The following is a 106289-nucleotide window of genomic DNA, read 5'->3' as shown; positions in this document are numbered from 1 at the left end:
ACGTGTTGATAATCAAGCACACGCAAAAATATAAAAAAATAGCTTAGTATGAACAGTAAATAAATAATAATAGCTGAATGAAAAGTTATATATAATTGAATTTTGGTCATACTATTGGGTCTCCACGATAACTTTTGAAAATAAATAAATGAATAAAAATAATTTAATGAAAAGTTATTATTTAATCCAGTGAAGGTTTCCTTTCTTGTTCATAGTTGCATGCATGGCTGCTCTATTTAGAATTTCAAACTTAGTTACTCTCATTGATTAGCTTATTGCATAATTAGACCATGTTTTCCCCATGTTTTGTTTAATATTATATTCGATATAAATGAACGTTGGCACGATCTTTAGCATCATAATACGTTCTATAATAGAATAAATATGTTAATATTACGTGTAAAAATGTGTTGCTAAGATAAACATGGATAATGTTTGGAGGTTATTCAACAATATTATTACAAACCGACTTTACTTGCTTTCTTAGAAATGGGTGCACCATATTACACGTCAAGTACAGGTGAAATGCATGCACTTGGCAACATCTCCTAGTATTGTGAGAATAGGAGAATGATCATCTTCGATATCGAAAAGAAAAGTATTATTAAAGCAAAATATTATTACATTTTTATCTTTTATTTATAACAATAAATATTTATATTCAGAAAAGTAAAAATAAAAAACAATAATTTTCTCTCTAATCCTATACATCTATTCTATATATTCTATCTATACTATATATAAAGTCAAAACTTGAAATAACTTCCCTCATGGTGTAATTTTCATTTCCTATATTGCCCTTAACGTTATTTAATTTTTACAAAAAAACTATATAATCCTAAATAACTACCACCAATACCTTAATTAACTACATATCTCACCTTAAATTAAACATTATCATAAACACAAAAAAATATAATATAAAGTACAAAAATGAAATATATAAAAATTGAATATGTAATATTACACAATATTCACCGGCAGGCACGAAGTGCCTGTACACACTAGTACTATATAAATGTAAAACATGATATAACTTCCATCATGGTGTAATGTCCACTTCCTATTTTGCCCTTCATATTATTTAATTTTTACAAAAAAACTGTATAATTCTAATTAACCACCATCAACATATTAATTAACCACATTTCTCACCTTAAACTAAACTTATCATAAACACACAAAAATATAATATAAAGTACACTAAATCCAACCAATATATTCTAATTATAAAAAATAAAATATATAAAAATTAAGTATATAGTACCATACACTATTGACCGATAGGTACAAAGCACCTGTATACACTAGTATCTATAAAAATAGATGTAAAGAAGGAAATAACTATAACCGTTCGTTTGGAAGTGAGCACATGTTGGGCTGTCAAACGGTCCAAAATTCATTTGTAACATCATTATCAAATTGAAATGATTTTAATGAACAAATCTATCTCATAAATGCTGTATATATCAATAAGAAGATAGGATATCATGGTAAAAAGGACATACTTTCATGTTTTATCAAAATTTAGCTAGATTTAATTCTTGTTTTATAATTATGTATTTTAAGATTTAAATATTTCTCCATAACATTAAAATCTAAATTATGAGTTACTAGTACATCACATGATACCATAAATATCCAAAACTATAGTTATTATATATTGTTTAGTACTATTAAATGTATCTCCTTGCATTTTTAGGTAAGAAATTAATTATTTTTAAGATTCACAACTACTTCTTTAACAATATTGTTTACATGAATTGAACTCTCGACCTTATGTATTCCATGAGCCTTACACCATTATTGGTACAACTACTGTGAAGAATAAAGTTTGTATACTAAAACTTGTACAAAAAAATTAAAGACATCATTAACAAAATTTCAAAATGAAAACTTTTTATATAAAAAGTGGAATGCTTTACCAAATTAAAATTAAACACATTTTCCTTTTGATACAAATTTTTCAATCAAAACGTTGCAACAATATTTTATAAAAAATGTGAGAGATAAAGAAGAATAAACATAGCTCACGACTCTAGGTGTGTTCTTTCCATCTTAGGAGAAAATTTGAATAGTACCTATAAAACAATTAAATGGAGACAACTGGTACATTACTCATCATAGGGAATCTTATAATTTTGGGAATTCAATCTAACAAAGTTGTTGTTTTTCATCTGACAAAAAGATGCTATTTCTACTGTCATTTTTTGATGCCAAATAGTTGTTGCTGCCTTCATTCCCACGACACCGGAAAAGAAAAGAAGAAAATAAAACATTCAAATAGGGATATAAGGTAATGTTAGATTTTGAGAATGATAGAAAAGATTAAAATTCAAGTTAGGTGAACGCCATTTATTGGAAGGACAATCACATAGCTGAAAGAGGTTAACTCAGTAGTATACAAAAAAACAAACTCAATATATAGGTGGCAGTGAGTTAATGATTAAAAAAAATCACAATTTAAAGGAAAAAAATGAAAAAAAAATAGCAAAGAGGTTAATGGTGGTATCTACCCTTACCTTATAAGAGCTAAATGTGAATCATTTATATTTACACAAAAAACACAACCATAGAAACAAATACAAAACTCTCAAACAAATCAAAACCATACACACCCTTCTTCATTCTCTTTCCACCACTTCCCAAAGTCCCAACCAAATCAATAGCTCTCTCTAACCCAATTCTAAAAATTCCATCTTTTTGTTGAAAATCACAAAAAGTTCTAAACTTTGAGGTCCAAAATCCAAATTTTCTTCGCCATCCATGGCGGATATTGTTTTGCAGAGAAACAACATCAGCCCCAACAACAGCACCAAAAAAGAAAGATCAAATCTATTACTTGGGCGTTTTGAAATTGGAAAACTCCTTGGTCATGGAACCTTTGCAAAAGTGTACTATGCAAAGAACATAAAAACTGGTGAAGGGGTAGCCATAAAGGTGATAGATAAAGAAAAAATCTTAAAGGGTGGTCTAGTGGCGCATATTAAGCGTGAAATCTCTATCCTGCGCCGTGTGCGCCACCCCAACATTGTTCAACTATTTGAGGTTATGGCCACAAAGGCAAAGATCTATTTTGTGATGGAATATGTTAGAGGGGGTGAACTTTTCAACAAGGTTGCAAAGGGAAGGTTGAAGGAAGAGGTTGCAAGGAAGTATTTTCAACAATTGGTCTCAGCTGTTGAATTTTGTCATGCTAGAGGTGTGTACCATAGGGATCTTAAGCCTGAAAATTTGTTGCTAGATGAGAATGGTAACCTTAAAGTTTCTGATTTTGGGCTTAGTGCTGTGTCTGATCAAATGAGGCAAGATGGGTTGTTCCACACTTTTTGTGGGACACCTGCCTATGTTGCCCCTGAGGTTTTGGGTAGGAAAGGGTATGATGGGGCTAAGGTTGATCTTTGGTCTTGTGGTGTTGTTTTGTTTGTGTTGATGGCAGGTTATTTACCATTCCATGATCAAAATGTTATGGCTATGTATAAGAAGATTTATAAGGGTGAATTTAGGTGTCCTAGGTGGTTTTCACCTGATCTATCTAGGCTCCTAACCCGGCTTCTCGATATCAAGCCTGAAACGCGGATTGTGATTCCAGAGATTATGGAGAATAGGTGGTTCAAGAAAGGGTTCAAGCAAATTAAGTTTTATGTTGAGGATGATAGGCTTTGTAATGTTGAGGATGGTCTCTTGGATAATGAGGATGATGCAGCATCCGTTGTTTCGGATTGTTCGATCTCGGAATCTGATTCTGAGATGGAGATTAGGAGAAGGAATGCTCCATTGCCAAGACCAGCAAGCTTGAATGCTTTTGACATTATATCATTTTCTAAGGGTTTTGATCTTTCAGGATTGTTTGAGGAGAAAGGGGACGAGACCAGGTTCGTGACTGCTGCACCAGTGTCCAAGATTATATCGAAATTGGAGGAGATTGCTCAATTGGTTAGCTTTAGTGTCAGGAAAAAAGAATGTCGGGTGAGCTTGGAGGGTACTAGAGAAGGTGTAAAAGGGCCACTGACTATTGCTGCTGAGATATTTGAATTGACACCTTCGTTGGTAGTGATTGAGGTGAAGAAAAAAGGAGGAGATAGAGCAGAGTATGAAAAGTTTTGTAACACCGAGTTGAAACCTGGGCTGGAGAATTTGATGGTGGGGGAATCTGCAACTTCTTCATTTTCGGCTGCATCTACTGAGCCACACCTTTTACGCGTGTTCTCTGAACCAATGCGTATGTCTTCAGATATTGAATCTCCACATTATACGCCTTCAGATATTGGATCTCCACGCTATACGGCTTCAGATATTGAATCTCCACACTATATGCCTTCAGATATCGAGTCTCCTCTCTATATGCCTTCAGATTCAGATACATGAAAAGTCGGGAGAGAAGAAGAGGAATCGGTAATTGATAACCTTTTCTCTCAGGATTATTATGCTTTTGCCTTTTAGGTCTGCTCCTTGATGCAGTATTAGATACTATTATTGTATTTGTATGTCTAATTAAGAAGAAGGCTAATTGAAAAATATAGGGAATGGAGTATATACTTCTACATTTTTTGGGCACTGCTATGCAGATTTGTATTACTTTTGCTCTTTATTGCAAGTGATAAGAAAATAATAAGATAGTTTATTGCTAGGAAAATGCTGAATCTAAAGGGAGAAACAATGAATCAATTTCCTTGTGTTCTCTCAGTTGTATTTTACTTTACAAACATCACTGATTTTGCTCTCTAACCATGATTGATTATAAGTAATTCGCGATAGCATTCATACAAAAACATGGGTCTGAAATAGCATTGCATCCATATTCATAATTGGAAACTGCAAATAATGTCTCAGACAACTTGGACTTGTATAATGCAATCGAAGAATTCAACAACTTGGTTTGTTTATCGAAAATGCATCTATTCTCAATAACTTCCAACGATTTTGATTTTTATAACGCACAATAGAGAAAGTTGTTCATCTTTAACATACAGATAGCAGGTATTATGCTCAATTACCAGGTTGTGTTTGTGGAATGCTAATTAATGCTTGGGATTGCTAGTTAATCATGGTTTAATTTAATGATTTTGAAATAATATTAATTGTTTGGTATTGCTAGTTCATCAACACTTTAAACAGTTGAACCTTGACAATCAGAACATTTGAAAGTTTGTACTATTCAAGCAAAGTGTTATAAAGAATGCTGAATGAGGTTAGGTGAGGAAAAATAAAAATGATTACTTATATTACAACCCATTTGGATAAATTCCTAAAGTGTTGTCTAATTTCCTTTGGATTCCTTGGCTTGTAGTGCATCATTGCGTGTTGGTTATTATATTAATGTAGAAAAAATATGAGGTTAAATAACAAGCACTTATTGATATTAGTCATAGTCCACAAAAATGGGAGAAATGTATAGAGCTTATCTCAATGGAAAGGATGGTATTTTCCATTCTAAAGTTCCAAAAACAAGACTATACAAATATTATTATATAGCAAAATGCTGTCAGTGATGCTTACATTTATCTGCATTTGTTTATGTTATTTGAACAGAGGGAGGTTGACACAACAAAATTCTGACTCTTTACCGGTAGGAGGAGACTGTATACATATATATACTCTTCTCAACACGGTGCACATCTATTGTCTCATAATGTGCATCACTCCATATATCATGAATGACAAATTTACTTTAGAGATGCACCTTGACTGAAATAGTTGGAACTCGTTAATAGCATTGGCTAGTTTAAATTTTTTTTTAAACAGAAATCGTCAATCGTAATGCCAATTTTATATTTTTCCTTGTTTTTAATTAAACTTCTAATATTATAATAATTTTATTAGCTATTTAATTTTTCCTTCTATAAAATGCAGCCACATTCTCACTCATCACTCACACACTTTAAACAAAAAAAAGCAAATTATTAAGCTCTTTTTTTCTAAAATAAGCAATATTATTTGGCACCATCAAACATAATTATCACTCACACTCTCCAAACAAACAAAGTAAAATTATTAAGCTCTTTCTCCCCAAAAGAAGCAAAATATTATTTGGCACCATCAAATATAATTATCACTCACACTCTCCAAATAAAAGAAGCAAAATTATTAAGGAAACAAATATTATTTGGCAGTATATGATAAACAACAGTCATTATTATTGACAAGTTTAGCTTAAAGTATTAATAAAATCCAATGACATTATAGTAGTGTACCTGTGATGTATGGAAGTATGATAAGTGGGTTAGAATAGATGTTCATATGTGATGCTAACTCACATAATTAATGTGTTAAACAATATTTAGTTTCTTAATATGTTCCAACGTGAAGAGCAGTTTTCATTAACTTCATTTTTACAATTTTTTTTAATAAATAGAACTCGTCATTAAAATATTAAACTCGTGACTAGTTCCCCCAAAGTACACGAGACTGTAATATTTCACTCAACGTGTATCTCTAAAGTAAATTTGCCTGCTATGAACTATGATTGATTGAAAAAATATATTTAAGTTAAAATTTTAATTATTAAGTATTTTTATGACCAATCATAGCTCATGTTATATGAAGTGATACAAACTGTGAGACAAAAGATGAGCTCCCCTCAACACTCACTACATGCCAGCTTGATATTCTGAGCATCCTTTTTTATTCATATTATTACAATCAAAATTAGCTTAGGAATTAAAGTTAGCAGCCTTTTTGGAATAATCTTAGTGTAGTAAATTTCCTTAAACTTCAAAGGATTAAAATCAAAATTAGCTAAACTTTTAGGGATTAAAAATATATTTTACCTTAATTTCTAATTTTTCTTTTATAATTCTTTTGATAGAGTTAATAGTCTATTTGGTCCTAAAGATTATAGTATCACTCAATTAGCCTTTTGAAGAAAATTGTCACCTAACTAGTCCTCCAAAGAAATATGAATAACCCCTCAAAAATCAAAATTATCACCAAGAGCAGAATTGTGGAAAACATAATAACTCTATATTAGAATTGTGGAATGGCAAATGGAACTAGACATTAGGACAGAAACTTCTATCATGTCCCCCTCTCTATTATTAGCTATTTTTCAAGTCCTTCCGAGAAATAGAAAATTGTGAAAATAAAATTCTAAAAGGAACAAAAAATAAAATAAAATTCTAAAAGCACTTAAATCTCGTCCTTTTAGTCAGTAACAACTCAATTAGCAAACCCTACATTATTACTAGAAGATGAGCCCTTTTAAACATGATGTTCTTTTAGTCATATAAGATTTTGCTAATACTTTATAATTCCCTTGTTTACATTTATATGATACCACATTGACATTTATAAATAATACATCTAATTCAATTATATCTCTACAATTATATAATATTTAACTCCAACTCTTAATAAATTTAAAAAGAGTGTAATATTTTTATGCACAATACCATTCATTTATATCATTATTTTTTAAAGAGTAAATAATAATTAAATATAAATGGTGTATAATATAATGATTAATATAAATTCAATAACTTATAACGTGGAAGGAAAATGTTCGGTTTTAAGCTCTGAAAAATTCGCCTACGTAAGAAGGTTTAATTGTTAAAATATTTTGTAGTTGCGCTAATCGAAATACCTTTTGAGGTGACATCATTTCTTTGACGGCAACATTTGGTTTAGGAAATTGTTGGACAAAATTGTGGGTAATAAGTTATTTGACTATTAAGCTGTTGAAGGTGGATAAGTGGTTATTATTATAAAGGAAAAATCCAAATTGAACTTATAAGAGATAAGAAGATAAGCTATCTTAACTTAAACTTGTCCTCCTAGGATTTGCTATTGATTTTTGAAAGGGTCATTCCATGTTTGTGCATTTCTTAAGAAGTCTTAATTGAAAATGATCTACACAAATCACTTTTCGACTAATTGGGTTTCTTGGTACGGTAGTTGGAAGCAAAAGGACACAGATTATGAATACTAATAAGTCATTATGTGACACGAGTTTGAAAAAGTGGGGCATATCAAGCCAAAAGTAAGAGATATGTTAAGAAATAAACTTTCATAATCAAAGTGATGATGACATCTATTATATAGTTATATACATTTTTAAATCATAAAACTAATTGGATTATTCCGTTCGAGTCCTAAAAATGTTTTGGTGGCATTAAGGCAATAGCAGATGAAGTCTCCATCATGGAAACAACAATAACAATGTAATCTAATCCGAAATGACTTAAAAATAATAATGTAGAGACGTGTGAAAAACATTTTAATCCTTCTCTTTTCTTTTATGAAAATTACACCTCAAACGTTATCAAGTTATCAAATTATACTAATCTATATCTTACATACTAATTAAATCTTTCGGTGTATTCAACTTTTTACTTTACCTATGAATATATTATCACATTATTATTTTATTGCTGATTATGAGAAGATTGGATGAAAAGAAAATCATTATTCATTAAATCTTTTATCATCATAAAACAAGTCTCTTGATAATATGATAATTATTATAACCTTTTGAGATTCTTATCTTTTGTTTTTTCAGTTGTTTTATTATTTATTGAAGTATTGAACTTTTAGGTTGCTTATTCCTAATTTCACCAATATGAATTTAATATATATATATATATATATTAATGGAGTAAAGTACATTTTCCAGTTGGAGCCAAAAAACCATATATCTCTTATGTTACATAGTCAATTTTTATCGGTGTGATTCACATCATCTCCCAAAGGTGATAAGTAACTAGCTAGTGGTGTCTTTTTTTAAAAAAAATAATAGAAGGATGACACATTTTTCAAGTGAAAGTTTGATGTTAATTTTGAGAATCTGTTGAATATTATCAATTTAAAAAATTGATTATATTAGTAATAAAAAATAATCGAAATATATAAAATATGGATTTTTATTTTGATAATTTTAACTTTTTCTCATTTTAATGAGTTTAATTATTTATTTTAGCAAATAACCCCAAAAATGTTTGAGACGGCCGTTGAAATCAATAGTTTTTAACTAAAAAAGAAGATTATAATTTATAAAACTCCTCCCTCTAAGATATAAAACCTCTTTTGATTACGTTTTTCACATTTAAAAAACAGTTGAAAGGGGTTGTGAGGGGCATATGAGAAAGTGATGCTATAATAAGTGATGATGAATTTGAGAGATTTGAATTATTTGAGTGAATAATGAATGTGGCTATATTTGCCCACAGTTTGGGCAACATTGTGAGCCACAAGATCAGCAGGTACTTATCTTGATAAAGACTCTTGTGTGGTTTCATTCATAGCTTTGATTTTTTGGTGTTGGATGGTTAGGAACAAATTCCAAATATATAATTTGATGTGGACACACTTTTTCTGAGAATAATATTTTTCAAATGGAGAGATATACTATTAATTATATGAATCAAACAAAGGGCATTTATTTTTATTTTTATTTTTAATAAAGTTATTTTTTTCTTCCTATTATCACTTATAAATAGGGCTGAAGATGAAGATAATCATTTCGACATTCGTTTAAAATTTGACTTATATTTAATTTGATAAACTTGACTCACGAACCAAATGAGTTGAATTTGAAGTAAAACTTGAGCTTGTTTAATAAATGAGTCGAAGTTGAGCCAAATACAATTCAATTCGCTACTTTCATGTGCTGACTCGATTCTATACATATATATACACATGAGAGTGACTCAATTAAATACATTTCTCTCGTACAAAAATTATGAGAACACTAAATAAGTGTCATACAAATAGACAAATGATTAATATTAAAATCACTTAAAAAGGTGCATAATTCAAATAAAATAAAATGATTCTCATATTAAAAATTATATTGCTCTCACTTGGGTCATTATCCATATATACATATAAATATTGTCATTCTTTAATAATGAAGTTTAATGGGTAGTTACAATTATTATTAATATTCACATATCTTATTTGTATACATAATATCCACCAACACCTTATGGGCCTTTTAAATTTATGCTCAGGAGTAACATAAATTTGAACTCGTTAATCTGCTCGAAAGTTTGTGAATTTTAATTGAACCGAATTTAAATTGAAAATTAGTTGCACTCAATTCGAAACTCGATTCAAGTCTGTCTTTAATGAGTCAAGCTAATTTGACTCAACTCTTTTTCACCCATACTTATTAAGAAACATAGCAGATAATTTAATAGAAATAGAGAAGCATTATTTAGACTTAATGTTAATGCTTGCATAAAAAAAACTTAATGTTAATGCAAAGTGTCCTCTTATGGGGAGGAATTATTCACACACATCTACACCATTAGTTTATAAAAATACATATAAATTTAATTGAATAATGTATAATCCATGATGTGTATATTCTTGAATCTTATTAGTTTCAGACCACACAATAATTTCTCTTTGGGCTGAGCTGTGGTGATGTATGAATGCATGCGAACACATCTTTAATGTCTAAACCAACTAGAAGCAGACAATACCCCGTGACAGCTTATATTCTCTGTTGAATATTAACATATGCTCGTAATTAACTCATAATCTTGTCATACAGAATTATTGGAAGCATGTAAATGGGAATGTGATATTATAATATACAGAATTATAGATATAGTAGCAGTGATTGCTTTGTCTGGTTCTATGCTACGCTCTCTCATCAATTATATAAACAAACTATAGAAATGTGTCAGACAACTATGTTCACAGTTTGGAATGATAAAATATGTTGGGTAGATAGGAACCGTAATAGGATAATGAATTCATTATGCATACTCAAGGAAAGATGATCTTGGTCCAAATTTTAGTCAACCAAGTTCAATCTCAGACCCACTTAATTCAACTTTCTACTTTTTTTTAGATTTCCTGTTATAGCACTGAGTACAAATCAAACATCAATGAAACCAAAACAAACAAAAAAAGAAAAGGAAAAAAATTATGCATTCTATCAAAGAAATTGATACAACATGTACCTAAACAAGTTAACTTGCTACTCAAGCAAACTGATATGCTTGATAAATTTACTGCACCAGATGCACGACAAGATATGCCAATACATCAACAGGCTTTCATAATCCACGAGCCAAGGCCTAAGCACAATGCACCAACACTACCTAGCTTTAGTCATGTTTGTATGCAGGTTATGGCTAGGACAGAAACCAAAGGCTTGGACCATTGCAGCAAGGACTTGGACCAGTGCAGCAAGGACATGGGTAAGGACATGAACCAGTGCAAGGATATGGATCAAGACAGTAAAGATGAGGATATTCAAGACTGCTAAGGCTGCAATTCTCACTACAGTCTTGTTCAGATTCAATGCAACCTACTTGGCCAAAGTTATTTCATGCCTTTGGGCTCTCCTAGTCTATGCAACCTTAATTATCTGAGTCATAAGTCCATCCAACCCAGACATCGTGAGTTAGTTATGTATGATGCTTGCAATTCAGAAGCCAACCATTCATTCTATTGTTTTAGGCATATTAGACATGTTTAAATATGTTAAACATGTTAGTTAGTTAGGTTTTCTGTTTAGACTTAGGTGATTGTTAAGTGCCAAATTGTTAAGGAAACTTATATGCTTTGGGAGCACTTAGTGCGCATTTATGCTGTAATTGCGTAAGATTCCTGATAACTTAGTTAATCTTGTTATGTGTTTATGTTGTTGCAGGATAAGAATTAAGAAAAAAAGGAGAAGATTGGTGCTTTTGAGCACTGTAAGTCTCCCCCAAGCGAGGAGAGGGTCGCCCAAGCCACAAATAGGAGGAAAATCGCCAGAAATCACTACTATCCCTCGCCCAAGTGACAATTGGACTAAAAAGGCCCTGATTACCTGTCTGATCCTTGCCTAAGCGAGGTATCCTCGCCCAAGCGAGGTGCTCAAGTATGAAAGCCTCTTATTTCCTCGCCCAAGCGAGAATCTCTAGCTTGGGCGAGGGTTGGGAAGTTAGAATTGATATCGGCAGTTTCGGAAGTCAGAAAGCATTCGATTCACTTTTCAAGAGCTTTGAGGCACGAAAAACAGAGAGAAAACGAAGGAAAGAAGATAGAAGTCGTGGGAACGACTCTAATTCAGATTTTCTTCTATACTATCATGATTAAAGTGTTGTAATAGCGAGGAGGAGTGACTAGATCTTCGTTGTTGGGGTTTGAAATGTAATCTTCTTACCTTGTACTCCTGGATTCAATTCTAATGTAATTGTTATTTGATTTTGGGACGTTTATCCCATTCTTAACGCATGAGCTTAATTAGCTACTTAATTCTTGTTCTTGAGTTCAAGTTTAATTGGAAAGTTAAATTTGACATCTGATTTGGATTATCTTCCTTCATACATCATTATTTCAGGAATGGATAATGATGTATGAATTGCTTATACATAGTTTTTAATGCTAATTAATCAGTCAATTAGTCAATGAATTGACAATTGAGTGATTATCTAAGGATTTTAAACTCAAGGAATTGATGTAAATGACTTGCCGAAAATGTGCATGAAAATCACTAACTTCGCAAGTTGCTTGGAATTGAATCTATGGATGTCAAAAGGGAAAGATGGTGAATTTCGATCCCAACTCTTTTAAATTCATAGTTAATATTTTATTTTAATTTAATCTTGTTACAAAATCATTATGAAATTATCAAACAAATTCGTATAAATAGTTGCTCAATTAATTCTTGTAGGAATTAGTGTAAATCATTTCGTTCAACCCCTGACATCCCCATTGCAATTAAATACGAAAAAAGCTCGTGAGTCTCTCAAAGAGCCCAAGTTCTCTTCTTCTTCTTCATCAATTAGTGCACACACACAAGCTTTGCATCATTAGCGGACCAATGTAAGTACATTTTTAGCATCTTGAACCCATTATCTTTGTGTTTGTGCATTTTGATAACTCTCATTCGTTTAGGCACATTTAGGTACCTTAGGTCGCTCTTGATGGTACTTTATCATTAGTTTTGCATTGCATTGTTGTTGTGTAACCATGAGTGTCCACATCAAAAAACCCGGGGTTTCTAAGTGGGAACCCTAAATATAGTTCATAAAAGTGACACTCATGTGTTCGGGTTGGTTAAACTGTTGTAATAGTGACATGGTCGTAATGGATATCATTTGTGAATTAATTTTTGCAATGTCACTAACTATGTATATGGTTTTGCTGTGTTACAGGAGGAGAAAGTCCATTGCTAAAAAGGATCCCCCTCCTCCTAATAAGTTGAAAGGAGCATCGACCTCCCAGGCCCCACAAGCGTTCGACAGAACCAAATTCAAGAAGAAGGGCAAGGATGATCGATATCTCATCCTCCTCAAATGGGTCTTTGTGCCAAAAAGGTGAGTGCATTTACAGACAGAGGACCTCCCAGTTTTCACTATGCATTTGGATCGGTTGAAATGGTGGATATTGGCCACCCCCAATGAGAAATTTGATCCAAAAGTAGTACGGGAATTTTATGCAAATGCTTACCCGCTGGAGGAGGAGGGAGAAGAGCTTGCCTACAAATCCTGGGTGAGAGGAAAATAGTGCTATTTGATAGAGATACAATCAATGCCGTGTTGGGTAGCCCGTATGATACAGCAACCGAGAGGACCGAGGACGAGTACAACCAGATGATTCAGAAGTCTTGTACTCTAGCCTAAGGCAGGTTCCACCCGACTAACACCATTCAGAAGTTGTGCATTCATGAAAAATCTTACACCACTAACTCTGATGGCCACCCATTGCGGATTTACCGAAAACACATGACTTCGCTAGCCTAAATGTGGATGATATTCCTCTTACACAACGTGATCCGAAATAGTCACGTATCATCTCTGCCACTGATTGACTGCCACCTTATCTATGCCTCACTCCTCGGCCTGAAAATCGATGTAGGTGAAATCATTTCACAGGAGATGTACAAAACAATGGTGCAAGCTGGAAAGAAGGATGCACTGGGATTCCCTTCTCTGATTATTGAATTGTGCGCACAATATGAGGTTGCGGTGAAAAGAGCCGAGAAGATTAAACCTCCTATTACCTTGCAGTACATCACTCAAAACTGCAAAAAGGAGCCCGACCAAGATCAGGGCCATGGATTATCTCAACCACAACCACCTCCACCTGAGCTAGTACACCCACAACCAATGCCACACTCGGCACCATATCAGGAGTTCTCCACTCAGGAGCAGCTTCATCGACTCACACTGCATATGGAGCATTTGGAGCTCCAAAATGAGATGCTGCGACAAGGGCAGGTGTTCCAGCAGCAAGGGTTGTTTGCTGCTTTCCAACATTTGAGTCCGAGGAACCAATTCTGGGGATCCACGAACACTTTTACTCAACAGTTTCCTTGGCCTGGGGTCAGGAGCTCCTGGACCTGCTGAAGATGGAACTGATTTTGCTGGTGATGTTGTTGATGATGATGTTGGTGGTGATGCTGAAGATGATGTTGAATTTATGCTCTGATGTGCACTTTTGAGCTGAATGAAACTGGTTCCTCTGTGACTGGTTTTGTTATTTCTGTTTTGTAATTTAGGATGAATGTTTAGGATCAATGTTAAGGATAATGTTTAGGATCAATGTTTAGGTTGTATGTGTAGGATTTTTAGGATGTATGTTTAGGACCACTGTTTAGAATGTATGTTTAGGATGTAGGAGTAATCGTTATGTGGTTTGCTTCCGTATGTTGTTTGCTTCAAGTTTAGTAACAAAATGTGTAGTCAATGAAATTAAATCTGGTTAAATGTGTGTTTACTGTTGTCCAATTGTGATGGCCCTAGAAACATGTGAATGAAATTTTGGGATAAGACTTTGTGATTGTAAATGATTAGGGTTTTGAGGTTTGACTATTTCGGGATGTGGATGTTGATTTACACACATACCGAATAGGTGGAATAATGAGCAGTTTAATCAACGGATAAAGCCTATAACTGGGTGAGAGAGTGCACCCAAACACAAATGAGTGTCTTTGTTGGATTTCACCAATGAACTTTGCCTGATTTTTTATTGTCATTAAGCAGGGAATATCATGGAAATGATTAAGGCTTAGTTTAGGATAGTTGAGCTACACCCAGAAAGCCTACCCAGATGAATTATGAACCTAATTTTGTTAGCCCCTTTGAGCTGAAAAGTTTTTTTGTGAAAATTATGCACCAAAACCACATCAAAATGCATCAATCCCCATACCCGTAGAGAAAGATCATTAGTACATATTATTCTTGCTGGGCAATATGAATGAAGTCTGTGTTTATGAGGGTAGTGAAATAAAAAAGGCTCATTCTTCAACCATGTGTTAAATGGTAAAGCATGAAGCAACAGAAAGAAAGAAATAAGTGAAAAATAAGTGAAAAATAAGTCATGCGAGAAAGTAGTGACTCAAAAGAAAAGAGTCGGTTGAAGAAGGAGAATCCAATGGTTGATAGGAAAGAACATGGTACAAAGAAATTGGAAAGGAAACATGAGAAGAAAAGGTAAGTATGCATTAATGATCTACCTCCCTTTTGAATCCTAGAAAAACCAATACTATTTGTAGTCAGACCTCATTACAACCCTGATGAAGTTCTTGAGATCCATGGTTGAACCTGTGTATATGGTTTGATTGAATTGAAAGGCAGAGTCAAATTGTTTGGGGTCAAATAAAGAGATGAGTGAAACACACAACCTGTTAGATCGACAGAGTTCCTTTTATTGAACTGAGTAGTTATTCTTGTTATTCTGTTCGAAATTGAGCTGCATTTGTATTATGTTATTAGTTGGAACTTGGTCCACTATGATTGATCATGAAACAGATATTTGTGAACAGTAAGTGAATGATTCTAGACATGCCATGATTGGATGAAGGATTATTTTAAAAAAACTAGATACTTTGATCTGAAGTGCACTTTGTTACTTTGCTTGAGGACAAACAAGATTCTAGGTTGGAGGGAGTTTGTTAAGTGCCAAATTGTTAAGGAAATTTATATGCTTTTGGGGCACTTAGTGCGCATTTATGCTGTAAGTGCATTAGACTCCTGATAACTTAGTTAATCTTGTTATGTGTAGGAAATTTTATGTGTTTATGTTGTTTTAGGATAAGAATTATGAAAAAAAAGGAGAAAAGGAGAAGACTGGTACTTCTGAGCACTGCAAGCCTCGCCCAAGCCACAAATAGGAGAAAAATTATCAGAAATCACTACTGTCTCTCGCCCAAGCGACAATTGGAGCTAAAAAGGCCCTGGTTACATGCCTGATCCTCGCCTAAGCGAGGTGCTCAGGTCTGAAAGCCTCTTATTTCCTCGCCCAAGTGAGAATCTCTAGCTTGGGCGATAGCTGGGAAGTTGGAACTGATATTGACGGTTTCGGAAGTCAGAAACCATTCAATTCACTTTTCAAGATCTTTGAGGCACGAAAAACAGAGAGAAAACGAAGGAAAAAAGATAGTAGTCGTGTGAATGACTCTAAATCAGATTTTCTTATATACTTTCATGATTAGAGTGTTATAATAGCGAGGAGGAGTGACTAGATATTCGTTGTTGGGATTTGAAATGTAATGTTTTTACCTTATAATTATGAATTCAATTCTAATGTAATTGTTATTTGATTTTGGGAAGTTTATCCCGTTCTTAATGCATGAGTTTAATTAGCTACTAATTTCTTGTTCTTGAGTTCAAGTTTAATTGGAATGTTAAATTTGACACCTGATTTAGATTATCTTCATTCATACATCATTATTTCAGGAATGGATAATGATGTATGAATTGCTTTTACATAGTTTTTAATGCTAGTTAATCAGTCAATTAGTCAAGGAATTGGCAATTGAGTGTTTATCTAAAGATTTTACACTCAAGGAATTGATGTAAATGAATTGCCGAAAATGGGCATCAAAATTAGTAACTTCGCAAGTTGCTTGGAATTGAATCTATGGATGTCAAAAGGGAAAAATGCTGAATTTCAATCTCAACTCTTTTAAATTCGTAGTTAACATTTTATTTTAATTTAACCTTGTTACAAAATTATTATCAAATTATCAAACAAATTTTTGTACATAGTTGCTCAATTAATTCTTGTAGGAATTAGTGTAAATTCATTCTGCTCCGTCAAAACGATATCTCAGTACTTTATTGGATTTTACTACTTGGACGATACAATGCGCTTGTCGTTCCATAATATCTAATAGTGATAGTTTTCTGGTTGTATATATTAGTTGTTAACTCTTCATTTGTAATCAAGCTAATCATTCATTCAATAAAAGTATCAATTATTTTTCTTCCTTGAGGTTCTTATCTTCTTTCGAGTTTTTACACCCTTTCTTGTTTCTTGTTCATTTTCAAAGGGAGCATTAATTTCTTTAATGGTATCAGAGCTCTTTAGAGAGCTCTACTATATTCAAGAATCTCTACTATCATCCCTTCGGGTCCAACATTGGACCCTGCACATGATCCAACATCTCCTTATTACCTACATCCATTAGAGAATCCAACAAGTGCCTTGGTCTCTCCTTTACTAAATGGTGAAAATTATCACCAATGGTCCAAGTCAATGAAGATGAGTTTGATCTCAAAACAAAAGCTAGAATTTGTGGATGGAAGCATACAAGTACCTCCTAAAACAGATGCACTCTACAAAGCTTGGGAAATGGCCAACAACATTGTGATCTCTTGGATCACAAGGTTTGTGATTCCCTCAATTGGTCAAAGTATCCTATGGATGGATAGAGCCCAAGATGTGTGAGGAACTATATGAAAGATATTCCCAAGGAAATCTTCTCAAAATTGCAGATCTATAAGGTGGTATAGAAAGATTCAAACAAGGTGATCTCGATGTCTCAGAATACTACACCCAAATCAAGATTCTTTGGGATGAATTGGATAGTATCAGGCCTATGCCATGTTGCACGTGTGAAGCTCTTCCTAACACCAAGAAGCACAGAACAAATGATATGATTATGAGATTTCTCAAAGGACTAAATGAATCAAACTTAAGTGTAAAGTCACAAATCATGCTGATTGATCTCTTCCAAGTATGAGGAAATTTTTTGCTTTGGTTATCCAAGAAGAAAGACAGTTATATGGTCCAGAATTGGACTCAAAAGCCATGGTGGCTTCAGGAAATGGGAAAGGAGGAGGATACCCAGGTAGGAACAACAACCAAGGTAGATTTAGTAATCCTGTAAGAGGCAACAACTATAGGAGAAATTATTGTAACAAACCTAACAAATCTGGAAAATATTGCAGTCATTGCAAAAGGAATGGACATACAGTGGATACATGTTACAGACTCTATGGTTTTCCAGCCAATTATCAAAACAACAAGAATCAACAATCCAACTCTGTTATGGCTGCAAACGTCACAGATCTTGATGATAATAATAATCAACCACCAGATAATCAAGAAAGTGAACACAATGATACCATCTTTGGACCTAGCAAACAACAGTACCAAGGTTTGGTCAGTTTACTTCAACAACAAGTTAACACAAAGACAACAAAATCTGATGAAGCAAATGTGTTAACTACAACATCAGTTGCTCATAGTGAAAAGATTTCAGGCATCTCTAAACTTAAATATCAGTTTATAACATGGATATTAGATAGTGGTGCAACAAACCATATAAATTCTAGTTTGTCTAATTTTTCAACGCACAAGAAAATAAACCATGTAAGGATTAAATTACCAAATGGAACTGAGGTAGTATCTCATATTTCAGGCACTATTATCATCGCACCAACCCTCACTATTCATGATGTTATGTATTTACCTACTTTAAGCTATAATTTACTTTCCATAGCAAAGCTCACTTCCAAATTCTCTTGCATCTTATCATTTCACTCTTCTTCTTGTTTAATACATGAGAAGAATTATTTGAAGAGGATTAGTACAACTAGGCTAACAAATGGATTATATGTGTTGAACACTTCTAGATTTCACCATCACATTAATATCTATGTTGCCAACTATCCAAATATTCCTAATTCAAGTCTTTGGCATTATAGATTTGGACATCCATCATCTACTTGTATGAAAATAATAAGACTGATTTTCAATTTGTTTCTTTCAATAAAGATCATATACGTGATATTTGCCTTCAATCAAAACAGAAGAGACTGTCTTTTCCTTTAAGCCATAGTATCTATTTGCAATGTTTTGACTTAATATATGTTGATATATGGGGCCCTTGGCCATCCCTTTTATACATGGTCACAAGTATTTCATGATTATAGTAGATAATTATGTTAGGTTTACTTGGATTTATTTGATAAAAACAAAAGGAGAAACTTCTAGCAACTTGCAAAGCTTTATCAATATGATTCATACTCAATTTGATGCAAAAGTTAAAGTTGTTAGAAGTGATAATGAACCTAAATTTGCCATGAAATCCTTTTGTTCTAATAAAGGCATATTGTATCAAACTTCGTGCATTTACACTCCTCAATAGAATGGAATTGTTGAGAGAAAACACCAGCATCTCTTGAATATAGCAAGAGCTTTTTTGATTCAAAGTAATGTTTCAAAATTATATTGGTTATATGTTGTTAGACATGTAGCATGCATTATAAACATGTTACCTACTCCCATACTGCTTAAAAGGTCTCCTTATCAGATCATGTACAAGAAACAACCCAACCTGCATCTTCTAAAGGTATTTAGGTGTTTATGCTTTGTTAGCATCCAAGAACATCTTAGGACTAAGTTAGATTTTAGGGCTCACAAATGTGTCTTCCTTGGTTTCAAGGAAGGTGTGAAAGGCTTCATAATTTTGAATATGAAAACTAAGGCTTTAGAAGTTAGTAGAAATGTTATATTTTATGAAATTTTTTTCCCTTATAAGTCTGCTGAAGGCTCTGAGCTCCTAAGAAATTTGTCCAATGACATTCCTAATGAAACCATATATGATAATGTCTTCTCCACACCTAAATAATTTGGGTATGTGCAACAAACCCAACAAATTGTTGAGGACATTTCTGCTCATCAGAATTATCCTGACCCTCAAAGTTTGCCACATAACTCAAACACTGAGCATCTTGATGAAACTCAAATTGATCATCAAGAAAACCAACCTACTAGTATTAGAAGAAGCAATAGGGTCACTAGAATGCCTAATTATCTGCATGATTACCACTGTGCACTTCTAAGTAACACTAATACCCCTCAAACCAATACCAAGTACCCTCTATCTTCATACCTCAATTATGAGTCTTTCTCCCCATCCTATAAGGCAAGAATGTTATCCCTTACCATTCAGAGAGAGCCTAAAACCTACTCTCAAGCCATTAAATCTACTCATTGGCAGGCTGCTATAGACAAAGAGCTTTTAGCTTTGCAGTAGAATAATACTTGATTTTTAACTATTTTACCTGATGATAAGATTGTTATTGGAAGTAAATGAGTTCTAAAAATAAAATATAAGGAAAATGGAAGCATATAAAGGTACAAAGCAAGGTTGGTGGCAAAGGGTTTCACACAAACAAAAGGAGTAGATTATATGGAGACTTTCTCACCAGTTGCAAAGTTCACCACTATAAGATTACTTTTTTCTAGCTTCTATTCATAATTGACATTTTAAAAAATTGGATGTCAACAATGTATTCTTGCATGATGATCTAATTGAGGAAGTCTATATGGTTATTCATCCTGGCCTTAAAGTCCATAATTCTAGTCAAGTTTGTAAATTAGAAAAGTCTTTGTGTGATTTAAAGCAAGCTAGTAGACAATGGTTTATTAAGCTTTCAACCTTTCTCTTAAGATACGGATATCACAAGCCAAATGGAATCACTCTTTATTCATAAAGTGGACCTCAAAACATCTATTATAGCTATTCTTGTCTGTGTAGATGACATCATATTGGCTAGTAACAACATTAGTGAAATTAATGATCTCAAAACTGTCATGGACAAAACTTTTAAAACAAAGGACTCATGAGATCTCAAATTCTTCCTTGGCTTAGAGATTGCAAGAAACCAATCTAGGATAACTATGAACCAGAGAAAGTATGCTTTAGAAATCATTTCAAATGCTTGAATGATTGGTTGTAAACTAGCCTCTACCTCTATGATTAATGGAAATCATTTATGTCAAGATAATGACATTGCCTCCTCTGATCCCTCATCTTATAGAAGACTAATTGGCAGGCTAATATACCTAACTAATACTAGGCGAGATATACCTTTTCCATCTAGCAACTAGCTCAATTCATGGCCTTTCCCACTAACACACATCATACTGCTGCCTTAAGAGTCTTAAGGTATTTTAAAGGGTCACCAATCTTAGGCTTATTTTCCCCCATAGCTCCTCTATCCAAATCAAGGCTTATAGTGACAGTGACTGGACCTCTTTCCTAGACACTAGGAGATCAATCAGTGGCTACTACATTTATTTTGGAGATTCATTAATATCTTGGAAAACCAAGAAATAGAAAACAATGTCAAGAAGTTCATGTGAAGCAGAGTATAGAGCAATGACAATTACTTCTTGTTAAATCACTTTGATTACTTATTTGTTATATGATTTTCAAGATTCTTTTTATACTCCTGCTTTACTTTATTGTGATAACTAATCTGCTATATACATTGCTTCTAACCCTGTGTTTCACGAAAGGATCAAACACATAGAGTTGAATTATCACACAATAAGGGAGAAGTGTTGTGCATGATTCATCAAATTATTACATGTTCCTTCTAAACTTCAATTGGCAGATGCTTTGACAAAAGCCTTAAGAGTTCAAGAGTATCTCACCATTCACTCCAAGCTGGGACTCATAGATATATATGCTTCATCTTGTGGGGGTATCAAAGAAATTGATACAACATATACCTAAGCAAGTTAACTTGCTACTCAAGCAAACTAACATGTTTGATAAATTCATTGCACCAGATGCATGACAAGATGTGTCAATACATCAACATACTTTCATAATCCACAAGCCAAGGCCTAAACACAATGAATCAACGCTGCCTAACTTTAGTCACGTTTGTATGCAGGTTATGGCTAGGACAAAAACCAAAGGCTTGGACCATTGCAACAAAGACTTGGACCAGTGCATCAAGGACATAAGTAAGGACATGAACCAGTGCAAGGATATGGGTCAAGGCAATAAGGATGAGGATATTCAAGACTGCCAAGGCTGCAATTCTCACTGCAATCTTGTTCAGATTCAATGCAACCTACTTGGCCAAAGTTATATCATGCCTTTGGGCTCTCCTAGTCTATGCAGCCTTAATTATCTGAGTCATAAGTCCATCCGACCCAGACATCGTCAGCTAGTTATGTATGATGCTTACAATTCAGAAGTCAACGATTCATTCTCTTGTTTTAGACATATTAGACATGTGTTAAATATATTAAACATGTTAGTTAGTTGGGTTTTCTGTTTAGCCTTAGGTGATAGCTTTCTGGTTGTATATATTAGTTCATAACTCTTCATTTGTAATCAAGTTATTCAATCATTCAATAAAAATATCAAGTATTTTTCTTCCTTGAGGTTCTTATCTTCTTTCGGGCTGTTTACACCCTTTCTTGTTTCTTGTTCATTTTGAAACAGAGCATCAATTTCTTTGACATACCAATGAAGCGATGAACTATCTCTAATTTGTTTAGTTGGTAGACATGATTTTAGTCTTGTGAGTATTTTAATGAATAATACAAATTCTTAAACACTGCCTATTCTGAAAGTTTAAGATATTAGGTGCAACCCTATAAGTTGTTTATATTTCTAAAAGTATCTCACCTTAAATTCCTCGAGATTTAAAACATGGACAATGTACATATCAGTTTGTGTTGAACTAAAATGTAATAGAATGCAGGCAGAGGATTTAACTCTTAATCTTAACTACTTGATAGAAGAGGTTCTTGGTACATATCAAAGGCCTTAAGTTTCTTAGGAACAAGAATAGTTTATACCCATCAAATAAGGTATTCTAGCTATAGCTATTACTAAAGTGGAGCTTTGGTTAGAGATAATATATATTCTGTAACATATCTTGTGTCGTTCTATGAGCCATGAGTTATAATCGGGTGAAAAATATATATTTAAATTAAAATTTTAATAATAAAGTATTTTTCTGACCAATCACGATATCACAATGTTGTGGAACAAGATGTGGTCCCTTGCTTAGGCTAGCTGTATAGACAATGCTTATCTTGAAAAATATGTACCCTTTAATTTAACTATATTGAAACATGAATATCAAAGATGAAATAAAAATATGGACTTTCAATAAACTATAATGACAAAATAAAATGGATATTTATTTTATGTTAAATAATTTAATTATATAATATTTGTACAATAAATTTTGAATAAAAAGGTCTCATACAAATTATATGTTATACTTTCTTTTCATACTTGATAATTGTTACTTATTCAAATTTTGAATTTACTATAAAAATCTTAATCTTAATATGTAAGTGTTAAATGGTTTCATAAAGATAAAATTAGTGATATCATATAAAGATAATATACTTATCATATAAAGATAAGATTGGTTATATAGATAAAAAGGTCTATGGTGTGTACTTTGCCACACACCCTGATGGGCCAGACTTGTATATAGGTGTTTGCTTGATTCTTGTTATCCAGATAAGAACAGGTCCAAAGTAGTTTAGGAAGGTTGCGAATACTATATCAGATTTCGGGTATGGATTTGGTTTTCATTGTCATCCCTACTTCCAACAAGAGCAAAGAGAAAGATTATATGAAAAATTAAGCAACTTCATAGAGGAAGAAAAATATATAACAGACAGAACATGGAAATCAGCTTTATAGTTAAGTTTAAGACATTTGGATATAAGAATGCATGGGAGAGTACTCCCTATCCAAGAAAATAAAAGCTTTATAAACATTTTTTTAAGAAGGCTAGACCAATGAAGATGATGAAGACATTATTCTTGTATTCACATCATCAGTCTGTATAAAATAAAATAAATCATATAGATCTAGGAAGTGTACGTGGATGATGGCAAAATAGATTAAATTATACACCGTCGGTATATCATCCATTATTCATTTGTATTACTTTAATTTAAGAGCCAATTATAATTGAAACTGAATAATAACGATATAAAAATATTTTATATTGTCGGTGCATACATTTTTTTTCTCTTACACTTATACCAATTCTATTTGAAGATTTAACCTCGTGGGTCGTGGCATTGTCCAAGCAGAGGATTCAAATCAAAGATCTAATGAGACCACCCCAAATATCACATTCAATGGGAAGTATTCTGGGTGGTGCATTTTAAATTCATAAATCTAGACCGAAGAGAGAGTTAAAAAAGTGATTACTTCCCAACTAAGATGATAACATTGGTCCAGAGAGAGTCTCAACTTTGAAGGCTACTAATCAGTTATTACCATTACAATACTAGCAGGAAAATCTCTATTAAAGGGAAACATAGTGCATGAGGCTACCGCCTCTACAAAAGTCTGTCGGATTAAGCGAAAGTATTAGGAAAAGATCAATCCAACATGATAGATGCATTAAAAGAGATGAAAAACAATGAGATGATTTATTTTAACTTTTACTTTTGCTGTTAAATTTTTTATTTCACAAGTCTTAGTTTTATTTGGGCCAAAGCTTGTATTGGGCCTTATATCTTCTTTTATATTTTTGTTAAGTTAGTTAAGGGTAGGTAGTTATTTTTTGTTATTTGGTTAATCAACTTCCTATTTAAAGGAAGTCTTCTTCTTTGTTTAATAACTCACTTTTAGTTTACCAATATCAATAAAACAAAAATTTTACTCCCTCTTCTCCACTCTTCATACTTGCAGAGAGAACACGTCTCTCTTCTCCTTTCTCTTAGTGTTCAATTTCTTGCATTTGCATGTTTAAAAGAGATGAGTAGCTATGTTTTTGGAAGAAAGGGAATCTTTTTTATCCATGGCAATCAATTAAGTTTTGAATATAATATAATGTTAAGATTTCGTATCAAAATCAATTGATGATAAAAGAAGTAACAAATATGTATTTAAGTCATTTCTAAAACGACAAAGTAGGTGATGTTAGATTTATTCCACAAATTAATGTACTAGTAGTTTGTGGAATAAACTTCTATAACAATGCTACTCTAAAGTTTACTTATTTAAGCATATCTTTTCCATGTTTTTTTATCCCATCTAACATTTTGTCTCCATTCCTATTATAGCTTGTTAGTTAAAAACCTTTTTGTTCTTTGCATTCAATTATATGGACAAATATATGATAGTACATTTTCTTGGACATTTTGTCTGATATATCTTTACCCTTGTACACTTGAGAAGGCAAGATGAATGTCTCCTATGAAGAGTTTGATTGAAATGAGCCTAAAATTGAGCTATGCAGTCACTATTGTGTTTATTTGTAAATACTACATACCATTTATCATATGTTAAAACTTTGTTTTTATTTATAAAGAAAAAGTGTAATATTTATACATTACTAATGTAAAGATTTATATACAATCAATTCATGATTGTTTTTGTTATACAAACTCAAATCCCACACATTGCCCTAGAACCAAAGATACTAGGGCAAACTTTTGATTGATTCTATGCTTATATGATTCTCCATGTTAAGTTTATCATTCTCTTCTCTCAGGTTCGATGTCAAATGTTTCTTTTGGCTAGAATAATTTAGTGCCCACAATTGGGTCTTTGCTGTTTCCTTACTCAATGGATCCAAGTCTGAAAATAATTCAGTGACCATATTTCTTCTTGCAAGCAAGATCAGTGGTTCAAATATGAATAATTTTTATAACTAAATGTGATTATGTTAGTATCTTTTTGTAGATAAGATTTAAACATATGACCTCTTTCGTTCTATTTCTTAAATCTTCTACTATAACTATCAAATGACCTTATAGTATAAAAAAATAAATTGACTATGCATCAAGGTATGTTTTTAAATAAGGTATTTGCTTAAGTCAAGGAATAGTAATGATAATTGTCAACTTTTGAATACTGTACCTCTACATCATATATAGTCTTGTCTTATCGAATAGTATAAGCTAGAAAATAATGTGTAGTTTTATCGTTTGACCAAAGTATTCTTATATTAATTGCTGGTTGTATTTTTTTATTAGGCTAAATAGAATACAACTGGATTCACACCTTCATAGTTAATTGTTTTAATTAATTCCACGTTGTATTTATTTATTTTCCATTCGCAATGAAAGTTGATTCTCGAATCTAGCAAATAATAGTTAACGCAAGTCGTATTCATTCATTTTTCTTTACCATAACCAAATCGAAACTTCATAGGAGGTGTTTCTAACTATGAACAAAATATTTTTCTTATATACTCCCCATTGTTATTGAATAAACATATTAAGTAAAGGAGTAGGATATACATGACAATCTGGAATACTGAATTAGTAAACGGGAAACAATTATTTTATTTTAAAATCCACTTGATTCAACGTGGGCAAGATGGGGAATCAAACTACTCATAATGAAACAGACAAGAGAAGAGAGTATTGCATTATTTAGATTTATAAATAGGGAAGTATTATTCCATGTTCGACCATTAGAATTTAGATACCTAATAAAAATGTTTCCTTAAATTAGTCCTTAACTCCTTAAGGTAGTTTGATGATTAAGATAGATGATTTTAAAGAATAGAGTAAAAGAGGTTGTGGATGTGGATTGAAAGAGCAGTTGAAGATTGAGAGTTCGAGTCTCACCTAGAACAAATATTAACATATTAACATTTGCCCATAAAAATAAAATTAATCCTTAGAGCTAAGTATTAGAACCCATAAAAGAATAACTTTAATGAATATAAATGCAGTGAAATAATTTTAATTTTAATGCTTGCAGATGTCTAAAACATGTTGGTGAAACTAACTTCTACGCAGCTAAGCTTGTTTCTCATGGAGATAATAGTTGGAAGGTGTGGAAGTACCCTCAAAGGGTTTTCTTAAACTCATCGCTAAAGATGATCATAAAAAATTTAAAAATTATAAATGCATTGAAAAATTAAACATTTAATACTTTAAGAAAAATTCGACTTATACTTTGATATATATAAGTCCAATTTTTCATTGTTTATTCTCCTCCAACGTTATAAAGTTAAGAGTAACTTTTTAAATTAGGTATTTGTTTGACTCAGTATTAGTGTTGTCAACATTTGAATAATGTAATCTAGTGTTTTCTTATTTAGTTTTATAGTATGGGAAATAATGTAGTTTTCTTCTTCATTCAGAGTATTCTTAAATTATTATTTGGGTTGATTAGGGCATTCTTTTTTCTTCTAAACTATAAATATTTTTTATTAGTAATAGATAATCATGGTTAAATTGGAAGTGAATATACTATTTTGGTTATTCATCCCCTCTCCCTAGTCCCTATGGGATTTTTTTATTAGGTTCGAACCCGACATTTAACCTTTACCAAACTAATATGTGCCTTTCGAGCACTATTTAAGTGATACAAAATATGTAAGTTGACATTGAAAAATTAAGTCCAATATTTTTCGACATTGTTAAACAAGTAATTTTTCAATATAAAACTACTTTTTTTTGTTGCCTTAAACAATATTGACAATTATTAACCTTCCTCCTATTTTATCTTTAAAATGTTAAAATTAGCCCTCAAAGGTAAGATGGCAATATGAGCTTGGCCTGACGGGCCAGACTATTTGGATTGATACTTTTAGCAGGTCGAGTCGAGGGTTTGAGCCCTTTTTAATAATAAGGGTCGGGCCAACCCATATTTTGGCAGGCTAAAGATGGATCGGGGTGGGCTGGTCTGTGTTGCCACCCCTAGTAGTGTCTCTTCATGGCAACCCAAGATCAAATTATTTGTTCTAATGATTTTCATTTTGTTATGAACCAAGAATCAAAAATATAATTATCATTTAAATATATTAAATTTCATCAACAAGAATATACCTATGAAAATTTCATCAATCCATGATGAAGAATATAATTATCATTTATTTGTTCTAATGATAATATAGATTATGAAGAAAAAAAGATTTGAAAGACGTTGATGGTGGTAGTAATAGAAAGTGGAGGCAATTTTTTTTTTAATAGACCATCTATTGTTTAAACTTAGGAGTTAGAAACTTTACTGTGAATTAGGAAAATTTTAAGATTATGTTGGTTGTTGTTTAGAACTTACAAGATTTAAACTAAGACAATATGTTATTGTGAGATTGTAGACTTTGGTTTGTGATTTTTTGTTTTAAAAGATATTTATAAAGCGTGATGATTATTTATTTTTAAAATTGTGATTGAGTTGATTATAAATGTGTGTTTTGAAGAGAGAAAAACAGATTAACCCGCCGGCCACCCATCCCTTTCAAATATAAGTTGAGTTGGCATTTTGAACTCTTTTAACAATAAGGACATGGTCATACCAACCCATATTTTAGCAGACCAAAAGCAAGTTGTGCCGACACGTATTGCCACCTCTACCTCAAGGTGGGAGTAAGAGGCTGAAAACAATAACTTCGTATTAAAAAAAATTTAATATTTCTAGAAGGAATACACCTAATTTTCTGTTACATATTTATTCTATTTAAAATTATTATCCTCATGTATATAAAGGATGAGGTTGACAAAACCTTTTCTATATATTTATAATAGGCCAAATAGAAACAGAAGAGGGTTCACATTCGTTCACATTGGCAGCTTCCACTTTTGGTGGAATGGGCGCAGGGTTTTACAGCATTGCCACCTAATGACTAGGAGAAAAACAAGGTATAGTTGAATTATTCAGATGCTGAAATTAATCAATTTAATAATGAGCAATAATATATTCTATTATAAAATCTTCCTACACTATCACTCATTAATAAACGTAGATATATCATTTTTTTTACCAATTTGATGTTGACTACACGTTCATATGAAATCTTAAATGGAGGAGGAGGAGAGAAATGAGAAAGGGATACAAAAGCACTATCAGATTCCAAGAGAAGTACTCACTCATAATTCATATATCATATATCAGTTTACACAATAATTAAAAAATGGATCCTCTCTATTACTGGAGGGATCAATAATTAATAAGATTGAGATACATGGATTTTAAAAAAAATTGATGGTACAAATTTTAAAATATTTTTAACCAAAAAAATATTATAAATAATAAAATAAATTTAGGCCTTAGATTATAGTATTAGAACTCCCCGAGATGATCCAACACCAATAATTGACGGCTAATTATTAGATATTAGTGTATTTTATACATGGGTTTGATTGATGAGTTTAAAATTTATATACTGATAGTGTAACATTTTCTACATTGTTAGTATAAAAATACTTTACTTTTGTTTGAAAGTTAATATTAATTAATATATGAATGATATAAATTTATTAACAGTATAAAAATACTTAAACTGTTAATATATACATATTAAATCCTTCTTTAACATTAATTTCTTATCTTTGGTTTCAATACTAATCCTTTTTATAGTACTATCAAATATTTAGACAATCTTCAGTCTCGTAAAAACGTATTGTTAATTGCATGCTATATTTAATTACTAGGTCTGAAAAGAGATTGTTTAAAGTTGTATGTGTTATCTAAAGAGTACTATTGTTTTGTTGTTGAAAGTATACTATATATGGGGTTTCACCTAAAAAGGTATATTATGGTTTTAACCCACTAAATTTACAACACTCTTCATTAACTCATTATATATTATTAATGTATCGTTTATCATTTATATTTAATCATTATCATTTATATTACATTTTTTAATTAATATAAGCCAGACTTAATAAATAGTTATGTAAATATAATATATGCCTTCAATATCTATTGTTTATAGGGACAAGATTTTGTTGATAGAGATAAAATACAATGCACTTCTTAATCTCATGCCTCAAAAAGAGTTAAATTATTGACTATCGGTTAAGTGTTATACTTGAATAGAGTTATTTTTTCTATATTACTAATGTATTTACTTGGCTTAGGACATTATAATATAATTTTTTTTAAGACATACCATCCTTATTAGTGCATCAAAAAAAGTCAAACTCACTTATTATCTTCTCACAATACCTATTACACCTCTCATTCTCTACCTATATCTGTTTAGCCTAGAAGTTTTATCCCAACTCATTATAAAATGTAAATCAACCTTATATTCTTATGATTTTTTCCGACACCACTAACTACACTTTATAATCACTTTTTTCCTTTCACATCACACCATCAATCACTTCTACTCTTTACTTTTTATCTCTTTTCCCTACACAATTTATACCTAAAAAAGAGAGTGGACAATCATTTTCCATGCTAAATAGAAAAATCATAGGGGAGTTAGTTTTATTACATGTCAATATATATCTTCTTTTCTTATACCCTCCATTTAAGAATTACTACAAAATAGTGGAAGACAATTCATGCATGTCAAGGTCTTCGTATCTTACACCTTGTTCTTGAAGTAAAATGAATAAACAAACACATATTTGGCAATTTGACATGAGTATTAAAAATACCACCAGTTTCAACTTCGGCAAGTGGGGAATTAAACTTCCGCTTGGGACTGGGGAAGGTTGTACAACTACTACCACTATTGACTTATTGAATCAATGAAGTACCACCAATAATGATTAGGTTTATAAATTAACTCGATTATATATATATATCTTAGAATTTTTTAAGTGAAAATAATTCTCATATAAAAATTATAAAAACAATAAATTAAAGTCATACAACAATATATTAATGGTTAAAATTTTAACTTAGTTAATAGTCATAAATCACTTATGCAAGTCATGTTTAATGTTCATTTATCTTTTAATTTTAACAATTCAAATAAGATTATTTGTTCTTATTTATCACATTAAAAATTATTCTAATTAGAGTCATTTTCAATACATACATATAAATGTAGTAATATTTACTATATGAATTTTAATTAGTAGCTATATTTATTATTAAAATTCGTAAACTTTATCTAGATGTGAATGTATAATCTGTCAACACTCTATAGGCCTTTAAATTTATACTTTTGAAGTGTATAAATTTGAGTTCGTTAATCCGTTCAAAAGTTCATAAACCTTAATCGAGTTGAACTTGCATCAAAACTTAATTCAGGTCAATCCTTAAAAAGTCGAGCTTAGCTAAATTCGAGTCGACTCATTTCCACCACTATAATCAATATATTTTTCCCTTTTTAAATGTTCAAATTACCCATACAGTGGAAAACAGAAACAGTTATTACATATGAATATATGTATATATTCAAATAGAGGAGTGCCTATATATTAATAAATGCATAGCCCTTTACTTTCATAAGATATACCACTCTTCTACCTTCCTTGACCTTTTTTCTTTCACTACTTCCACACATTGTAGAGCAAAAGTTTAAGGACTCTTCAATTCCAAATTAAGGACCAAGACTCGGTAAGAATGCATTGTTTTCACTTTTTTTGTAATTTCAAGTTTTCATGCATGTGGCAACATACTAGTATGCTGTTTTCTGTGTGATCAGACTCTGTATTTATTTACTATGATTTGAGAATTTTATCTAAGTTTTTGCACTTGTTATAACTGTACAATATTTTATCTAATGTATGTGATACTATATGTGGATCTGGGTCAATGTTTGTTTTGATGAACTAGTGGTTTGGTTGGTTGGTTAAGATCAAATATGACTACTTGCTCTTGAGCAAGACTCAAGTTTGGGTCTTGATTATGGAAAAAGAAACTTTTTTTAGGAGAAATAACAAGTGGTTGCAACTGTTTTCGACTCGAATAAGATTGTCTCTAGTGAATTATACCTTTGACTAGACAAAAATCATTATTTGTTTTGGCTTATTTTGATTTTGAAGATCATAATGGAAGTAATGATAGTTGCATGGCAAAAGGATATAGTAGGATTGTTCTTCATGAATAAAGCTCTCTAAAACAAGTTTGTCTTCAAAATAATGAGTAAATGTGAGAGTATATCTCCCTTTGACTTTATAAAATATACACATAGATCTCTATCTATTAAATTATGAAATAATGAATATGTATTTAATCACTTCTGAGATAAAAGTACTTTAGATAATATTATACAAATCTGTGTAATTCAGAATTGCTGTGCCAAAAAAGTGAAACATATGTTTTCCTAGGAACACAATTCTATTTGTTAATAACATAAGTTTCTAGCATTCATATATGTTTCTACCTTTGACAATTGTTTGTTGCACATGTATCAGCTGCTCCTAGGAAAATGTCTGAATTATCACAAACAGATACTCAAAGTATGATTGATCAACTACATCTTGCAAAGAAAAAATATGAAGGAGATAATCAAAATTCAAGCCCCAAAATCCAAAGGGTACCTAATGTTTTGAGACAAAATGCAGAGTTTGCTAAATTCTGCACACCCAATGTGATATCATTCGGGCCGATTCATCATTGGGATGAGAATCTCAAGCAAGGAGAACACTACAAGCTTCTGTGGACATCCATGTATGTTGAGAAATACAGCAAGGATACTAAGAAAGCTATAGACCAAGTACCTCAATATCTGCTTCAAACTGTTCAAGATAATCTTGTGGAATTGAAAAAGTTGTTCGCTGAAGATGCAATTGGAACAAAAACAACCGACAAGGACCTTTGTTTGATGTTGTTTGTGGATGGATGTTCTTTGCTCCATTTCATGGAAAACATTGACAAACAAAATCCACAAGCATTGAAGCTAAAGCTTGATCAAATGATGTATATTTGGAGAGATATTGTCCTATTGGAGAACCAACTTCCAAGGAGATTACTTGAGCTACTAAGCGAGAATGGGACAAATTTGGAGTATTTAATGATCAAATTTCATTCCATGGGTGACATACAACAATTAAGAGCATTGCAAGTTCCACATGAAGCTAAGCATAGAACTATTCGAACTCCTGGTATTGCTATCGAATTTACCAATATGAAGAAGAAGACTGATTCTGAAGAAGTGGTAGTCCAACTCAGAAGTAAGCGTAAACCATTTCATCTTCTTGATTATGCTCGCACATTTATCACATCATCCACCTCTAATGATCATGTTGATGAAAATGGTGTAAAAGACAAACAAGATGGTAGCCAACTCAAAGAGATGGCTATCCCTGACAAATCAAATGGCTGGCTAACATATAAGAACATTCGAGATCTTAAAGCAGCGGGGATTAGAGTGAAGGCTAGCCTGACAGATAGATGGATATGGAGTAGCGTCTCTTTCGCCTCGAATTTGTTTTATGGAGAATTGAGGCTTCCTATGTTTATGTTTGATAATGCCTCGCCTTATTTCTTTCGGAACTTGTTGGCATATGAGATGTGTCCTGATTTCGATAACAATTTGGAATGCTGCTCATTTTTTTGCTTTATGGATTCCTTGATTGATAATGGTGAGGATGTGAAGGAGCTCAGGTTAGCTGGTGTAATTCAAAACTTGCTAGGGAGTGATGAAGAATTGGCGAAACTCTTCACCGATCTAGGTGGTCACTTGCCAACTAAAATGTTCAATAATACATGGTGCAGTGATGCAATGGCCTATAGCAAGAAATATATCCAAGTCAAGAATCAAATGGAGAAGCATTACAAAAACAAATGGAGGACTTTTGGTGCTATTACAATCAATACATATTTCAATACCCCATGGTCTATCCTTGCCTTTTTGGCTGCTACCGCAGCATTAGCTCTCACTTCTGCTCAAACTTACTATAATGTCCATCCTCAAAATTAATGAGTTTCATGAAATTTCTAAGTAATAAGGTCAATGTGACCATGACACAAGTATGGTTTGTGTCTAAATTTATTAGAAAAATGAATGTGTGTAAACTTTAAAATGGTGACTATGTATGCAGTAATGTGTGAATTAAATTTATCTATAATTTATGTTTATTTTGTTAGTTATTATCTCATTGTTCGTAATGGCTTTTGTCTATATAATAAATTGTTTGGATCGATTCATATTAGAGCTTCATCAATCTTTATCGTCCTAAATTTACAGCTTATGTATAGAAATGATGGGTTTCAAGCCTGAGGCATGAGCTTATGTTGTCCATTTATGGAAGCACGCAGTGTATCAAATTGAGGGTCGCATCACCTGTTGCGGCTGCAATTTGCGGTTGCCATGACCGTTGCAATTGCATCACACCACAATTGTGGTGTGATACCGATTCATAGTGATATGACCGCATTGGACTGCAATGCAACTGCATCAGATCGTATTTGGACCGCATCGAGCTGCGACGTAATCGCATCAGGCCGCATTGATGTCAAAAATATGTTTTTCTCACAAAATAATTTAAGCCGTAGCGACCACAATCCGCATCGCAATGGTCGCAATGACGTAATCGCAGTAACCACAACCGCAATTTAAAACACTCAAGCATGGAATTCCTAAGAGAGGAGCAGCATAGAAAAAATGAAGGCTTGGGAAGCAGGGTCATGGAACCACATGCCCTATGCCAGGGTTGAAGGGTATTCCCTCTTTGTGTGGAAAGATAAAAGGCCTTGGCAAAAACGGTTAATCTCTTGACACAGGAACTTAAGTGAAGTTCAAAATAGTCAAGTTGAGACAAATATAAGGAATTGTTGTGTGTAATAGTTTATGCAATCGTAGATTCTAGTTAGTCATTTTGAATGTGCTTCTCTAAGTTTACCAAATTAAATAGATAACAGGGCCTAGATGCTTATTAGAGTATGAGAATAGTATATGTACACAATCTTATCCTTATAAATGAAACGATTTCTTTCAATGCAAATTGAATAGATGACTATTATGTTTTGGTTTAGTGGTTTTAGATGCTTCTACAATTTTGGGACATAGGTGGCATGATATTTAGTAAAATTCTTGTTGACTGTAACAAGTTGAGGACAAAAAGAGCAAGTCCACCATTTCAACATAATGGCTATCTTCTTATCCAGCTGTTCTCAACTACCAAACTTAATGTTTGAGACAAACCCACCAGCATATATGTCCTTCCAAACCAACCCCAATGCCACATAAGCTACACCAATGAAGATGAATTACATTATCATGGATTCACATGAGTCTGTAAAATATGAAAAATAAAACTATAGGAAGTGCATGTGAATGAACTAATTATCCAAGGCAGAGGATTCAATTCAAAGATCTAATGACCCTACCACAAATATCAATTCAAAGATACACATTTCATAACTATTAGAATATATGAAAATATATTTTATAGATAATATCTAGAAGATATTCAAATATCGAGAAAATATCATAATTATATCTTTAATTTAATATTATCTATAAGATAATTTAAAATATTCTAAAATACTTCCATATATTCTAATAATAATAGCCATAATAGACATCATATAGAATATGATATAAATCTTTTCCATCAACTCTAGTATGCATGAATTTGAATATACAACTTAATAATTTTGTTAGCAGCATGCTTAATCATACTACAAAATATCAGAGCTTTAACTTTTGAAGGTAGAACTTCAAATGAAAATCCAATCATATCAAGTGAGAAGCCAATCATGAAATGCTTTATGATCTTGACAAACCAAATTATTGCAGTGGTAGTAAGAACTTAAAAACAATTAAAGACCTATATCTTAACGTAATAGCAATATCATCCAAGAGAAAGGAGTGGAAAGAAATCAAAGAATAAAGTCTCAACTAACTTTATGTTTTATAAGATTAACTTTGCTTGCAAAATGTGTGATGATGTGCAAGGACTGAAATATATTTTTAATATTCATTTTCATACTTAGAAATTTTCACGTGTATCAATTTGATCCAAAAAATAATCAAAGATAATGAAAATAAGTCAAAATGAACACTATTAGGGTCATAAAAAACTAAAAAAATTAACTAACATTTGATATTTTTAGGACTATTTTAGGATTTTTAAATCTTTAATAGTCAATTTAGTACATACAAAATTTTGAGAAACCAAAATAGATCTTTACTCCATTTAAAAGTTATGGTCTGTATACAAAATTCTATATATTGTTCAAGTGTCCACATAAGTCAATAACAACAGTCAACTAAAGGAGAGATTAACATAGGCCACAAAGAAGAAATGTGAGGCTAAAATGGTAATTTAATTTCTTTGGAGACTAATATTCACGAAAATCTGAAATGTGCTTTTCCCTTTCTTTTTAAATATGCCTCTGTATGTAGCAATGTGTGAATTACTATTATTTGATAAGCTTGGTGACTTATTTATGGAACTTGTGTTACCGGTTTGTTGATTCCTTAAGAAATTACACCTTATTTGCATATAAGGGCACATGAATTAAGGACTTATTTTCCTTAAGAAAATGAAGAAACTGTCCGAATTCCATTGTATAAATCTAAAGAGTAGAAATTCACATATGAAACAAAAGATAATGTGAAATAGATAATATTTTGTGTTTAGGAGACACTGACCAAAGGCATAAAAGATCCCGAGAGCCACCATAACACTTTGTGTAGTTGTAGGAGATGTTGTAAGAAATGGAATTATCTTATCTGTAAGGAATATCACATGCAATATATCACATAGGGTGAGGAAGACTCGGCCTACCCGTTCACCTGGTATGGTCCGATTATGATTGGATTATTGGGCCTGAATAAGATCGATTTCGAGTTCAAATAACTATTAAACATGATTCGTCCTGACCCGTCTCATTTTCATTCAAATGGTGAGACTCGAACTCACAACCTCCTGCATTCTATTCCTTACGACCATCCTCTTCACCATCAGACTACATTATGACTCTCAATAATGTTGAGAGAACTTAATTTATAATGTGTATACATTATATTTAATCGAATCTAAGATCGGGTTCGAGTTTAAAGGTTGACTCGATCATTATTTCGGGTCAGATTAGCTTTGAGTTTATGGCTGAATCCGGATTCAAAAAAATGATTCGACTAACATTTAGGTTCGGCTAAGAACAAACCTTAATTTATCCCAACTTGACCTATGCTCACTCCTATTATCACATGTGGGATTGCTCATAAAAAATCTTATGATAATACTACTAAAAATATATTAATCATATAAAACATACTGGTAATAGATATCACATGCTATGTAATTATAGACAACCATTTTATTTGTGAGAAGATCATTTACAAGGAGATCATCATCTAATCTGTTAATTTTAATAAACAACTAATAAATGTCTTAAAACATCTCTAAGAGGGCCTGGACTTCAATATTTGCTCCAATTATGAGTTATAGGCTTATAGCAATTAAATATTAAAAGCTATATAGTTATTTATGTATTTAGAAAATATCATAATCATTGATTCACACGTTCCTTTGTCTGCTACATCTAAGTTTGTCAAGTCTCTAATAGAATAATATTAGAAAATTGATGTACAAAATAGCATCAGCCTTGTAATGATGCTCTGTTTAAAGTATGAATTTTTTTACCGTGCAAAGATAAAGAATGAAATATAATAACAATGTGTTAAAGAATGAAGGGAAAAATTGTACAATTATCAAATTTCAACCAAGATATTCACACTTTATTTATCCAAACTCTGTTATTTTAAAAGTTGAAATATTATATTGCCAAATATCACTATCTCAGAAAATGTTACGTAAGGCATGGCTATGTGGGAATCACGTATACAATCTTACCAACAACAATGGATGCTGTGGTGCCACCAACCATGGCGTGCTTACCTAGTAACAAAACAAAAACGCGTCCTAGTTTATCGTAAATGGGAACCAACCAAAAGAGAATTTTTAATTATAACAAAAATAATAACAATCTTTCCAAAATAATGATAATAATAGTAATGTTTGTTCTTACCAGAAAAACAAACCTTATGTTTCTTAGAAAGAAAAAAAGCAAAAACAAAAGTGGAAATTTTTGGGTGGTTTGGTTGGTGGTGGGGGTGATGAGAGAGAGGCAAGAGAGGGAAAGAGAGAGAATCTGAGAAAATAAGACAGAAACAAAAACAAAACTGGGAAAGAAAGAGAACTCAGAGAGAGAGAGAGAGAGAAAGACATAGAAAACCAGAGAGAGAGGAAGAAAAGTGTTCCCAAATGATGAAGATGGTCGAAGAGAGGATCCTCTGAGATCATCCTGATAAAGGCAGCAATAGAAAAAAGAACAAGGAAAATTCATTTTATTTTTATTTTATTTAATTATTATTAAATAAATATTTGAACTTTTGCTGCCTTTTTTTGCCTGAATCTCAATTCGCCCCCACCCATCACCCCAACCCAAAGAATCTGCATTGTTTTGCAATACATTGTTCATTTCCACCCAAAAAGAGAGAGCTTTTGTTGCACCCTTTTTGCATGGTAATAAACAAATTCTCTCTTTTTTTTTTGCTTTTTTTATTGGTAACATTAGAGATAAAAAAGGTTATTTGCTGATGGGATTATCGTTATTCCATCTTTATTTTTTGATTTCCTTATTATCATGACATTGGTATGTTTTTTTTAACATCGTTGATTTTATTGAAATCCATTCATTTTGTTGATGATTCTTGTGTTTGTGATTTCTTTCAGTTCCTTGAGGATAATTGAGAGGAAGGTGTATTGAGTTAAGCCGGGTTATGTCTTTGTTGCGCAAAAGTTTGTAATAAAGACATTGCAGAAAATGAGGGACCCTGAACAAATCTTTGGACCCCAAGGGCTTCAATTTTTATACTTTATGTTGTAATATTAATTTTGTCTAGTGGATTTCTTCTACTTCATCCGAATTGATCGCAGGGTTTCTCTGCACAGCGAAAACTTGGCGATTTTGGATATTGTATCTAACAGCAACCTAACTGTAAAGGAATACAGATACTAACTCAATCATCACATTTGCATCGTCTTCACATAGAAATGAGAATGACATGCAGTACATTTGGATTTTGGCTTAGAATTTATGTTTGCTTGATTTCTGTGTGGGGAATCCAAAAATGTTGGTCACTTAATGATGAAGGTGCTTTTCATTGATTTCTCTTTTAATTGACTTTTCATCTAGAAGCATTTAATGCATTTCTTGTATCTTAAGATTTTTTTAATTAATTTTCATTTTGATTTGAGTGGAAAATGCAGGATTAGCTTTGCTGGAGTTTCGGGCAAGAATAACTTCCGATCCTTATGTTGCTTTGGCAAATTGGAATCCGAATGATTGTGACCCCTGCAAGTGGTTTGGTGTTTATTGTGTCGATGGTAAAGTACAAATGCTGTAAGTTGCTTTAGTAATTCCTTTCTTTAAGGTATTTCAGTAATGGAGTGACACCCCTTTTAGATTTCAGTGCTGGATTTTATACCTTCCTATTACATCTTGTAGGGACCTAAATGGTTTATCTTTGGAAGGGATATTGGCTCCTGAACTCGGGAAACTCAGACACTTAAAATCACTGTATGGTATCTTCATTGTATTCCAATGTATTTGTTTCTAAAGTTCTTGGGTTTTATTTTTATCGGAGGTCAAACGATATATTCTGCTTAAGCTCATAGTTATAAAAGTGGATGGTTGTAATTGTTAGAGATATATGCTTTTAGGTGCCCCGTCCCCTAACAGATTAAGCTTGTAGGAGAGTTGGTTCTTGACATGATATTATACCCTCTATGACTATCAGGTTCAATCACTGGTACCCCATTCGTCTAAATAAAATTTGAACTTAAATCACATGTTTAAGATTGACTTGTGAACTCAACATCTTTTCTATCATATACAATAAGTGTTTGACTTTTCTTTGCTTGTAGACAGTTTTTTTCTGGCATAAATGTGATTACGTAGAATATCGTTAATGTCAAAAAAACTGAGTTTACTATAGAAACATCAGAATGTGTTTCTACCACTATTACTCCTTTTTTATAGTTACCAAAATTGACACTGGCAAGTAGTTGTAGGCTTCTAGCATTTGTATAGTTTTCATAGTCCGTAATCATGATTTCCCTGCATTTCCTGGCATGTAGAATGTACTCTTTATTTCACTACTTTTTTGACTTGAATATGCTTCATCTGTTTTCTTGAATTAGCGTGTTATGCAAGAATAACTTTTCTGGTACCATTCCCAAAGAACTTGGAAATCTAATCATGCTGGAGTTATTGGATTTAAGGGAGAATAACTTAAGTGGAAGCATCCCAGAAGAAATTGGCAATATGTCACTGCTAAAACACTTGTAAGTTAACTCTATTTCATGTTACTAATTAAATTTCTGGTTATCCCTCATTGATATGATATATTAATTTTACCATAGGTTGCTTTGTGACAACAAAATTGAAGGCAGTGGTTCTCAAGATCACATCAAGTTCAGATTTCCCTCTAAATCGCTACTTGTTGACGACTGTTCATCACCTCTAACTACTTTGTTTTCCTGCATCAATAGAAAATTTGGGCACTGGTAACCATATCTTCATTCTTTTCACCCCGACCGAGTAACGTTAGTAGGACTGATTCCATTGCATGCTTTCCTTCCGCTTGTTTCGCTTAAATGTAGAGAGAGGACTCTATAGTTCTTAGAAATCTTGCCTTTTGCAGTATCAAAATATTTGACAGTCTCATCCTTGTATGCTTGTCTTAATTTTATGTTTTTTATGTTTTAACCAAGTTTTTGAATGATTATTAGCTTGTAACTTTCTGACCGTTGATGAATGGCATGTGTAGCGTCTGGCAAAGGAAATTCAAGCAATGGAACACAACATATTCATTGGTTATTTCAATGAAATTAGCACTTATGAAATACCTCAACGCCTTTGCACTTCCAGTGTGTGTAGATAACTTTTGGCTTGTCTTAATTTCAATATCCACATGTACTTTATTCTTTTATAATTTTCAACTTATTAAAACTTTCTGGTTTTCTTTGAAGGTTTAAGTTACGAAAGGCTGCCTGTCACGACCCTGAAGAATACCGTGACGATCCTAGTGAGTGGAGAACCTTCACCAAATTATAGTCTCTTACGCAATTAAAATGCTTTCTCCTGATTGACATTCAAAACATTTCTTGCATCATGCAGGTTCTACTGAGCCTGAGATTGGTCAGAATGAAAAAAATCTTGTAAATTCTGCACATCGTAGATTACTTGATCAGTCTAGTAATCTCGCAGCTGCACCTTATAGTGGTGAATCTACTATAGTGATAAGTTCTATTCCATCTTCCCTTAGCAGTGGAGCTTTTCAAGCTGTGCCAGATGCGATAAAGGAACAGAATCAGTCACCTCCATCTTCTGATTCTCCACATGATGCTTCTCACAATCTTTCTCATGAAAATCAACAACGTTCACCTAATCGTGTTTTTGGAAACTTTTGGATGTATATAATTATTATTGCAGTTGCGGCTGTGTTGGTCATTGTTATAATAGTCATTTTTTGCATTTGGCGAAAAAAAGCAGCAAAAGTAATAAGCCCCTGGAAGACAGGAATAAGTGGACAGTTGCAGAAAGCATTTATAACAGGTAACAATTCCAATAATGCAGTAGAAAACATTGAGCTGAAGATTAGATTTAACAAAGTGGAACTGACAATTGAACAATTATATGTCATATTTATTTTACATTTCGGTTTTTGTTCAAAAATATAAAGAAATGTTAGAATGGCTTGATTAATCTTGACTTCTAGCCATTACGTTCTTTGAACCCGTTTGAGAGTAGCCAGGGCATCTTTCACTTATTGAAGTTGCAATATAGTCTATAACTACAACATTATTAGTGTACACAATAGAAATTGACATTTTTTACAAAGAAATACTTAGATGTCATATATAAAGAAGAAAATTGAAGTTCTTGTTTGTCTAGCAATTTATAAACCTCTGCATGTATACCTGTTGCATTCTTGTTCAATGATCAGATAACAATGTGATGGATCATTACAAAAGCTTGACCATAAGTCAAGCTTCTGTATGGGAGATTTAGATCCTCTAAAGTAAGGGCTCTCCACCATTGATTTGATAAATTAAATTACAATCTTAATTCACTATGTATCACTATCTCAATCCTCAAAAAAGAGGAACAAAATAAGGGGTAGACCCTTAGTGCTCTTCTAATGCAATATCTTTTGCTGTTTAAATATATATATATATATATATTAATATATATATAAAGGTGGATAGACCCTTAGTTTTTCACATTATAGGATCCAAATCCATGAATAGGTATGCATGAGTACGTGTTCAATTTGTTCAAGCACGAGCTTCCTAATTTAATTAGTAACACTTTTAGAACATGATTTTTTTATTTAATTTATGGTCACTCAATTACAAAGAATGGATTCAGTCTTGCTTTGTATATGCCATTTGTAGTGTCTACTCTTAAACCAAATTTGAGCTCTCTCTTTTTAGCTATTAGCTCTATCAATGACTGTAAATTAATGTCATGTATGAGTGGGAATTTTGGTATATGTTTATAATCTATACTTTTCAAAGTACTAAGACAATTAATTACTATTAACTTATTGTTTTGACAACAATGTCATGTATTTTGAAATGTAGGGGTCCCGAAGCTGAACCGAGCGGAACTAGAGACAGCATGTGAGGATTTCAGCAATATCATCAATAGTTATGATGAGTGCACCATATATAAAGGAACACTGTCTAGTGGAGTAGAGATTGCTGTTGTTTCTACTCTAATTTCATGTTCCCAAGAGTGGTCAAAGAGCATGGAGATGAACTATCGTAAAAAGGTTTTCTCCTTTTAAAATCAATAGAAAGAAAATGATTGAATTAATAATTTTGATAGGGACTCTCATTTTTCAGACTTCCCTTTTGCTGATGTTGTTTCTTATGCTCTTCAGATCGATACTTTGTCCCGTCTAAACCATAAGAACTTTGTTAATCTTATTGGTTACTGTGAGGAAGAAGAACCATTCACAAGGATGATGGTGTTTGAATATGCTCCGAATGGAAGCCTATTTGAGCATTTGCATGGTAATTAATACTCTCATTTGATTAGTTGTTAGCATGGTTATCTTCCACCAAGAAAATTTGAGTCAATTATGCTCTTGTAAATAAAGGCGAAGTTCTGTATATTTTATTTCTCATTTTGCAGTTAAGGAAGTTGAACGTCTTGGTTGGAGCGAAAGGACGAGGATTATCATGGGTACTGCTTATTGCCTTCAGTATATGCACCATGATTTGAATCCACCAATATCTCATAGAAACCTCAATTCAAGTGCCATCTCATTGACAGATGATTTTGCTGCTAAGGTATGTTACATTTCATTTCTCTCTTCTTTGCTTTCATTATATCTTAGTTATCAAGTGATACACCTCTTCATTCCATTGTTCTTTCAGATTGGAGATATCACTTATGGAAATATTGTATCACCAATTACTAAGACAACAGGAGATGATTCAAAGAAATCTGAGTTGCCACCCCATGCTGATCCCGAAACCAATGTCTATAACTTTGGAATATTGTTGCTCGAAATCATTTCTGGAAAATTGCCTCACTCGGAAGAACAAGGCAACCTTGTGAACTGGGTAATTATGAAACACATCTAATGATTTTTCTCCCTAGGTTTATTTATTTTTCTTCACGCAATGGTAAAGTTGTTTTTATGTGACAATGAGCTCAAGGTTCGACCCTTCCCGAACCCTACACATAGCGAGGGCTTCATATCATTAGACTGCCATTATTTTTTATTCTTTGAGAATTTAACCTCTTTGAATTTAAGTTCCAATTGCAACTTCATTGTTTTATGCATCTTGAATAAATAATAAACCTCATCAACTTCCTAGGCTGCCGAGTACTTAAGCGACAAGCGAAGCATCAGCTATATGATTGATCCAACCCTACAGTCTTTCAAAGACAATGAACTTGATGCAATGTGTGAGGTGATTCAAGATTGTATCCAACCTGATCCAAGGTTAAGACCAACAATGAGGGAAATTACAACCAAATTGAGGGAAGTAATCGGTATATCACCGGAACAAGCTGTTCCAAGACTCTCTCCACTATGGTGGGCCGAGCTTGAGATCTTATCATTGGAGGCAGCTTAACTTTCTATCTGACTCTCTACTCTGGGGTTTTTAGTCAAGTCTCTCTCTAACCTCTATATCAAGTTGCTAGAGTGGAAGTCATGCATGATATTTACTACTCATTCATTTCTTTAATATTCATTGTCCTTGTGCTTTTGTTGCAAGTCTTTATCATCTTTACCTTTACCTATTTCATGTCACAATGGAAGTGTAAATTGTATTTTTGTTGATGAAGTCTGGGTTGTAAAAATTCTAATATTGAAACATCCATCCCAATGAACTATGTCACTTCTATATAGGTCTATTGAATATTAATGAAACATGTACTTTATGAATTTAGCTATTTGCCTCTTCTCCCCTAAACTACACATAACACTTATATGTAGGCACACTTCAAAAGGAAGAAAAATAATATAGTACTTAATAGTACAATAAGAAAGCACAAACAAAATTTGAGAAAATGAAGAAAATTTGAATAAGGAATGTAATTAATCTTCAATATAACTAGTTTTTCTTGACTTGTGTTCCAATCTATAAAACCAATATATTTATCCAATCTATAAAACCATAAATGATCTATTTATGATCATTTTAGGTCCAGATTATCTAGGATCAATTTGCCATCAACCCACACTAGAACAGTAGAAAGTCACCCCAATAGGCAGCAAGATATAATTCTACCTCACGTAAATATGCTAACCAAAAAGATTTTTTGGACCCCACTCATAACCAATATGCAATTAATAAGCGTTACCACACTACACCTTGGAGGTGGGTCCCTCAACAATCTAACTATCCTTCCTCTTATGGTAAGCACATGTTCTATGCTCTCTTATCTCTAATATTTACTATTAACAGAGGCATCCAAGTACTGATCAAACCTGAAAGTAGGAAAGGTAAAACTCTAACCTATCACCAAACAAGAAAAAAATAACATGATTACATTTTTATGGTTAAGATATAATGAGATGATATTTTTATCCATATATACATCAATACATGTATAAAAATGATAATTTGCATCTTCAGATATTATCATTTCCCCATTTAGACATATCAACTTGTATTACTATTATTATAGGAGAGGGATTCACTTCCTCAAGTAAATGAAATTTTTTACTCCACATCTTAGTCATCCATTATTTAAAAATTTAATAATTTAAATTAGTGAGTAGATCTAAACCATTAAGTTTATCAAAAAATGAATGCTTAGGATGTGGAGTAAATTTTTTTACTTACTCTTGAAGTAACTGGATCTCCTCTCATTATTATGATCATTAATATTATATTCTCTTAATAAATTATATTTGAAATCATCTTAATCATTAAAAAAAACTACATGTATCACCTAAGTCAAGTTATGTAATAAATTAATGTATCTAAACTAGCACATAGAAACATTAGTTGATTTGAGTCATCCATTCTCAGCCTCACAATGGTTATGGTATCAGAAATATAGTCAAAAAATAATAATAAAAGATGAGAGAACGTGGGAAAAAGTTGTGGTGGGGTTTACACTTGCCCTTAATAACATCCACATGCCAGCTTCATTTTATGGGGGAATCCTTGTGTTTGCAAATTAGATTTTTGAGGAAAGAAATAAAAATGAAAGACTTCGTAAACATGAAATACATTACTTCTTACATGACTCTAAATCCGTCCATTTATTTATTTTTCCATTCAAAACTAAACAGCCCTTAAACGTCATTTTCTCGTCACAGACACTTTCTTGCTCTTGAATCTGTATAACACCTGCTTCTGCTTTTGTATTTTTCTTTTTCATTCGTTGTTTGCATGAGCGTGGCCCCTCAAACATGTAACACCTGATGCAACTGCTCTTCCTGGTTTGTGCACTCCTCAGAATTTCACAAATAATACATATACAATTAATACTGCTACTACAATTTTATGTTATGAGAACAAACGGTATATATGATAATGAATGAGTTATTTATATTATGAATGTGTCGTCTGCTATCTATATTTAATTATGTTATTATGACTGTGTCAGTATAAATATATTGACAATATATAAAATCTATACGGAGATACATATTATACTCATCTTTTATATATTCTAATTCGTATTGTTAAAACTTCTACATACATCTATACTCTGATGCGGCCACATGTGAGATACTAGCTTGATGTGTAACACATATTCTTTATATAATAATTTCATTATTTGTGTAATATATTTATATTTATGCAATGTTTGAAATAACAGCTCATATATATATACACATGTTTTCTTTGTTTTATGCAATACCTACATGAATATTATCTGTATCTATATCTATATTTCTATATTATTAATAAAGTCAAAATAAGTAATAACCATTATACATGGTATAATTTTTAAATTTCATTTTTATCCTTTTTAATCTCTCTCCTTAATAAATAGAAACTTCTACATTTTTCATTCATTTTTTATCAATACATTATTACTCATCTCATATCGATTATTATATCTTATATTCTTAAATTTATATTTACTATTGAAATTATATGTTTCATTTTTTATACTTATACGCTTATAAAAAATAAGAATGCGAGTAGACCAAGTGCATAGTGTGAATCACACAATAAATAAAATAAGCTGGCTCAATATTATAATATATATTTGTTAATGATGTAATTCACCACCAACGTAAAACTTCTATATTCTTCCTCTTCTTCCTGAATCTCTCTCTCGTAATCATGTGCTCGTTTTTTCAGGGCAAAATATAGTCACTTCCAAGTTCCAACTACAACTAGCTAATTTCATTTTTTTACAGGAAAGAAATCATATCATATATTCATCTATTTCTTTCCTTTTTACAGCATTACAATAAATAATTAACTAAATTCAATGGCAACAAAATTACACTTGCATAAACTAGGCAACTTTTTCTCATCTACTAGACAAAACTAGTACTGGACAAAGCTTAATTAACTCTAAAGAGGTACAAATTTTTGTTCTTCTTGTTCAATCACTCATTATGGATTCGGCCAAAACAAAACCCTCTGATATCTAGTATTGGAGAGAAATTCTTTTTTTCTTCCATAATCTTAATATTTTTGTTGTTATTTCACACAACTCTCCTTTCTAGTACTAGAGAGGAGTCTAACTCGGATCCAGCCATATCTCTCTTCTTCTCCCATTGCCTGAGGCGAAGCTGCATAGCAATATTAGCAGCCAAGAAATACACACACTGCATTGGTGTAAGCAAATCCAAAACACCCTTAAGTGTTTTGAGTCTAACACAATCTGAACTCTTCATAATTTTCTCCAACCCAGCCAACACTTCCTTCATAGCCATATCAACCTTCTCTGCCACCACCCCACCACCACCACCGCCGCCGCCACCATTCCTTTCTCTGCTACACATCCTTGCCAGCTCCACCATCTTCCTATCAGCAAGTGCCACCTGCTGCCTCTCCATCTCACTCTCCACCTTCTCCTCCTCCATCCTGATCCTCATTCTCAGCACCTCTATCTTCTTCACCTGCTCCTCTGTCATATTAAACGTTGTCGTTTTATTCAAAGACTCCATCAATTTGAAAACCGTAGAAGGCTTCCAACCAGTGACCCAAAGGTATGCATTCTCCAATGGACTCAACCAAACAGGTGAGAAGAAAACAAGAACGTCTTCATGAGCTGCACCCCATTTCACAGTATAGTATTCTTTTATATGAGATGTAACTTTTGACACCAAAACTAACATCTCTTGTTCACCATTCTCGTTACTTCTCTTCTTGGAAACCTCTAGAAGAAGGTGCAGGATTTCCTCAAGCTTCAAAACCCACTTATGATAAAACTCAGAAAACTTTTCGACAACTGGGTTGTTCATGATGGTGTTGAGAATGAAGAAGAAAGTGAGGATAGTAGTGTGTGTGAAAAAGAGTGTTTTTAAGGTTGAAGGGGTTGAAGGGAACAAAGAACAGATGGAAGAAGGAGAAGAGGACACGGTAGGAAAGGGAAATAGGTGCATGGCTTACGCGCAGCAAAAGGTTATTAGTGCGTTCAAAGAAGTGTGACCCTTTGCAAAGAGGGAGAGGGACGTCACTGCCTTTGTTTCAAAGAAATATAATGAAATACATTGTGGGTTCAACCCTCAACCTTTGACTCCTCCCAAAAGGTATTATGAGATAAAATAATATAATAATAATAATTTGAAATGTGAGTGAAAGATAAATATGAAAATAGGAATGGAGATCATGTGTTGCAACATAACATAATGAATGTCATCTTTAAAGTTATATATGTGTATCAATTCAATTAAAAAGTAATATATAAATAAAAGAAATTATACAAATAGAAAATAAATTTTTTATATTACTTATGAGATGTGATTGATTTGAGATACGAGGATAAATTTTTTTGGGACATGTGATTCTTATCCGTCCCAATATGACTATGTCTCTCTATCCCTAACAAATCAGCTTCATCCCAGTAATATAAAAATATGTTGGGAATGCTTAAAATATGTTATTGTATTAGTCTCACACTGTCTAGTATTGGAATATAGTAGAGTAATCAATGTTATATATTGGACTCAGGTCCCTTGTTATAATGTACACCAGATATAAGCACCAAATAGAAACACCCCATTGGCAGGTGGAGATCTTTGCTCCTGACATTGACAAGGTTTTGATGAAGACACCAAAATCAACAAAAAGAAGAAAAGGAAGAATACTTATGAAGACAAAGATAAAGCTTCAAGAAAATTATATTAAGTCTCTATAGGTACTTCTATCATAAAACTCTTAGTTATGCAAAGAAGTAATACTCAAACTATTTTTAAAGAATAATGAAACACTTTAAAAATACTTAAAACATTTTTTGAAATGATGTGTAACGGGTTACTTCATTCAAGTAACAAGTTACATGTGAGAGAAAAAGAGTTATCCAACTTAAAACTGTTCAGAGTAATCCATTACTGCCTTTGAGTAATAGATTACCAGTTTTACAAAAGTTGAGTAACCGATTACCCAAATGGTGTAATCGATTACTCTAATTCGTTTTTAAATAAATAGTGGACAGTGAGTTTGGGTAATCGATTACCCACTATTAGTAATCGATTACCGAAGACTGTTGCATGAGATTTCAGATTTCAAAACGAAATGTTTTCACTTCAAACGAAATCTCTTCACTTCAAACAACTCCTACACTTTCAAGAAAGACACCATGAGTGTTTGGAAAGTCTATATAAAGACTCTAACTCTCACAACACAAACACACAACTTTCATATAACTCTCATACTACTCTGAAAAATTCTCTCACTATTTTTCTGCACTTTTGCACTAAGTCCTTAAATTTTCAAAAGAGAATTTTTCCGAGTTACTTGAAGTAATTGTTTCAAAGTTTTACAAATCTATTGAGCATTATTACTAAGCATACAAAGAGAGTTGAAAGTGTTATAATATTTCATACTTGTAAAGGTAATCCAAAGCCATCAACAGTATAAGGGAAATAAAGCCAAAATCATCATGGAACGATGAAGACAAAAGGAAGGTATAATATGATTTAAAGGCAAAGAACATTCTCACCTCCGCTCTTGGTATTGATGAATTCCTTAGAGTATCAAATTGTAAATCTGAAAAAGAAATGTGGGATACTCTAGAGACCACACACGAAGGAACAGAGGAAGTAAAAAGATCAAGACTCAACACTCTTTCTCAGGAATACGAAATGTTTCGCATGAAGCCTGAAAAGAAGATTCTTGATTTACAAAAGAGATTTACTCATCTTACCAATCACCTTCTTGCACTTGGCAAACTTCTATCAAATAGTGACTTGAATTTAAAAGTTATTAGATCACTCACCAGAATATGGCAACCAAAGGTAACTGCAATTTCTGAAAAGAAAAGTTTATCCAAAATGTCTTTGGTTGCTTTGTTTGGTAAATTGCAGGAACACGTACTATAACTTAGCCAACTTGATCAACATGAGGAGCAAGAAAAGAAGAAGAAAAATATTTCTCTAAAATCAAAAGTAGATAGATATGACTCATCTGGAGATGAATCATAAAAAGATGATGCGGAAGATATAAGTCTATTCGTAAAAAAATTCAGCAAGTTCCTAAAAAGGAACAAAGGCGCAAAAACTGGCCAAACAAGGAAATTCCCCAAAAGCAATGATGCCTCCACCTCAAGCCAAAACTTTACATGTTTTGAATGTGGCAAACCTGGTCAGGATTGTCAAAATTTGAAAAAGGGTTCTTTCAAGGGAAAGAATGATATAAAGATTGGACAAAGAGCATACATTGCTTAGGAAGATAATGATACAAGTTCTGCATCTGAAACAGAAAACGAAGAGCAATGACATCTATCACTTATGGCATCTCATCATTCTGATGATGAAGAGGTAAACGACTCTAATATATTTTCTTCTTCCGAACTTCAATATGCATTTAGTGATTTACATGATGAATATGTTAAATTGTCAAAAATGTTTCTAAAACAAAAATCTGAAATAGATGCATTTAGAAACAAACATTCTTCATCCTCTTGCCAAAACTGCATAACTCTTGAAAATAAAATATTAACATTAAGCCTTGAACTTAATAAACTAAACAAGAGTGGTAAAAGCTTAGAAAAGATTATCAATGATCAAAGACACTCAACAGACCGAAGAGGTCTTGACTATTCAAAAAGCCATGGTTTCAAGCAACCAAGTGTCCAAAAGAAAATAATCTTTCAAAAAGAAAGTATCCATACATTTGAAAACTCTAGGATACACTTTCATCAACCCATATGTACATACTGTAAAATTTATGGCATACACCAAACACATGCATGATTAGAAAATATGGTGTACCCCTGGGAAAATTTAAATGGGTCGAGAAAGGTACTAACCATCTAGGATCCAAATTATATTGGATACCTAACAAAACTTAATTTGTTTTGTAGGAAAACATGAGAGTCGCGTGCAATTTATGGTACCTGGATAGCGGCTGCTCAAAACACATGACGAGCGATAAAAGTAAATTCTCTGTCCTCACTCCAAGGGACAAAGGATATGTCACATATGGTGACAACAACAAGGGAAGAATTCTTGGAGTTGGTAGAATTGGAAAGCCACCATCAACAACTATAGAAGGCGTACTATCTGTTGAAGGACTCAAACACAACCTTCTAAGTATAAGTCAATTATGCGACAAAGGATTTTATGTGGCATTCTACCAAGATAAATGCATCATTGAAAGTGAGGATAATTCTAAACTTATTGGTAAGAGAATAAATAATATATATATGATTGACATGAATTCTGCTTTACCTATAACATGTTTAGTAGCTAATGATAATCATGATGCATGGCTTTGGCATAGAAGAATTGCTCACATTCACATGGAACATTTGAATAAACTTATTAAGAAAGATTTAGTTGTCGGTTTACCCAAATGGGTAAACAAACAAAAAAATTATTTCAAACTAAAGCACATGGTTTCTTCCGATAGACCATTACAATTACTTCACATGGATTTATTTGGTCCCTCAAGGACAAAAAGTTTTGGTGGAAATTTTTATCTCTAGTTATAGTGGACGATTTCTCTAGATATTCTTGGACTCTATTCTTAGTACATAAGAATGAGGCATTCAAAGCCTTTAACATTTATGCTAAAAGAGTTCAAAATGAAAAATCTTTAAAAATCGCTACTATACGAAGTGATCATGGGGGAGAATTTCAAAACTCCTCTTTTGAGGAATTCTGTGATGATCTTGGGATCAACCACAATTTTTCTGCTCCTAGAACACCTCAACAAAATGGTATTGTAGAGAGAATCTCAACAAAATGGTGTTGTAGAGAGAAAAAATCGGTCCTTAGAAGAACTGGCTCGAACAATGTTAAATGAAACTAATCTCCCAAAATACTTTGAGGCTGATGCAGTTAGCACTGCTTGTTATATTTCGAATCGAGTTCTTATAAGACATATTCTTAAGAAAACTCCTATGAACTCTTCAAAGGTAGAAAACCTAACATTACTCATCTACATGTTTTTTGTTGTAAACGTTTTGTTCTGAACAATGGTAAGGATAACTTGGGCAAGTTTGATGCAAAAGTTGATGAAAGGATTTTCCTTGGCTATTCTCTCACGAGTAAAGCATATAGAGTCTTTAATAAAAGAACTCTAGCCATGGAAGAATCTGTTCATGTAACTTTTGATGAAACCAATCATGTTCTAAAAGATATGATATCCTGTGATGAAGACGACTTGCCAAGTTCCCCTGCTAAAAATAATTCTATTGTTTATGTTACAACCGAACCTGAAGAATTGAGAATGTATGATAATCTATCTTCTCAAGAAGAACATATTCACTCAGATCTACCAAAAGAATGGAGAACTCATCGAAATCATCCTATTGACAACATCATCAGTGATATAAGTAAAAGTATAACTACTCGTAGAATGCTTGATGCTTGTCTAAACATGGCCTTCGTCTCTTAGATAGAACCCTCCAAGATTAATGATGCAATCGAGGATGAACACTGGACTCTTTCTACACAAGAAGAACTAAACCAGTTTGAGAGAAATGAAGTTTGAGAACTTGTTCCTAGACCGAAAAATAGGCATGTAATTGGAACTCGTTGGGTCTTTAGAAATAAATCTGATGAAAATGGTGTTATCATTAGAAATAAAGCTAGACTAGTAGCCCAATGATACAATCAGGAAGAATGTATTGAATTTGATGAAATCTTCGCTCTAGTTGCTAGACTTGAAGCTATTAGGCTATTACTTGCATATGCTTGTTCTCTTAATTGTCAGTTATATCAAATGGATGTCAAGAGTGCTTTTCTCAACGACTACATTCAAGAAGAAGTGTTTGTAGAACAACCTCCTAGTTTTGAAGATTACAAACATCCTTCTCATGTCTACAAGTTAAAGAAAGCCCTCTATGGTCTAAAGCAAGCTCCACGAGCGTGGTATGATCGTCTAACAACTTTTCTAATAGAAAAAGGTTTTACCAAAGGGAAGGTCAACACTACTCTATTTATAAAGAAAATAAATCATCATACTTTACCAGTTCAAATTTATGTAGATGATATAATTTTTTTTCTACTAATGAAAATTTATGTAGTGAATTTGGCAAAATGATGCAAGGAGAATTTGATATGCCCATGATGGAAAAGTTGAACTATTTTCTTGAACTACAAATCAATCAGTTTGATAATGGCATTTTTGTGAGTCAAACCAAGTACTGAAAGGATTTACTAAAAAGATTTGATATGGATGACTGCAAGCCAATAGCTACTCCTATGGGATCTAGCACATACATTGATACCGATGCAAGTGGAAAAAGTATTGAAATATCAAAATATCGAGGTATGATTAGATCTCTTCTATATTTGACTGCCAGTAGACCTGATATCATGTTTAGTGTATGTCTGTGTGCATGTTATCAGTCTAAACCAAAAGAATCACATTTAGTTGGAGGATTATGAAATATTTAAAAGGTACAACTGAAGTTGGACTATGGTATCCAAAAGGAAGTATATGTGAATTGGTTGGATATTCAGATTCAGATTTTGCCGGATGTAAATCTGAAAGGAAAAGTACAAGTGGTACTTGTCACATTTTAGGAAATGCTTTAGTTTCTTGGTCTTGAAGAAACAAGCATGTGTTGCACTAAGCACTGATGTGGCTGAATATATAGTAGTAGATAGTTGTTGTGCCCAAGTGTTGTGACTTAAGTAACAATTACGAGATTATGGCTTAGACTTAGGCTGCACTCCGCTGAAATGTGATAATACTAGTGCTATAAACCTTACAAAGAATCCTATTATGCATTCTAGAACCAAACACATAGATATAAGGCATCACTTCCTAAGGGACCATGTTCAAAAGAAAGATGTATCCGTAGAATTTGTTGATACTCATAACCAACTTGCAGACATTTTCACTAAACCCTTGGCAAAAGAACCTTTTTACAAAGAACTTTTTTACAAAATTAGACTTGAATTAGGCATTCTTGATGAAGCTTACCTGTCTTAACATGCTTATATGATTACATGTTTGCTTCATTATGATTATCTCATGTCTACTTGATCTTAAATATATTTACTTATGTTCAAAATCTTCAATTTTTGGATTGAAAAGTCATTTTCATAGCTTAATTTTGCCTAAATATAAGTTTTTATGGGGTCAGTAATCGATTACTCCAAGCTGCTGTTTGAAAAATATAAAAATTTATTTTTGAGTAACCGATTACTCTGTGCTATTATATGTGTATTATTTTTAAAATTCGGACAAATTTTTAATTCTACTTATTTTTTGTTTTTAAGTTATTGCTACATATTTCTGGACAAGTTACCTTATGATGTTTTATGCTTTATTATTCCATTCCTGGATATTTGATTACAACATCTTATTTATGCATTGCAATACTTGTCTATATCTTTACATAAATATATGTTACAATATTGTTATATCTTAACTATATAAAATGTATGTATGCTATATATTGTGCTGAAATTTCTTTGTTTTTCTACTTTTTGATGAAGTCAAAAGGGTTAGAAAAGTTGGGAGTGTATTTTATGTAAAATTATTTCAGGCACATTACTCCGAAAGAAAGGGGGAGCATACAAGATAGGGGGAGCATACTCAAGTCAAAACTTCAACATATCTCAAAATATGATGCTCTCAAGAAAATTACATTGTCAAGAAGATCTTAGTTTATCATCATAAAAAAAGGGGAGATTGTTTCTTCTCTTCTATTTATTCTATGCATATTATTTGATTGCTTGTAGCCAACGCTGCGCAACGAGGGCTTCCATTGCACCAGCAATTGGTATCAGAGCCAATTGGTAGATGGCTCTTAACCCAAGAGGGTGAATGTTATTAGAATCAGGAATATTTTCCTTGCCATTCTCATTCATTTGGTCAGAATATATACAACGTATATGCCTAATAAAAGGCTTGACTTTAGGCTACAAACTAGGAATCAATTTCCTAAACATACGCATAACAGAAGGCTATAAAAGAGGAAGTTATTTATCTGCTTTGACTAATATATTTACAATATATTTAACACACCCCCGCAGTCGAAGCGGGAGGCTTTTGGACGCTGAGACTGTTCCTAAAATCTTCAAATAAAAGAAGTGGAAGACCTTTGGTAAAAATGTCCGCTATCTAATATCGTGATGGCACATGAAGAACCCTTACTTGTCCGCGTGCAACCTTCTCACGGACAAAATGGATATCCATTTTGACATGTTTGGTACGTTGATGTTGAACTGGATTCCGTGACAAATAAATAGCACTCACATTGTCACAATACACAAGGGTAGCTTTGTGAACTGGACACTGTAACTCCAAGAGTAAGTTTCGAATCCAACATGATTCAGAGACCACATTTGCCACACCACGATACTCGGCCTCGGCACTAGAATGAGATAACGTAGGTTGTCGTTTTGACGACCAGGATATCAAATTATCACCCAAAAATACACAGTAACCGGAAGTAGATCGTCTCGTGTCAGGGCACCCACCCAAATCTGCATCAGTGTATGAGACCAGAGTAGAAGTAGAAGATGAATATAAATGAAGACCGTAATCCAATGTACCCTGAACGTAGCGAATAATCCTTTTGAGAGCTGACATATAAGAGATATCTGGCCGTGTAAAAGTGAGATATTGTAGAGCCCCTGCAAGACTCCGATATAGAGTAGGATCATCAAATGGAGCACCAGATGTAGCACTAACCTTTGATTTTGTGTCAACTGGGGTTTTAGACGGCTTACACGAAGCCATCCCTGCCCGCGCTATTATTTCTTCGGCATACTTGCGTTGGGAAAGAAACATAGCACCCTTATGTCGAGTCACCGTAATGCCAAGAAAATAATTTAGAGGGCCAAGATCCTTCATAGCAAATTCAGAACTAAGAAGATCCATTATAGCACATCGTAGAGCATCAGAAGAAGTAGTGAGAATAATGTCATCAACATATAATAAAATATAAGCCACAACCGACCCTTTGCTGAAAATGAATAAAGAATTATCACATTTGCTATTAACGAACCCAATAGACAAAGCATAATTAGAAAAACGGTTATACCAAGCCCGGGGTGCCTGCTTGAGACCATACAATGACTTACGTAAGAGACAAACATAATCTAGATGAGTACTGTCTCTATAACCCAATGGTTGATGCATATAAACTGTTTCCTGTAACTCACCATGAAGGAAAGCATTTTTGACATCCAATTGGTGAATTGGCCATGCCTTCGAAAGAGAAAGACTAAGAACAGTGCGGATCGTAGCGGGCTTCACCACCGGACTAAAAGTCTCACCACAATCAAAGCCAACCTGTTGTGTTTTCGTATCACCTACAAGACGGGCTTTATGCCTCTCAAAAACACCATTAGATTTGACTTTATGAGTGAAAATCCACATAGAACGAATGACATTAACATGCGGAGGACGGGGCACCAACTCCCACGTCTTATTTTTAATAAGAGCATCATATTCATCATCCATGGCCATTTTCCAATTATGATCACGAAGTGCCGCAATCGGATTGCGAGGTAATGGGTACCTCTCAACCGTAGTATGCATGGAATATTTGTGATTGGGTTTATGTATCCCATGTTGGCTACGGGTCACGACCCTAGGCTGCGGGATAGGAATATTAGGAGAAGAGGGATCAATTTGTGTTTGGGCGGGAGGGGCTGAGTTGGACCCGTTAGGGGAAATGGGATCACTTGGCATGGTAGGGGAAATAGGCTCAGTAGAAGGAGTTGGAGTAGGTTGGTGAAGATGGTGAATGATATAATGAGATAAACCTGTGTCAAGGAAATCATATGTATGGGATTTTGGGGAATGAAAGCTACCAAAAGGAAAGGTATGCTCGTCAAACAATACATGGCGACAAATGATAATTTTATAAGACGACAAATCATAACACTTGTAGCCACGATGGTGGGTTGGATACCCGAAGAAGACACAAGGAGTAGACCTTGGTTGCAACTTATTAATAGTTGTAGACGGAATGAGAGGGTAACACAAACACCCAAAAACCCGGATATGATCATAAGAAGGGACCCGTTTGTAAAGAACCTCAAGCGGAGACCTATTTCCCAACAATTTACTTGGAAGCACATTAAGAAGATAGGTTGCCATTTGGAGAGCATGATGCCAAAATGATGGAGGAAGAGATGCATGAGCAAGAAGAGTACGAGACATATTGTTTATAGTCCGAATCTTGCGTTCGGCTTTCCCATTTTGAGAAGAAGTGTGTGGATAAGACATACAGAATGACATGTCATGAGTTTGACAAAACTGTCCAAAAGGATTATTAGCAAATTTGCCACCATTATCACATTGCACATTTTTTATATTACGCTCAAATTGAGTAGAAATATGGGCTTTAAAAGCCAAAAAAATGTCATACACATCAGATTTCCGACCTATAGGAAAAGTCCATAAATATTTCGAAAAATCATCAAGAAATAAAACGTAATATCTATGTCCCAAAGAGCTCAAAACGGGAGAGGTCCAAAGATCACTGTGTAAAATATCAATGGCATAGTAGTATTCGAAGAGGAAGAAACAAATGACAACTTAATATGTTTACCAAGAACACATGAACCACAAAGACTAGAACTTGAAAGTTTATTACAATCAATGCTTTTATTCTTTCTAAGCACATCTAATATAGGAGACCCTGGGTGACCCAAACGATCATGCCAAAGCTTAGGGGAGATGGCGGCAAAAGTAGAAGAGGAAGCTTGATTGTTAAGAGAATATGAAATAGGATAAAGGTCACCGCGGCTATCACATCTCATTATTGACATTCCCGTCCAATAATCCTTCACAGAAAAACCAAAAGGATCAAACTCCACAGACACTGAATTATCTTTTGTAAACTTTCTAACAAAAACAAGATTTTTAATTAGTTTAGGAGCATGAAGAACATTTTTAAGGGAGAGGGATTGACATGGGGAAGACAAGTTCGTGTGACCATAGCCATGAATTGGAATCGTGTGACCATTACCAACAATAATGTTATTATTTGGATGATTGCTCAAATTAAAATAAGACGAGAGATTACCGATAGAAGAAGTCATGTGAGATGTAGCATGTAGCACCGGTGTCCATGTACCATGAAGGGTCTGGTTGGTTAAGGGACATGGGGTACATTGCTGCCTCGATATCGGTAGGAGCATACAAACCAGACTGCCCATGAGGTTTGGGTGATGCTGCTTGATGTACATAGGCCTGCGGAGGTGTTTTTGGACTGAGCAAACCTGCCTGGCGATGCTGAGGAATATTGGGCCGAGCCCATCCTTGATTTGGAAATGGACAAGGAGGAATAGGCCAGGCCGGATGATACCAGCCCCATGGAAATGGTTGCTGTTGCTGTTGCGGAGGAGTGGTTCCACCTTGGCCACCAGAGAACTGCCCCCGACCACGCCTTTACTGCCGGTCGAGTACCGGCCTCCACCAGAACCTCCATTCTTCCGACCACCCCCGTTGTTGCGCCGTCCACCGCCAGAATGTTGCGCACCATTTTTCCCCTTCGAATGTCCTGATTTTGCAGAATGTTACGCACCATCATCAATCGAAGTGGCGAGCATAGCAGACTTAGTGGTTGTTTCCTTTGCCAACCCAACCTCCTCAAGAGTGAGCATGGAACGAGCCTTGTAAAAGGGAGGTAGGGGGTTGCTTTGGTGGATCAACGTACCCACCCCACGGTACGGTTGTGTGCAAGGCCCCCAACCAATTGCAATACCAATCGACTATCGGACACCGGAGCCCCAAGTTCTTTAGTTTATCTGCTATAGATTTGAGACATTGACAATAAGAGGAAACATTTGAGAAATTCGCCATAGAAGTAGCAGAGAATTCTTGCTCCAAGGCAACGGCACGAGAATGTTGATTATCCTGGAATATATCACGCAATCTATCCCAAGCCTCCATAGCCGTTGAATCGGGCTCAATAATGGTGTGCAATAAGTCACTAGAAATGGTAGCATAAATCCACGAAAGAACCGTGGCATCCAAAGTTGACCATAGCTCCTTCTCTTCCTCGGTAGAAGGAACCGTCACCGCGCCGTTGGCCGGAGATAGGAGATATGAGATGATCAAGCACCTTGGTTGAACGTGCGTGAATCTTGAAGAGTTTCGCCCATGTTGAATATTGAACGTTTTCCATTTCAAGAACAATGGAAACATGATTCTTGATGTTCGAGACGGCAAGAGCCGGATGAAAAGAGGATTTGTTTGAAGTCATTGAGAGAAGATAACAAAGAGAGGAAATGGAGAAGGAGGAAGACGATGGGGAAGGAACACGGAGCTAGGGCAAGCGGAAGAAAGAGGAAGAAGAACCCTAATCAATCTGATACCATATTAGAATCAGGAATATTTTCCTTGCCATTCTCATTCATTTGGTCAGAATATATACAACGTATATGCCTAATAAAAGGCTTGACTTTAGGCTACAAACTAGGAATCAATTTCCTAAACATACGCATAACAGAAGGCTATAAAAGAGGAAGCTATTTATCTGCTTTGACTAATATATTTACAATATATTTAACAAATGTGTGATGGCTAGACAAGGTGCGTCAAAGGTAATGACAAAGATAGAGTAGATGAATTGAAGGAGAAGGAAACATGGCAGAACTGTAGTGTGGGCGATGTATGTGTTGATCTAGAACCCCATAAGTTCATGTATCGGGTTAGGATCAAGGTGGAGATAGAGACAAAGGTGTTGAGTTAGATGCTGACAATATATCTCTAGATGTTGAGAGATTGTTCTCATTGGAGATGAGAAAGAGAATATCGTAATGGCGTGTGTGAGACATCATAGTGAAAAATATTAATTGTTAGCAGATCCACAAAAGCACAAGGGCGATGACTGACTTTGATGTAGGGTGTGACATGGGCATTGACTTTGATGCAAGTTGTAACACGAGCATTGGTAGAGATGCAGAAGTGTGACATGGGTATTGGCTTGGATGCAAGAATGTGACAAAGACATTAGTTAGCATTGACACAAGGTGTGTTGTGGGTATACTCCTTATGGTGGAGTATGATAGTTCTTTTGAACTAGGATTGTCGAAGTAGACAATGGTGGTAGCGGTTGAAGCTTTCCATGAAAGCTCCAAGGTTCAGTTTGACTGAGTATTGAAGATGACGATTGTTGATATTCAGTCAAGGTGGAGATTGTTGGGAATGCTTGAAATACGTTATTGTATTAGTCTCACATTGTCTAGTATTGGAATAGAGTAGAGTAACCAATGTTATATATTGGACTCAAGTCCCTTGTTATAATGTGCACCAGATATAAACACCAAATAGAAACACCCCATAGGCAAGTGGGCCCATGGATGTGCTAGGGTTTGTAATCCTATTCTCTAACAATATATTGGTAGCCAGTGCTCTCGGGGACGTAGGCATAATTGCTCAAACCCCGTTAACAAATTCTCTTATATTTATTGTATGCCTTTATTTGATTGCTTGTGACCAACGTTGCGCAATGTCGCTGCGCAACGACCGCTTCCGCTGCACCAACAATTTGTATGCAACGATCGCTTCCGCTGAACCAACAAAATATTAATTTATGTTTTTAGAATTTTCATTTTTATTTAAGTTACATTTTTCCATTTGACATGATACGAAATTGAGACAAGAATGAAAAAAAAGGTTATCTATATCCATGAAAATGGTATAATTTGTTGTAATAAAAATAGCGGAATTGTAATTATTTAAATAACATTAAAAATTTCAAATTGAATTAAGTGAGTAGAATATAGAGTATGAGAAATTTCTCTAAATCAAATATTTATTACTAATGATGCATTAATAATTTAAATTGGATTCAATCAATACTTAAAATATGATTGAACTTATACTAGAACATGTAATAAATTCCTATCTATGATATTAGATGAAATGTTAAAGGTTCGACTTATACAATCCATACTTATTGGGTAAGAGAATTGTACATATTGAATAAGGTTAGTTTTTTATTCATAGAATAAAAAGATACTCTTAGGGTGGGCCCATATACATTGGAGAGAGTAATTCAATGAACTTATATGATGATAATTTATACTTAAACTAGCGAGTTACCCGTGCATTTGTATGGGTATACATCTGTTGTCCTACACTTTGTGTCACTCCATGTTTTATGGGTATGTGATTGATCAGAAAAAATATATTTAAGTTAAAATTTAATTATTAAATATTTTTCTGACCAATCATAATTTCATGGTATATGAACTGGTACAAAGTGTGAGACAACATATGTGCTCCCCATTTGTATAGGGTAGTATTTTTAGCCACATGGTTAAGAACATACATATTACATGTGGATTGTCTCTCTAAGTATAGGAAATAACTTAAAACTTTCTTCTTTTGAAATTGACATATCCTTCAAAATTCAATGCCATTCATTGTTCAACTTGACAAAGTTTAAATATATACAATATCATAGTGTGAAATAACTTAATTTTATGATTTGGAAAACCAAAAATTGTAAATGAGTTTAAAAATTGATGAGTTAATAGGTTAAATGCTTGACTCTCATTAACATTACACATATCAATAGAATCACAAGTGTTGTGTTCTTTTTCATCACCTAATATTATTAAGTTAAAAGATATTTGCATCAACAACTTAGTAACTAATTGAATTGGATTAGAAATATTTTTACTTGGAATTAAACTCAAAACATACCCATTTATTTGATCAATAGTTCCAATAGTTGATTCAAGTATTGTCCTTGTTTATAAATATTTTTCATTTTTCAGGGATCTTGTAGATTTGGGTAAGTACTTTGAACTATGACATCTATTGGATTATCAAAATTAACAAATGTATATGTCATTAGATAGGGAATAACGTAGTTATGAGAATCGTAAAGAAAAACTAAATAATAGAGTAAATTACACCCATACCCCTTAAGTTTTAATGAAATTACACAAACTACCCATACTTTTTTAAAACCTACACAAAACCACTCCTTGTCATACATATACATTACACTTACTACTGAGGTAAGAGAGATAAGTGTAATTTCTTAAATAAAAATGGTGACAAATGTAATTAAGTCAAACAAAATATGGTATATTGCAAAGACAAGTCCAAATAGTATAAGAATCTGTAATTATTCATTATTTTGTTTAGTTACAATATAGTATGAAAGTAATTTAGACACCTCCTTAAACTTAATGATGTAGTTTATAATGAATAAAACGTAATGAATATACATCAAATTTATACTATTTAGACTTGTTTTCACAATATATCATATTTTGTCTGACTTAATTACATTCGCTACTTTTTTGTTTAAGAAATTAAACTTATCTCTCTTACAAGGGTAGTCAGCATAATGTATATGTATATGTATAATAAGGGGAGATTTATGTAGGTTTTAAAAAGGACTGGGTAGTTTGCATAACTTCACTAAAATTCAGGGGATGTCAGTGTAATTCATAACTCTAGTTAATACAAATCAATGTTATTATATTTTGTTTGAAGCGATTATGTGCAATTACTAGTAGTTTATTATAATATTTTAAAATTCAAACATTGTCTTGGTTATATGTTTTCATCAATACAATTTTTACACAAGAATATTTTAATGGTCTGCAAGAAATGATAGATGACACATAAAATGATTAAATGATATTAATTGAGAACATTTTAAAATCTATTTAAATGTGTAATTACTACATATTCCATTTACTATATTTAAAATATCTTTTCAAAGTTTCATAACAACTTTAATAAATAATTTTAAAGTAGAAACTAAATCATCATAATTAATGTCAATAATTCCTTAATTATAGAAAAAGAAGCATTTAAGAACTATCAAGTTTTCTTTTTTATTTAGTATTAAAGTTGATTAATTTTATGAAATAAATTAAATATCATCAAATTTTCTCATTAATTGAAATATCATAGTTTATTCTATTAATAATACGGTTGTATTTCTGATATTAACGCACTCTAATGATATTAAATGAGAACGTTTTAAGATCTACTTAAATAATTAGTATTAAAAAAATTTATTTTTATGAAATAAATTCACTATGTATCATTTTTAGCCAGTCATAATAACAATAAATTTCTTTATTAATTATAATATAATAGCTCATTCTTTCGATTAATAATAAGATTAGATTTATGCTATTTAAATTTTAAAAAATGATAAAATAATATTATTTGAGAATGTTTTAAGATGTGTTTAAATGCATAATTACTACATATTTTATTTACTATTTTTAAAATATTTTTTTAAAGTTTCATAACAACTTTAAAATATACTTTTTAAATAGAAACAAAATCATCATTTTTTACCGGTAATGGTTACGATGTTAGTATTTTTTGTGGGTAATACTCGAACCTTCAATCTTCTTCACTCCAACCTTAACTATCAAACTACATTATAAATCATTTTTTTTTAAATTTGCTATGGGTGCGGGTTGAACCCACAACATCTTTCATTATATTTCTTAAACATTTTCACCTTAATCATATACCACCTTATGACTTACGATCATCGTTATATATTCGTTAATATTCATTAATTACGTTATATATTCCATGATTGTTACAAAGATTCTTTATATATTTCATAATTATTCTGATAATTTACTGTTATAGTTTTTAATCTTCTTAATTTACTATCATTAATATTTTTTTATGTTATATTTCATATTGTTACTATTATGATATAGCAATTGTAAAATATAATTATAAATTTCTTAATTACATTATATATTCCATATTTGCTATGAAGATTCCTTATATATTCCATAATTTAGTTGTTCTTTCTGATAGGTCTTGGTTTATTTTGTTAATTGATTCTTTCGATTTTGTAACTGATCCGCAAATTTATATTGTATTTTCATAACTAATACAAAAAATTCAAATTATTATATTTCTTCATGAGTTTCGAATTATATGTTATAATTCTAACAATTTATATCCATAATGAGAATTGCCTAAAAATTGGAAATCATAAATAATTTAAACAAAATATATTTCATATTGTTACTATTATAATATTGCAATTGTAAAATATAATTATAAATTCTTTATATACTCCTTAATTACATTATATATTTCATAATTGTTATGAAGATTACTTATATTTCCTTAATTTAGTTGTTTTTTCTGATAGGTCTTGGTTTATGTTGTTAATTGATTCTTTCCATTTTGTAACTGATCTGCAAATTATATACTCTTTAATTACATTATATATTCCATATTTGTTACGAAGATTCTTTATATATTTCTTAATTTAGTTGTTCTTTCTAATAGGTCTTGATTTATGTTGTTAATTGATTCTTTCCATTTTGTAGCTGATCCACAAATTATATACTCCTTAATTACATTATATGTTTCATAATTGTTACGAAGATTCTTTATATATTTCTTAATTTAGTTGTTCTTTCTAATAGGTCTTGATTTATGTTGTTAATTGATTATTTCCATTTTGTAGCTGATCCACAAATTATATACTCCTTAATTACATTATATATTCCATAATTGTTACGAAAATTCATTATATATTCCTTAATTTAGTTGTTCTTTCTAATATGTATTAGTTTATGTTGTTAATTGATTCTTTTCATTTTGTATCTGATTCAAAAATTTATATATTATTTTTGTAACTGATACAAAAAATCCAACGATTATATTTATTCATGAGTTTTGAATCATATGTTATAATTATAGCAATTTATATCCATAATGAGCATTGCTTAAAATTTGAAAATCATAAATAATTTAAATAAAGTATAAATCAAATCAATTGACTATCATAATAAAAATTCATTAGTTATATTTTTGCAAATTTATCTTCATATTAAGGAATGTCTGAAATTTGGAAACCATAAATAATTTAAATAAAATATAAATCAAATAAAAATAAAGACATTATTCTTCTCCATATATGGGAATGCCAAAGAATTTAGAAGCAAAGAACAAAGACATTATATTATGTTGTTGACAGCCCAAATAATACAAATTTCTAAGTGAACAATAAAATAAGGTAATGATTTTTAAATAAAATTTTCAAAAACACAAATGATGAGCCAAAATGAGTGTGTTAAACAACATATATATTAAAAATCATCGAATAGAGAAAATAAAATACAAAATCCACAAGTGAGGAAATAACTAATCATGAAACAAAAAATGAAGGTATCAATAACTAACTATGATTCTTACCGTATTTTAGAAAAGATACAGTCTGGTGTTTCTGAAACATGCAAAACAAAAAAATTAAAATGGTGATTCTTTTAATAAAAAATGTGTAAGTAAAATAAGATATGCATAGAGAGAAAATTAACCTGCAGAAATATTTTAAGGAAGAACCAAACTACAATGAAAGAGAAAAATGATAAAAGTAAGAGAAGATGAGGAGATAAATATATTAATAAAAAAATAAATGTAATATTGTAAGTGAATGTATATATAAATGGAGATTGAGTACATATCATAGGTTTTGAAGGTTTGGTTTTCCTTGAGGAATATATCTTTGCTTATCAGATGTTAAGGAAGAGAAATGTTGGAATAGCATATCTATAAAAATAATGAAATCAGTGAGAATACATCTACAAAATAAGGAAATCAATGAAAACATAACCAACAAAACAATGATAAAAATAAGAACATATTTACAAAATAAACAAAAATATCAATGAAAAATGTACTTTAAACTTCAGATTTATTTGAAGGTTTGGTCTTCCTTAAGGAAGATACCCTTGCTTATCAGTCGCTAAGGAAGAGAAATGTTGGAAGAACGGATCTACAAAATAATGAAATCAGTGAGAACACATCTACAAAATAAGGAAATCAATGAAAAAATGACCAAAAAATCAATGATAAAAATAAGAACAGATCTACAAAATAAAAACATATATACAAAATAAACAAAAAGATCAATGAAAAATGTATTTTAAACATCAAATTTATAAAATAAGAATAGATCTACAAAACAAATAAAAAAATACACTTTAAAGAGGATGATTGGAAGAGAAAGAAAAGGACGATAATGAAGAGACATAATAAAATGAAACCAAAGAAAAAGAATATTGTTGAGAGAGAAAGATTGTTGGAAGAGAAAGAGAAAGTCTTGGACCTCAATAATAATTCAAATGCAATTTAAGTTGTAGTCATAAAAAATGCAATAATTATTTATTAAATTATTATCAAGAAGGAACAAATATAGTATGGAAAGGTACATATGATTACCATGAAACCAATCAGGAGGGGGGAAAATGAAGGAGAATGTAATATGTGACAAATGATAAGGTGGTAGGGGTTTTTTTTGTTATATATGTAATAGATTTCACAATACATGATTTAAACCTCATAACATATATGTGATGTTATTGATGTTATGTATGTTTTTGTAAACAATATACTTATAATAAATGAATGGGTTTTAATTTCTAAATACATGAATGGATTTTAAGGAGTGTGTATACCTTTTGTTTTGAATATTTTAAGAATGGTCATCTTGATGAAGAGAGCTAGGTAACCTTAATCTTAGTAGAGAGAAGGTTGGTAGGGTTTGGCTTGGCAAGAGTATAAGAAGGGGTTTAGGTCAGGGGAGTGATATCTTATTTTGGGAGACTTATGAGTTGGTGGGGAACAAGTTAAATTTTTCTTTGCAAGATTATATAAGGTAGTTTTGGACAAAGAAGTTATAGTAAGTAGCTATGAGGAATGAAGAAACAATGAGTGGTCTTGGGAATATATAATGGATAACGAGTCTATTTCAATGGGAACAAGATGACTATGAAGAACTTTATTGACTTTCAGCATCAACAAAGCCTAAAATGGAATGTTGATACATGGATACGAAGGCATGATAAAAGAGGTTAATATTCGATCATATTATTAATGAATAATATTTTAGATGAAAAATATTCAAAATGATACAATTTCTCTAAACAAAATATTGTACCTACACAATAGAAATCACAGGATAAGATCATACTTAAAAACACAATTATCTATACCAAGTGAAATAGGTCCTAATGGTAAAATCATATTATTTAAGCATCTACTATATTTATCAAGTTGTAACTATTATGCAAGCATAATTTTTATATTTTATATTTATCCTTTTTTATCTATCTCCTTAATAACTAATAAAAAATTTCACATAATGCTTTCATTTTCATGAATACATCATTATTCATTCACATTTTCTCTTATTTTTATCTTCTCTCTTTCTCAACTCAATAAGAACACATGAAAAAATATCTAATAACCCTCTAATGATTTTTATCTTCTTAAATGTATATTTTTTATTCAGTTTATATATTGCACTTCTTATAGTTATATACTCTATACCAAACAAAATAAGAGTGTGAATTGATAGACACAAAATACCGATAGACACATTAGTTTTAATAAATAGTAAATAAATAGTAATGAAATGTACATTAGGTCCAAGTCAACAAATATTATCCACAATATTTTTCTAATCTTTATCTGAGTAACATATTTTAAATATATTAAAAAAATTTAAAGATTATATATATATTGAGCTACATTTTCTGTTTTTTTATTTTGAATTTGTCAGTATTCATAAATCATAAGTTGTTATCGATAAATAAAAGTGATCTGAAATTTATTTTTTTGTGTGAAAACGTGTCACTATGGGAGTAAATTCAGATTTAACGTGGAGTCTGATTAGGATGCATTCTCATGGAACCATTCGTAGGGTCACTGCTGAGGCATGAGAAGAGGTTTTCCACAGATACTGCAATTCTTTTTTTGTTTTTATTGTCACTACATTCAAATTTTGGTTCCCCTGAGTTTTCCATAATCAACTCAGTCCTTAAATACAATGGTGGCTATCATGGTACCCCCAACAACAATTTGAGACATTAATTGTCCTTGAGTGGAGTTGTGCCTTATTTTGTTTGTTTAGTCTAATCAAGGTTCGAGTAATAAATTATTATTTTTTGTGTGGCTGGGTCTTTTAAAAATTGTCACTTACCGGAACCATACAACTTTTAATCTATGTATAAATCTAGTGACGTCTTATACTATTGAATTAATATCTTGTTGGTAGAGCTGTCAAAATGGACCGGCTTGGTTGAGTCGGCCCGTCAAAGTCCGAAAATTCATAGAGTTTGGGTATCATTTTAGACACTTTTTATTGCATTCGGACTTTTTAGCCCGGTCGGGTTATATGAAAACCGGACTTGGGCTGGGCTTACTCGGGCAGGCTCGGGCTACCCGTTTTTCCTTATTTTTTAACTTTTTGGAACCTTTGGCTTGGTAATAAGCGTTAGGTAAAAATTATTTTACAAAACAACTTATAATAAAAAATACATAATAAATATTATGTTATGAACTTTGAATAAAAAATAGAGTAATGTCTATACCATAAATATTTATAACTTACAATAATATTATAAAGTTAAACATTATATTATTTTTCCTATTTTTCATAATATCTTTTTAAGCTCAATAAAAAAATAATGTTTCAAATCAAATTAGAAGACATTAAACCATCTAGATTTCACTTTTCCTTTCTTAATTGTGTACCTAATTAGATTTAACTTTTGCATCAAAACTAAAGAACAACATAATTTTTTCCTGTAGAGAACTTTAGATAGCCAAATTTAATATAATAGTTCATAATAAAAGTGTTGATAAAGAACATGATAATATTTTTGATAGTGTCTAAAAGTTTATATATTATAGTGAAGTCCAAATTATATTGTGTTATAGAGTAAAAGTCAAATAAAGATGAGATATTTAATAAATGAGTTATATTAAAAATTATATATGTGGACTTCACGTCTTAACTCAAAAATAAAACATTAGATCTATAAGTTTGGTTGTATTGAGCATAGGAAATGTGTTAAAAAAGTTATATACTATATCAAATTATAAATAGATTAAATAAGTTAAAATTTAAATAATCTTTTTAATATTATGCGGGCCGGCTCGCCACAACCTGCAACCCGATTAGGGTGGGTTTGGACTACAATTTGATATGCATAAATTGTATCCAGACTTTTTAACCCGCCCGATTTAGCCCGAACCCGACGTGGGTTAACCTAAACTCGTCCGGATAACACATTTTGACACCTCTACTTGTCGGTAATAGTCCTACCACTTATTTCGTGATCTGAACATTATATTTACAAGCATGTGTTGCTAACTTGCTATTAAGTTTTGATGATGAATATAATTTGTTTAAGCTATTTACTTATTTAGTGGATGTACAACTCTCACTTTTTGACCACAATATCTCAGCCCAAAAAGCCCAACAAATAAAATTCATGGTTTCTAAGGCAGCCTTGTTTTGCTGGAGCATGAATTGCACACTCAATTGACATGAATTACATTTATGCAGGTTACAATGGTCCTAAATAATCAATTATATTAAACTCATCATGAAGATTTGACAATATAAAAAATGTGTAGGGATTATAACCAAAAAATAAATGTATAGGCATGAGAATATGCTATGTTTGATTTGTCTTTTAATCTCACCATTTCAGTTGAGTAGTTTAACCTTAAAATTTTGAACAAAAATCACCTATGTCAAAATAACTTTGCCTTTCTATCTCCAACCAATCAATCAAGTACCATCATGTGTAATAATGTTAACCGTGATAATTAACTTAATTTTTGTTTGTTATATATTTGTCAAAATCTTATTGGTAGTATTCAGTTATACATATAGAAATGGGATAGAAGATATGGTCTAACTCAACTTTGTAAGAGTAATTAATTAAATAGGCAAATAATTGTTCTGTAAATAAAGTATTTAAAACAATTTTTATTTGTATAAAAAAGAAACAATCAATAAAGCCTGAATACCAGCATTATCTTACATCAGATGAGGGAACCTAGTAACTTGGATCATTCCTCTGACAAATCAGTAAGAAATGGACAAAACTTAAATAAAATAATGAAAAGCACACAGTACTGTTGAATGCACTAAAAGTGCCACAAGTCCAAAAGAAGCTTTACTTTTGTTGATCACCAAAATTGATTTTCTGTCTGTACAATACAAAATAAAGATAATCAAAAGGTGTTAGAGAATTGATATTGTGGTTTTTAAACAGTGTGTTTATAATGATCTAGCCCTCTAAGATTTTAACTTTCAAATATTGGATTTATGCCAATTTAGTACACAATTTTACTTGATTGAGTCAAATATATAAGCCAATACTTGGAAGTAAATAAATTTGAAGGATTCAATTGATGTAAATCCAATCTTTTTTATAAGACGAAAATATCAGTTCACTCAAGTTAACATCTAATAACTATAATTATAAAAACCAAAATGGTGAGGAGTACATACCTTAAGCATGAAGAAAAAGGAAATGAAAAACTAGGACCATAAAATGGCAGAAAATTCAACGAGTTCGATCTCTAAGATTTCGAATGCTTCGATTTATGCACGGTTAGTTCCTGCAGAGAAGGTTAAATTTGAGTGTTCATCTTTGTCACTACCGAAGTTGAGGTAGACAACAATAAGTGAAAAAGGACTAGTAAGATTACCTGAGAATGGCGAACATGATCACGATGCAAATTCGAAGTTTTCACCATAGTTTCCCACTTGATATGGCTGGATGTTGTATTAGAATCATGCCTCTTAGTATTGGATTGAGTGCCTTGATTTGAATGGAAGAACGAATTCTTCAGCGAAACTAAAGGCAGGGCTCGCCAAAGCCAGGACTCAGAAGGTGATTTTGGCAATGGTATAGGAAGAGGATTTTCGGCTAACACAATTTGCTGGTTATTGATCTTTGAATCTTCACCAAATGCCCCTTCCACATGTTCTTGGTTAATATCTTGATCAGTTTTCAATCCTTCATATGTGTCTTCTTTGGGCTTGAGATGTAACATACTAGAGAAAATTGAGTTAGCATCTATAGAACTTAACACTTCAGAATCCAATGTGTCCTTTTCTTCCAAAGCATGTATATGATTTATATCTTGAAATGATTCTAATGTGGAATTACTTTCTTTCACCCTTCTTTTGTTCAAGTCCTCAACCACATTATCTACCCTCCTTTTGTTATCTACAGAACTTAAATTTGAAGCTGGTTGTTTGATTGTACTAGCTGTATCAATATACAATGTTTTCTCCATTGTGAGGCTCCCGGAATAAGAACTTCTTTTGACTCCTTGAGATAGAACCTCCTTAATATTTCCGAGTTCTGTGCTGTGGAATTTTGACTTGTAAGATTGATTGTTGTGAACATCTTTGGACTCACCGGGCAACCTTGCTCCGCGAAAGGGAGATTGAGGTTTGCTTCGACTAGGAGATACACCAGCAGCAGCAGCTCTTGAACGACGAAAGGGAGAGAGCCTACCTGACAGTAATTCACCTGAGTTAGTAAACCTGTTTGGTTCCCTAGTCCAATTTTTCCTCCCCTCCAGCATATCAGGTGATGCAGCTCGAGAACTCGATTTGCTCCTGTGAATAGCATCCCAAGCCTGAAGGAAAAAGATTCAAAATGGTGATTCGTTAAGTGTTAAGTCTCACATTGGTTCCATTTATGGAGTTAGGCTCATTTGTTCTTTTAAGACTAACAATTGAAACATGATCAATAAGAATCGCGATTAACAAATTTGAGTAAATGTAAGTTGAAAAGAAATTGGTGCATAGGAGTATTTTGTTACCTTCTTAACAGCTGGAACTGGACTAAAGGATCTTAGATGAGAGATTTTTTTCGGTTTCATTTCCTCACAGGCAGAAGACAAGGGAACCTGGTTCTTCATTTTCATCACGGGAACAGGATTTAATAAATTCAATGAATTCCTAATATGTAAATGCGGCAAAAACCCGCAACCTTTTGCTGAGATGATATTGGAAGAGTTATCAAAACCATCAGCATCACCATCTGCCTTATCTTCTTCACTTTCTTGTTCCTCTTGACCTTGTCTGGTATATGGTATCATATCAATGCTATGCTTATTATGCAACAGCTTCTTTTCCTCGCGAACCAATTTGTTAATATCTCGAGGTTGTTGCTGCTCTACAAGTACAGATTGCTTTTTTGTAGAATATTGAGGAGGCTGTAAAGTCATGGCTTGTGCAGCAGGCAAGAACCTACTCATCATGAAGTCTCGAGTTTGTTGGTCTGTCGAAAAGGTTCCAAACTTCTTCGGATCCAAATTATCTAATCCGCTTACACCACTTATGCTGCAGTCCATGGAGAATGATCTTGTATGCGACAGTGCTTCAAGGGCATCTGAGTAAACATCACCATCATCAATATCCTTCTTGTCCACATTGTAAGTTATTTTATCAACTGTTTTCTCATTCTTTATTTCTTTGTCACGGTCTATTTTAACCACACTAACAACAAATGAATTTGATTTATTTGAAGGCCTAAACTTTTTTCCAACTTTACTTTCCTTTTCCAATGGCAGCTTGGAAGAATTTATAGATTTTCCAGGAGGAAGCCTAGGTATTGGAGTGATTGAAACTGCCTTAGGAGGTTGAGGTTCAGATCTACCATTACCTTTGCATCTTCCAGGTATATGCTCCCAATTGAAAGGCACTGCACAATATTCTGTTACCTGATCCAAGTTCTTATCTGATTTGTAGTACGGAAGAGTGTGACGTTTATCCAATATCTTCTTCTTCGCTTCGGTTAAGGATGGCGATGTAGCCGAATTGCGTCTCACGGACATAAGAGGAGCATTGATATTCAATTTTCTTTCTGTCATTCTGTTACAAACTTGCACAACTTTTTCTATGCAGCCTCTATTATACTATCATATAGTAATTTTCAGCATTAAGGCCTAAAGTTTTAGACTATAGAGAATAAACCTCCTATCCAATCATGTAAATCTGAAAAAGGAAGTAAAAATGAATGAAGTAACATTAACAGTTTAAATTAAAATATGAAAATCAGATTCTCTGCTTCAATTCAACACTGATATGGTGCTGATCAATCAAATAACCTTCAATTTTTTTAATCTGAAAACCAATAATTAAGATATGGAACATTAAAAAGCTTACTTTTCTCTCCTCAATAAACTACATATAAAAATATATTGAACAATTGCAGACACTAATCACTAGTGTCCATAATAAAAACAAATAAATAATGCAAGATCAGTAAGCACCTTCACATGCATCTCAAGCTAAACTTAAGAACCCAATTGAACAATAATAATAAATATAGTAAGGAAAAATAAGATCTAACCTCTTGAATAACAGAACTAGAACAACCTCCCTTGAAAACTCATCAATGAAAAATGAAAGTGGTTTCACTACAAAGTATATAGTTAGAGTAAGATTTTGTGAACATGGTCATGCAACATAAGCTAAATTATAAAAAGTGGACATAGAACTATGAATCACCAAAGTAGAGGTAAGTGAAGATGAGTTAAGTGAGAGAGAATATGAGTATAGTGTGATGAAATAGATAAGAAAAAAAGAATGGTTGGTTGCTAAAAAGTGATGGTGTGGAGTGTAAGGGAAATGAGTAAAATGAAAGAAAAGGCAGAAAAAGCAGAGGGAGATAGAGACACAAGCACAAGCTTTGGTATTTCTTTCTTCATATTTTGCTATGTATCCTTTGTTTATATTACTGTGGCTATGAGTGACTCGTGAAACATAACAGATAGAAGATTATGGAATAGGTAAGAGCATGTGTAAAATTAATGTTGTACTAAATTTCGAGTTGAGTTTTAGAAGTGAATAAAAGGAAAGAGAAAATAGCACTCTCCAAAGAACTTTAGGAGAAAATAAAAATATATACACTAGTATTGTTATAGTTTTTTATATTGTATTGAGTTTTGGAATTGAATAAAAGAAAAGAGAAGATAGCACTCCAGATCGCAAAGAACGGTTTAGGAGAAAATAAAAATATATACACTAGTATTGTTATAGTTTTTTATATTGTTATTGTATTATCCAACATTTATATTTAATTATTATTGACTTATAAATACTATATGTATGAATAATATATAAATCAGTATACTAGTGCATAAATATTACATTTTTAATTTAGGGTATTAAAATTAGTTTTATAATTAATTTTTTAAAGAAACGATTATATTTGATATACATTTAGAGTAAAAAATCAAAGAAGCTCTTATACTAATTATTAATAATTTCTCACTGAACTTATAACAGGTTGTAATTAAATCTGGGGAGAGTCAATTGAACTTTTTCATAAGGTTAGGGACTCGATCAGATAAAATAAGAATGAGAACTTATCATCCCAAAAAATACAGTCACAACCATTTGCTAGATAATGTTTCATTATTTTGTGAAAATTTGTCATTCCAAATATGAGGTATACCTTTTCAATATAAGAAAATCACTGAGTGTTTCCAAAGTATGAAATATTGTAAGTAAAAATTACGAAAAATTGTGTAGGGTTTCCTCTATTTTTATTATTGTGGTACAATATTTCTATCACAAAATTTTATACATGATTTACATCTGGTAGAGATTTAATACCACCATTAGTAAGTAATATGTTTATTTATAAGAAAAAATGTGTTACTTATACTATAAATTTATGCAATTCCCCTTGTAATTTTGATGTTATATTAACATAGATGTGAAAATCGAATCGTACTACCGATTGAGTTGGAAAACTAGTGATATGGTTCTCATATCAGTATGATACAATAATTATATCACTCATGAAATTATACTCATCAAAATTGAATAAAATTGTTCATATCAATCAAATCAATTTTCATTTAAATTATACTAGTTATACCGACTAATTTTTATTTAAAATTACAATTTTTTATAAAAGTAACTAGTTCTTTAAACAAAATGTTGTTGTAGAGGATCATACGGTGAAACATACAACAAATACTTTGGTTTATATTTCTAAAATATGATCTACCACAAATTCACATATTTTATTTTAAATTCACTTACTTATCATCTTAGTCATCAATTATAGGGAAATCCAATGGTTTGAATTAATGAGTAGATCTAAACCATTAGACATTCATAAAATTGATAGCTAGGATGGAAAGTAAGTTTAAACTTACTCCCCATCTTGGAGTAAGTGGATCCCTACTCATAAATAAAAGTATTTATCAAATTATTTATTATTTTTAAACATTATTTTTATTATAATATATGTCTATATAATTTTACAAATATGTAATTTATGTATTAATAACATTATATTTTAGTATTTTGAAACAATTTTTTTAATATTATCACATCTTGATTTAGGCACCACAATTAAGGATAGTGGTATATATTATGAGTTTTTTTTAGTATGTTTTCTAAAATAGAATTATATTAGAGTATGTTCTAGTGAAACAAATAATCTTCTACATTTCTCCACATCTTGACTTAGGCACCACAATTAAGGATAGTGGTATATATTATGAGTTTTTTTAGTATGTTTTCTAAAATAGAATTATATAAGAGTATGTTCTAGTGAAACAAATAATCTTCTACATTTCTACACAACATTGGGTGCTCACGAAAATATTGGATAAAAAAGATGGAATCTACCACCATATGGTATATCATTAGATTGACGAGAAATGTTACAAAGGAAAATAAACAACAACTAAACAAAAAGATCAGAGCACACAAAGTGGATCAAATTGGAGTGAGGAAATCTCCAAATACGATGAGTAATCCTTTCTGTCGAAGCTTGTCGAGCTAAAACATCCGCCACCATGTTGCTATATTTAGATATATGAGTCAGAGAAATTTCTCATTGCCAACACTACATCTCCTTAATAGAGAGAATAATATCTCTGTACCAAAAATTACAAACATTGGTGCCACCGTTTATCAGCTTCATTACCTCCAAGCAATCAGTTTCACAAGCAATCCTTCTATACCCCAATTGCCAAGCATGTTGAAGACCTTGTTGAACTGTAAGCAGCTCAGCCAAGAGAGAACAACCATCATTGCCACCACTAGATATACCTGATATCCATCTACCCTCGTGATCACGGAGTACACCTCCCCATCCCATCTTCATCCCATTTTGTAACCAACTACCATTCGTGTTCAATTTCACTCTCCCAATCTTTGGACTTGGCCAAATTGAGATGCTAGTTGTAGGGCACCCCCATCGAATAAATTCATGCACTGCTACTAAGATATATCGTAGGACATAAGTAATGTGCCAATGATTTTACTCAAAAACAAAGTTGTTTCGCCATTTCTAAATCCATCACATAATAGCTATAGGAAGAGCATTATTCTTTTGATGGAGTAGGCACAAGAGCTAAACCTGAAAGGGAGTTGATGAAGGAATATTTGGGAGTAAATTGTGAAATGCTCCCAAATAAACATTGAAGTAGGACAAGTCCGAAAAATATTATCCAAATCCTCAACTAGGCCATTACAACGACAACAGGACAAGGCTACACTCAAATGACAATTTTGTTGATGTACATTTGTGGGAAGAACTTCATGACCAATGAGCCAAAGAAAAAACCTTACCTTCTCAGGTGCACAACTATTCCAAATCAAGTGCCACTTCCTTGATGCTATGGAGTCATCATTAACCAACAAGTCATAAGCGGAGGCCACAAAATAGTTACCATCAGGCCTTCCTCTCCACCAAATTTTGTCTTCCCCTTATGGATCCAATGGCACCACCACCTTGCGAATTTCCTCTTGAATAGTCATGGGGAGTATACTACATGTTCTCGTTAAATCTCATCTCCCACTATCCCACAGATCAGCCACACACATTCTCGTATCAGATATATAAACATATGGAACTTTATTACCCAACCAATCATCATACCACAAGGAGGATTGTTTGTCTCCCAAGAAAGTACCATACCCTTCCATGGTTGCCTCTTTAGCCTTCACAATACCCCTCCAAATTTATGAACACCCAGGACTGCACCGAGCAAGAAGAACTGTGCCATTTCCTGAATACTTTTGCAAGTGCACCTTAACTTGCAACTTCTCCTTCTTATAAAGCATACTATGTACCAACTTCCCCAAAAGAGCCTTATTATATCGGGCACTCCTAAGACCAAGTCCCCCTTTATTCTTTGGAAGAGCAATCTCCTTCTAAGCCACTAAATTCCAACTTCGAATTTGACCTCCTTTCGTCCAAATACAATTCCAAATCATTTTATCAATGTGCTCATAATTAGACTCACAGAGCCAAAGAGCCTGCATTGCATATATAGGCATAGAAGATAAAACAAACTTTGCAAGATAAAGCTTCCCAACTCTATTTAAAAGCTTAGTCTTCCAAGATGCTAACCTTGAATTAGTTTTATCGATGATATGGGAAAAATCAGCCCTGGTAACACTTCGTTTGAGTAAGGGAAGACTAAGGTACTTGCCAAGATTACTAGCTCTTTGGATCCCTGTAATAGCAGATAGCTTCTCTTGCCTTCTCCTATCCACATTCTTTGAACAAAACATTCTTGACTTGTCTATATTCACTTTCAAACTAGAATCTAGACAAAAGTCTTGAAGAGTGTTAGAAATCAACCTCATCTCATCCTTGGATGCTTAACAAAAAATTAAAACATCATTTGCAAAGAAAAGATGTGAGATACCAACTCATTCCTCCGTGATACGAACATGCTTCCGTCTCTCCTCCCGGACAAGATTCTGGATGTGAATAGCAAGCCACTTCATACAAAGAACAAAAAGATATGGGGATAAGAGGTCGCCCTGCCGAAGACTCCTCTAAGGAGTGAATGAAGGTAATTGAGACCCATTCCAAAGAACCAAGATGCTTGAAGCCTGAACACTCCACATGATAAGATCCACAATAATATGATGAAACCCAAAGTCATGCAATGTTGCTCAAAGAAGCTCTCAACTTACTATATCATAAGCTTTCTCCAAATCAATCTTAAAAGTCACTAGTCCACCTTTCCTCTTATGAGTATGGATCGTATACATTGCCTCATGTGCTAGGATAATATTTTCTTTAGTGCGACGACTCAGGATGAAGCTGCCTTGAAGTTGTCCTACTATATCACTGAGTAAAGGTCCGAACCTATTGACTAGGACTTTGGTGATAACCTTGTAAGTCACATTGCACAGGCTAATTGGTCTTAAATCCTTGAAATGGACAGGGTTTTCCACATTGGGAATTAACACCAATAGAGTTTCCAAAAGAGTTGAGTCTACCTTACCATCAACAAAGGATTTTGAAACCATGTCATGGAGATCTTCACCAAGGACATGCCAATATTGCTTGTAAAGAAGCTTTGAAACCCATCTAGACTGGATGCTTTGAAAGAATGCATTCTCATGACGACTCTTTTCACTTCCTCCAAAGATACTGGAAGAATTAATTTATCCCTCTCCATAATAGGAATAGTGGGCGTTCTAGTATCCAAAATATAATTGCTCCTTGAGAAGTGTTGAGTCTGTACACCAATCTCCATTATTAATAAACATCACATGGAACTTATTTCTCTTTCTCATCAACATTGTCTGAGTATGAAAGAACTTTATGTTTCTATCGCCAAACTTCGCCTAGTTTTTCCGAGATTTCTAGTACCAAAGGAGTTCTTCTTGATGAAGTATATCATCATACTCTTTCTGAAGGTCCCATTCTAGGCGCACCATAGAGTCTGTAGCAAACCTCTTCAGATCCTGTTGAACCCCAAACAACCTTTTCTCCACTTTCTTCTTCCTTCTAAAAATGCTTCCAAAGACATCTTTGTTAAAACTCTCTGAAGTCATCTGCATATTTTTAAGCTTACCCACCGGGATGGAGAATCCTTACCCCACGTTTCACAAACTAAAGATTCAAACGAGTAATGAGTAGCCCATGCAGCTTGAAAACGAAAGAGTCTATTACAACTACCCCCATGATTAACATGACAACCCACTATAAGAGGAGAATGATATGAGTAAGTGTGGGTGAGATGCTCAACACAAGCTTCCTAGAAGTGAAGTCTCCACTCAATATCTCCCAAGCCTCTATCTAGTCTCTTAGCCAAAATATGTCTGATATTATTTTTCCTCTCCCACGTGAAATTAGTTCCAGTTGCCCCCAAGTCAATAAACCCACATACATTTATCATATCCGACATTTTCATCTGCACATTATCAAAAAATAATAATAAACAATTCACTTTTTAACAATCACCAATCCTTAAGAAACTTTATTTTTAAATGAATTTTTTAATATTTATTTTCTGACATAAATTATAACAAACATTTTTATTATTATGAGTTTAATATTTATGCATTGTCAATATAAAACTTTTACATTCACAACACATCATTCACCATTGATTTGTACTATTTTGTTTGATAGTCAATAATAATTAGCATATAAATGATGGATGATATATTGACAATATAAAAAATAATTATACTATCAATGTATACACATTAAATCCTATTATTATTCACTTTTTAATGTAATAATCTCTCTTAGAAATTATTTTCTTAACTATTTGTGTAAGTTAATACAAATTCAATAGGATTGTTTTAGTCAAATCATATTATAGTTACATCATTTACTAGCTTCTTAAATAGTATACATAATAAAAAGAGTAAATTACACTGACACCCCCTGAGTTTTAGTGAAATTACACAAACCACCCCTCACTTTTCTAAACTTACACAAACCTCCCCTAGTTTTGTACTTTCATTACACTGACCACCCCTATATAAGAAATAAGTGTAATCTTTTAAACAAAAAATGTGATAAATGCAATTAAGTTAAACAAAACATGATATATGGTGTAGACAAGTCTAAATAATATACAATGTTTCAAAATGCATCAACAATTATAAATAAATATTGTTTAAATCACTCTTATCATGTAGTGTAACCAACCAAAAATAATAAAGATATATTGATTTGTATATTATTTAGACTTGTCTACACAATATATCATGTTTTGTTTAACTTAATTGCATTTATCACATTTTTTGTTTAAAAAATTACACATATTTATTATACAGGGGTGATCAGTGTAATGAAAGTATAAAACTATGGGAGGTTTGTGTAAGTTTAGAAAAGTGAATGGTAGTTTATGTAATTTCACTAAAACTCAGGAGGTATCAGTGTAATTTAGATAGTATACATTTAAGAATTATAAAGGAACGGTCGCCGTAGGTTGTTTGGGTTTTTCTTTTGTCGTGTTATTTGAGTTTAATTTATCTTCCTGCTTTGATTTTCGTGAAGAATAGATGTCTTCGAATATTAGTCTTGCTTGTCTGAAAGTGAAATAGTCGAGAATGATAACATTATTAAATGCTGTGTGGACCAAGAGAAAGAGAAAGAAGATGGATCCACTCCATACTTTACTAATATGACCCCTTGATTACCGGTAACTATGATCAAGACATCAACTTCGATTCAATGCTTCTCACAAATACAAGTCAAATTAAAATTAATAATTTTAAATCGGTTTAAAGAAACTAAAATAAATACTTTTTATGACAATGAATATTGATTTAATCGGAAAAAACTCATAGTTTAATTTATAATATTGGTAGTTAGAATCTCACTTTTTACTTAAAAGGAGCTTTTTATGACTAATGTTGAAGTTTTTTTTGGTAACCAACCATAGAGCTTTCATGCCGTGTTAAATCTAAAATGTGTTTTATATAGATTGTATTTTTAGATTATAATTATAAATTGTGAGATTATAATTTGTAATTATAAACTAGAAAATAAATCAACTTATTAAACTTTCATATAATATTTTTTACTATTTTTTTTTTATGTCATGTGACGTCCCAGACCCATACATATACTCATCTGAAGCTTGACCATATACTGAACATGATCCTACCTATTCATCAAATTTGACTTGACCATATATGGACTCACCTCTTATCGAATTTCATCTCATCTAAGATTTGTATTTAAAAATTAGATTCAATCAATATTTATGATATGATAAAAGAGACAAACATGACATAACCAAACTATTATTATGATCACCCAGACTTATGTTTGTACATTTTAATTGTGCAAAATATTAGGACATCTCTTTAACCCAAAGTAGATAATAATACATTTTGTTACAACAACCTATCTACTCATACAATCTCAATTTTTTAATTTTATTAAAGAAAATAAATACTTATTATTATTATTTAAAAAATGCAAATTAATAAATTAATCATTATTTAGTGCAATGTTATTAATATCGTACTGGTAATCAAACCAGTCAAGATACTGATATAGTAGTATAGTATTTCAACCAGTGGTTCACTAATTAAACAGGGATATCAGTGAAGTTAAATATATATTAATGTTAAAAAATCAATAAAAAATAATATTTTTTAAATTAATTTTAAATAATAAATCAGTCGATATAACTTGTACGGTTCAATAGTAAACTGGCCGATATGACCAATTTTGACTGATATGCATGACCCGTATAATTATTATACAATACCAGTATTGAGATCAATTTACTAATCGAATCGGTCAGCACAAACTGATTTTACAATACTGATTTAGTGGTATAATAAAAGGAAACAATAATTACTACAAAAATGACATAAAAATGAAAAGAAAGTCGAACTAGTTTGCATATTTTCATATTGTAACCTTAACTTTTTTGTTGGTCAATTTTTAAAGAAACAAAATCTCAAAAAAATTAATTTTTTTGTCACCATGCTTTTTTTATATACTTTTTAGCTTTTTACTTTTGTTATTTTTTATTTAAAAAATGGGTTGGACAAAATTAGGTATTCATAGGATGCGATAATCAGACCCAAATCTGTTCTAATGTCCATACTAACCAAGTAGTCCAATCAAACATTCAAGTCATCTGTAGTCTTATTAGGAACATTGAATAAGGTATCACAAGACTTTCAAATATTTTTTTAAATTTGTGTAACATCGAGAAAATGCCTTACTTATAATAACCTACAATATGATAATTCAAAGAAGACTAACATTTTCTTCCATCCATTTGTGATCACTTCTCCTACAAAAGGTTTATCAAAGTTATTACTCAAACCCTTTAGCTTTAGAAATAACTCGTCACCTGTCAATGGCAATGAAGTCTGACCTTCTTCACGGTTCTCATTGAATGCTTTTCACCATCACCAACAATGATGATATAGATGCAAAAATCTACAACGCACAAGGAATTCATTCTTCCTATAGTGTTCCGACTTCCTCGAATGTATATTGTCTTCACATATAGGGCATTCAAAATGCTCTTTTGTACTATATCGTGACAGATTGATTAACATATGTCAAAACATCACTGATTGTGTCCAACAACGTTAAATCTTTCTTCCATAGATCGATCATATACCTCTATAATTGTCTCCCACATTCACTTCTAGTCTTCAATTAATGGAGTCAACTATATATCATTTCCTAGTTGTTTAGGACTAGAAGTTAACACGGATAACATCATAAACTTACGTTTCATGCATAGTTAAGGAGGTAGGTAGTATATTACCAAAAATAAAAGTTCAAAGCAAACCCTATGATAAAAAAGGAGTATCATTATTTATAAAAAATTAATTGTGTAAAAAGTACAATAACAATTGAAAAAAGAAAATCTCCTGCAAATCATGAGGACTTTAGATACATTTTTTGGTGGCTTATGTATTATTGTTACTTATTGAAGAGTAGCTTGAAAATATTTTTTTATTTTTTTGTTACCTTCTTAATACACAATTAGTGATTTCATACTTTTTCCATCTAGGGTGAACCCGAATTTAAATTATATGCCAACTATTATAATATAATATAATAGTCACTATGGTCAATAAAATATTGAATAAATTCATATGTGTACTATAATAATTAATAAAAGCATGGATGAACATGTTCCATTGAAGCGATATTTTTTGTATAAAAATAAAATCTTATAATAGTTTAAGGCCCTCATTAACTATGAGCCTTGTGAAGCACACTTGCCGCATGTGCATAAGGCTGACCCTGATTATTATAGGTAACCATACGTGTATGAAGAGAAATTACTACATGCTTTAGAATGATGTTGTTAAGGCTAACCCTGATTATAGGTAACTACATAGGCATCTGACTAGTTTGAATCTTTTATTTACCCGGGTTTACCTCAAAATTGGGTTGACTCAGTTCGATTTGGCTGATTTAAGCCTAAAATTGGTGATTGAGATGGTCAAATCAGTTGGAACGGCCAAATCAATCAAATTAAAAAACAACCAAAACGATGTCATTTGAAGTTGCAAATAATCAAATATTTTATCTTTTATAGTAATGTTTGTCATTTGCTAACTTATGTTATAGCAAAACTTTCGTTGTTTAATTTAATTTTAAACTTATTATACATTTTTGTTGCAATTAAAACACAATGAGTATATTGTTTGATGATGTTTTCAACTTTATTGTGACATTTAATAATATTGAAATCTTCTTTGTTAGTTATTTAATTACGCATGATAATGTTTTTAAATTTAGAGTAAAGAATTATTAAATAATCTTAACAATATTATGTTTTTTTATTTAAACTAAGTCAATCGGTCCAACTATTAACTCAGTAGTCTAATTAGTAATTTATTGACTTAGTGCCCTCACCGAATTATTGATTGATCCGGATTTAATAATACTGAATTTAGAGTCATTGATCTCAATCACATATCTAATATTGTTGATTTGTAGTAAATTCATTTATTTTTAAATTATTAATGTATATCACCAAGAACTTGATCGAGACAACCTCAGCCATATAATAATTTTTGGACCTAAAGAGTGAGGCTATATAATATATATGTAACACTGACATTTTATTTTAAAACTTCCTCAATTAAGCCCTTAGATTGCGGAAATTAAGCACGATGGCTTTGGATGGAACATGAACAAGGTTTAGAAAGGAACTCTTCTGTCTTAAAATGATGGGGTCTTTTGATTCTTGTTGTCTGCCATAATTGACCTGTGTCGTACGTATTTGAAGTCTCTAATTTTCTGTACTACGAAGGATATCTTTTCACCTTTTTTTTTGTACAAGGAATTAAATTTTTTTAGGTTCGTAGCTAACCCTCCTAAAAATATCATTACCAAGAGTTGAACTTTCAACCTTGAAAATTAATTAGAGTCTCATATGAATAGATCAGCGCTTTATTGGTTAACATGTCCCTCGCTTTAAATTCAATTCCTTGAACTGGGAGGCAAAAAATTTGACTCCAAGTAAAAAAGACAATAAAAATATGATATTGCTCCATATATCTAGAGTTCACCTAACTGGTATGGAATATGTTAACCCCAGGAATTAAATACCTAAAATAAAAAAATATATGGATGGCTATGATTTTAGTCTTTTTATGTGAGTATTTTATATCAAAAGTTAATGATGAAAACTAAAATAAAAATATGATAAAAATACAAGAATTTAAAATAATAATAAAAACAATAACTAATATATAAATAATTTATAAATGTGAAGACTAAAGTCATATGAGAGTAGTAATTAGAGTGTAAGATTTTCTTACAGGGTAAGTCCATCATCAAATATTTATGTATTAACTAATATTGAGTATTAAAAAAAGATATATAAATATTAAATAATGTATTAATTGTATACACTAACCATGCATAAATATAAAACTCATAATTAAATTCTACCTCATGCATGTGCCAACAAAATACTTGCTTAATAACAGTTCAAAGTTCAAACTGTACAATGCAGAGATTGTGGAAATTAGATTCAATCCTGTCGTCGATAAAGATCCAAATTAGATTCAATCCGATTTTCTCTCTCATTTTCTTCCTTAAAATCAGGCACCACCTTGAATTTATGCTAGCTTTTTAAAATACTACCTCATATTTTAGCGCACTTTAAAAATAGTGAAAACAATTTTTTTACAAATTTTTAGAAAGATATTTTAATTATTAATGAAAAATAAAGGCAAGAAATATTTTGGCAAATCAATCAATTTAAGACATTGTTTTACAATTCTAACATGGATCGTCTATCATTCGTTGAAACATATTTAAGGATAACATGAAGATGTAAGCGTGCATGAATGCGAGATTAAAGAGCCAAACATGCATCACATAATGTTTCCATGAAGACAAAGGATACAAAGGTTGATGAAGACAAAAGAGTGAAGAAGGCAAAAGATTGACAACATACATAAATGTCGAAGGACAAGCTTGAGAAGATGAGCAAATCAACAAACAACAAAGTATCAACTGAAGTCAAGACTTAAGAGTATACAAGGCAAAACATGCAAAAGAAGATCTAGGGGTTAAGTATTTTTTATATCTTTATTAGATCATAAGTTGCTTGCTTAGTAAGAGTCTAGGCTAGGATGAACCCCTATGAAAGTCTCACAAGCTAAATCAATCATATCTAAAATGAGACTTACATGCATACATACATGATTTACATACACATACATACATAATGATTATATGTTTTGAATGCATTTAAAAAGTATTTTTAAATCATATTGCATTCAAAGACATGCATCATCAGGTTTTAAATCATGTAGGAGGTTCATTCATCATTTAAAATATGTTTTAGAAAATCGTTAATCAATTCAATTAACACTTGGGTTGAACATGTTAATCGATTAAATGGTGAGTTAATCGATTAAGGTGGTTAGCTGGTAATTGTTTATGTTATTTTGAAGAAACCCCTTAATCGAATTAAGGTTCAGTATAATCGATTAATTGCAGTTAAAAACAGAACAGTATATTAATCCAAGTTTTTCATATCGACTCATAACTTAACTTTGAGAAAAGTTCAGAGGGTTAGAACACATTTTTTCGAAAACAGAGAGTTTAAAAATTATTGAGAAAATCTAAAGCTTAAACTTTCATATCTTTTAGAAAGATTTTCTAAGTGTTCTTTTGAGAAAGGAAAAGGGTGAATCTTTACAAGATACCCATTGAGCTTTCATTGTCAAATCTATGAAAAAGAAACCTGCATCTCACGCATTGTATTTCTGTATTTGTGAGATCTTTTAGGGGTTCTTAGATTTGTAGAAAATTGTAAAATTTGCATATTGAGGTGCATATGTAACTTGAAGAATTATTGTTAGACTTAGGCAATAACACATTCTCTTGGTGTGTTATATCACCAAAGGAAGAGAATAGGTTTGGGAAAACCCTAGCTGCGGTTAGGTACATGTCTTCGCGAGAAGCAAGAGGTCTAGGTTGTAAGTGATACTTAGGTTGAGGCTAGAGTCGCGAATGTTGAGGTATCCTAGTAGGCGAGCTTTGTAGTCAAACCGAAGTGGGGTTTAAGATCCAAGAAAGGAGTGTCTTGCATTCTTGTATTGGAAGTATGTTTATATTAAACATTGAAATTTCCATAGTGAAGAAAAATCTCTCAAGATCAGACGGGGAGACCTGAATGTAGTTTGCAAGTGAATCCGCAAACGAACCAGGATAAAATCCGATTCTTCTTCTTATTTCCCTTATCTTTTTAAATTTCCGCATTACTTGATTTACTTAACATGACATGCATATAATTCTCTGATACTTGCATATTTTGTATAGTGCATTTACTGTTCTTAATTGTCTGTATAATTGTATGTGAGTTTGGTTGAATTTTGGTAATCTTGGATGACCAAAAGAATTTTGTTTACAATATAGTTAAACCAGTTAATCGATTAAGTGGTTTAGATAATCGATTAACAACAGATGATTTAATCAATTAAGGTTGTCTTTAATCAATCAAACAGTGTATTAATTTGTATAATTTCTAAGTGGTAGAGTTTGATAAAAAGTTGAGCCTGGTATAAACTTCAACAAAACCTTAATGGCATATCTCCTTCTTCCTTCTTCTACAAAACCTTTAGGAGTTGCTCATAGATTGAAGAGCAACTAATTTGTCAAAAGGTTAAAGCGCACTAATTTTTGTCCATAATCTATTGAACTTATGGATGTTAATTTAAGGAATGAATCTTAATGGCATATCTCTACCAAATCTTTTCCCTTCGTAAGCAAAACAAAATCATAAATCCTTCATCTAGAAAGTGAGATTGTCTCAAACCCTTTTAGAGGAAATTAGATATATAGCCTAGTTTATTATCGAAATAAATATATTTCTTGTTCAATTACACAATATTCATAGATATGACAATTAATGAGTGTGGATGAGACCCGGTAGTATATTACTTGGACACATCCCATTGTTTCATTTTTTTACCCAGACTCGTCCCAAACTTGTGTTGGTACTCGCTTGGTTTGTTACCCATAGGTCATTGGGTACCTAACGGATCTGCGAGTACCTACAAATTCAAAAATATTAAAAATAATTGTGATAATTTATGTAATTGTGTGTTTATTTTCTACAATCTTATATGTAATTTAGACAATCAACAAGAGAAAAAATTATAAAACATAATTTAAAGTTTTAAACACAATTTAAATTGACTATTAAGCACAACTCAATTTACTCAAACAATCATAAAAACAAAGTCATTACTTTAAGCTTATGATGTAAAATTGATTTGCTAACAACTATTTAATCAACATAACATTATATTACTCATATGAATTAACTTTATAACATCAAATCATATTCTTTAACAATATAACATCAGTGTTTAACAATCTAACAATCACATATATTAATTAATATGATATTACAATATGGATTAACAATATAATATTACACTTATGATTAACGTGATATTACAATTATACTACTATATATATTAATTTAGGAAGGCATAACGGGTTTGGATACTCGCAGGCCCGGGTACCTCATTACCCAGACCCATCCAACAGTGTGTCTCAAAATCTTAGGTCCCAACTATCTGCGAGTCCAAAAACATGGACCCAAATCCGATCCGTTTTGGTACCCGTAGGTCTGTCTTATTACCCTCCCTAGATATGAAGCAAACAAAAGGCTATGCATGGGAGTGAGACCGGGAGGAAACCTATTTGTATTTAGTTAGCGAGTATATACCAAAAAAAATATGCATATATTTATTTCAAATTTAGTATAACATGAAACCAATGAGGCATTGACATAAATGAACGAGTCTACCAAATATGAAAGGCTACAAATTGAAAACATAATTCCTTCTTCAGAGCAGACACAAGTTGCACATGAATTTGAGCATCAGAGGACCACATTGATTGAGTCACATGAAGGGAATTGAGCTTTCAATGGTTGATGGCATGATATGAAAGCATGAAATTGTGGTTAGGTATATAGGTAAGCATAAATTGTGGGACTATTTACATGGTGAATTCATTTTTTGGTATAACTAATAGTATCCTTTTACATATTAATATTAATATTTTTTAGATATGTGGTTGTCACTCTTAGTAATTATCACTATCATGAATTGAATATTTGACATTTTGGTATATTTAGAAATCTAATAAAATAATGTTTTACATTATTTGACTAATGTCTTGTTGATTAATTTTACACAAATCTTGAATAATAATTAAAAAGTTAGGAGAAAGGGAAATAATTTATTAAAAAGTCTAGTATAATAACCAATGTTTTGTTGGTTAATAAATTCTTTTACCCAAATCTATTTGAATAATAATTAGAAAGTTGGGAGAAAGGGAAATAATTTATTTTAGTTGAAGTTAGTATTAACTAATCTGAACGGATTTGACACTTGAAAATTGTCATTTAGTGCAACCACTTGAAGACTTTAAAAGCCTGAAATGAAGGGTAGATTTAAATTCTAAAATATAAAATTAGTGGGTTAGGATGTTTTCATTACTGAAGAGGAAACTACATAAAAATAAAGGTAAATATTTTATGATACAACAGTTTTATCTTTTAAATGCAATATGATAATATTTCTACGTGTAAAAGTAAAATCAATAATTTGTTTCTTCTTTTTTTTCCCCAAATGAGCACATCATGCATTCATTGCATTGTATGAAAACGCTGGTATGGTCCAATATTTAATATGGCCCAATAGTCTGCTGAAGAAAAATCTGCACTTTGGTCTTTTGCCTTGTTCTCAAGTATATGAGGTGAGACCAAAATGACATTGGAAACACCAGCATTGGTGGGAAAAAACTAAAGGGGCATTTGGTAGTTATAAATGAAATATTTCATCTTTAAAGTTTAGTACCAACACTTTTTGGTGGTTCTACCGGTCTTACTATTTAGAATCATTTGACCCGTGACTTGTGTGACTATATTAATAGAAACGGATCACAATTCACAAGTCTAATTAATTTTCACCTTTTCTTAAACCATTCTATTGGCAGAAATTAGTATGCAGAAGAGATTGTTTAGTGTGATTGCAATAATGTGGTCACATTAATTTTAATTATGAAGGGTTTCAAATCATGTAGTTTGAAATCACTGTGTTCATATTAGACTCCATCACATTACATTCAAACCCAAAAAAAATTGAAGACAGATATTCTACCATTAGAAATTTACATTGGAATTGTCATAATCCGAATTTGGACGATACCCAATGGAAGACTTAATGCCTCAATCTTTGGGAATGAATTAGTTTGTCGCCAATATATCCCATTTGACAATAATTTAGCACATATATCCCTTGATTTTCTTCCTGTCACTGAGTCACATACAATCATAATTTAAATTATTGATGATTGGTCTTAGTTTCTTAGCAACCAGGCAAGAAAGAAAAAAATGGAATTGAAAAAGCAAAAGAGAAGAAAAGAATTGAACTTTTATTATTGGAACTGAATTATGCACAAAGACAAAGTATAAAGAATTTAACAATAGGAAAATTGGTAGTTACTTGAAACACAAACTACCATTTAAAGTAAAACTAATCCTAACTACCATAACCGAAAACTATTTAAGGATGAGGCATCTTCATTTTTAACATCCCCTCAAGCTGGAGAGTGAATACCATTAACTCTCAGCTTGGGTATAAGGTTGCAAACATGAAAAGTCGAATCTAGAGTTTGAAAGAACCACCAAAGTATTGAAAAATGATTGTTTCTTTTCTTTAAGATTAATGCTCAAGTAGAATAGCATCTTGGTTTCTTGGCATGATAAAATATGAGCAATTTTGCTCAAGAATAAAAGAGAAAAGTGATATGAAATATGAGCAACTTTGCTGAAGAATAACAAGACAATAACATGTGCAATATTTGCCTCGAGAATATTGAGAAGAATTAAGAAAATATTGGCAAAATTTGCTCAAAGATATCAAGAAGAATTTAGAGAAATAGAGAATATGAAGATTGTAGAAGAGCGTGATAAAGAAATGGAGCATATTGAGGTTGCGATTTTTTTCTTTCAAAAAAGATAAGCTCAAACCATAATGAATCAAACTGATTTAAGACCCCAACAAATTCCGTCAGTTTCTACTTTGAAAAGATCAGCAGAAGAACCAATCTTGCACTGGGAAAAAAAACAACATTGTTTTCTTTGTCTCCATGCATATGTGATCGAGGAAAACATTACTTGACTCCTTCACTCTCTTTTCCATAATAATTGTATTTGCATTGCTCAATGAAATATCTTGCAAGTTGTGAAAGTGATATAAGGAATGCCTCATTTTCCTTTTGAGAATTTGAAGCCATGAAGCAAATTGAATGTTAAGAGGAAGAACTTCTTCTTGTCATACATGACATGAACAAGAAAGATAAAAAAAATTGCGGAATAGATAACTTTGCTCTGATGCCATGTTAGTTTCATATCAACCATGGAAGAAAGAAAAGAAAGGAATTGAAAGAGCAAAAGAGAAGAAAAGAAATGAACTTTTATTATTGGAACTGAATTATGCACAAAGACAAAGTGCAAAGAATTTATACAATAGGAAAATATGTAGTTACTTGAAACTCAAGCTACCATTTAACGTAAAACTAATCCTAACTACCATAACCGAAAACTATCTAAGAATGAGTCATCTTCATCTTCAATATCCCTCTCAAGTAGGAGAGTGAATACCATTAACTCTCAGTTTGAGTATAAGGTAGCAAACGTGAAAAGTTGAATCTAGAGTTTGGAAGAACCACCAAAGTGTTGAAAGAATGATTGTTTCTTTTCTTTAAGAATAATGCTCAAGTTGAATACCATCTTGGTTTCTTGGCATGATGAAATATGAGCACTTTTGCTCAAGAATAACAAGAGAAAAGTGAGATGAAATATGAGCAATTTTGCTCAAGAATAACAAGAGAATAATATGTACAATATTTGCCTCGAGAATATTGAGAAGAATTAAGAGAAATATTGGCAAAATTTGCTAAAAGATATCAAGAAGAATTTAGAGAATATGAAGATTGTAGAAGAGCGTGATAAAGAAATGGAGCATATTAAGGTTGAGATTCTTTTCTTTCAAAAAGATAAGCTCAAACCAGAATGAATCAAATTGATTTAAGACCCCAACAAATTCCATCAGTTTCTACTTCGAAAAGATCAGCAAAAGAACCAATCTTACACTGGAAAAAAACAACATTGTTTTCTTTGTCTCCATGCATCTATGACCGAGGTAAACGTTACTTGACTCCTTCACTCTCTTTGCCATAATAATTGTATTTGCGTTGCTCAATGAAATATCTTGCAAGTTGTGAAAGTGATATAAGGAATGTCTCATTTTCCTTTTGAGAATTTGAAGTCATGCAACAAATAGAATGTGAAGAGGAAGAACTTCTTCTTGTCATACATATCATGAACAAGAAAGATAAAAAAAATTGCAGAATAGATAATTTTGCTCTGATACAATGGTAGTTTCTTATCAATCATGCAAGAAAGAAAAGAAGGGAATTGAAAGAGCAAAAGAGAAGTATAAAAATTAACTTTTATTATTAGAACTGAATTATGCACAAAGACAAAGTGCAAAGAATTTATACAATACAAAAATAGGTAGTTACTTGAAACTCAAGCTACCATTTAAAGTAAAACTAATCCTAACTACCATAACCGAAAACTATCTAAGAATGAGTCATCTTCATCTTTAACATCCCCCTCAAGCTGGAGAGTGAATACCATTAACTCTCAGTTTGGGTATAAGGTAGCAAACGTGAAAAGTCGAATCTAGAGTTTGGAAGACCCACCAAAGTGTTGAAAGAACGGTTGTTTCTTTTCTTTAAGAATAATACTCAAGTAGAATACCATCTTGGTTTCTTGGCATGATGAAATATGAGCAATTTTGCTCAATAATAACAAGAGAAAAGTAAGATGAAATATGAACAACTTTGCTCAAGAATAACAAGAGAATAATATGTGCCATATTTTCCTCGAGAATATTGAGAAGAATTAAGAGAAATATTGGCAAAATTTGCTCAAAGATATCAAGAAGAATTTAGAGAAATAGAGAATATGAAGATTGTAGAAGAGCGTGATAAAGAAATGGAGCATATTGAGATTGAGATTTTTTTCTTTCAAAAAGATAAGCTCAAACCAGAATGAAGCAAACTGATTGAAGATCCCAACAAATTCCATCAGTTTCTACTTCGAAAAGATCAGCAAAAGAACCAATCTTGTACTAGAAAAAAACAACATTGTTTTCTTTGTCTCCATGCATCTGTGACCGAGGAAAATGTTACTTGACTCCTTCACTCTTTGCCATAATAATTGTATTTGCGTTGCTCAATGAAATATCTTGCAAGTTGTGAAAGTGATATAAGGAATGCTCATTTTCCTTTTGAGAATTTGAAGCCATGGAGCAAATTGAATGTGAAGAGGAAAAACTTCTTCTTGTCATACATATCATGAATAAGTAAGATAAAAAAAATTGCGGAATAGATAACTTTGCTCTGATACCATGTTAGTTTCTTAGCGACCATGCAATAAAGAAAATAATGGAAATGAAAGAGCAAAAGAGAAGAAAAGAAATGAACTTTTATTATTGGAACGGAATTATGCACAAAGACAAAGTGCAAAGAATTTATATAATAGGATAATTGGTAGTTACTTGAAACTCAAGCTACCATTTAAAGTAAAACTAATCCTAACTACCATAACCGAAAACTATCTAAGAATGAGTCATCTTCATCTTTAACAATTAGGGGTCATTATGGGCAAAATTAGGCCGGTAAGGCTTATTTCTTACTCGATCAGAATTATTGATCGGAATATTTTTATTCGGAACTTGATCATATATTCTAAGGCTGATCTAACACTAATCTAAGTTAATCACATTAGTTAAATTATTCTTGATCAGGGTGAACATGGATAAGGTTATATCATATAAGACTTATCCCTTACTCGTTCATAAAACGAATCTGACTATTTTTAAGATGATCTTGATCCTAGATTTGAAGGTTAATCTAACACCATATGTCAATCAAGCTGACTTTTGAACCTGAACTCGACCATAGACCCGATTAAATATAATATATTCTCATTTTAAATAAAGCCTTCTAAATATTAATTTATTATTATCAATATGTAATTCGATATATGAAATGATATATATGCATATATTTTGTTAATAATTTATATATATGTGTGTGTACGTGTGATGATAAAATTAGATAATCAATGACATATAAAATGATATTTGCATAAGAATGTCATAAATTACTAGCAAAAACAATTGTAAAAAAGTTTAAAAATATTAGATTATATAAGTAGATAGGTTGTTGCAACATAATTCATTATCTATTTGGCTAAAAAAATGTTATTACTATGTATAGAATTGAACAATCATGTAAAAACGTAATTCATGAGTGACCATATGACGAGTTTTACCCAAACTTATATTGACAGATCTAATTTTTTAAATCGAATCTGACACTAGACTTAATGCAGCCAAACATATACGTATTCAGTTATAGTTGGGTCAGGTCAGGGGATAATATAGGATTATGCACACTCTTAAACAAATAATCAACAAATAAGATTTCACTACTACAAAATATTATAAATAAGTTGAAAACATCAAATATTTTGCTCTAACATAAGTTAACAAATGACAAACATAACTACAAATAGGTTAAAATCACTTCATTTTTCCATCTTAAATGATACTGTTTTGGTTGTTTTTTTAAAAAATAAATTTTAATTGACTTGGCCGATGAGAGACTCAAACTAGTTAAATGTCCGATTCACGGTTGGACCGATCCGACCGATCAGTTCGAGCCGAGTTTTATAGCATTGTTTTTAACTTCTTTATTTAAGTTCTTTCTATTTTGTTTGAAATAGTTTTTACTTTTAAAAATTATTTATAAATGTCTATGGGTGTACCATCAAACTTGTTACTTGTTAGCCAGTTTTAAAACTTGTAGAGTGTGACACTTAAATAAGAAAAAATTCTCAAGGATGACGACTGCCCAAATTTTTAAGCTCGGTTCCCTACAGTCAAGAATTTAATTTAAGGGGAATATCAGAATCACATTTTCATTGTCATTGCTATTCCCCGTTCCAAACTATGATCTTTCCCTACTATTGCATCAAAAGTACTCATTTATATTTTTTTTCATGATATATAGTATATTGTCAAACAAAATGTATTTACTAAAAATATAAGAGTTTGTTATATTATAACTTTGAAAATTCATTAGTCACTATTTGCATTTAATAATTATTTAGTCTTAAATACAAGTAATACTTATGAATATTGAATAATATACTGACTATATATAAAACTTTATATTATAATTATGTTTGGAAAGATACGGAATAGAATCATTCTAATTATTATAAACTTTATATCAGGATTCATTTGGCTAGACTGGAGCCTTTCTAACCATTCTCATTAATAACACTTGAGTTTTTTTTTTTGCCTATCCAGATCACTAAAACCTATAAGTAAGATGACCTTTTGGAAAATTGAATGATATATATGCAATCTTTGAAGAATGGTTGACAAGAAAAGGCTATGATTTACCAACCAATAATTGTACACTGGCCAACCAAGGGTTTAAAATTTCCCCTTTCCCTTTCAATTTTTTTGCACCACTAATAGTAAGTATGATCCCCTTCATAGAAGCTAAAGCTTAAAATTATGAAAAGAGAAGTATATTTTATGTTTCATTATTTTCTTCACTGGAATGCATTGAAGTATGCACAAACAATCCTAAATTACATGTACGTGGACTAATATTCGTTCTGAAAAATAAGTTATTATAAAACTATGGAAATGTAAGACAAAAATAATAAGAGCAGAATGTAGGAAGAAGAAAATCCTAGGAAAAGAAGCTTTTCACCCACAAGTGGGTTCATTGTGGCTTCCATGGAGGAATGCATGAGTTAAAAGGAATAATCAATTATGCATTATTTCATTTTAGAGTTGTGTTAACCAGTGTTATTATAAGAGTATTTGTTCTTTACTAGAACACAAAAGTACGGACAATGGTTGATCAGCTGTTGAGGAAGGAGAAGAGGGTAGTCGTCCAAGTAGCAGGATGAAGTAGGAGAGTTGGACCCGCCGGTGGAGGTACCTGAAAAGGTTCTCCGACGATCAAGTCAGTGTATGAACTAAGTGAATGGGAGTGTGAGAATAATGAAGACAAACATCAATAGAATGAGTAATGTTAAAGAGTGAAGAGATTAAGATACTTCCTGTTGGTAGAGATCCCTATTTATAGAAGGGAGAGTTGACATTGGGTTCTTGGCTGGTGGTGCGACGCGTGGCCGACCAAAGGTGTGGGAGTTGCTTTTCCCGTGTCAGGCGGTCTGCTGTGCTGGCAGGTGGGTTGGTGAGGTACAGAAGGCATGCTGTCTCTTAGGTCAACTCTGGTGGTCCCAACAAGCGGGGCCCACCTCGGCGACCAAGCATGGGACTCTTCGGTTTGCCGGGTAGGAACAGTATTGTTGAAGTTATTATACTCCATTTCGTCCTTATTATAATGCATAATATATAAGTTTTATGATCTTTTTTATTATAATACACAATTCATTATTTTTTTTCTCTTATTCACCATTTGTTTCATCAATAAGAAATGATAAATCAATGAACATTCTGTACAACCTTTGAAGAATAAAATTGCATTTTAGAGTATGTATTTAAAATATAAAAATAATAATATCCCTTATTGATATATAAAATTCAGTTAAAAGTATTTTATAATAAGGATTAGGGAATTTTACATTGAAAACCTAAGTCTAATATTTTTCTGTATGTGAGAATATCATTTTCAATTTTGTTAAATGACTGCGTTATTGTTTACAATATTGAATCATTGATATTTAACCACACTCATTCTCTACTTCCCTCATAAATTAGTTTATTAAATATTTTATTGAAGATACCCAATTACGTATGAGAAAATATTCATATGTAAACTTAAGGTTAAGTTTGATAAAATAATTAGAAAGTGAACTTTTTTAAATAAATACTAAATTATAAATCTTAAATACTGAATTATTATGAAACTCAAATCTCGTTAATCAATAAGGTGTTGGTCTAGTGAGAGTGACAGATCTTGCTACAAAGTTTAGGATAAGCAATAATATTTAATTATGATTTATAATTATGATTAAAGGAGTAATATATATATATATATATATATATATATATATATAATTGTTTCAAAATAACATATGAATTCTAATTAACAATAATCACGTTAAAGAAAATTGTATCTTCATTAAAAATGTCTTAAAGTCATCAACAATTGAATTAGAGGTAAAAAAAATTGTTTATTTTCTTTCCAATATAAATTATATATGATATTATCTGCAAGAAATTCATCTTCTAGCTTACTGTTTAATTTTGTTTGTTTGTCTTTGTTGTTGAAAATTTTGGAGTAATTGAACCATAATAGTTTTTTGGTACTATCAAGGGTATATAATCCCCTTTTTGGGCAATGAACTAATCTCTTTCGGGGTTCGTGGCGGCCTCTTCCAAAAGTGTTGCTCCAAGGAATCGAACCTTCGACCTTGGAGATCTAGTGAGACCTTACACTATTAGACGAATGTCTTGTTGATCTAAACCATAATAGTTAAGATAAAACGAACAAATCAATTAAGTAAATAATATGCATTTACTTTTCCTATATTGTCAAAATTGAACTTGATTGAGGGGTAATTGAAATTTTTCAAGCATGAATGACTAACGACATCAACAATAAAATATTGAAATCTTATATTGCTCATTGAAATTCATATGGTAGAATTTTTGGACAAAGTACATATGTTATCAATACTAAATGATTTATAAAAATCTTTGCAATCTTAAGACTTTTGCTTCAAAGTTTGACAAAGACAATCTATGATCCTCATAATCTATTTTATAAGTATAAGATCATTACGAACTCAAATGAAATTATAATATTATAAGTAATACCGACATTTACACATATAAGAGAATTTGATTCATTATCTATAAATTTTAGAAGGACCAAACAAATTATATTGTAGATATTCACGAAGTTACAAATTGAAGAAAAATATAATATCCAATAAGTATTTTCAAGACATTATTTGAATGTAACTAAAAAATAAAAAATTGAAAAAAATAAAAAATCAGGGGCAGTTGCCCCCACCTGTTACTAAGAAGATCCGTCCATGTCTAGTGGTGTAAGGCCTTATTGGATCTCCAAGGCCGAAAATTTGATTTCACAAACCTCGAAAAAATTAATTCCTTACCCAAAAGAATGAGGAGATATCATCGGTAGTACTAACAAAAAAAAACTCAAATCTCGTTACTCAAAGCTGAGGCGAAACATATTTAAGATGGAAAATCTCTCACTCATTTCGGCCCACAACGAATTTGCACGGCACAAATTATTTTCTTTTGTTACAAAACGAGGGCTAGGCCCAATCATAAATCATATTTAATTATGAACTATAAGACTGTTTTATCTATAATCAGTAATAGTATACAAAGGCAAAACATATATAAGTGATATTTAAGTAATTAAACATTAATTTTTATATTTTAATTTTGCTCAGACAAAATATACTTAAAGATCATTGAGGTAATTGATTTTATTTAATTCCAATTGAATGTTAAATTCAAGTTTCAAAACCTATAATAGTTTCAATTTCATGTAAAAATTGTCTTATACTCTTTCATTATCTATTAAATTTCATTGAAAGACAATATATGTTTTTTCTTCTAAAGTGAATGTTCTTAAAAGATAATTTCATTGAACCATGATATATTCAATTATAACGTATAAGTTATAGATGAGTTTGGAATAATTTAATGCAAAAAATAATCATAAAGGGATAAATAAGTTGTATATGATTACTTTATGTTACCTTTTAAATGTAGAAATATTGTGTTCTTTGAAATTCTCAAAAATTAAATATCAAGCCAAAAATATCACAATGCAAGTTACATACACAAAAAAATCTCAAACCACCCATGCATTTTGTAAGATAAGTTTTTAATAATATCACAATTCATTTTTACAATTTTCTATTACATAAACTTAATATATGTACACTTAATACAAAAAAGTGATATACTTCTGTTGTTACCGTAACTTACAACAATTATAAATGACATAAAATAATACTTACTGATTGAGACACGACCATGTTACTCTCTTTAAGACATTTCGTAGCACTGTCCAAAATGTGCAAGCAGTCCTATATTTATAACATAAGGTTTTTTCAAGTTTCTCATATCTCCAATATGAGACTTGAGAGTTGTTTTTTCAAAAAATTTCTATGTGAAACTTGACGATTTTGAGATTTCACACCCAAAATTTCTCATTAATTACTTTCAGAAACAGGAAGTTCCAACAAATTTTCTGTATGAAATATATAAAAATTAAGTATTAGAAAATAATAATATGGGTGTACAAACCCAAAGTACATATGGAGATGTAATTAATTATGCATTGCTATGTATATGTGAAATGAATTCAATATGCCGTGTCAGAAATATGAGCACAAAATTACAAATTCCATGTATGAATAGAAAGAACCTGAAAAGGACGTGAAAGAGCATGAGAGCTAGAGAGTTGATTTTGATAACTTGGCTAACAGACAAACACATATTGGCCTTGGGTCAACGGTGAAACGATTTAGTTTTTTACACACCAATTTTGTATATCTTGATTCTAAAAAATAGAGTCGTATTAGTTATTATCTCAAAAATACTTATAAAATAGTAATGTGTTATAGTATGTTGAAATTATCAATAAGACATTAGTTTAGTGATACAAAATTTTAATACATATCTAGAAAGATTAAAAAGTTTACAGTTTAATTCCCAATAATGATATTTGTTGGGAGGATAGTCACATACTCTAAAATGAATTAATTTCTTACCAATAAGATGATAAAATACTCTTAGTAATACCAAAAAATATTAAAATTACAAGATTTAGATATGGAATGAAAAAAATGAATTCTTCAAATAAGTAAATTGCATTAATAATAATGTAAATTATGATCGACATAATTCTAAAATTTAGTTATACTAATACTTTTTATTAAATAAGGAAACAAATTATAAATTATAAATAATAAAATAAAATAATATGAATCATGAAAGATATTATAAGAAGTAATAAACAAATCTATAATTTATATATTTATATATCATTTAGATATTTTGTATAATATATTTAATATATTGTAATATATTTATATAGCAATCTACTAGATAGTAACTCACTAAACTACCTAAACCATTAGATACAAAGTGGAAAGTCTATCACACTTCACTTTCCAATGAAAACCACAACCCACATGATCTTGCTTGGGGAAATTGAAAGATAACAAACATCTCTCAAAAGAAGATCTTCCCTCCTCCTATTTACCACATTTCTCCCACTCCACTACAAATAGATAAATCTTATCTCTCTCTATGAATGACCCTACATCACCAGCCTCATAACTTAAAAGTGAAAATATTCATTATTGGCCGACAAGTGTCAAATTTTGATTGATACTGGCACTTCCAATTATGACCAATTTCAAATAGATGTTATCATGTGATTCTTATTTCATGTTGCATTATTCCAATATAAATATAAGATGGGCACCTATAACTATATAGTCAATTGTATTAAAATGTTACTAAATGAAAAACAAGATTTACAAAACCAGCTAAACTAATGCTCCAAGAGTATTGAAATGGTTTAAAGTTTTCACTTCATAAGCAGTTCCCACTTCCCATCATTCACTACCCCATGTCTTACTTAAAAGTTTCCCAACCTTTCATTCCTACTAATATTATTGAGCTCACCATAAAAGATAAGGAGAAATAGTATATATATGTGGGCAGGGGGTGAGAGTGAGGGTCCCTTAATAATGGATCAAAAGCCAAATTACAGTGCAATTATTCATAAGATGAACTTCACCCGAAAGCTAGCATGGAAAAATATTCTTCCATCCATTCAAAAGTGGACAAAAGGATAAAATATATAATAATTAAGAGTACAAAAAATTCAATAATTAAGAGTACAAAAAATTCAATCAATTGATAGAGTTGCCAAAAACTTCAACTCAAACTTGACAATTAAGGTGGAAACAAAATAAGCCTCGTGATATTTTTAACACATTTCAATTTAACATATTTGTCTATTTAAGTTTTTTTCCAGGTATACAACTGACCAACTTAAAGTTAGATATGACTTGTTAACCTATTTACTATAATCTAAAATATTTAAATATGTCAATAGACCTTTAAATAGATTAATATATATACTTTAAATAAATTAATAGACTAACCTTAATTGACAAATCTTACATCTCAATTTACATATAGGATTTATATATTTTTATTTATTTTATATATATTATATAAAATAATTAATCTAAATATATAATAAAATTATATACTTCAGTTTATGGTTTTTAAGAAACATGTGGTTGACATATTTAGGTTAATTTTTAGAAGTATGAGTGTGACCTGTTAATTAAAAACGTCTAATCTCTCATATGTTAGGTATTAGGCCCCTCATTAGTAATGGTAATTTGGGTTATCCTGCATGTGTCTACATAATCCATCCTAATTATGAGCATGTCCGTTTCTGAAAAGAATATAAAATATCATATCATATTCACCCTAAAAATCAATTAAAATAAAAAGTATATAAAACTGAACAAAATAAAAAAAATTATTATGTCATTATCACATTTTTAAAATTACTCATAACAATATAATAATTCAAGCAATTTAATATTACATAACATTCAAATCTAATGTAAAATTAAAACATAATATTTAATAATTAAGATAATAATATACATGAAAGATCTATCTTGGCCATTAAAAAGTTCGTGTGGGAAGTAGATATTTTGGATTGATAATAAAAATTTTCATTCCTGGGACACTAATAACCATGGATGGACAGACCCTTAGACATAACCCCAATTACTAATGATGCCTTTAAGGCTTTAAGTTGCTCATAAATAAATTTATTTAAAAAGAAAACATCATTTTGGTACAAGTCTCCATTATGTAACTGATTCCCACTCCATTACTAAAAGAGAAAAATAAAGCACACAATCTCAAATTCTTTTTATTCCACTCTTCCTCTTTCCTCCATATATTCACTCTTTCTGGCTTCTACCACTTCTTCTCCTTTCTCCCCTCTCTTTTTCTCATGAGAATTAATAAACCAATTGAAGAAAAGAAGAGAAAACAATAAGTGATGAGAAATACCATAAGATGTTGCATCTCTTGCATTCTACCATGTGGATCACTTGATGTAATCCGCATAGTACATTCAAATGGCCGTGTAGAAGAGATCAGTGGCACCATAAAAGCCATTGACATCATGAAGGCATACCCAAAACACGTTCTCAAGAAACCATCTTCCTCTTCCACCCTAGACGGTGGTGGTGGCGGCGGCGTTGTTCCAAAGATTGTGGTGGTCCCGCCAGAAGCTGAGCTTCAGCGTGGCAAGATTTACTTCCTCATGCCGCTCCCTTCACCGCCGTCCGACAAAAACCACCGGCAGAGGAAGAAAAAGAAGGAACACAGCAAAAGTAACAGCCATAATAACAACAACAACAATAACTGTGATAACACTATTTTCGTGGCGAATTTGGTTGCTTCTTCTGATCGGTATTTGAGTGATATATTATCAGAGAAGAAGCTTTCTACACAGAGAGATGGAAGAAGAGGACGTGTAGCTGTGTGGAGACCTCGCTTGGAAAGCATTTCTGAGTCACCAAGTGATTTGTAACACTTTTTCTTTTACATCAATCTTTTGTGTTTTGCTTCATATATCAATAACCCATATATAATAGGGTTCAAAATATCATTTATATTTCCAAGTTCCAAACTCATTTTTTCAATTTAAGGAAAATAATTTCTAAATAATAACTTTGTTTCTGCATGTGTAGTGTATATAGGGTTAAAAATAGAGGATATAAAATGTTGTGATTTTGAACTTTTGATGTTGTTTCATGTGAGGTTGATGAAGAGTTAAGCTTGGAGGTAGCCTAATTTTGGAAGGTTATGGGCCAACAATAGTGGATACCCTCAAATTATCGATCCTTCATTATATTAAATTATAAATTTATTTCAACTTAATATTGATCCAAATCATCAATAGTTTTTTGTTTTTTGGTAGATGAAATTTTGGGAAAGATCGATCATCATGAGATAAATTATGTTATAATTAATTGCCAATGTTTTAGCTTTTATATCATTTTTAGGATGTACTCATCGTTCAGTTCAGTGGGGCACATAAATTGATGGAAAGGTGTTCTAATTTTGTAATTAGAGATAAACTAAAGGAAGAATTGAAGTTTGTAATGATTTAAGCTTGGAAGTTGAAAGTGTACACATGGAAAAGTAAAGATTAGAGTATGATGAGGTGCACAAGACTACAAGAGGAAAGGATCCCACATATATCATGTCAGTCTGTGAGACTGGGACATTGGTAATTCTATATTGGACCATAATTGAGATATGATCCATGTTAGCCTATTGTGGTAGCTAGCATCAAATTTATCTATTTACCTTTATTCTTATTCACTATAAAGAAAGATAGATATTATCTTTTGGATAACTCATTCTATAATATCGAGTAGTGATATATTCTTTTATAAAATTAATTTATAAATTCTTGTACACTATTGTCAGGCTTATTATCAGTCAAACAAGGCCCAACCCACCTGACTATCGATCACGTCCGTGATCGACTTAATTATGAGAAAGGACAACGACGACATAATATGGTCGAGTAACACTTCAAAATTGGAAAACCATCCTATACGCCAATGGACAAACAACATCGCTTGAGTAGTGTTGGTTCTCCTTATCCACATGGTAGGGATAAGGCATGTCTCTATCAATGATAGTCCGAGCAAAGATAAAGTAAGACAACTCATTATAATTAAAACAATTATTATCAGTCCGATTAAATATAAAACAAAGTGGTCTGTCATAATCAAAGCACCTACCTTAGAGTATACCCATTTTACCTATCTATAAATAGAGAGAATCACCCACAAGGGAAACATGTTTACTCTAATATACTCTTATTCTACTTTATCTCTACAATCGACACTGATATTGATTTGAGTGTCAGAGTTTATCTTCACATACTCACCCAAACTACCAAAAGTGACACAAGGCTGACTCTTTCTCGATACAATAGAGAGATCTAGGTTCTTATCAACCACTTTCATACCAAAGAATAATCAAAAGGAAGCAATATATGTCACGTGTAAACTAGTATTAATAAACACATGTAAGATGACTAGTATGAAAATATATTATTTTTCCATGAATCATTTTTAATACGGTGTATATTTGTTTTCATCTACCAAAAAAATAAGTATATGTGGTAATAAATTTAAATTCAAGTATATAGCTTTTAATTTTTTGGTCTAAGAAAAAAATTGGATCCCCAAATTAAAAGGATACATGTCTATGGTGTATAGTGCCACGGTGCAATTTCCCACAAATGAAGGTAAAAAATAGCTAGAAAATGTTAATGAACACTAGGAAATGCTACTTTTTTTTACATGCTATAAATAAGAGAGGTGTTGCCAGAAGTGTGCTACCCTATCGATGTGCATATAATTTGCTAAAAATAGAAAAAGAAAGAGAAAGGCAAAGGTTAAATCAAGAATAGACAATGTGGGAATATATGCAGGTGGAAAATTTGATGATGGAGAGTTTCTAATTAGTGAGGAGTCCTATTTTTATCGGTCATGTGAAAAATATAAAGACTTATAAGTAAGAAAACCTTAAAGTAAAGGTTCAATGTATATTTTCCGTACATAAATTATTTATTCATCTCCCCATATGGACTTCATACTTATATATCAAATCAAATTAAAAGACCCCACCAAGTGATTTCCACCAACCTATTTTCAATGATGAATATTACTAGTTTGAACTAATGAATGAGGATATATGTCTTTATGCATTTTGTTCTGATTATGAGTTTGCTTTGTTAGTGGCCATGGCACCCTGTAAAGCTGATTGATCACACGTTATAGTATGTTTAATTTGACCCCTGAGATTGGCTAGATGGCAGATCATTGAGCCTAGATTGTAGCTCATATTCTGGTTCTGATTTCAGATTCTGATTTTTTTTTTCCTGATTTGATGAGTGCATTCATATATGGGGTTTTTACTTGGTAGTCCCACACCCCCACCATCTTGGGCTAACAAAAAAGTTGACCCACTACTTCATGCATCAATATGGACAAAAATATCTTATTCCAAATGATGTCTAAAACTATGTGTCAGATCAATAAAAACATGTCATGTAAATTAAATTTATTGAATATTGGCTAAAAGAAAAAGATGATGAAAAGACTTTCTCGAGTCAAACAAAAAAGAAGTGGCTAAAGATCATCTTGAAGAAAGGGAGAATTTATTGCCAAGTAAAAAGAAGTGGCTATGGTGAAACCAACATTAACGCTCTTTTCCCTTTGACCACATAATCTTCAAGAACTTTGGTTATAAATATGAGTGATCCATGCCATTGTAAGACACACCAAATACTTAGCTTAGTGCATATTCTCTCTTCTTGTTCTCTTGTTCTAATTGTGTGAGAAATATTTGAGTGAGAGTGAAATTGGGTGTACTTGGGTTTTGGGAAGTGAGTGAAACACTTGTAGTTCTCTTTTATCATAGTGGAATAATCCTTGTTGATCTTTAGCTGTGGACGTAGGCAAATTGCCGAACCACATTAAATTATCGGTGTCATTTTCTCTATTATATTTTCTCCATGAGTCTTCCTCTCCAACAAACTGGTATCAGAGCTCGTAGAGCTCTTCCATGCTAAGTCGTACGATCTAAAATAAAATTCTTAGTATGCTCTGTGTTTGCAGCATTGTCTGATCTTACACACCAGAAAAGAATTGTTCTTGTTATTGGAAAGGTATAATAGTGTGAAAGTGCATGTCTAGGAAAGTTCTATCTTAGGAAAGACATGGTATTTAAGCATGTCTATTAAGACTCGCCTCTCTTTCCTAGGAACTTTCCTGGTGTATGTTCGGTGTTTGTTCATGGACTACGATATTATTCCGGTATACGGTTATCAAAGCGAGTTCTAAATTTGATTTGGAGAAATTTAATGGACAAAATGATTTCAACCTCTGGCGATTGAAGATGAAAGCTCTACTAGTTCATCAAGGCTTGGGAAAAGCCTTGGAAGGTAGAAACAAGTTACCAGAGATTCTGACCGAGGACGAGAATGATGAAAGAATTGCCCAGAGATGAAGTTCTACGAGAAGTGTCAGGTGAAACTACAGCTGCTTCATTATGGTTGAAGCTAGAAAGCTTGTACATGACGAGGTCACTCATCAACAGGCTGTGTTTGAAGAAAAGAATATATACTCTTCAAATGCAGAAAGGAAAGCCCATAAAAGATCACCTCGATGAATTTAACAAAATTATTCTTGATCTAAAGAATATTGATGTTAAAATTGAAGATGAAGACCAATCAATTCTTCTACTATGTTCCCTTCCAAGTTCTTACGAGCACTTCATTAACACTATGATGTACGGTCGAGAAGATCTGACATTGGACGTAGTAAAGGCGGCGTTGCACTTGAAAGAACTGAAAAAATAGTATCAGATTCGAGATCTGAAGGCTTAGATGATAGTCTTTTTGCTAGAGGAAGAACAGAGAGGTGAAATCAATTTGGTGAAAGAGAGAAATCTAGGTCCAAGTCTAAAGCAAAACCTAAAAAGTATAAATGCTTTCACTGTGACAAGGTGGGGCATATAAGAAAGAATTGCCCAGAGCACAAAGGCAATGAAAAGATTTATGAATATGGAGATGCATCTGTAACAAATGGCTATGATAGTGCAGATGCACTAATAGTCTCAGAGCACGACTCAAAAGATGAATGGATACTTGATTCTAGATGCTCATATCACATGTGTTCGATTAAGGATTGGTTTTCCACTTACCAACCCTTAGATGGGAGCAAGATTCTTTTGGGAAATAATGCTCCCTGCAAGATCATTGGCATCAGCACAATTAGAATCAAGATGTTCAACGAAATCGTAAGGACGTTGACAGATGTAAGGCATGTTCCAGAATTGAAGAAAAATCTGATTTCCTTGGGAACACTAGATTCAAAAGGTTATAGCTACAAAGGTGAAGCTGGAGCTATAAGAATATCTAAAGGTGGTATGGTTGTAATGAAAGGAGTTACAAGGATCTATATGTTACAAGGAAACACAATCACGGGTGTTGTTGTTGTTGTCTCCTCAATATTTGATTCTGATGTCACCAAACTATGGCATCTAAGAATCGGTCATATCAGTGAAAGAGATCTAGCCGAGTTGGCCAAACAAGGATTACTATATGGTCAACAAGTCGGGAAGGTAGACTTTTGTGAACACTGTGTTTTCAGAAAGCAATGTCGGATGAAATTCAATGTTGTAGTTCATCGAACAAGAGGCACATTGGATTATCTACATTCTAACTTGTGGGCTCCTTCCCAAGTACCTTCTCATGGTGGTAGCAGATACATGT

At 31.9% G+C, this 106289-nt stretch overlaps 6 protein-coding genes and 1 long non-coding RNA gene across 8 annotated transcripts; 4 read left to right on the top strand and 3 right to left on the bottom strand.

Moving 5' to 3' along the window:
- On the top strand, positions 2550-4677 carry LOC109330143 (CBL-interacting serine/threonine-protein kinase 12-like). Its single transcript, XM_019564191.1, has one exon. The coding sequence runs from the start codon at positions 2767-2769 to the stop codon at positions 4366-4368; it is 1602 nt and encodes a 533-aa protein (XP_019419736.1). The 5' UTR covers positions 2550-2766; the 3' UTR covers positions 4369-4677.
- LOC109329950 (putative UPF0481 protein At3g02645) lies at positions 31080-33700 on the top strand. The gene is made up of 3 exons (XM_019563869.1): positions 31080-31222; positions 32023-33571; positions 33611-33700. The coding sequence occupies exon 2, from the start codon at positions 32037-32039 to the stop codon at positions 33528-33530; it is 1494 nt and encodes a 497-aa protein (XP_019419414.1). The 5' UTR covers positions 31080-31222; positions 32023-32036; the 3' UTR covers positions 33531-33571; positions 33611-33700.
- LOC109329952 lies at positions 32673-50827 on the bottom strand. The gene is made up of 3 exons (XR_002105599.1): positions 50814-50827; positions 48982-48988; positions 32673-32754 (listed from the first exon to the last, which is right to left on the bottom strand). It is a non-coding gene; the product is annotated as an uncharacterized LOC109329952 (long non-coding RNA).
- LOC109329949 (protein MALE DISCOVERER 2-like) lies at positions 37611-43857 on the top strand. 2 transcript variants are annotated; one of them, XM_019563868.1, is made up of 14 exons: positions 37611-38085; positions 38296-38716; positions 38833-38965; positions 39071-39142; positions 39766-39909; positions 39988-40131; positions 40395-40496; positions 40597-40652; positions 40745-41182; positions 42214-42404; positions 42516-42648; positions 42770-42927; positions 43015-43203; positions 43462-43857. In XM_019563868.1, the coding sequence occupies exons 2-14, from the start codon at positions 38617-38619 to the stop codon at positions 43720-43722; spliced, it is 2121 nt and encodes a 706-aa protein (XP_019419413.1). In that variant the 5' UTR covers positions 37611-38085; positions 38296-38616; the 3' UTR covers positions 43723-43857. The 2 variants fall into 2 exon arrangements, with proteins under 2 accessions (XP_019419413.1, XP_019419412.1); XM_019563867.1 differs by having other exon boundaries at positions 40597-40677; positions 40743-41182.
- LOC109329951 (protein DOG1-like 4) lies at positions 46576-47735 on the bottom strand. Its single transcript, XM_019563871.1, has one exon. It carries the CDS (start codon positions 47673-47675, stop codon positions 46773-46775), a length of 903 nt encoding a protein of 300 aa, XP_019419416.1. The 5' UTR covers positions 47676-47735; the 3' UTR covers positions 46576-46772.
- Positions 69432-73098, bottom strand: LOC109330184. The gene is made up of 6 exons (XM_019564255.1): positions 73010-73098; positions 72852-72918; positions 71317-72493; positions 70189-71130; positions 69989-70098; positions 69432-69684 (listed from the first exon to the last, which is right to left on the bottom strand). Exons 3-5 carry the CDS (start codon positions 72367-72369, stop codon positions 70060-70062), a joined length of 2034 nt encoding a protein of 677 aa, XP_019419800.1. The 5' UTR covers positions 72370-72493; positions 72852-72918; positions 73010-73098; the 3' UTR covers positions 69432-69684; positions 69989-70059.
- On the top strand, positions 100768-101649 carry LOC109329029 (probable serine/threonine-protein kinase DDB_G0280133). The gene has a single exon (XM_019562689.1). It carries the CDS (start codon positions 100983-100985, stop codon positions 101517-101519), a length of 537 nt encoding a protein of 178 aa, XP_019418234.1. The 5' UTR covers positions 100768-100982; the 3' UTR covers positions 101520-101649.

The sequence above is a fragment of the Lupinus angustifolius genome, chromosome LG16 (genome assembly GCF_001865875.1).
Source record: "Lupinus angustifolius cultivar Tanjil chromosome LG16, LupAngTanjil_v1.0, whole genome shotgun sequence".
Lineage (NCBI taxonomy): Eukaryota > Viridiplantae > Streptophyta > Magnoliopsida > Fabales > Fabaceae > Lupinus > Lupinus angustifolius.
Note: the sequence above shows the minus strand (reverse complement) of the source record. Positions and strands in the feature narration are given on the sequence as shown.

Coding starts and splice junctions, on each gene's coding strand:
- LOC109329029 (XM_019562689.1), top strand. CDS start 100,983: ATGAGAAATACCATAAGATGTTGCATCTCTTGCATTCTACCATGTGGA.
- LOC109329951 (XM_019563871.1), bottom strand. CDS start 47,675: ATGCACCTATTTCCCTTTCCTACCGTGTCCTCTTCTCCTTCTTCCATC.
- LOC109329949 (XM_019563867.1), top strand. CDS start 38,617: ATGAGAATGACATGCAGTACATTTGGATTTTGGCTTAGAATTTATGTT. Junction 40,497..40,596: donor AACGCCTTTGCACTTCCAGT/GTGTGTAGATAA, acceptor TTTTCTTTGAAG/GTTTAAGTTACGAAAGGCTG. Junction 42,649..42,769: donor CCTATTTGAGCATTTGCATG/GTAATTAATACT, acceptor CTCATTTTGCAG/TTAAGGAAGTTGAACGTCTT.
- LOC109329950 (XM_019563869.1), top strand. CDS start 32,037: ATGTCTGAATTATCACAAACAGATACTCAAAGTATGATTGATCAACTA.
- LOC109330143 (XM_019564191.1), top strand. CDS start 2,767: ATGGCGGATATTGTTTTGCAGAGAAACAACATCAGCCCCAACAACAGC.
- LOC109330184 (XM_019564255.1), bottom strand. CDS start 72,369: ATGACAGAAAGAAAATTGAATATCAATGCTCCTCTTATGTCCGTGAGA. Junction 71,131..71,316: donor CAGTTCCAGCTGTTAAGAAG/GTAACAAAATAC, acceptor TTTTTCCTTCAG/GCTTGGGATGCTATTCACAG. Junction 70,099..70,188: donor ATCATGTTCGCCATTCTCAG/GTAATCTTACTA, acceptor CCTTCTCTGCAG/GAACTAACCGTGCATAAATC.